The sequence below is a fragment of the Sceloporus undulatus genome, chromosome 6 (genome assembly GCF_019175285.1).
Source record: "Sceloporus undulatus isolate JIND9_A2432 ecotype Alabama chromosome 6, SceUnd_v1.1, whole genome shotgun sequence".
Classification (NCBI taxonomy): Eukaryota; Metazoa; Chordata; class Lepidosauria; order Squamata; family Phrynosomatidae; genus Sceloporus; species Sceloporus undulatus.
In genome coordinates this window covers 91,450,072-91,580,028 of record NC_056527.1, presented here as the reverse complement: position 1 = coordinate 91,580,028, position 129,957 = coordinate 91,450,072, and the positions used below count along the sequence as shown (strand labels likewise).

Below are 129,957 nucleotides of genomic sequence, written 5' to 3'. Positions count from 1 at the left end.
CTCTGAGGGGGAGAGAAAGGAACTGCGCCCTCCCCAAAGGTATCCACCTCCATCTTGGGACTCTGAGGGGGAGAGAAAGGAACTGCGCCCTCCCCAAAGGTATCCACCTCCATCTTGGGACTCTGAGGGGGAGAGAGAGGAACTGCGCCCTCCCCAAAGGTATCCAACTCCATCTTGGTCTCTCAGGGGGAGAGAAAGGTAGGCCAATCCCATCAGGCCTCCCTTAAAGGAACGGCGCCCTCCCCAAAGGCATCCAACTCCATCCTGGCCTCTGAAGGGGAGAGAGGGTGGGCAAACGCCATCAGTCCTGTCCTTAAGATACAGATCCCTCCATCTGTCCATCTGCCATGGTCCAGGCCTCAGAGGGAGAGAAGAATGCTGGACCTAATCCCCTTCCCCTCAACCATTCCCTTCTCCTTTTGTGTCGTGTCTTCTTAGATTGTAAGCATGGAGGCAGGGAACCGTCTAATTAAATGATTTTATGTACAGTGCTGTGTAAATTTACAGCGCTATATAAATAAAGTTTAATAATAATAATAATAATAAGAAGGAGCTAGCAAAACCAACCCTGAGTATTCCTTGTCTATACATGGGGTCATCATAAGATGACAGGTGACTTGAAGGCACAAACACACACATATTTGATTCCTTACTTGATATATTAGGGTGGTATAAGGTGGTGGGCTCAGGACTGGAGGCAAGGTCATTCTGAATTTTGAGTATTTGAATGTATGTCTTTCTAAAATGGTAAAGAGACAGCTTGCAATGAATAATAACAACAAGGTACCACCACCTAAAGCAATTAACAAGGTGGCTACCATGGAGACAATTCCAAAATAATAAATGTAACATTATAAAACACTTTAAAAATATAAAATTAATGTATCACGAAAGAATCAAATATATGTGTGTATGTATACATCACCTGTCAACTTCAGGTGACCCCATGAATTTGATGGGGTTGGCAGGTGAGGAAGGAGATGTTCTACTATGGTAGAACTTTATGTCTTTCTGCCCCAGGATCTGTTCATATTTGTATTCTTTCTGCCAACCCTAACAGTGCTCAAATGGTGTCCCAGCATGAAGAAGCTCCCCATTCATGTCAGTGTTGAGTGCAATTGGCAATCATAAAAAGTACTGAGAAGGCTGCCTTGTTCTTTCTATTGCAATATAAGGGGGTGGATGTGGGAAAGTGTGTTGTCTAAACACCAACACAATCAGCAACTCTCTGGATGAGATGGGCCAGTTCTGTGCCACTTTTAAAATGAGGTGCTTAATCAAATCTATGGATAAAAACTTTTTGTTCACAAAAGATGTTCATGGGGATGGACCATCATTGGAGGAATTTGTACATTTTTTTAAAAAAAGAATACAGGTAAATATGCAAATGGTAATCTTCTGTCTTTGAAAGAGGCATTCCCCCTTCTTGGTCAACTGCAGAAGAGGGGGGAAATTCTTTAGGGGTGTGCCTACTGTGACACCCCAGTGCATCAACAACGTTTGCTGACTCTTCAGAGCTATCAGTTTTACTCATATACAAATCTATTTTTAATTAAAATAAAAGGAGAAAGAGTTGAAGATGCAGAAGCCGACAATGTTGTGGTTGGAGAAATTACGGTATTCCACATGAAATTGTTTATCAACTTTGCACACACACATACACACACCCCGCAAGTCCTTCCACAGGTGCCCCCATCTTTGAGAGCTGGGCAGGTAGCTAGAAAAGAGGTCATTTTCTGTTGTGGTACCCGAATTATCTATCTCCCTCCACAGTCCTAAGAACATAAGAAGGACCACTGATGATCAGATCTAAGGCCTATCTAGTCCAGAATTCTATTTCCAGCTATGACCAACCAGTGTCTCTAGAAAGGCTTAAACCAAAATATGCATCTAGTTGCATGTGCATATACACACACAGCCCCAAGAACTATTATTCAGATAAATGCTATTTAAGGGAATATTAATCAGTCATAGACTATAGCCACTAACAGTAGTGTCCTCCATGAAGTGAGCCAACGTCCTTTTGAAACTGTTTGGGGTGATGGTCAAGAATACATTTTGTGGCAATGAATTCCATAATTTAGTTATACACTGTGTGATCTGTTCAGAAGGTTCCACAAGTCAGCTTTTCTCTATCCATTTAGTTTATACTGTTACATTATTACACATTTTTTCTAAGCTGAAAAGTTCCAAGTGTTATAATCTTTCCTCAAAAGAGGAAATGTTCCATCCCTTTGATCACTCTGTAGTTTTTCCAGTGTTTCTATTAAGAGCCAGGCAGAGGCCACTTGTTCTTTTGATGGCTTTTAAAAACTGTTATCTAGTCCTCCTTCCCCTTTTTGACTTGCTGCCTTGAAATTTTTTAGTTCTTCAAAAGCTAAATTTTAGGGGGTTTTCGCTTTTCAGGCCTGTTCTTTTGTTTATATGTTGCTGTATCTCTTGCTGTTGTTTTAAAACGGTTATTACAGTACTATTAGTAGTAGTGATAGTATTGGCTGTATTTTGTTGTTGTGTGCCTCCAAGTCATTTCTGACCTATGGTGACCCAAGGCAAAACTATCCTAGGGTTTGCTAACAAGTTGCTTCAGAGGAGGTTTACTACTGCCATCCTCTGAGGCTGAGAGTGTGTGACCTGCCCAAGGTCAACATGCAATTTTATTATTTTGGTTGCAAGCTTATACAAAAGATGGTTTCATATCTGTCAATAATAAACAAAAGACCTTAAGAAATGTGATTTTTGTTTGGTTTGGTTCTGAAATGGACAGGAGTGATAACTCCCCTTTTCATGTGTCTGTATCTATATAACAGGACTGAGAACCAATTTGGTGTAATGTTTGAGCACTGGACCAGGAATATCACAGATTCAAATTCCTACACAGCCATGACAATCCACCGACAGACCTCAGGCAAGTCATATTCTCTCATCCTCATAAGAGGGGGGGGGAAAACCTCCTCTGAATAAATCTTGCCAAGAAAACCCCATGAAAGGGTCACCTTTGGCTCACTATGAGTTGGAAATGACTTGAAGGCACACAACAACTATTACTGTTACCATTACTACTCTGTGGCAGATGGGGGAGAGACCAAGATGCTTCAGGGACCACAAAGGTGGAGGTTGAGGCAGTATGTGCCCCACAGCTGCACTTTTCCTACCACTGCAGGCATACCTCAGTTAAAAAAGCATCTGACAAAGAAACTCCTTTTTACAAAGTCTTTTCATGGGAGCCCAGTCCCCCACCATTTCTTGTCTCCTGTCTACCTGGATTTTTTTTCCTTTACAGCAATAGTATTGGGAGGATGGTCAAGGGAGGTTGAAGAAAGACTTTCACTGTTGGACTGCAGCAGTATGTCTGTAATAATGCAATGTAGCATGGCCTGGAAAAGAACATGATTTACAGTGATCCTACTATAGCTGTGTGTGCTTACATGCAACAGGCAAGGTAAAGAGCTACCTCCAGAATCACTTACTGGATATGTGTTAAGAGCAAAACAGAAAGAAGAGGAGAAAGTGGATTAGCCTGTCTCACCCACTACCCTGGTAAGTTGAAAAAGGATAGATTTATATGTTTCATCACCAAAATGGAAACCATAAGAAAAGTGGAGGCTGTTGAAAGAAAAAAAATCATCCTGAGATACATTTTGGAAGAAGCTTTCAAGTGGTCTCGCAATGTTTTTGTTTACATATTAGTAATAATGATAGTATTAGTAATAATAGTAGTGATAGTAGGTTTGCCTGACCTAGTTGTTTCATTTCTCCTGTGCATCTTGTTAGTTTTGAAGAAAACATTTGCTGAAACATGTTCTTCTTTTTCTGGTCTAGGGACTATCCCTATTTTCCCCATGTCATTTCTACCTCTGGTACCAAACTTTCCATTAAAAAAGTAAAGCAGAGGAAAGCATTTATTCTGTTAACTGAGGTATACCAGTGCTATATGGAGAATAATGTCTAAAATTAGTTTTGTGGCAGATCACACCCATCTGGAGAATGGCAGGCTCTATCCTGGCAGTTCTCAGCCTTAAACCCAAATACATGAAGACTAGTTACCTTCATTTACTGGGAAAGGTGAGAAGCAACATGATACAGTGGTTTGAGTGCTGGGCTAGGACTCTAGAGACCAGGGTTCGAATTCCAGGTTGGCCATGGACACCGTCTTTATGACCCTGGTCAGGTCACATGCTCTCAGCCCCAGAGAATGGCAGTGGCAAACCCCATCTGAAGAACCCCCATCATTCTCTGAAGATGCCAGCCACAGATGCTGGTGAAACGTCAGGAAGAAACTCTCCTAGAACATGGCCACATAGCCCAAAAAACCCATTTGAAGAAACTTGCCAAGAAAACCTCATGATAGATTCACCGCCTTAGAGTCACCAGAAGTCTGAAACAACTTGAAGGCACACAACAACAACAACTGGGAAAGGTATTTGCACATGCTCAGAGTTTCTCTTTACTTAGAACAACCAGCCATACTTTGGCATTCACTTCTATTACTGGAAACAGTTGGGTGGTGATTAACATTAAAAACCAACTCTCTTCATCCTTTACCTCTTACACCACATTCCTTTGGTCCACCTGCCTGTTTTAGGATCATGAAAGTCAGGAGCAACTCTACCTTCCTGGGAATAGAATCAGTAAATTGTTACTGTTTTCCCACACAAAGGGCAAATTCAGTCTGAGGGTCTGCTTGTTAAGAAATGTTTCACATAGAGACCTAATCCCACCTGGAGTATAACCATTAAAATTAATAGGATGAGTTAGTCATTATTAACATACTGTAACCGGTTTAAATAAATCTACTCTAAACTTGACTGGATTTAATCCTTGCTCAGTCCTTCCCCTCCCATAAAACACACGTTCTTCAACTATTCTAATTTGTCAGAATTGGTCCCAATTAATCCACTGCCATCCCATTTTTTCAACTTCTATTAAAATGGTCGTTTCTCTCTCCTCCACACATTTCCCCCCCCCCCTTTGTCCACATCTCACTTCAATTGCTGAAAGATGACTTCAAAGTAAAAAACTAGTTTGTACTCAAATATTTTGGCAGGGGAGAAGAGGGAGCAGGGTCTTGAACTTTCCAGGATGTTCAGGCAAAAGCAAACTGCTGCATCCTTCCTAGTTTGCATGTCCTTCCTTATTGATCTATTTATCCTTTTAATAATATTTGAAATCATGAAACACTCTGATGTTGCTTGGCCACACAAGTCCCAGTTTTCAGCTGTGAAATGTTGGAAGGTGTGGAAATATATTAAGAGGACATGGACTCATGAGGCTAGGTATTTGATACACCAGGGCATCCAAGTGGCTTGCATTTCAAGCTAAGATGGGCTGCAACATGGAATCCCCATCCATTAAAGATCCCCCCCCCCTCATATTCTTGTCATTCAAGCTACAATTAAAAACCTGAAACTCTAAACAGGATTTTAGAGCATGTTTGATCACCCTTCTACTGCTCCCTGTTTCTATTGCTTTTTAAGTTTTTATTTTAGTAGACCTTTCTAATATGTTATTTTGTTGTTATTATTGTCTGCCTGTAAGTCATTTCCGACTTATGCAGACCCTAAGGTGAACCTATCATGGGATTTTCTTGACAAGAAGAGGTTTGTCATTACCTTTTCCTGAAGCTGAGAGCGTGTGACTTGCTCAAGGGCACCCAGTGGGTGTCATGGCCAAGAGGGGAATCAAACCCTGATCTCCAGAGTCATAGTCCAACACTCAAACCACTAGGCCATGCTGGTGCTCAATATGTTGTTTTAGATATATGTAATTTGTGATATGCTTTCATATGGATTGAGTGTGTGTTTTTATGTGGTTCATGAGCTACTCTGAACCTTTATGAGGAAGGGAAGGGTGTAAATTGGATGGTGGTGGTGGTGGTGGTGGTGATGATGATGATGATGATGATGATGATGATTCCTAGATCCTTGGACAGAATTTGAACACTTGGTAGACCATGAAATGGAAATAATCAGCAGCAGCAGCAATAGTACTAAGAGTTTCCCTTATCCAGAGCTCTGAAATCTGAAATACTCTAGAATTGTCTATGTGGATGGCTGAGATAGTGACACCTTTGCTTTCTGAAGTTTCAGTGTACACAAATTTTGTTTCGTGCACAAAATTATTAATACATTGTGCATGAAATTACCTTCAGGCTATGCATATAAGGTGTATACAGAACATACATGAATTTTTGACTTGGGTCCAGCCTCCAAGGTGTCTCTTTATGTATATGGAAATATTCCAAAATACAAAAAATAAAACAGAAATCCAAAACACTTCTGGCCCCAAGCATTTTGGATAAGGGAGGCTCAGCCTGTAGTAGTAGTAGTAGTAGTAGTAGTAGTAGTAAGCAGTAGCAGTACTAATAGAAATATACATTATTTTATGTGCTTCTTAAAGAGGGATAAAGACAGACAGAGCCCAGAAAAGGAAATGTCCTTTGGTAAACTCCAACTTAACAAAAGTTTCTCCTGCAAATCCCTTGACCCTAAAAAAAAAAAAAAGAGAGAGAGAGAGAGAGAGAGGGAGGAGATATACAGTTGTCCCTCCATATTCGCTAGGGTTAGGGAAACAAGACCCCCATGAATATGGAAAAACCACAGATAACAAAAACACTGTTTTTCCCTGAGAGGACACCTCTCTAGGAATCTCTAGGTCCTCCAGTGCAACTCTGTGGTCAATGTCCAACATACACTGTCCATAGAATGGCACTGGAGTAGCTACAAATGGTCTTTCTGTGCAACTTTTAGTTAAAGTTGACCACAGAGTTGCACTGGAGGACCTAGACAGTCCTAGAGAGAACATATTAATGAAATGTGTGAATAATCAAAGCTGCAAATATCAAAGCTGCAAATATGGAGGGATGACTGTAACTTGTAAGCCAATAAAAAGTAGGCCAGTTGTCACTGTTTTGAGTTAATGCTGAATACCAAAGCCTGAAAAGATTGGAAGCTGCTGGTCTTTTGCAACTGGCCATAGCTTTTGAAACTCTCAGGTAATAGGCTTTCTTATTTTCACAGCCCAAGATGTGGACATCCCCTCCCCATTGAAAAACAGATCCAAGGTTAGGAAATAGCAAATTAGTTGGTTTCAGTGGAAGTTCGTGGTTCTAATGCCCACCAGCGAATCCATTCCAGAAATTACTCCTAACTCTAAGTAGATGTTCAGGGTGCTGAATCTATTTTGTGGGCAGGGGTTCAGCACCTTGGATAAATTGTTTAAAGTTCAGAGTGGATTCGCCATCATTATCCTCAGCGCTCTTCTCCAGCACCACATCTCAATTTGATTTTCTTTTTATCCTCTTTTTTCACTGTCTAGCTCTCACATCCATACATAGTGATGGGAGATATCATGGTTTAAATGACCCTAATTTTAATGCTTAGTTGTATATCTTTACTCCTTGGGATCTTTTCTAGCTCTTTCATGGCTGCCCTTCCCATTCCTAGTTCTCTTCTTATCTCTTGACTGTAGTCATCATTCTGTTCAGTGTTTGATCCTAGATAATCAGAGCAAGTTTTAAATGGCTATTTTGATTTCCTCGTTGTCTAGGTTGAATTTATGTACATCTTCTGTGGGCATTATTTTTGTTTTCCATATGTTCAGCAGCAATCCCTCCTGCAATTTAAGCCCCTGAGATTTAGGCTGTATCCACACTAGAGAAATAACCCGGTTTGGCACTGCTTTAATTTGTCTGGCTCAAGGCTATGGAATTCTGGGCACTAGATTCCATAACACTGAACCAAGGCAGTTAAAGGGGTGTCAACCTGGATTGTTTCTGCAGTGTGGCTGCAGCCACTGCCTAGTGCAGAGGTTCTCAGCCTTTGATCCCCCAGCTGTTTTAGACTTCAGCACCCAGAAGCCTTTGCCAGCATGGCCAATGAAGAGGGAAATGCTTGTGGATGCTTCAATCCGTGGATAAAGAGGGCCCACTGTATATTTCTCTTGGGAGACCTCTAGGCTCTTGTCGTCGAGACGTCCTTCTTCGCTCCGGCCAAAAGGTGGCGCTGGTGGCACCCCGATCTGTCAAAGAAGGCAACGCAATGTTACAGATAATAGGATTTAAGGCAGTGAGAGATCTTTCCCCCTCCTCCTTTTTTTCTTTTCCTTTAGAGAAAGAGAGAGAGGGAGAGAGAGAGAGAAAGCCACCCAACCAATTTCTTTTCTCTTTCTGGTCCTCGCTCCATCGCTCCATATTGAACCACAGCAAGGCAGGCTCCCAACATTGCCTTTGGATGCCAAAGCCTTCCCCTTGGATGGAGAAAAGAAAGGAAGGAGAAAACGGAGGAGGGGGTGATCTCCCAAAGGCCCTTCAATAATCGCCGAGAGGAAGGAAGGAAGGAAGGAAGGAAGGAAGGAAGGAAGGAAGGAAAGCATCCCCCTCCCTCCCTCTCTGCCCAGCTGCTCCTGGACCTAAGACTTTCCATGGAGCCATGATTGCTGGCTTGGAGGCTGCTGGCAGCCCAGGCGACGTTGTGTGCGTGCGGCGGGGGTCTGAGTGTGAGTGAGTGTGCAAGTGAGTGAGTGAGTGTGCAAGGGGACTCCCTGCCACCGCCTCGGCCCCAGCCCCCCTCCGATCGCTGCTTCTGCCCCCCGCAATGGGGCCCTGGGCTCCAGGGGGGTCCCTCACCCCAGCCCCAGACAGACACACAGCATCCTCCTAGGGGGCTCTTGTGTCTGTGTGCCTAAAGAGGCACTGAAAGAGAGAGGAGAGAAGAGAGAGAGATCAAGGCAGGTCAGAGGAAAACCCGAGGTTAAAAGAAGAAGAGGAGGAGGAAGAAGAAGAGAAGGAGAGGAAGAGGGGGAGGAAAAGGAGCAAGAGGAGGAAGAAGAGAAGAAGGAGAAGGAAGAAGAGGAGGAAGAAGAGAAGGAGGGAAAGGAAGAAGAGGAGGAGGAGGAGGAGAAGGAGGGTGCGTGTTTGGCGAGAGCCCTGTCTTCCTGGTCGCCCCACAGCCGGAGGGTGGTGGGGGGAAGATCCGCACCAGAGAAACTTATGGAAGAATGAAGGAGATGGTGGGTGGCTGCTGCGTCTGTTCCGATGAGCGGGGCTGGGCCGAGAACCCCCTGGTCTACTGCGATGGCCATGGCTGCAACGTGGCTGTGCATCAAGGTAAGCCCCCTGCTGCCTCCCCATCCCTCCAGACCCCTTGGCCCACCCTCCTGCCTGCCTGCCTTCCCTCCCCTCCAGCCATGCCTCTTCTTTGCCTTCTCAACCCTTCAGGCTTGGGAGCAGAAATGGGTTTTGTTTTGTGTCTGGATGCTCCTGGACGCCTGGATGGGGAGCTGAGGGTCAAACCAGGATAGCCCCCTCCTCAACCATCCCTAAGTTGATACCTTTGCAAGCTATGGAAGTGGGGGGGGGGGGAGAGAAAGGAGAGAGGGGCTGGCTTTAAAGAGTTGGAGCTGGGTGAGATGTATATCATCGTCGTCGTCATCTTCATCTTCTTCTTTATCATTATGTTTACCACCATCATATTATTACTATTATTATTATTACACTTGTTATTATTGCAACCAACCCGCCTCCTGCTCTTCTTTTTCTTCTTCTTCCTATCATCATCATCATCATTGCAACTAACCAGCTTCTTGTTCTTCTTCCTGTTGTTGTTGTTGTTATTATTATTATTATTACTATTATTGCAACCAACCAGCTGCATCATCATCATCATCATCATCATCTTTTTCTTCTTCCTGTTATTATTATTATTGCAACAATCAGTTTCTTCTTCTTCCTCCTCCTATTATTGTTATTATTATTGCAATCAACCAGCTGCTGCTGCTGCTGCTTCATCATCTTTTTCTTCTTATTATTATTATTGCAACCAATCAGCTTCTTCTTCTTCCTTCTATTATTATTATTATTGCACTCAATCAGCTGCTGCTGCTGCTGCTTCTTATTGTTGTTATTATTGCACCTAATCAGCTGCTGCTTCCTATTATTATTATTATTATTATTATTATTGCAACCAATCAGCCTATTATTGTTATCATCATCATCCATCCATCCTTGCAACCAACTAACCAGCCCCATCCTAATGCACTGGAAGTAGTTCTGTTCCTATTGTTTCATAGGAATGGTACTGTATTCCAAACAGGGGGAGGCTGCAGATAAACATTTTGTAAAAGCATTTAGGAAGAAAGGGTTTTGTTTGTATGGAGGCTAGGAGGGGCAAGATCTTAGGGCTTTTCCTACCTCAGCTGCTAGGTCTATGTGCCTGTTTGTTTATGGCTTTGTTTTCTATTTGGGGAGCTTTGTTTTTCTATTTATTTATTTATTTATTTTAAAAATTGTGCATCTCTTTTGAATTGCACCCAGCTGGATGGGGGAGGCAATCTACAATAGGGGCAGACAGAAGAAATTTGGGGAGGGGGGTATCGATGGGTTGTGATGGTGGTGTGTGTATATAATATAATATAAAATATATTATATTATTATTTTTAATATAAAAATTAGATTATTATTTGACTTCGCTTCTAAGAAGCGTATGGCAGTGACCTCGGAGTGTCTCCCTGGGCTTCCTTCCGGATTAGCAGGGTGCTATTATTAGCTGCCATGGAGCATTGTGTGTCTCTCTGTGTGTGTGTGTGTGTGTGTGTGTGTGTGTGTGTGTGTGTGTGTTTTGGATTTTCTTTGGCAATGTGGCAATGTGGTTGTCTGTATTGTAGCTTGCCATTTTAAGGTAGGCTAGTGGAGGAGGACATCTATGTAGCAAAAGTGGGGGAAATGCACACATCACTGTCTAGAAAAGGACACCTTTTGGAAATAATAGAGCTGACGTGTGAGTGTGTCTGTGTGTGCAAGAGGGAGGGAGGGTTCAGGCTCTTGGCTGCCTCTGTCTCTGGTTTCCTGATAGTAGATCATTAACACTGGAAACAGAAGGGTGAGGAGGAGTCACCTCGATTGCACCCTGCCCCACAGATGTAGGGTTATTAATGTCAACCCAGGCCTGGCTGTTTTGTTTTGCTTTTAACCCTTTCCGATAGATCGGAGTTGTCTGGATGCAAACGGAGAGCACTCAAGCTTACCTGGTGCCGCTCTGTACATTGAGACTCTAGACTGAATGATCTGATGGCAACACCTGTGTTTGTGAGAGAGAAGCCCTCACTTTAGGAGATGATAATCGTACAATGAACATGGAAGTGCGTTGGGATACTCTCCTGCTTATTTAGCTGAGTGCGGTCCTGGAGTTCAGCCCAAAGGCCTGCTGCGATGGCACTGAAGTCTGCTAATCCCTGACCCCAGAGCTCTTAGCCCTAACATGAAAGGTTTCTGCTGTCTGGAAGACAAGAATGGGAGGGAAAAATATGACCACTCTGCCCATGCTCACAGGCACTCTTTTCCCATTGTTGTCATTGCGTGCCTCAAAGTCATTTCTGAATTATGGTGACCCTAAGGCCTCCCAGCCTCAGGGGAAAGTGATGGCAAACCTCCTCTGAACAAATTTTGCCAAGAAAACCCCATGATAGGTTTGCCTTAGGGTCACTGTAAGTCGGAAATGACTTGAAGGTACACAAGAGCAACAAGGCAAACATATCACGGGCTTTTCTTGGCAAGATTTGTTCAGAGGAGGTTTGCCCTCATTTTCCTCTGAGGCTGAGAGTGTGTGACTTGCCCAAGCTCACCCAGTGGGTTTCATGACCAAACTGGGAATCAAACCATAATCTCCAGAGGCATAGTCCAACACTCAAACCACTGTGCAATATTGCTGCCTTCTCTTCCCCATGTCAATACCTGTTCTTTAAACTGGCATTTGAGGCTTGGTCAAAATGTAGAGCCCTGATCCACTGAGATGATTCTTTAAAATTATTATTTTAGCTGCTGCTATTATTATTATTATTATTATTATTATTATTATTATTATAGCTGTTTTTTTCTTTTTATGAATTTTATATAGATAACATTTATTGCTAGCTGCTTTGAATGGCAGATAAATAGAAATCTCTATTGGATCATCTGTCTAGATACATATATACGTAAATCAAGGCAATCATTTGTCAGCCATATCATGAGACAACATTACTCACTGGAAAGGTTGACAATGTTTGGTAAAGCAGACAGCAGTAGGAAAAGAGAAGAACTACATTACAAGTAGATTAATTTAATCAATGAATCCATGGCCTTGAGTTTGCAAAACCTGAGCAGAGCTGCTAATAACTAGGGCTTTTGGAGGTCTCTCATTCCTAGGGTTGCCATAAGCTGAAGGTGATACGGTGGTAAATAGCAACCACAAATAAGTTTCCTCCAGCCAAAGCTTTTACATGTAATGTGGTTGTTAAATATGTTCCCACACTGGTTCTTCGTAATAGGTTCCAGCACTTTGTTTGAAATCAAGCCTTGTTTGAAGCTAAGTCCCATGCGCTAACTTTGATACTCCCTTCCTTCAGAACCATCAGAGCATTAAAAAAAAAGCATCTATGTAAATAAATGAGAAAAGAGGCTTTTAAAAAAGGAAAAGAAAAAAAAACTGCTGTCAGGGTGCCAGTATTTTATAACCAAAATAAGAGGAGGACTGTGACTTAGTGGTAGAGCTAACTTTGTATTAAGTCTACAAAAGTCACTAGAGGGATGGGAGAGTTTTTAAAAACCTTAGTAATCTTTAACAGACCTAGTAACCTACATTTCCGCATGATTAAAAGGGCTCTACTATTAGCATGGAAATGCAGCCTGCTACCTATCCTCTTACAACATTGTATGTGTGTATGTGCCTTCAAGTTGCCTGTCGACTTACGGTGACTCCATGAATTCCATTGGGATTTTCTTAGGCAAGGAATACTCAGGTGCGGTTGGACCATTTTCTCCTTCTTAAGTAGAGCCTACAGTACCTGGTATTCTTTGGCCGCCTCCCATCCAAGCAGTAACCAGGGCTGACCTGCTTAGCTTCCAAGATCAGATTTGGTGCCTTTAAAATATTTTAAAGAAAAAAAGGGTTACCTTCTACTAGAGGAGAGAGCTGACAGAGAAAGAAAAAGTGTTGTTTCTGCCTGTCTACTGCATTTATGTTCGCGTTAAGGGCTTTCCTTCTTTTGGAACTAGTATGGAAATCAGGAGGACTTTGTGGCATTGCAAGTGCTCTCCTACATGAAATCCCTAGTTGCTTGCAGCCACCAGACTAATGATTAAGTACAAGGTTGTGTGGATAGGGCACATGTTTTATTCCTCACAGTCTAGGCTTTTTAGCTGGAAAGGGGAGATGGTTGAGTCCTCCTTTTCCAGCCTACCAATTTCTCACAAGGAGTTTTGTGTAGTCTCCTGTATGGAGTCCCTGGTCATCTGTGGTTACCAGCAAATACTGTAGTGGGATGCAAACCCAGGGTCAAGCACCTGTGTCCCATTCAGAAGGTGCCAGGTTCAGTCTCTCCCATGTCCAGGTAGAGTTGGGGAGAACAACTGTCTGAAAGTTTGAAAAGCTGCTGCCAATCAGTGGGAGAAGTAAAAAGTTAGAGAGACTAGAGTACTGACTTTGAAAATTTACTATTTTCCTGCCTTGGAGGAGCAGAATATGTAACCTAGAATTCCCATGGACTAAATCTATGCCACTGACCTTCCTTTCCTTGAGGAATCTGTGTATCTACTTTTTGATTCAAGGCTAGGCCACAAGGATCCATATGGTAAGATTGTCACTTTTATTTGGTGCTGTACAGAAGTTAGAAATGATGCTGTTTTCAAAGAGAGAGCTGTGTTACTCTCTTTTGGTTTTAAAAGGAAAGGAGGGACATTTTTAACTGATTATTTTGGCATGAGCTATTATAGACCCACTTCTTCAGATGCATTGATGGAATGCAACCATGTTACTTAAACTGTTGGTTTGGAGACTTGCACTGGTTCATGAGCCATCAGCTGATTGGTCCACAGCACATTCCCAGGAAATGAGGAGAATATGATAACCATACAGCACAAATATGTGGAAATTCCCTGGCACACAGGGAAGAAAATGGTTGGCCCGCCATATTAGATAACTTGAGAAGCATTGGAATACCGTCTTCAATCCACAGTTGTTGAAGTTCAGTTGTGTATTTGGGGAGGTGAGATCAGTGTGTAGTGGTATGCAAAAGAGAGAAATGGAAAGGATGCAGTATCAGATGCAGTCCAGAAAGGCTACCAAGCTATATTCTGCAAACATGTCTTAGGCACATTCTAGTATGGCCAAAAGATAGGAGACTTTCTAGGCAATATGGGTCATCACTGTGCACATTCCTGACAGTGGTATCTTCATAGGATGGGAATAATAGAAATAATCCCCTTTAATGCAAAGGAATGTTTCTGCTAGTCAGTGCATAGTAACTTTTTAGATTAGAGATCAGCTAATACTGGAGAGTTCAAGACTAATGATCCCCTTAGCCATGATGCTCTCTGGACGACGTAGATCCAGGCAATCTCCCTCAGTCTAATCTATCTGACATGGTTGTTAGGAGAATTAAATGCAGAGGGAGGCCAAGCCATTTAAGTCTTCTTGAGCTTCTGGAAAGAGACTGACAGCTCATGGTTTGAGAACCTCTGGCTGCTATTTTGCACATGCAAACACACACACACTGACAACTGTGGAACATTTCCTTTTAGATGGGGCATTTACACTTGGCATCTATAGGTAGTTGCCAGGATCCCAGCACCTTGTCAGTAGTCACTGACAATTCCCATGGATCATTTTTTCATTGTTCATCCGCTCTGAACCTAGCTACCAGTTTAATTTCCCAGAATGCCTTTGATTTGTTGTCCTTTGGAATCATGGAGAATTAAAATGGTGGCTAGATCTGGCTGTCAGGCACCAGCCAAGCCTTCCAAAGCCTACTAACAGAGGAAGGTTTGCACTAGAGACCAGTTTGATTGAAGCCCAAACCTAGAGATAGGCCTTCTGTGGGGAGCTCTTCTGCTTTTCCTTCTATATCCTTGATGGCATGCTCCTGTTCCTCAGGAACAAAATAAACCTCTTGGGGGCAGCCATGTTTCTGTATTCCTGTGTTTGTCCTATTGAACTATAAACAGTGAGAGAGAGTTATTTTAGCATAAAAAGAGGCAAGTGAGAGAAGAGATCAATTTCCTCATGCTCTGTCACTTCAAGCAAACACACATTGAGCCTAACTCAAGACAACTAGCCTTTTTCTGATTTAGGCCCAGGAGGCTGCATTCACACTGGAGAAATAACCCGGTTTGGCACTGGTTTAACTGCCCTGGTTCAAGGCTACAGAATTCTGGGAGCTGGAGTTTGTTGTGGGGCCCAGAGTGGGTGCCAAAATGGGTTATTTTTGCAGTGTGGATGCAGCCAGGGATGACTTCATTTATCCAGGAAACAGTGATGGTGATGGGTGTAAAAAATGTCAGAATCCTTCCCTTTTGAGAGTTCACTTTTAGAAAATAAGTTGGCTGTTTTGCTTTTTTTATGATGGCTGAGGTTTATTGGGGGTCTAAAACCAGGGTTAGGGGCCACATACATTTCCGCCACTCTTGACCTAGACTGAGAACAGGCAAAAGCAGTGGAAAAGCAAGAAGTAGGAGCGAGAGGCATTTGCTGAGAGGTTGAATATTGGCAAGGGATTTCAGGGAAGAAAAGGAAACGGATTAATTGGAAGAAATGCAGATCTCCTTTTGAACCACTTTGGGTGTAATTTCTGTTTTTCCCACTCAGTGTGCACAAGTGTTTAAGAACTGCTTTGCTGGATGAAAATGAGATCCATCTATTCAGGACTTCCATTTCTTGCTGACCACTGCAATCAGCTTCATCTGATGATTACAAGTGTTAGCAATTTTTCCTCTAAGGTGTAGCCATGTAACAAGGAGTCTTGTGGCACTTGAAAGATTAGGAAATTTATTATGGCAATTATGGGAAATATTTTCTATGGCTAGAGTCCACTTTATCATATGCACAAAGCATTATGTGCAGTTGATAGGGGTGTAGTTGGGTGTGGGAAGGAATGAGAGAGACAAAGAAATATATAAGCAACATGGTTGGAGAAAAATGAAATGGAAATAAATAAGAAGAAAAGACTGGGACACTTCCATGACTTAAATATAATTGTATAATGATCACCATAATAATCCCGAAAGCAGTGCACAAAAATATCCTAAACATCCTGGCAGTAAACCAGTTTATCAGCATGATAAAATTATAGTTCTATCTCAGTTAACAAAGTAAGTATGTTCCTGAGCATTGCTTCTGGAATAGAAAATTTGGTAGCAGAGGCAGGAATAATATGGAAAATATAAGGATAGTTTCCCACACCACAAAAAAGAAGACAAATTCAATATGTTTCAGCAAACTCTTTGTTAAACTAACTAGATTCTGAAGGTAGCTGCTGTTTACCTTGCCTGTTGTGGGTAGTGTACACAGCTATAGTAAGATCGGCTACAGTTGAATCCCCTTTTTCCCCAGCTGAAACTATTGCATTCTTGCAGCAGACTGCTGCTGCAACTCAATACTGAATATCTCTGTTTTTCCAGCCCTCCTCTGCTAGCCTCCCAATGCTGATGCTGCTAAAAACGTTCAAACTACACAGAGTAGAAAGAGGAAAAGGGGGAACTGTGTGGGAATTAAAAGACTATGTAACAAGGAGCTTCTTTGTCAGAGGCTTGGTTTCTGTTTCTCCCTGTATCTCAGTTCTGGCCACTATTGATAGAAACAGGTAAAAACAGAAGGAAGAGAAGGAGGGTTTGTACTCATTGTTGCCTGGATACAATATTTGTTATTTTGTTTATTCAGTTTTTTCCAAAATGGGATTCCAAATGGGATTTTTAAAAGATCTAGTTAAAATATTAATTTACAAAAATTAAAAAGAATTAAATATCAATATTATTTTTTAAAAAACATGATCAACACAGCTAAGAACACTTAAAAGCATATTTAAACTATAGTTACAATAAAATATTTTAAAACACAGCACACTTACTTATACACACATCACAGCTCCATATAAAATCCATCTTTTAAAGCAGGGGCGTAGCCAAGAAGGGGGTCCTTGGGGTCCAGACCCCCCCTTCCGTTAGATAAAATGAATGGTGCATGCCGCCGCGCCACTGCACCCAAGCCCCATTATAATGGTGGCACTTAGTCTGGACCCCCCCTTCCCAAAATCCTGGCTACGTCCCTGTTTAAAAGGAACTGAAAGGAAGTACCTTTTCTTTTCCTTTGCCACCTTAATCTAAATTCTTTCTTGTCTACATCCTTGTGCTGACATCAAGAATGGCTAATTTTTTTAAAGAGTACAAAATTAGAAACATCTGAGAGGAAAGAATAGATAACTGTCTCTCAGCACTTACTTGGACATCTGTACTGATACCATAAGCCCGTATAGACAGGCCAAAATAAAGCTGCTTTGGGTCACTTTGGAGGTATACTGTTTAAATGATACATGCATCTTAAGAGGCCAGAAGCTGCGCCAAAGCTGCACTCACACACGCACATGTATAGTAGCTTATATAAACGAACATGTGGATTTTAATATCAGAATTTATGAGAAACAGAACATGATGTCGTTGACATTGTCTCAAAAACAATACTGACATTCTAATGAAAGAATCAAAGAAACTGGCAAAGGCAGAGCTGTTGGCTGAGAGACAACTTTCCAACATCACATTTTACAAGGCCCTTTCAGCCTCAATGAGGAATACCAGAAGGAACTGTAGAATGAAATCTCCTATATGAACAAATCTATATAGACACATCACAGGAATCATGACCAGGCATTTTCTGCTCGCCATTCAAACCAGGCAATACAGGGCATCTCTTTTGGGGTGTCTGGCTATATGGACTCTATGCTCAAATCATAGGCTATCAGCACTTAGTTACTTATGGGATACCAGTGGCTTCTTATGGAAACTACAGTCCCTTGACAATCTCCCAGAGAATACCATCCTAGATCCTATGCATGCTGAAGCCTCTTTTACTAACATCCCCTGCAAAGATGGATTGTCAGAAATATCATTCCAGATGGCACTACAAGACACAACTAACACCAGACTTTTTCTACTTGCCACAGTTACTTCAGTTTTGGAGATAAGATGTATTTGAGATCAATGGCAATACTATGAGTACTTGTGTGATGTCAACATATTCATGGTTGCCCTATAATAAACATTTTTCAGCTCTTGTCTTTGAAAGCCTCTCCTTTGTCTGAGATACACTGATAAAATATCATCTAGAATCACGGTCCTAAATCCAGTTTCTGGTCCCAGCTAGATTAGTTCCATTGAATGCATGGGTTTCATCTCAGTGTTGACTTTAGCAAATGATTCAATGTGTATTTTCTAGTTGTGAAAAACAGTCTGATTTAGACTGTGGACAGGAATCACTTGATAAGTTTTACTAGGGCTTCACTGATTTCATTTTATAATCAATCTCAGCATAAACTAATCCACACAACTGGTTCACCTTCTTGATATTTCTGTGCATCTGCTTAATGGACAAATAAACAAAATGTTGCAACAAAAAGCTAATGGCCATCACATAGAACTACATGCTTCCAGGTTCCACACAGAAGAGACCACAAAATCCATTGTTTATTGCAAGTTCTGTGATACAACCAACACAATATATTTAGCCTGGAAGTAACACAGTACAAAATCCCCAAGTTACCTTTAACACATCACTAGAGAATAATTACTTTTAAAAAGAAAGAAAGAAAACCCTTAACTACTTTTCTGTGTAACAAGCAGTATTTACTTAAAATGATTTCTTGGAGCATTTTATGGGGTTTGTTATTGTTGCTAATATTAGCCCATTACTTTTAGTGTTTGAGAATGATTTTTTATTTTTACCAGAAAGGGAGCTAAAAAATAACAAGTAATTCAAGATGTTCTTATTTTTCTTACAATATGAATGGTAATAAACTGTTTGGGGGGAGGGGGAAGCATCCTTTATAATGCGTTAGATGTTAAATGACTTTTTAAAAATAACACAAACTTTTACGTAGAGAGATCTTGTAGCACCTTTGAGACTAACTGAAAGAAAGAAGTTGGCAGCATCAGCTTTTGTAGACTTAAGTTCACTTCCTCAGATACATTTGAGGAAGTAGACCTAAGTGTACAAAAGGTCATGCTGCCAACTTCTTTCTTTCAGTTAGTCTCAAAGCTGCTACAAGATCTCTCTACATACTGATTTTACAGACTAACACGGTTTTGAATCAACTCTTTATGTTTGTCTATTTTGGGTGCTACACATTATTTTTGACATCAGAAGACACAGAAAGGAGGTAAAAGTGACTAAGGAGAAACACTCTTGCACTTTTCGGAACTACCCACCAGCAATTCTTTCTTCCCTAGTTTAAAGTTTTGCATTACAGTATCCTCTCTTTCCCTGGTGAATTACTGTTTTGTTCACTTGTTAAAAGAAAGCAAAACATAATAAGAGGAATAAAAACAGAGCATGGAAATTAGAAGAGGCATGAAAACACCATGTGAGAAGTTGTATAAAATAGAGGGCCATGGGAAATCGAGGCCCTACTCTTACTTGCAATGCAAACTATGTACCAGATTATTATAACAGAAAAACAACGATATGAGTATGAAGTTATATTTCGACCAACATCAGGATAAACACTTATATGTCAGCAAAAAAGGACATATAGCAACATAAAATTTGCATGTGCTGATAGATCACCTATAATTCACTTTTCACCATCGTGGAGTGATAAAGTGACCAGTGTGCCTGCTGAATCTGCTGTGGAGGGGTTTGCTATGGATGGACAATTTCAGTTGCTGCTCCTCTCTGCTTTTGTTTATTTTATCTTTAAATCTGGACATGAACTGGGCAACACTCCAAAATGTCCTCTGATGGTTCTTCAAACAGAGGGCAGTTCTGTAAATGAAGGGACATGGCTATCCTAAACAGTATTCCCTTCTTTCAGTGTCAGTTATCCTTTCCCCACCCTCTGCTTAGGGGTGAAATTGATTGATTTTGAGAATTGTGTGACACTCCAAATGTCGTTGGACTGCAGCTCCCAACATTCCTCCCCGTTGGCTGTGGTGACCAAAGCATCTAGGAGTTGCAGTCCAGCAACACTGGGGAAGGGACTGCACAATCCCAACCCCTGCTCTCTGTATTTCTTTATATGGGCATACCCTCCCAACATTTTACAGATTAAAACTGGAACACATGTGGCCAAGCAATATCAGAGTGTGAACAAGATGGCAAAAGTTATTAATAATAGAAAATAGACAAGTTAGGAGAGGCTGCAGCGGTTTGCTTTTGCCTGAACCTCCTGGGAAGAGCACAATTCTACCCCCTCCTCACCCCACAGATGAGTAGCTGAGTTAGATTTGCACTTTGAACTCAGTTTGCAGCAATTGAAGTAAACTGAGGACAAAAGGAAGGAAGTGGGAACAGGAAGGACAAACTAAGACATTTCAAAAGCAGGTGAAAAAGTAGGACAATAGTGGGTCAATAGGGACTGTCCCTGACAAATCAGGAAAATGGGATGATATGATTGGGTTTTTTTTTTTAATTAAAGTTCATGGGGTCCATGCACAAAGGCCAGAATACCTTCAGTTACCTCTGCACTTCATAGCAACGCCCAGTAGCTGTCTGCACATGTGCCATTGTGCTGACTGGCATCACCATCACTGGTGCAAGTTGCTCCCTCTGAAGTCCTTGCATCAGTCTCATGGCTGGGTGCATCATTGTGATCTCAGAGGGAGTGACCCACACTAGCAGTGGCAGTGCCAGGTGGCACAGCAGGATGTGCATGTGAAGAGCTGCCTGGTCTCACTACAATGTGCTTTGGATTCTCCTGCAAAATCTAGACCAAAAGGCGAGGTTTTTAAAAACTGTTTTAGGCAGGGATAGGGTGGATTCTGGATGCAGTGGTCCAGTGGTTAAGACACTGACTGACAATTACAAGATCTGCAGGTCAAGGCCCAAGAACCACGCAATGGAGTGAGCTCCCATCAGTAGTCCTAGCTTTGCCAACCTAGCGGTTCAAAAGCAGGTAAATAGGTACCACTTCAATGGGAAAGTAACAGCATTCAGTGCAGTCATGCTGGCTACATGACCACAGAGTCTTCTTTAATCTACCTTTATTATTTCTATCTTAAGGGTGGAAACCCATAAAGGTTAATTTTATTTCATTTATTTTATTTTAAATGAAGCTATCTTAAATGTAACGGAAATGAATTATTTACATTTCTAGTTGGCAGATTTTTATCCCAAACAATCTTTTTTATGTGTATTATTTTATTTTTAATGTTATATTTTATATTGATGCTGGTCTTTGACCGTAATAAAGAATTTCATTTCATTTCTTTAACAAGACATGAGCACCACACCCTACAGTTGGATACAACTAGACAAACTTTACTTTTGGTTTTCCTTTGCTATGCGTAACTTGTTGGGTTGTATATATTTAATTAAGTGGTTTAGGATTTAGTGATGTATGCTGAATTCAGTATTTTAGGAATATCAACTTTCAGTAAAAAAAAAAAAAATCCCAATCGATAAAACTGAGGAAAGAGTTTCGAAATCTCAAGAGCTGAAGGTAAGAGGGTGAATGGAACTCCTGTAAGGAAACATTGCTACTTGATTGTAAAGCAGGGTGGTTTGAGGTCAGAAACCAGCTTATTCCTCCTCCTTCCCCTCAATGCCAAAAATATTAGCAGAAAAATAAGACCTTTGTCCGCAGTGAATGGGTGGACATACATGATCTGCCAAGTGATAAGAGGATTTTTGTTTATGAATCATATGCTGTTTAACCACTGAACGGATTGTTGAAATTTCAATACATTAGTATTTCACCAAGCATTCAGTTTAGATGTCTTTTAAATTTTTGACATACTGAAAGAAGTGTAAGATAACTTACAATTAAATCTGCAAAAGCTACCACTCATTCTTAGAAAAGCTGTCTTTTAATATTTCCTCATTCTCTGCTATGGAAAAAGACCAAAGCCAAAAAATCTCCTGGAAGTTTTAAAAACTTCCGCGTCACAGCATCAGGGTGGTTCTTTGGTGCTGCATTTAGATGACACAGCACCAAAAGGAGCACCATAAAGCCACAGTGCAGTGGCTACGGCACCTTTTCCAGGATGCAAAAAGGAGCTACTTTATACAGCTCCTTTTTGCACTGCAGAAAGGCCAGATCAGGGCCACAGCGTGTGGTTGCGATTCTGGTGAAGATGGAGGTGGCTGCAGGATGCCTCTTAAAATTTCCAGGAGATTCTACACAGCCCCATAGTTTTCTAAAATGCTAAAGAAGGTTCTGTGCATTTTAGGAGATGTCCTACCAAGCTATTAGTTTGTTTTGTAGGATGAAAATATGTTTATATGAGGACCATATCCTCCTGATTAAGAAGAATGATAAGAGTGGCTTGCTAGGTTTTGGACTAAGGCATTTCCACCAAAGAAGGAAAAAAAGAGAAAATGTTTTAGAGCAGGCATGTAGATTCAAGACCACCTGTGGACCTTGAGAACTTTCTGTGCAGATCCCAAAAAGTTGACCAAGTCATATCCACTTTTCTACTCAAGGTTTCCATGATCACTGTTTTTGCTGAAGGATCAGAGAGGCTTTCACCTACAAACCTATATCTCAGCAGGCAGAGAGGAGAGTTTTAAATTAGTCTGTTCCTACATGCTAAAGTTGTCCATGTTCATGTGTGTGTACAGTGGTTGTGTGCATGTGTGGCTGCAATCCACAAAACAATACTGGATTTAGTTTTTAGGACTAAGAAGGATGTGTACTCCCATTTTAGAAAGTACCAAAGAGTTCTGTCCTTTGGATAAGATTTTATGGTATTCCGGAAGAGATCTGTCTTATTACCTCCTTGGTGGCATTTAAGAGGGGACTTAAGTTAAGACTGATCTCTTTTGACGAACTTACCCACGTAACCTTATGTAAGAAACATCTTATAACCTTATTGCATTGCCACTGATGATGAGTTAGTTTTTCAATTAATTGTTATTAATTATACTAATGTGTTTTTATATGTATTTTAAATATTGATGTATGTGTTTTAGTGGACTGTAATCCCACCTTGATCCATCTGGGAGAGGTGGGAAAATACAAATCAACTATTATTATTATTATTATTATTATTATTATTATTGAAATGCTACAGGATTCTGGAAAGCCATATTCTCTAGTTCTGGCACAATCTGGAATAATGGCATGCTCTATTCTTTGTCCTAGTCATCAGAAAGATCCATTTGCTGGGGAATTCTTTCTTTCTTGGGTTGCATTATTGATCTCAGTGACCAGTGAAGAAGTGGGGTGGGACTCTCAAAACAGAAGTGTAGTTTAGCATGCTCCTTTAGCTTTATTTGGACTTAATACTGAGATACTCCCTTTGTATGGCAAACACACACACACACACACACACACACACATCTTTAACAGTTTGGCATCTTGAGAAGTGGCCTTTGGATCTCCGCATTAAGCACAGAAGCGGAAAATTGGAGGGTCCCATGAATGCCATCTATTCCCACCCCCTGGTCAATGAAGGAAATCCAGAACTTGGGCACCCCAAACAGATAGCCCTCTAGCCTCTGTTTGCAGGTCTCCTATGAGGGAAAGGCCACAACCTTCTAAGTCAATAGTTCCTTTGGCAATCTGCCCTAACAAACCAGGACTTTCGCTTAATTTACCCTCCTGTTATTTAAGTCCACTAGACTAAGTCCTGCCCTCTGGGACAGCAGAGAGCACATCTTTGCTCACTTCTGTACACATCCCTTCAGGCATTTGAAGAGGGTTATCCTTACCCCAAAATGCTTTCTCCAGGTTAAATATACTCACTTCTTTCATCATAAGACTCATTTTCCATACCCCTGGCTATCTTTGCTCCTCCCCTGCAACCATTTCAGTTCAACTATTGTTATTTAAGTGAAGAACTTGGAAAAGTTACTTTTGTGGCTTACAACGACATCCTACATCCATTATAGCTGTCCTAGCGGCAAAAGTCTGGGAACTAGAGTCCAAAAAGTAACTTTTCCAAACTATGGAAGTGCACTATTCTAGATGGCCAGTGCAGAGCAAAGTAGAGTATTACTTGGTAGTTATTGTTCTATGAGCTATAATCACATTCGCTTTTTCTACTCCCAGGTCAAAATGCTAACCGCTACTTAGTAGTGAAGTACTGTAAACCAAGCAAATTTATTTCTACTGGGTTTATATGGGTACTTTATTTCTGCTTCAGGGGATATCCAAGGAACTAAGGTGGGCACTTTAGCATTTCATCTTGACTAGTGGCAATGTTGCCTAATACAAGGCAGAAAACAATTTGCGGAATGCAAACAGGAAAGCACACATATACTTCCTTCGAATCACATGGGAACATTATTCCTACATCTCTGACCACTTTGACTGGTTCTCTGCTCTGAACAACTATTCATATAAACTTCGAAATCGACTTGTTTACTAGGTAAGCATGCCAGTTGCCAAAGGCAAAATCCCTCTTCTTGAAAAAGAAATGAAAAGGTAACTCCTTGACAGGAGTGCTATAATTGTTATGGGGATATTTGGGGAGTGGGACAAAGAAGTAACCACTTCAATTGATTTTAAAACCAGGTGCTTTTCTGTAACTTTAATCTGAAATAGACACAAGAGTGGGACTTTGAACCTTGCTGTGTATCCCTCATAACCTCACAACTGAAAGGGTTCTCCTCCAAATTGTGGGTAAACCCTAAACATACTGAGCATATGCACAGTATTTTCCTCTCTCTGCTTTATAACCGCAGCTCACTGTAGTCAAGTTTTCCAAAGATTAGTTTCCTGATTAGAAATCAAGACTCCTAAGCTAGCCCCAAACATGTCATCTTTCATATTAGAATTATTAGGTGCAAATCTCTCAAAATGCTTCCTTTTTTCTTGCCAAACCCAGCTTTAAATGTTAATATTTAGAGAGTTGTTGTAATTTCCCCTCTTCATCAGTTTGGGAATTGGAACTTTGTTTACATTTTAAAAAAATGTGTCCTCATATATAGAGAGTTGGATCCAGAATTAGTCACACTTTAGAGTAGGCCCACTGAAATCAATGAAATGTAAATAGGTCTGGCTTAAATCCCATTTATTTCACTGGGCCTACTATGAGTATGACTACTATAAATCTAGTTCTAGCACTCTGATGTCCTTTCACCCCACCCTCAAGCACAGACCTCTTTTTATTTTGACAGGCCTTTGGCATTTAAGCCAGTTACTGTTGAAAGCAGTTGTTGTTTCTTTTTACTGAAGTGTTTTAATTGCATTTGAAGCTGCCTTTGTTTTTATTCAGATTTTGATATTGCTAGCTGTACTCTTCTTTATTTTTTTAGGAAAAAGGCCAGGATATCAATTTAATAAAGAAATACGATTGTAATTTTCTTTTGCTCTCTTCCTTCCTTTCTTTGTTGCTTTCCCCTCTTCTCTTTCCTTTTCAGAGAAAGGAATATTAAACCATTTTCAGGGGGACTGGGTTATTCTTCATCACCCCTTGCTAAAGCAGGACCAAAATTGCTCTCTCTCTCTCTCATCTGCCAGAGCTTTTATATAGTTTCTGTTTTCTATATTTGTCTGGCCTCCCAGGATTTTCTGGGGAGGAGGTTGCCTCTCTTGGTTTCATTGCATGAGCACATTAAAAACATCAGCCACACTTCTTTTGCTCATGTTCACTTTCAGACCATAGACAGAGGCATGAAGAAAACCTGTTCGGTTTGCATCTGGCCTGGGTTGTTGTAGGCTGCTATCCAACAACATCAGCAGCTGCCAACATTTTGGAAATCCAAAAGAGAAGGAGATTTATGTTCTTTCCACAGATCTTGGAAGTCCCCGCCTCCTTTTCCTCACCACGCCACTTATAAGAATTGCTTTGCTGAAAGAGAACAAAAATCCATCTTGTCCAGAATTCTGTATTCTAACTGAATGATTCTAGAAAGCTCTTAAAGAGACCACAGACATTAAGGTCTTCCCCTCACTATTTTGATCTCTACTTCCACTCACTATTTTACTCTCACCCCGCCCCCCCAAATATCCCAGATAACAATTTCCCCCCAAAATGTTTTCATCCCCAAAGGTACATTTTCCAGCCTCTGGTACTGATAAATCTACATCCTCCATTAAGGATTTGATCTTCTGCCTTCCACACAGATGCACACACAAGCCATTAATAAATACATTTGCATTTGTGCCCATTTATACTCAAGCTGGATTAGATTCAATAATGCATGCTAAGAGCAAATTCTTTTTAGATGCTTCTTCTGTACTTAAGGCATACCAGATGCCTCTACCATCAGACATAGTGAAATACTTTGTTCAAAGTGGTGGGTTTGGGAGTTTTAGTTTCAGTTCCTGGCTTGTGTTGTTATGTGCCTTCAAGTTTGGATTTATGGTGAACCTAAGGTGAACCTTGCAGGCAAGAACTGTCTGAGTGGAGTGGATTTGCCTTCCTCTGAGGCTGAGAAAGTGAGAGTTGTCGAGGGTCCCCCAGTGGGTTTCCATGACTAAGCGGGGACTCAAACCCTGGTCTCCAGACTCATAGTCCAGTGTTCAAACCATACACCACGCTGGCTCCCAAGCACCAGATCCCATCCACTCTTGGAAGCTAAGCAGGGTCAGCCCTGGTAGTATGTGGATGGGAGACTGCCAATGAATGTCAGGTGCTGTTAGCTATATTCAGAAGAAGAACTGTAAATGACAAAACACTTTGAGTATTCCTTGCGTAAGAAAACTCTGTGAAATTCCTGGCATCACCAGAGGTTGACAGCAGCTTGAACACCGTTCCTTGCTGACTTAGCAATGAAGGTGAGAGTGGCTCTACATTATGCCGATGTTTTGCAGTGTAGGAACTCCACTCTTGCATGGTTATTGTAAGTATATCTGATAGTAGTGTAGGTATGAGTAGTAGATAGATAGATAGATAGATAGATAGATAGATAGATAGATATAGATGATGATAGTTTTTTTTTTTTTTGATAAAATGTGCCAGGTTCTTGGGGCTGTGCTTTTATCTTTTTTTTTGTTTTAATGTGACTTCACTGTTTTTTTTGTTGATTGATTGTTGGTTTGTTGGTTTTTTAAAACTTTGTTTAGGTTCATTTGCCGTGCTTGCTTTAATTTGTGTTAAAACACTTAGATATGACTCACTGGAAAAGACAATATGCTAGGACAGGTGGGGATGTAGGGAGAGGAAGCTGCATATAGAGGGATAAATTCAAGGAGCCTGCAGGACCTGAGCAGAGCAGTTGAGGACGGGGTGGGTGGGATTGGAGAAGCCTCATTCATGGAGTCACCAAAGTAAGTTGACCAGGGCAGTTAACAAAACTGCCCTATCGGTAAAAGAAGGAAGGAAATAAGTCCATTTTAGCTGGTTTGTTTTTAATGATATATGGTTCCTGATAGATTTAAAAAAAAACATTTTCCTAAGTCATTTGGAAGACCCAAGGTAGTGTAGTGGTTTAAGCATGGACTGTGACTCGGCTCGGCCATAAAACTCAGTGGGTGACCTTGGACAAATCACATTCTCTCAGCCTCAGAGAGTGGCAAGGCAACCTCTGCCAAGAAAACGCCATGATCTGGGTCGTCATAGTTGGAAATGACTGAAGGCACACACAGCAACAAAGTCATTTGGAAGGTGATTGGGCTGAAAAGACAAACTAGTGGAGCATGGAGAGAGAGATTTGTGGCACTTTACAGTTGTTGTTGTTGTTTGTTATTATTTATAGTATTTATACCCCTCTTCAGCCAAAGGCTATCAAGCGATTTATTAGGGCAAGAAATGTACTTTCGCATTATGGGCAAGAAATGTACTTTCGCAATACTCCACTTCAGAGTTCTCTTACGGAACTGGACAGGGCCTTCTCAGCCCTTATGTCTTGTCTCTATGAACGTTTGGCCCAACCAAATGCACAAAGTCATGTTGTAAGCTTAAAGCTCCACTGGCTTCTTCATCAGGCAAAGGTGTTAAATGTTGCTATGGGATTAAATTTTATTTCCTGGCTCAGCTATGGAACCCGCTGGGTGCCCTGGGGCAAGTCATACTCTCTCAGCCCAGAGATGCCAATGGCAAACCTCCTCTGAAGAAACTTGCCAAGAAAACCCCAGATAGGGTTGCCTTTAAAGTCACCATTTCAGAAAGGACTTGAATGCACACAACACCACGAAGGTATCACTGTTTTGTGATTTTAGATGTTATTTTGCTACATGACCATCACAGGTACCCTGGATATCTCCTACCAGAACTCACTGGCTCCCGTCCACTCATTTTGAGCATGATTCAAAGAATGGGTCCATACCTATGAGCCCTATCTAAAAACTCAGGTAAACAGGCCGCTGCATGTGGTTTGTGTTGGACTATGACTCTGGAGATCAGGGGCAAGTTACCTCTCTCAGCCTCAAAGGAGGCAAAGACAAACTCTTTCTGGACAAATCTAGCCAAGAAAACCCCATCATAGGGTCACCTTAGGGCGTGCTTCTCAGTTTATTTTCTGTCATGCCCCCCGGAAGAAGAAAACATTTCGCGCCCCCCACGCGACTGTAAATAGTATCGTCCCACTCACAAGCATGCTTAGCATTTGAAACAGAAAGGCAGCCCTTGTGCCGGCAAACACATGTCCCACTCACAAGCACGCTTAGCATTTGAAACAGAACAGGCAGCCCTTGTGCCACAAACACATGTCCCACTCACAAGCAGCTAGCATTTGAAACAAACAGGCAGCCTCGTGCCGGCAAACTACATGTCCCACTCACAAGCCGCTTAGCATTTGAAACAGAACAGGCAGCCTCTTGTGCCGGCAAACTACATGTCCCACTCACAGGCACGCTTAGCATTTGAAACAGAACAGGCAGCCTCTTGTGCCGGCAAACTACATGTCCCACTCACAAGCACGCTTAGCATTTGAAACAGAACAGGCAGCCTCTTGTGCCAGCAAACTAAATGTCCCACTCACAGGCACGCTTAGCATTTGAAACAGAACAGGCAGCCTCTTGTGCCGGCAAACTACATGTCCCACTCACAAGCACGCTTAGCATTTGAAACAGAACAGGCAGCCTCTTGTGCCGGCAAACTACATGTCCCACTCACAAGCACGCTTGCATTTGAAACAGAACAGGCAGCCCTTGTGCTGGCAAACTACATGTCCCACTCACAAGCACGCTTAGCATTTGAAACAGAACAGGCAGCCTCTTGTGCCGGCAAACTACATGTCCCACTCACAAGCACTCTAGCATTTGAAACAGAACATGCAGCCTCTTGTGCCGGCAAACTACATGTCCCACTCACAAGCACGCTTAGCTTTTGAACAGAACAGGCAGCCTCTTGTGCCGGCAAACACATGTCCCACTCACAAGCACGCTTAGCATTGAAACAGAACAGGCAGCCTCTTGTGCCGGCAAAACTACATGTCCCACTCACAAGCACGCTTAGCATTTGAAACGAAAAGGCAGCCTCTTGTGCCGGCAAACTACATGTCCCACTCACAAGCACGCTTAGCATTTGAAACAGAACAGGCAGCCTCTTGTTGCTGGCAAACACGTCCCACTCACAAGCACGCTTAGCATTTGAAACGAACAGGCAGCCTCTTGTGCCGGCAAACTACATGTCCCACTCACAAGCACGCTTAGCATTGAAACAGAACAGGCAGCCTCTTGTGCGGCAAACTACATGTCCACTCACAAGCACGCTAGCATTTGAAACAGAACAGGCAGCCTATAAGTTGGAAATGACTTGAAGGCACATGTCAACAACACAAAAGAGAACTTAATCCTTTACCCAAGCATATCCGTCTTGTAAGTTATTAGTTCCAAATATCAATGCATTAGTACATTAAGGCTTTATCAACCAGCTCCTGTCATGCTGCAGTCATGCTAAAAAATTAAAATGGCACCATATCAACTTGATTTGCAGTTACCACCGCATTGTCTTTCATTCGCATGACAGGGGCTGCTGCCCCAATTGCTTCTCTCCCTGTCCTCTCTCTTAATTCCATCCTCCTCCCTTGTGCTTAACCCAGCAGCCTTTGGGGTTTTAATTTTTTCTCAAATTTTTTCACACAATTCCAGAATTCTGCAGCTCTAATTTTAAAAAATCTTCAAACTCCAAGGCTTCAGAACTCCAGAATTGCGTGGAAAAACAGACTAAAAAAAGCAAGTGAAAGAAGAAAGGGGGGGGGGAGGAAGGGACACTGACACCAATTGCACTAGAATGCTGAAGGTTTTTCGCACCTGAGGCACTGCGCAATTGCAGTTTCATCCACAATTTCCCCCATGAATGAAAGGGATGGCATGGGACAGAGTAGCTAGGGGAGGGAAGTGGCTCATGCAATCAGCATTGCTGCCTCTTCCCAGGGAATCACAGTCTAAAAGCCACATGTGGTAAAGCCTTAGGCCTCTCCAGACGGGCCTTTGCAGCGCTCCCACACGTGCTAGGGTTGGCGAGGGCACACCATCATACGCGCCTCACCCCTAACACGTGACGAGGGTGTCAAAATGGCGGCACCCTGTACACACGGCCCACCATTTTGACGCGAGAGACGCTTAGCGTCCACACGTCCCTTTCATCATTGTGACGCTGCAAGTGCGCATTGGTGCACTGTGCGTCACAATGCGCCGCAAGAAGAACCCGCTTTTTAAGGGTTCTTTTTGCTGCACGAGGGAGCCGCACAGTTTGTCGCTGCAGCTCCCTCACGAGCAAAACAAGGCGTGGATAGACCCCTTTTTGGGCAGTCTGTATCCCGCCTAGGTTAAGATAGTGGTTAAGATGGCAATTCAGACAACTGTAAGGTCGGAAGATTGGCAGTTCAAAACCAAGTACCACGTGACAGAGTGAGCTCCTGTCACAAATCCAGTTCTGCCAACCTAGCATTCAAAAGCATGTAAAGTGCAAGTAGATAAATAGGTACCATTTGGTGGGGAGATACAGCACTGTGCAGCTTGCTGGCCACATGGTCACAGAGTGTCTTTGACACGTGGCTCTTTGGCTTAGTAATGGAGATGAGCCCACCTCCTACAGTTGATTACAACCAGACATTGATATCAAGGGAAACCGTTACCTTTACCTTTTTAAGATTGTATCAGCAAAGGATAACTTCTCCTCCTTTTGCAGTAGAGCTATAATTTTTGGTTGTTTTTAAGTTGGGGAATGGTGGCACTAAGTAGTGGATGAAAACTGTTCAAATAGTGGTTTATGCTGTTTGGCTGATACTGTCAACTTGGTTCAGCTGTGGGTATCAAGGCAGCAATGAGGTGGACAGGAAGAAAGTATTTGTACCACAGGCAGAGACTTGTAGCAATCAGCTGTGTTTTTTAAAGTACCTGTTTTGGTTACATTTGAAACCGAAAGAAAAGAGACTTTTTTTACATTCTTTATCAATAACTACTTTTGTGTTTTGAATCACTATGGTAATTAATTACTTTTAATAACAACTTTCCAAGTTCCAAGAGCCACTTTTACAGTTTGTATCTGTAATGGTATCCAACTACTTTGTGGTTTAGGATCCATATGTGTTATAATTATTTTTAATTAGCAATTTCCAAGTTCTTCTTGTCAGCATGACTAGGTATTGAAATCATCCCAGTACCTTCACTATGGAGATATATAAATACTGTAAAGAAAGAGTTGAGCAATTTAATTCTGTTCCATCCCATAGATCCCATGCTATTGGCAGAGGTGATCTGGCAGCCTTTAAAGAACGCTCTTCCTGAACAGGAGAATTAGCAAGTTTGCATTGTGGGCCTACACAATTACTGATTCCTCCAAATGGAATGGAGCCACTGGCTTGCATGATGTGGCCTGATAGCTACTGACAAGTTCCTGTTTTGCAATAGCAGACTAGCACAAGTTGTGTAGATCTATGGCATGATGTTTTGGAAGTTCAGCCGACTTTACTTGAAAACAAGGAAATGCTATTCAGGGATCAGCTAGATTGGTAGCTGAAGTAAGAAAGTGGTTAAATATAGATGCAAAAATGCTCAACTATCCCCAATTCACATTGTTCTTCTTTTCTTGCAGCATGTTATGGAATTGTACAAGTTCCCACCGGACCATGGTTCTGTCGAAAATGTGAATCTCAAGAAAGAGCCGCCAGGGTGGTGAGTAGAAGCTGCAATAGTGTGCAAAGCATTGCCGTACAAAATCAGACCCAAATTGTTAGATGAGCCCAGCATACTGTTCACAGCAGGAGTTAGCAAGATGTGTCTAGGAAACAGAATGTGAAGTCTGTAGCCTATCTGGTTCCCTGGAAGGCTGGTGTATACTGCCCATGAAATTGGAGGCTCCATCCTGTGGGTTACTACAACACTTTATTCTTTGCAGTTCATGCCTGCATCATCAGACATTTCCTCCGCAGATATGCACATGTTGTTCCAAGAACACCATTTAGGGTTGGCTCAGTAACAGCTTTACTCTCTTCATTTTTTATGACTGCATGTGAGCCCGTGTATTTTCAGGAGCATCAACATTTCTCTTGTGCTTACAGACTTCACATACTGAGCGCCTGTTATTGGAAAATAACAAGGATGTATGCCCAATATATAGATAGGTACACAAAAGGCTGTTTGTTTAAAAAGGAGAGAGGAAGGATTTGCTATTGGGAATGAAATTTAATTTTGAATAGTCTGAAGAATTGCCCTTCTCCCCCCAAGGATGCCCGCATATTAAAAGCCTTTGATGGCTGATTCCTCCAAATGAAATTCCTCATAAAGGCACAGGACTTGGACAAATGGGGTTTTGTTTTGTTTTGATGAACCCTGGTCAGTTGGCAACATTACCCAATGAAAGTGTAAAGGACATACACCACTTAGGAAATTAGACAAGAACTTTATTGTCTCCCTTAAACTAAAATGGAATACAGCAATTCCTGACTTCAACTAAGTCCACTGCCACCGAGTGGTTAAAGATAATATTTACAAACCCTCTTCCCCTTAAGGCAGCTTTGTTGGGTCTGATGCTGACTCCTACTAATTCGAAACATTATTTTTCCCCAATCCTAGCTAAAAGCCTCCTGAAGCCTGACATTTAAAAAGAAAACACTGTGTTCCTTATTTCTCCAAAGTGAAAAAGGATTGCAAAGTTTGTGCTGTCTTTCACTCAGCTAGTCCCAAAGGTTCTACCAGATCCTTTTGCATAGTGATCTTCCAGACAACACAGCTATGTCTCTGAAAAAAGGATTGTTTGAGAAGTTACTGTTTTGACTATAACTCCCAGAATCTTTCACCCAATATGGCCATGGCTCTGGGATATAAGATATGAGCAAAATCATGATGCTGTAACAGACAAGGATAGCCACAAGAGCAACAGGTGCATTCACAATACTACACTACACTGTTATAGTGCTATTTTTCTATTTTTACTGCTATGGGTGTTTTCTGTTGAATTCTGGGGTTTTTAGTTTAGGGAAGCCTAAGAACTCTCTGGCTGAGAATTCTAAATATCCTTCCTTATAATGCAAATCCCAGGATTCCACTGGAGGCAGCTGTAGCAATAAAAGTGGAATAATAGCACTATAACAGTGTAGTGCGGTATTGTCCAAAGATACAGGCTTTTAGTAGCTCTCTAGCATAGCACTATATGTGCCCCATTTGCCAACCTAGAAGTGGGAAAACATGCAGAGAAATCTTTTCACTGTATGCTCTCTGTGAAATGAGCATGGGGCCATTGTTAGGATGATGCACACCCAACTGGTCATAGGGGCACTGGCACAAGCCAAAAACTTGCTACCTTGTGGAACCAATCCTACCCAGGAGCAACAAGAGTAAAGTGCCCAATTTATTCATCATCATCAAAAGAGAAAGAGAGAGAGTGAAAGAGGAGCACTTCACTAATTTATATGGAGTTAGCATGGTGTAGTTATTTCAGTGTAGGACTAGATTCAAATCCCTGCTCAGCCATGGAGATGCACTGGATGACCATGCAAGTCTCACTCTCTCAGCTTCAGAGGAAGGCAGTGGCAAACCTGTGTTGAATAAATCTTGCTAAGAAAACTTCATAATGAGGTCTCCATAGTTGAGATGAAGGCACATAACACCAACATTTATATGGATTGAATACATGTTTAGAAATAATTACTATAAACCTAATAGAAATACAATACATTTTTCCACAGTTGGGAAAATTGACAGCTCTACTTGCTGCCCAAATACAGTATCATATCCAACATTTTACAGATGAAAATTGGGATACATTGGCCAAGCAACAAAAGGATATGATCAAAATGGCAAAAGTTATTGAGGGAGAGAACTCACAAGCTAAGAGAGGTGGCAGCTGTTTGTTTTTGTTTGAGCCTATTGGAAAGGGCAAGATTTTGCTTTCCTCCAAGGATCTCAAAGGGGACAAATGTTTCTTCTTTGCCTTCTTTTTATCCTCACAACAATCCTACGAAGTTAATCAAAGTAAGAAAGAATGGCTGGCCCAGGATCACACAGTAGTTTTTTTATGTCTTAAGTGGAGACAAGGTAACCCAAGGGACAGGAGAGAAAAGAGGGATACTGATGAGACTATGCAGTTGAGACACAAGTGGCTGTACAGATGGGCATCATGCAGCCACCCCTTTACTGGCCAGATTGGGGCCATGGCAACTTCACAGCGTGGCCCTCATCCAGCCTCTGGAGAGTGCAAAAAGGAGCCATGAAAAACAGCTCCTTTTTGCGCTTTCCAAGGGGTGCCATTGCCACGACGGTGCGGCTTTATGATGCCCCTTCGGCACTGCATCATGTAGATCATTGTGTAGATCAGTACGCATCAAAATGATGTCCTAGGGATGGAGGGAGGGCATCCAGCATGAGGACACTGTGCCCTAACTGTCCATAGGCCCACAAGTCAAGTTGGAAGAGGAAGCTGGGAAGGGATAGAAGATGGGAGTAGAGCCAGCTTATAAAGAACCAGACCCCTGGAGGTGAAGAAAGGAGGTAGAACGTAGACAGAAGAGTCTACAGCACAGTTTGTAAACAGTTACTTTTTTGGACTGCAGCTCACAACATGGCCAATGGAAGATTTTCAGAGTGGTACCCCTAAAAGAGTAACTTTTCCACATACTGATCTGCGGGTGGTATGGACTGAACTCCATGAAAGAGAAACCCAGAGTCTACAGCCAATTAGGTAGTGATGAGAAGATGGAGGTGGAAAGCAGAGCAAAGACACAGAATCCTGATAAGGAAGACTGGTTGCAGAGGAAAGGGGTCAGAAGAGTGGCAAAGCATGGGCGAGTAAATGGGGGAAGATAAATGGAAGAAATTGAACCTAGATTACTGGCTAAAGAGCTGGCTGGATGTTGCAGCCTGTACATTGGTATAGAAAGTCAAGGACATAGCCACATTACCTACAGTCATCTGAGCTATCCTAAACAATAAGGGAAATGAATTCAGAGACACAGCCATGTTAGTCTGGAATGTCAGTATGCAAAGGGATCTTGTAGCACCTTTAAGACTATCTGTGCAAAAGAAATAAGCTTTTATCTGACAAAGCAGACCAAGTCTACAAAAGTTTATTTCTTTTGCACAGTTAGTCTCAAAGGTGCTACAAGATCCCTTTGGATGGGGGAATGTAACGCCAAAGCTTAAGGTAATTGAGTTATTGTTGGTGTGTTGAACATAACTTACTGTTTGATTTTATCAGGACTAAAACTGTTCTGTTTGGTTGTGCTACAAGGGTGGGGAGGAGGTTTTCCCCAGTAAAGGGAGGGTCATACCACAGGGCCTTGTGATGTGGTACAGCCTCTGGCTTGCTGTGATAAACAGATGCATGCGTGCAACCATCTTACTGCCCAGACTTCTTTTAGGAAAGAAAGATTAGCTGTGTTTGGTCTGTCAGCTGACAGAGGGAGCAGATAAACCGTCTCCATGCATTGTTGAGGAGATTTTGCTGAGCACCAAATAAGAAGTTACCTGCAAGGATTTTGAGAATCCCATTTTGAAGAGTGGAGTGGAAGAGGATGTAAAGTTCAAGTGGAGTTTCTGCAAGAGTGAAGTAATGCTCACCTACAAGTCTGTTTCTTCAGCCATGGAAGCTTTCTTGCTTCTTCCATTACCCTTTCTCTAGAGCCTGGAAATCTTGCATGCTGGCTAGATGATTGTGGGAATTGTCACCCCAAAAGTATCTTTTCCAGGCTCTGCTTGTCTTAGTCTTCCCCAGCCATGTTCCTTGTGGTTCTCTTGGACTACAGCTTCCAATGGCTAGGTCATCTGGAAGTGAGCAGAACTTCTGAAGAGGAGACGATTTGGGAAAGGCCTGGCTAGCTATCTTGCACCTTTTAAACATATTGGTGTTTTCTGTAACTGCTTTAGGTTTATAAACAACTACTAAAGAAGTAGAGCCTGGAATCCTCTACATCAGTGGTTCTCAAACTCTGGTCCCAGATAGTTTGAACTTCAACTCCCAAAAATCCCAGCCAGTATGGCCAATGCTCAATCACATTCTGGGATTCGAAGTCCTGAGCATCTGGAGGTCTGGAGTATGAGAACCACTGCTCTATTTTATATTTGATGACAATTTTAGCACTGGCTTTTGGGAGAAAGTCTATAGTGACATAGTCACTTCATGTAAACACGTGTAATTTACACAGAGTAATGTAAAGACCTGCAGATATAGTTTTTCCCCCAAAGGTTTTGCAAAGCCTTAATTCCTCTGAATTAGTGTTGTAGGAATTGCTTTCTTTTAAGTCCTAAAGCTATTGTCTTTGCCAGTACCGATTCACTATCCGTTTTGAAAATGCTTATCTTAAAACACACGTACACATCAGAAAACCACTGATAGCCCTTTGGCTATGTACAGACTTACATAATTTGAATGGCGAGCCTGCTGTGAAAGCTCACACACCATGTCCTTTGTAGACACATCATCCTCTGTCCTAAATTGAGGTCAGGGGAAATTGATTCTGTGTGTTTACAGTAAAAGTCAGCTGCATATATAATCCTGATTGGCTGGACATGGGTGATGTCACCGGCTTGCCTTCCTACTTGTCTTCAGTGCCGTTTCAACAATGAAAACACATTCTGCTTTTTAAAAATACAGTGTGGGAAGAATGCACTTTGACAGAGGCAGTGCATACCTGGCATCTCCATGCAGGGATGGGAAAGACTTTCACTTGAAACCCTGCTAGGCCAACCTTGACAATAGCTAGATGGATCGATGCAGAGTTTTTAGGGATTATTCAGGTGGTGAAAATAATCCTCTGAAAATAATCCCGGTAGGATGTAGGGTGAATATTTATTGTCCACATGCATTTTGAATGCACCCTTTTAAATTTGGGGACAGGCTGCCAAAAAAAACCCCATTGAACCTGGGATAATCCATCGTGGATTTTTCTTCCCCTAATTTTCCTAAAAGATTTACATTGTCAGCTGGGTCAGTAACAAATGTGACTGGATCTGGGATAAACTGGGATAAAACTCTCCATGCCTTGAATATGCTTCGAATGTGCAGCCTCATTATTGACTCCATCTTCATTTGAGTGCTGATACGTGTGAGCAACAGAACTTGCAAAGATGCACATAGATGCAGTTCCAATTAAAAAATTGGTGTGCACAACAAAACCGGAATGCATTAGTGAGTATGTTTAGATAGTCACACTATTAAAAAATAAGACTGAATAGGACCCTAAACATCCTATCAGAAGTTTAAGGAGACAAACAAAAAAGTGGGTAAATTACTGGAAAGGTTAAACAGTACAGAAACATTGTTTAGTTTGCTATCCAAATATTCTGTCAAAATGAGCCAGCATGGTATATTGGTTTAAGTATTAGACTAGGACTCCAGGAGACCAGAGTTTGAATCCCCACTTGGCCAAGGAAATTCACTGGGTGACTGTGCAAGTCACACACACACAGCCTCAGAGGAAGGCAAAGGCAAACTCTCTCTGAATGTTGTTGGCAAGAAAACCCTGTAGGTTTGCCTTAGAGGTATCATCAGGCAGAAATGGCTTAAAGGCACACAAGAACCATGAAGCCAAGAGGTCAGTAATCTACATTTTCAGATAATTAGTTACAGTTTTTATTCAGGTCTGCAAAAGTAGTTACACATTCAATGTAACTGGTATATTGTATATTGCAACTAATTATAAAGTTAAACATTTGAAGAAGAAACCTTTTGCTTTATCAAAAGTAATTAAATTGTTACATTTCAGTTACTTTTAAAAAATCTGAATGCTTGGACATTCAACAGCCACTGTCCTCCACATCATCTCATTGTCCACCAAAGAGACACAGTGCAAGCCAGCATTTGAATCATGTTTGATTCCTCTTCCTTTACAGCAACAGATTTTTATAGTAGGAAAAAAAGGTGAGAGAAGTAGTTTCAAAACATGCAGGGCATTTACAAGTGGAAGATGCCCATGTCTAGATCGCTCACATGGAAAACTCAGTGATTGCGAGCAATTACAAGATAAAAATCATGTTTGGAAGCATCCTAAGAGGTGTCCCTTCATCTTTCTTTCTTTCTTTCTTTTTCTTTCTTTCTTTCCCCATTTTTAAAGGTTTGATCTGGTTTTGCAAGAGACTGTACATTATAGCAACTCAACCAGTTTAAGTTCTCACATAAACGTGGATATATCCCCAATAGATCTCAGAAAAACAGGCTACCTTGAGCTCTATGGGCCTCCAGTCTCAAGCTCATTAGTTTAGCACAAATGAATATACTGTATGTTTGTTTCTTCCATCTAGGCACTGGCTATATGTTCTGGGGCTAAAAAGCTTTTAGAATTATTCAAAAGCGCAGTTTTGTGCTTAGGCTCACCCCAACAGTGCCAGTTATTTTGGCCAGAGCTAAGCCATATATGTCCTCTGTGATGTGGTAATATGGATAGAAGTACCTCTGGGCATAAGCAGAGTGCCGTTCAACCTGAGTCTCTACAGCTGAATCCCAGTGTCTGAGACAAACAACCTCCGGATGTTCCTTCTTTCAAGAATTACACCCCCTCTTCCTCCTCCTTGTTCCCAAGGGGGGGGGGGGGGGCATGTGCTGCACCACTAGATGAAGTGCTAAAGCTGGTTTGCTTTGTAAAGGAATTGTTGGCTGGCCCTTTGAGACAAACTGGCTGGAGGGCAACCTGTGGGAAAGGGTGGGGAGTAGTGGAGTGGGAGGAGAGAAAACACGTGAAGGCTTTAACAGTCATGTTTGAGAAAAAGCATTAGACTCTTTCAAAGGCTGAGTGGGCCAGTTGTCTGGCTGGCTAGCTGGTACAGCTATTTAACCCTTCTTGTTAGTGATTATAGTTTTACTAAAAGTGCAATGGGAGAGGTGCTTTCATCCAAGGGGAACGGAGGGACCTTTTCAAGTGCAAATTTCCCTGATGTAGGGCCCTTGCTCCTCTTGAGTGCCAAGTCCATCCCTTGGAAGAGAAGCCCTGAATAACTAGACTTCTGCTCCTCAAAAGGCATCCTATCAAAGTTCATCACAAAATATCTGCCTCTTCTTATCCCCACTCTGATTAACCTTGTGATCGTCTCCGCTACTTGCAGTGGCTGGTGTGTGTGTGTGTGTGTGTGTGTGTGTGTGTGTTTGTGTGTGTATTATGTGCCTTCAAGTTCATTTCCAACTTATGGCAACCCTAAGGTTTCCTTGGTCATGAGATTTCCTTGGCAATATTTTTTCAGAGGAGGTTTGCCATTGCTTTCCTCTGAGGCTGAGCAAATGTGATTTGCCCAGCGGGTTTCATGACTGCGAGTCAAACCCTGGTCCCCAGAGTTCTGGCCTAAACCTCTATGCCATGCTGGCTCCTACTGTATCCCAACCCAGCACAGTTGGGGGGGGGTTTAGATATGATGCATACCCATACCTCCAACATTTTAACAATGAAAAACTGAAACGTGTGGCCAAGTAACATCCAAGGGTGGTCAAAATGGTAACATTATCAATAAAGAACTCCCAAGCTAGGAGAGGCTGCAGCATTTTGCTTTGGCCTGTGTATGCAAGGAAGGGCAGAATTCCTCTCCTCTTCCTCCTACAAAGTTAACTGAGCACAAACTACTTTTGCACGTTTGAACTCAATTTGAAGCAATTGAGTCAGCTGGAGGACCAAAATAGAAAGTGGGAGGAGGAGAGAGAAACTGAGATATTTTAAAAGCAGCTGAAAAACTTGGATGACAGAGAATTAATTGGGATTGTCTGTCCCAAATCAGGACAGGTGGATGCCCAGAAATGTTTTTAGTGTTGGTCTAGTGCTGGGATGATCCTAGTTCAAAGCCCAGATACCCTTGAGACCAGACACTTACTCTCAATGAAACCTCTCCTTCCAGAGTTCTGTTGGGAATAAAAACAAGGAGGAGGATTATGTATCTTGTTTTTGAGCTTGTCTGAGAAAGGATAGGATATAAATATAATAAATAACAAATAAATGTATGATGTCTAAGAAGAACACATTACAACCAATGGAAAGGGAATGTTGGGAGGAAGCTGGTCAAAGATTCATTGCTTTGCTTTGGATTTGAACAGATTTAATGAATGTTAATACATTTTAATAAAATCACAATTTTTGAAATATGAGATCACAGTCGCATCCTGATACAGCAAAAGGGTATTTGAGTTTAAGAGAATAAACAGCTTGTACTATATAGCATGGGGGAAAGACCATGATAATAGCAGGCAATGGACTCCAGCAAAAAACTGCAGCAACAGCATAGCCTCCAGCATTTGACAGATGAAAACAAGACACATGTTGCCAAGTAATATCAGACTGTGGTCAAGATGACAAAAGCTATTAAAGAGGAAGAATAAAAAATCCATATGATTATGTTATGGAATATACTTTGTTTATACCCAACTTTCCCCTCAAAGTTAGGATTCAATATGGGCTGTCTCCTTTTAGATTCAGCCCATGTATTATAATGTGGGGGACAATGCCCATGACACATTCCAGATACTTTGAAAGCACTGTGACACTTTTTGTTGTTGTTGTTGTTGTTGTTGTTGTTGTTGTTGTTCTAATCTTGGGTTTTTCTCTTGGTCTTTTCTTTTGGAATTTCAGAGGTGTGAGCTGTGTCCCCATAAAGATGGAGCACTGAAGCGGACTGATAATGGAGGTAAGATTCCCTTTGTGGGTAACAGTGATCACCTGGAATTAAAACAACAGCCCAGTGAGCAAAGACTGCACATCTATTTTTGGAACAGTTTTTAGGACAATAAGAAAATAAAGAGTCTATCAGCACCTTAAAGATTAATCATTTTTATTTGCCATCATCTTATGTAGACTGAAGCTCACTTCATCAGTCTTAGACTTTGTTGTTATCAATAGCTTTTTATCCAGGCAAAGGCCACTACAATCCTTATCCCCACCAGTGAGTTTTCTGTGGTGCAGTAATATTGCTTTGTGTAGAGAAATCTGGTCATGTTAGCACACACCTGCTCTCTGAAGCATACAGTTAGCCCTCCATATCGATGGATGTTTTTAATCCACAGATTCAAGCATCCACAGATTGAAAATGTTCCAAAAAATATAAATTCCAAAAAGCAAATCTTGGCTTTGCCATTTTATACAAGGGACACCATTTTACTACTCATTATATTTAAAGGGATTTGAGCATCCAAGGATTTTGATATCCACGGCAGGGGCCTGGAACCAAACCACAGCGGATACCAAGCCACACTGTTCAAGTTTAGGGTATTGCCTTATGTTGATCACATGAATTCCATAGGGTTTTCTTAGGCAAGGAATAATCAGAGTGGATTTATTACATCAATGAAAACAAGGCCCAGCCTAAAAGCTCTATTTTACCCCACCACTGCATCTCCCTGGATATTGAAGCCATTATAATTGCAAACATCTCTGTGATCATTCCCTTATGGACATGCTTTTGTCTTTCATCCAGGCTGGGCCCATGTTGTCTGTGCTCTGTACATCCCTGAGGTGCAGTTTGCTAATGTTCTCACCATGGAGCCAATCGTCCTCCAGTATGTGCCCCATGACCGGTTCAACAAGGTAAAAGACCTCTCTGTTCCCTTCAGTACCCTCTGTCTTGGACTGTCAGCCGCTTTTCCAGGGAACTGCTTTTTCTTGACCTCTCATTCTCCTGTGCTTTGTTCATTTATGCAAATCTACTTTTAATTTTAAAATATAAAAAATAAAAGTGTTTTACAATTCTTTTTTTAAAAAATAAGCATGCCAATGGCTGCATCTACACTGCAGAATTAATGCAATTTGACACTGCATTAAATGCCATGGCTCAATGCTGTGGGATTTTGGGATTTGAAGTATGGTGAGCTATTCAGCGTTCTCTGTGCTCGGGTGCACCTACAAACAACAAGTCCCAGCATTCCATGGGATGGATCCATGACAGTTAAAACAGTGTCAAACTAATTCTGCAGCGGCAGCATCCTCAGTTAACAAAGCCTCTGACAGAAAAGATCCTTTTCACAAAGTCTTTTTATGCTCACCTAAGTGGCATTAGTTGTATTGACAAGGTGATACCTCTCTAACAAATGAACAGGTCTAGATTTTGGGAGGCTCACACAATAGGATGAAAACTGAACATGATGCATACAGTTCAAATTGTTGTTGTTGCTGTTGTAGACTTGTTATATCTGTGAAGAGCAAGGCAGGGAGAGCAAAGCAGCCTCTGGAGCCTGTATGACTTGCAACCGGCATGGCTGTCGGCAAGCCTTCCACGTCACTTGGTGAGTCCATATTTTTTCAGTTTGCATGTTACTTACTTCTTCACCTGTTCCTCTCTCCAGATATTCCAATATATCACTTCATAATATGTGTGTTTGGATTTGGAATCACATGTTAAGACATGAAAGGGGAACAATGAGGATCTTAACAAGTTCTTTGATGGCTTCCTCCTAGAATAGGGAACGTGTACTGTTACCTTCTTGGCTGGCTGGCTCTGTCTCCTGTATTGATCTTGAACAGCCTGATCCACTCAGGCATAACCTAATTTAGTTTCACTGACAGGATACATTAAAGTAAAACTAGGGTCACAGACCCACTGCAGATATAATCCAGTTTGAGACTGCTTTAACTGCTCTGGCTTAATGCTAGGAAATTCTGGGAACTGTAGTTTTGTGAGACATTTAGCCTTCTCTGTCAGAGAGCTCTGATGCCACAATAAACCACAGTTCCCAGGATTCTCTAGCATTGAGCCAGGACAATTAAAGTGGTCTCAAACTGGATTATTTCTGCAGTGTGTTTTGGACCCAAGTCACTGCAAGTACAAAGTATATCTTTGGACCTTACACACCAGCAAAAATTCTGACTGCTCCCCAGTGGCTTACAGTCATGTTATGGGTTGCTGGCTGGTTATTTCATATTTAATTCACTATCGATTTCACCAACCGATTGCAACCTGACTGGGACCCGGGATGCAGCCAGGTTACAATTGCCTGGCGGCATTGGTGTCAAACTGAGTATGATAGAACCTGCCAGCAACCTGCAACCCGACTGCAGTCAGGTTTTTTGTTGTTGTTGTTGATGATGATGTGATAAGGTCCTTTATTGCTGACAAACATATAAAAAAGGATGCAATAGCAGATAATATAAGCAACGAAAGTGTTCTCATGTTGCTTTGGCTGAATGCTAACACAGCCTCAAGAATGAACACTCTCTGAGTCCACAATGCTAGACATTATAGATATCATAGTTCCAGATGGACTCTTCTTGTTTTGGGGCAAATAATAATAATTAATAATTTGTTTTATTTATATACCGCTATTCCAAAGATCATAGCGGTGAACAGCAAGTAAGCTAATTAGCAAGTAAGCTAATTTGCCCCCAACAGTCTGGGTACTCATTTTAGCGACCTCGGAAGGATGCAAGCCTGAGTCGAGCTTGGGCCCTTTTGCTGGTCTTGAACTCGCAACCTTGTGGTTTCGAGTGAATGGCTGCAGTACAGGCATTTAACCACTGTGCCACCAGGGCTCCTCAAAACTCTGGTATTTTCCCTTTCCAAAACTGGGACAAAGGGAATCCTTCCTAGGTGAGGGTTATATACCTTAACAGGTAAGTCTTGTAGAACCTAGGATATGATGTCCATGAGTTCAAGAAGAGTGTGCTTCTGCCCTTCTCCTTTCCCCTGAGAGCAGGAGAGGAGAAAGATTCCTGCTCATAGTGGAAGCACTATGACCTTACCTGTGCTGGTATCTCTGTTAATCACCCTGGTTTTATCTATGTTACTCTTTATGCTTAAGGTCACTTCATGGACTAACTTGAACAGAGTACAGTAAAGCTAAAAAACATCTAAATGTGGTCTATAAAGCAAATTAATGTATACACATATAAATATATGTTATATGTGGTTGAGAAGCCCGGTTACTACAATCTGCACAAATCTCCTGCAAGTGCAATTCAAAATATCTCCTTTTACAGACTTTTCAAAATACATCCGTGGAATAGCCTGATCCGGATGCAGGTGATATAGAGAGCCAACACATTTGCCCGTTACATACATAAACACACGCAGAATTTAAAATCATAAATCTCAATGATCACTCCAGATACCATTTGTCATAGCAAGAGAAACATACAGACAGCTATAACTGCAACCTGTCCAAAAAATTTCCAGTAGTTTTCCTTTGTCACTGTAACTGAAATAAGAAGAAATGGGTTATTCTTCACCTGTACAGTCCACCATTTGGAACTTTCCACAGTCTTGTAGAAGTATTTTGGTGGCAGCTCCACCCATCTCCAGCAACCCTACATAAGGGGCTTCCTGCTGAAACCATTAGTTCCTTCTTATCTGTTGCTGCTGCAGCAGCAGCATTGTGAGGAACTGTGCTGTTGAGCTACTTTAAAATAAAATACCTTTAAAATGAGTATGAGGAAGTGTCAAGTCTGGTAGGATACCAAGTTCAGAACACCAGGTTTTGGTAATTAATACTCAGAAAACCTTTATTAAGAAACTGTAGTTCTACTCCAATGATGTTCAATGTCAGAACTGACCAGCAAGCATTGAAATTGTGTAATTAAACTACACAGTTTCAAACCTCATGTGGGCTTACCTGTATATATTCGACTATAAGTTGACCTCATGTATAAATCAAGGGTAAGTTTTGGTGCCAAAATTATGGATTTTGCCATGACCCATGGATACGTCAAGGGTAAAACATGGAGTATCCTTCAGTGAGTGTATGTGTACAGACAGCAAGAGCGAGTCTCGTTGAGGCCTTTTGCTTCAGCGTTTCTACTTTGATTTCAGCCTTCACCCCAGATAGCAGGGCCAGCAAAGGTGGGAGATGGACTCTGTTTAAAAGCAATCAGTAGCCCAAGACTCTTTCTGCTGGGCTAAAGAGAAAAAGAACCTCTGTTCCGAGTACATGGAGAAATACCGAAAGAGCTGCTATCACATTACCATACTGACTCATAAATAAGTTAACCTGGGATTTTGGGGGTCAATTTTTGGGCATAAATGTTTAGACTTATAGACGAGTATATATGGCCGTTCTTATACGTTACAATTTATAAACACACATTCCCCTCTCATTCCCATACCACCCCTCCTATGTTATTGCCACCAGATACCTTTCACAGAAACAACTTTGAACCAACTTGACTCATGCTTCTTCTGCACCTGAGATCACCTTATCTCTTGCAGTACCTTTTTCTACTATATTACCCATCACACCAGCTACTCAATTTTTATGGCAGGCAAGGTCCATTGTGGAAGCTAGAAGTAGGGACCAGAGGAATGATACCTAGCACTCCTTTGCTTACTGCTCCTCCCCCTCCAAGCAGAAATAATTGAAATCCCTGTGGAAAACAGCAAGCAGGGGAATTAAGGAAGAAAGGAGTGGTGTAGCTACAAGACGGAGGGCAAAATGAGGCCATTGCTCCCCTCATGAGAACTTTACACTTGGAATGAAATTTTCCTTCAGTCCTAAAATTTCTATCATTGTAGTAACTTAAGACTTTCACTGAACATTTAGAAATTTATCTATTTATCTATCTTTGAAATTATTTGAACAAAATTAGAAATGTTCAAATAAAAGAAGTAGGCAAAGTTACCACGGGAATGAAAACATAGCAAATACAAGAATTCTAGGTGTGAATGATTTCCAGTGCATCACTCTCTGAAATGCTAGGAATTTGGGGACTGAAGGAAAAATTCATCTGTGAGGCAAAATTCTTGTTTACAGCCTACTCCATAACTAGAAGGCAGGAAGTAGAAAGCAGAGGAAGGATTAAGCATCCTGTTTGCCACGTCTGTCCTATATATCACTGTTTCATCTTTCTGTTCCTCTTTTCTCCTGGAAATTACATCTTCCCTTTGCTGCTTTCTATATGCTTAATGGAAACCCCACATTCCCATGGCAGGGGCATTTGCCAAGCGTATAATTCTCGGTCAGTAGAGAAGTAGAACAAGCAACAAGGGATTAACTCTTCTTCTTCTTCTTTTGAATATTTTACTAGTTTTATAAAAACAAATAAAATAAAATAAAAGTACATAATGAACATTGTTATACGTTATCATTTTATACCATTTCTCTAAAGTCTTTCACATACTAAACGAATGTATGACATTTATAGCATCTATAATATGATACTTCCCTTTTCTATCTCCTCAGTAACTGATCCCTCTTAGTTAGTTTTGGGATTAACTCTTCTTCTGATAGAAAACAGGACCAAATAAGGAAAAAAAACCAAAATAAAATTGCCTCTGACTTATGTAACTCTTTAGAAGTAATTTGTATACCTAGGCCTTTCAAAATTATACTTTAGAGGTGGGCAGTTTCTGGGACCCAGGACTGACCCACTTGGGCTCCTCTGGGCACCACCCTCCCCATAAGCAAAGTGTGCATATTCTGGGAGACTGATTCTCTTTAAAAACAAGGTGTATAGATACGTACCTTGTTTTTGTTGTTGTTGTGTGTCATCCAGTCTTTTCCAGCTTATGGTAACCCTAAAGCAACTGTATCACAGGGTTTTCTTGGCAAGATTTGTTCAAAGGAGTTTTTGCCATTGCCTTCCTCTGAGACTGAGAGAATATGACTCTACCCAAGGTCACCAAGTGGGTTTCTATGGCCAAACAGGGATTCAAACCCTGGTCTCCAGAGTCATAGTCCAATGCTCAAACCACTACACCATACTGGCTGTCATGCATAGATGCTACATATCTGTTTATATGGGGGGGGAAAGTGTCTATTTTGCAAATGTGATGGTAGAGGACAGGGAAGGTGTTACATGTAGTCCATAGGTTGTATGTGGGGCCTATTCCCCGCTTTAAGCCTTAGATTTAACAAAAATACATATCATTTATTTTTCTTTCTTCTATGTTAGTGGAGTGATGTGTTTTGTATGTGTTTTGAGGGGAAAGAAAGACTGCTTTCAAAGTACTTGGCATGGAAATCATGCCTAGCACTCCATGGATCTCCAGTTTCCATTTACTTGTGAAGGAGAACAATTGGCTGAAGTAGCAAAAAAGCCTGTAGATTGTTATCCATTTAGTTCTTGGGCTGTGTAACCATTTCAGGACTGATGGGTAAGTATGCAGGAAAAAGCACTAGAATAGGTTATCTTGCTTATATGGGTGTTTGTTTAATTAAAAAGCTGACAATAAAGCAGAGGCAACAGCTGTGTGTATCCATTGCTGGCAATGAAGAAACCTGGTTTTGTTTTTGACTCAGATGTCTGGGGTTTGGTTCATAACAACTCATTTCCATTTTTTTAGTGCCCAAATGGCTGGGCTTCTATGTGAAGAAGAAGTCTTAGAAGTGGACAATGTGAAATATTGTGGCTACTGCAAGTATCACTTCAATAAAATGGTGAGTCAAAATCTTCTTGCTACTGTCAAAAACACAGATCATTTGAATTTAACAAATAAATAAATACTTGAATTTCATATCTAATGCAACATACAAGATATATGACACATGGGCTGAGGTCTTGATTGAGAGGCATCTTCTGATCCTGATCCAACCCTGAAATCCACGTTAAAAGCCAGACAGTCAACGTGTCCAGCCCCTCCCAACAGCAAGTGATGGTGTGACAAAGAGTTATGACAGGACTCTACAGGGGTCCCTGCTTTTGCTCTTTTGGGAAGGGATCAGTCACACCATCCTGCAGGACCCCACTTGCAGAACTCTTGCTCAGTGCAGCTGGGAGACTTAAGGTGGGTTTCAGGGGCATTTACAATTTGACAATGATACTGGAAACAAAAAAGGGAATGGTAAATAGTTACAAGGTCATATGACATAACTGATTATCATGGTGTGAGCCATGGTTTGATTGTTAAAGGATCCAAGTTTGATATCTGGGATCTAGAGGAGTAATGAGCAAGTGGTGCGGCTGGGAAAGACTGCTGGATGCTGCTCTAGATCTTCAGCAGGGCTGGGAGATCTTCAGCTTTACAGCTGTTGATGAATGCTGCTTCTGTCATATGTCACATTGGCCAATTTGGCTTGGACTGATAAGAACTGATGTTCAACAACATCAGAGGGCCAGGGGTTCCTCATCCTTCATCTTGTTTCCTTTGTAAAATCAGCATGTCAGATTAAACAATACTGGATTAGATAGGGCCATAGCAAAGTTCCTTGTAGCAAATCAAACCATCTATCCATCTAGTCCAATATTACTTATACTGATTGACTTTCTGGGGTTTCAGGCCTTGCCCATATGAGCCAAAAGGACTGTTTCCCCACTGTTCTGGTGGCATCCAGACAATGCACAGCCCCAACTCCGGTTCTGATGCAAACAGTCCGCATGATGTCTGACATGTTATGCATCAGAACTGGGGTATAACACCAATAAATGGAAAAGGATCCTTAGCGGTGCAATGGCTAAAATGCTGGTACTGCAGTCACAAGGTTGTGAGTTGGATCCCAGGGGGCTCCAAAGTTGACTCAGCCTTCCATCCTTTCATAGGTCAGTAAAATGAGTACCCATCTTGTTGGGGGCAATTGGCTTTCAGATTGTAAACTGCTTAGAGAGTGCGGAGTTCACTGATAAGTAGTACAAAAATGTACATGCTGTTACTGCTGCTATTGCTATAACACCCTTAACATGAATTTTAAAAATTTAGCCATTGCTCCAGATCATCCGGGAAACTCTGGAGCCCTCCATTCCTATGCTGGGGCAGCTGGCTGTACACAGGTCCCATAAAACCGGCCTGCAGATCTGCTTCAGCAGCAGCAGCAGCAGATACAATGGGCAGCTCAGAGGGATGTGCATGGAGACTGCTGCCCAAGAACAGGAACGGAGGACTAAGTAACAGCGAAGTCAAGGAAGGGCCAGGGCCAGGATACTCCAGACTGCCCCTGGAGTATATTGGCTCCTGCAGACAAGGCCTCAGACAGAAGTCATGCAGGGGTCTTTCTAGAATTTCAGCCTGGGGATGACTCATTCTGTATTTTGCCTGCAAAACATACATTACAGGGTTACGTTTTGGCTCTTCACCATTTATCAATGAGTGATCAGTAAAGTTGAATCAGTTCCACCCCCCCCCCACCCCCACGAAAGGCAAATGCTGTAGTGCTGATAATCCTTTGCATGTTACAAATGGAATGGGGTGTGTGAGACAGCTTTATCCAGGACAAGTTGGCAAGTGGCTCAGATCTATCTGGAGGTCATGAGTGGTTATCATCCCTGTCACTTAGAATGATTAAGAATGCCAGCCAACTCCCCAAAGCAAAACCAGAGAGCTCCACGCCCTGCTTTCCATTACTCCTAATAATGTATTTTGCTTTGCCATTCATCTGAAATCAAGTTTAGCCATTCGCAAAACTGAGACATTTATTTCTAGCCGTTAGAATGAGGCAATAGTGCTATGGCAATATTATTTTGTCATTTGTGAGTATTAGCAAACGTTTATATAGCAATGAGCAAATTTACTTTTGTTATGTCTTATCTTGTTTGCCTTTCTGACAGCGCAGCAAGGTAGGTAAGCAAGAGAACTTCTTGAGGCTTGCTCACTTTCAAGGAAATGGGCAAGGCAACCTGGGGAGCAATAGCAAAAGGATCAATGACCCTGAGGATGTGTAGAGTGCCTCTTCATTCACTGGCAACTAAGGCAACATAAACTCCAACATTTCAGATGAAAATTGAGACACACATGGCCAAGCAACTTCAGAGTATGATCAATATGTCAAATGTTATTAATGAAGAAGAACAGACAAGCGAGGAGAGGCTGCAGCAGTTTGCATTTGCCGAACCCTTCTGGAAAGGGCAAGATTCTGACCCTCTCCTCCTCCTGTATCCCCATTGAGTTAATTGAGTGAAAACTATATTTGCACTTAGAACTCAGTTTACATCAACTGACATAAGGCAAAGATGGAGGGGGGAAAGTGCAAGTAGAAAAGAGAAACTGGGACATTTTTAAAGTCACTGAAAAAGTAGGAGGACAGAGGATTAGTCAGGCCTGTCCCTGCCTAATTGGGACAGTTGGAGGACATGAGGTAAAGACTTTCATGTCAGCAGATTGGTTTTACAGACATTTGAGCCCTGGCAGTAGATGACTGGAGCAAGAAATCCAAATATCACCCCCTGAGAAAAAATGGGGGGGGAGACACTTTTTTGGTCTAAAAGTCCCCAGAATCCCTCATCCAACATGTCCAACAGGAGGAGTCTGGACATTGCAGTTCAAAAAGTAACATTTTCAAGCTGTAATCTCTTTCGTCCACAAAAGAATGTAGCATCCAATCCATGTGACTTGTCGAAATTAACAGAAGCTGAGGAAGAACACTACTGCAGTTTCACATAGCTCCCATTTATTTCAACATGGTTTATGCAGAATAATTGCATGTGGGTAATATTCCAAGGTCCTGATTGGTTTACTTTGCACTCTGCTGTTTCCATTTTAGTAGACTCATCTTCAGTTCTTGGATTTCAGATCAGATACTGTGTGGATCTATAATGGCCAGAATACTCTGGGCTGCTCACAAAGTTTTCTGGCCCCACATTTGCCCTGAAGCCCTCCACCCATTCCCTGAGCAGTCTGTGGGAATACCCAGCAGCAGTCTACGCAGCATCCCACTGTACTGCCCGCTGCTGCAAGTTGTTTCCTCTGAGGGTGAAAATGAGGTGCCCAGTGTTGACCACATTGCTGGGTGGCTTGTTGTGATTCCAGCCAGAGTGACCTGTGCCAGTGACAGCAGTGCCGGACAGCACATTGGGACACTGTGTAAACAGCTGCCCACTCCAGAGTGTTCCAGATTTTCTGGGAAAATCTAAAGATTTGTGAGTCTTTTAAATTCACCTTAAAGCAAGGAGGGTTCAGATTGGCTGCAGGACTGCCCTTCACACATGTAGACAGTCCGCAATCGAATCAGGCCTTTGAACTTCTCACATATAGATCCTGCTTTATAAAATAGAGTTATCTGAGATTTTGATGTCCCCCAAGCTTGGAAAAGTTATGTTTTTCTAGTACAACTTTCAACCTCTCCCTTTTTGGTATTCCCCCCCCCCCCCGCAAGTAAAATTTTCAAGCTCACTTTTTTCTTTCTTAACCAAGAGGTAAAGGTCCTATAGGGCAAACTTCTTCCTCACTGCTTTCTTTTTCTCTTCTGCTTCTTTCCCATCCTTTCACTCTCATCCATCATCTTCCCTAACTTCCCCTTGGGTCCAGAAGACATCACGCCATTCTGGAGGTGGATCTTTCAATGCAGCAAGAAGAAGCCGGTCACCATCCCCTGCTCAAGAGAAGCATGTGTCTCACCATGAGAAACCAAAGAAGGTAAATAGTTTTAATAATAATAACAAGATGATGATGTTGTTGGTGGTGGTGGTGATGATGATGATTGTATGACTGAATACTGATTTATATAATATGTAATCTAGACTCTCCCCCCTAACAACACAAAGCAAATAGGCATAGTGTCTATGTATTCTGTTATTTCTTATTACACACATGCTGGAATAAGTATAAGACACAATTCAGCATTTGGATAATAATCAGCTTTTTGCTGAAGTGCCTGGATATGTCCAGTTTATTGCAAAACATTTCATTTAGTTATACTTTAATTATACTTTTCTGATACTAACATTAACAATGTTCATTGCTGATTGCACATTATCTAGTTTCTCTGCAAACAGGAAAGCAACCCTTTGGAAGGAGAGACAATTTCCTCCCATTATCAGTGGCACTAACATCCTTTTCCACTGCTGCTCCTGGAAGATTTTCCATCTTTAAATAATATTTTTGCATGCCAGCACTAGGATGCATAATTACATCAGTGTGTGTATATGTGTATAATGCACCTGAATAATGTGTGTAATGCACCTGAAGAAACTCTGAAGCAGCCTCTTTGGAACCATCAGCATTTGGCTGCAAATGGGTTGAGATTATGTAGCAGGATCCAGGTAGAGACCTCCTGCCCCCAGCTCTAGCTCCACAACTAGAAACCTGAACAGAGACTGGGGGATGGATGGGATTACTCAGGACTTTCATTAGCCCAAGGAAGGGAAAATGGAATCCATATGCAGATGAGGTAAAGGCAGGCAAAATAGCCTAGAGTATTATGGATTCAGGCATGATCCAAGGAACTGGGACTTGATGTGACACCATTGTATAAAGAACCCCTAAGAAAGAAGAGGAGGAGGACTATAGCAAAGCAGTAAAAGCAGGCTCGAGTTGTCTGTGTTTTTTAAAACAAGAAGGAGTAGGAGGAAGAGGAGATGGATGGATGGATGGATGGATGGATGATGCTGAGAGAATGGACCATTTTGATATAAAGTTTTCAGACATCAAGAGGCCAGTCTCTGGATTCCCACAATTGTGTGCATAATTAACATCTGTAAGTGCCTCCTCAATAATGCTTTCAAATGAAGATCCCAGTGAAACTGCACAGCTAGGAAAAACCTTGTTCATGTCACTTGCATTTTTCCTTTGCTTTTCTCTGTGTATGTATGTTTCTGTGTCATGCCCACATACACACATATTGCCATATGAAACCATGCAAATGGCAAGCACTTCCCTCCACTATCTGCAGAGAAGATGTAAGAGAAGGTCAGTGAAATAGACAAAACTTGTTCATTTCACTGGCCTTCCCCTGAGTGGAAAGGTTGAGAGATGTGTTGTCAATTTCATCAACACTTCTTCATTATTTTACATAAAGAGCCTGAAGTACACACAAAAACTGACAAAACTCTCTCTTCTATATACCGTCAGAGAAGCCGTGTGAAATGCACAAACGTTGTCAGTTTCACAGAGTTCTTCTACAATGCCCATTTGAGGATCGAGGTGGGGGAGTTGCAATGTTGTAATATGTATTGCTTTAACAAAAACCGTGGTGGTGACAGGAGAGAGGAGGATGTCACTGAAGATGGAATGGCAGAATTACACAGTCATAAAGAATGTCACCAACCACTTCATCACCACTTCAAGTGAGACAATAGTGCAACAGTCAAATCACACCAGAAAGTATTTTGCTGCAACTGCTGTAGGATATCTTTTAAAAGCAGTTAAAATAAATGAGACATGATGGAAATGCAAGGGTTTGGGATGAGTGAGTGAAGGCACCAGATCCTGCCTAATCTCAGAAGCTAAGAAGGATCAGCCTTGGTTAGTACTTGGATGGAACAGTGACAAACAATACCAGGTACTGTAGGCAACATTTCAGAGGAAAACGATGACAAACCATCTGTGAATACTCCTTGCCTAAGAAAACCCTATGAAATTCATGGCACTATCATAAGTCAATAGGCAACTTGAAGGTGTATACATGCACACACAATTTCTGAGTATCCATGCTTTAGATTGCACTGTAAATGTTGAGCTGGAGGGGTGGAGGAGACATCTGCCAAAATTTCTGTTTGCCATTTTTTAGCAGTCTGGAAGGAGGTTTAATCTAATTTTCATCTCTAGATCCATTTCCTATGTCCCTGAATTTTTAAATGGCATACTTAAGTCTGTTGCTTCTAGTAATGCATTGCTGAAGAGATCATCTTTCAGTCGCTATTAATAATTAGATCAGTTGTTGCTATTTCTGTTTCAGAGCAACGTAGAGCACTGTATGACAGAATGCACCTATAACATCTTTTAGTCTATCTTATACACAGCCTTTGTTGCAGTGTGGATGGTGTGTTCAAATCATAGTCACTGCTGCAAGCAGACTTGGAAACTGGTTTTAGTGACAGAGCTGAAACATGAGCAGTAGTAATATTAGAGAAGAGCATGTGCAGAGTGCCCTAATAATAGCAACTTCTCCCACCCTCCGCCTGGGATTGGTGTAGAGAGTTTCCAAGTAACAGGATATGAGTTATTGGCCTGACCTGAACCTGCCCACCCCATAAAGTCTCACTTTTGGGAAATCCATGCTTAGCTGGAACAGTAGCAGAACCTATTTCAATGCCAATCATAACACAAACTAGGAGGGGGGCTCTCTCCTCTTCATCAAAACTCTCTGTCCAGTTTTATGTGCCCCACAACCCAGAGGTCCATGTGATTATTGGTTTTGCTAAATTGAGAAGGGCTGGCTTGTTTTAAGTCCTGCATCCCTGCTCACTTGCAACTATATTGGCTGCTGGCAAGCAGTCTCTGCCATTTCCTTGTATACACAGCACGTCTTTAATGCAGCCCAGGCTAGCTTGGCTTCAGTGCATCCCAAAAGGCAGCCACTGCCAAGGAAAGTTGTGGAAACAGGAAAACAGAAGAGAGGTGGAGAGGGGATCAGTACAAGGTAAATCGTGGTAATGGAACAAAAGTATTTTTATGCAACTTGGGCCAAAAAGGCAGGGGGGGGAGGAAACCAGGGTGATTGGCGGGTAGTTTGGAGGGCAGCTGACACAAGCTTGGCTTGTATGTTATAGAAATATAGATTCTATATTTGAATGGACTTAACTGGGGAGGAGATGCAAAATTCTTTGCTTCTTTTCATCTGCCCATTTGCCCCTCACCAACCTGGAGACAGCTCACAAACTAGGGCTATCCATCAAGTTTTGGAAGCAACTGTCAGATTTCCCATTAAAAGGATGGTAAATGCCATTTGTGTTCCTTCTTGTTTCTGCCCGTCTTTTGTTCTATAGTAGAGGGCTCTGGTATAACATACAACAAATGGAGAAAGGAAACATGGTGAATGAAGTGAATGGCACATGAGCTGCTTCTGCCTTGTTTTCTCCTTCAACTGGAGATTAAAAGGCCTTTGTCTGGTGTCCAGTGTGCAAGGTTTCAAGTGAGGTATTGTATGCACATTAATCAAGTATGTATTTGAGGATTTCCCCTGTTTCCCATCTCCAGTTTCATTGTTTGTTGGTGTGCGGAGACAGCAAGGACAGAATGGACCCACGTCTAGCTTTTTTTGTTTGTTCATACGTTCATGTATTGATGCAGTTTTTAAATTGTACACGTTCGAACACATCTTCCCCATTGCTTAAAATGCATTTAAGTAGTGTTTTGTATTCATATGAAATGTGCACAATTTTCTGTCCATATTTCTTAAGCATGCAGTCTTTTCCTGGCCATGTCTACAGCAGTCCCTCAGCGTGTGACTTCTAAACTACGAGTCCCAGCGTGCCCAACCTTACAGTCTCTTTTCCCCTGCAAAATGGACAGGTTTTTTTAAAAATAACTTTTCATTTTACATCTTTCTTTCATCCTTCAGGATGGGTGAGTGAGTAAAATTTATTTTCAAACAGAGAACTATGTCCTGCATATGCATACCAGATTTCATTCTGTCTTGCCAGTGTTTAAAAGAAGATCACAGAATCATAGGGATGGAAGGGACCCAATGGCCCTTTGAGTCCAACCCCTTGCTGAATGCAGGACCTCCAGACAGTGGTTCCAAAACTTTGGTCTTCCAAGTATCCAAGCTCTCAGAAGCCCCACTCACCTTGGCCAACAGTTAGGAACTCTGGGAGCTGAAGTCCAGAACATCTGGAGAACCAAAGTTTGGAAACCACTGAGCTGCAGTACCCCCAGCAAGTAGCTGTCCAGCCACTTTTTGAAGATGTCTGGAGAAGGAGACACCACCACTTTTCTAGGCAATTGGTTCAATTGCTGGACTGCTGACTGTCAAGAAGTTCCTTCTAATGTTCTTTCAAAATCCACCCTCCTGTGACTTAAAACCATTAGATCTAGTTCTATCCCCTGATGCAGCAGAAAAGATGTCACAATATAAATAAATGGAACATGTGGAAGTAAAAGCCAAGCCAGGAGCTTATTTGTCTTAGCCAATAATTTATTTAAATTTGACTCTGCAATGCTTTTGCATCATTTGGCACTATCTAGGAATATTATAATTAGCTGGGCCAACTTCTAATAATTTGAAAATACAGAAGCTTTTAAGTGAGCTCTTTAATCCAGAGAAGCTGAAACAACAAAGTTCTGTCTGTAACCTAAAAGAGCCAAAAGAACTAAGTCCAATCTAAAGAGAAAAGGCATGTGTTGGGTTTTTGTTTTGGGGTTTTGAAATGTTTGTTTCGGCAACATCAAACTAAAATAATTTGTTTATAATGTTTCTGTACTGTGGTTTTCTGTATTAAACACTGAACACACCTCAGAAAGATAGCTGTCCCTCTCATTCTGGTTCTCACGGCGTTGGGAAATCTCAGCCAAACCTGAGTGTGGATTGTACAGTTGCAAGTGGAGAAGATGTGTGGGTGGGTGTGCTCAAGCACACACCACACGTGCGCTGTGTGTGTGCATTACACAGACACACAAACAGAGATAAAAAGATAGCTCTTCTCTTACTTCAGAGAGTCTTCTCCTTTTCCCATCCTTTTGAAAAACAGGAATGTTAACAGCAGAGCCTTAGTTTTTACTGCTTTCCAATTTTAGGAATCTTAGCAAAAATACCTAAGAGAATCTTCTCTTGGTTTCTAGCCCTTTTAACATTTAGTTACAGTTAGATATAGCTAGTCTCCTCTTTGCTCTTTTGAAGCCCCCTCCCATTTTCAAATTTTGACTTGAATCCAGCCACTGCAACAACTAAAAATGTTCTGTCAAATGTTGAGGTGTCTACAAACAATACCCTGATGAGTTACAGCAGATTCCCCTTTTGCTTCTAGGAAGCCCTCCCCGTTGGAATGTCTAATTTTTGACTTGAAACTGGGCCCTGCCAATTGCCATTTGGATAACAACCAAAACCACTCTGTCAAATTGTGAGACATCTACTATGATTTCTTGAGAAGTTATGGCTGGTCCCCTTTTTTTGCTTTTAGCACTTCCCCTCCATGGGTTTGGAATTTTGACTGGAAACTCAACACTGAAACTTGGAAACTAACCAAAGGCACTATGCGGTGTCTAGCATGATGTCATGATGAGTTAGAGCTGCCAAAGACAAAACATGTACACACTTAATAATTGGGGTATGGAGGAACACTTAAACACACAAACACTTTGAAGTTATGCAGACACAAGTTGCATATGGAAGTGAGAACTAAGAAAAGATTATACTATATATTATATAGTATTTTTTTTAATGAAGTGGTATACTGCCAGAAGAAAGCCAGCGTGGTATATTGGTTTGAATGTTGGACCAAAACACTGAGAGAGTACAATTCCAGTCCCTGGTTAGCCATGGAAAGTCACTGGGTGGCCTTGAGCAAGACACTCTCTCAGCCTCAGAGGAAGGCAAAGGCAAACACCTCTGAACATATTCTGCCAAGAAAAACCCATGACAGGTTTGCCTTATGGCCTGAATTGACTTGGAAGGCACACAACAACAACAATACTATCAGAGTAGCATATTGTTTTAATTCGGTACACTTAATACGGAAATGTATGTAGAGGCACATGCAGGTAAGACAGTAGCCCAAAGCAACGTAGGCTACAGTCTTATACTAAAGTTTAGGCCCCACTAAACCTGTGGGATTTAATTCTGAGTATACATCTTAGTGAGTTTTATGACTGACCCCATCCAGCCCAGTTTACCATAGCATCAACAATTCTTGTACGTATCTCAATGTTTTCAAATTTTCTGATGGCTCTGGCACAATTAAAACTAGAAACATGTTTTATGTCGCTTCTACGTAATATACCCTTAATGCTATATTAGCTTAAAATATTTTACTTTTAGGGCATTTGTATCAGTTATCTATTACATCCTGCCAGTAGAGATGTGCTGCACTCCCTCACCCAGGTTTCTGCGCAAATCACTAATCTAAATGAAAACAAACTAGAACACATCTTTAAAATGAATATATGAGTGATGGGCTGGAGTGCAGTGGAATGGATTTTATAAGATGCATGAAATGTTACCCTAAGCTGACAGATATATATTCATAAGGCTGTTTTGTGTGTATATGTGTGTGTGAGGTGATACCGATGGAGATCAGAAGGGAATGAAATGTAAAAAAACAAAAAAGTGGAAGTACAGGCTCATGCCTGGCAAGGTATTAGATGGCCCTTAGGTTCCCCTTCAGTTCTATAATTCTACAATTCCATGTTGCGCTCCCATACACCCTGCACCAGGTACAGAGAGGTTAGATTTTATCTCCTTTATGACATCCTGTACAGGGGTTACATACACATTGGCCAGGTGCCATTGTGGGTTTGCGTCTCTCTCTCTCTCTCTCTCTCTCTCTCTCTCCTGGAGTGGACTATTTCACAATGCTGGCATGGTGCCTTGCCACATAATCCTATTGTCCCTGTTATTCCTAGTTCTAGACCTAATTATTCATCATGCCTTAATGAACAGAGCCTTACTGCCTAACCTCATTTGCCTGGCACTTCCTAGTTTTAGCCTGGATTTCAAGCTTTGCCAGTAAGATGCCTTGCCACTTTTCTCCCAAGGTGGGGTCTTCTTGAAGGACTGCTAATGGCTGTGTTCTATGGGCTGTGCATTAGTGTCTCTTCTTCATGTGAAATGTCTGTGATTTTAACATACTCGCTATTGTAATTATATTATGTACCTTCTGCCATATGCCATGTTTTCCCATTGGGGAAGCATCACCCCAAATTCTCCCAGGCCCACAGGATAGGGTTTCTTATGGAGAAGTTACATCCCTTGGCAAGTGTGGATGGTGATTCAATTTACTATAAAATTGGTCCCCGTGTGAAAAGGTCCTGAGAGTTCTTCTGTTTGGCAACCACAAGTGGCTTGAAGTGCCATGAACATGCAGAAGAGAAAATGACATTTCAGATACTGTAAATGCAAAACAGAGGGTGAAATATCATACCTGTCTGGAATTCCTCTAACTAGGATGGGATCCAGCCTCTGCCCCAAGCCATATGATAGCTGTAGCAATTTGCTTAGGAAATCTGAAATTTTCCTATTTGCTCTTTGCAAATTCGCAAGCGTGACTTACATCCTTTAAAAAAATCAGTGGTTCATCTTGTAGGGTTGTTGTAAGGTTTAGTAAGATAAAAAGTTTGGGATGTGCTTTGAATGGCTTGTTCCAACCAACTGTTTTTGTTGTTACCATTCCCTTACATAGAATGATAACCTGTGACAAGATTAAATAAGGAATAGTCTGTGTTTTCCATAAAGATGCAAGCAGTTACTTTTTTTGGATTTGAACTTCCAGAGCACCCTAGCCAGCCAGTGGCCATGCTGACTGCAGGATTATGAGAGCTATAGTCCAAAAAGTAACATATCTGTTCTTTTGCTTTACAGAATATTAGCTTCTGGACTTCTCTCTAAACATTCATTCTCTTAGCAAGGTCTAGAGCCTCTGGGTTTGACTTTCTTTTGGAAAACAAGGAGATCATTCCTTTTTAATATATGTTTATTAAAGAGGAGTTTATGATATTGTATGCTTCTCTGGCAAATATATAATTAAGATTACAGTATTATCATCAGTGTTAACAGAGCTAGCACGGTATAAATAGTCAGTCTGGTGTAGTGGTTTGACCATTAGACTACAACACTGGAGGCCAGGGCTTGAATGCACACTCAGCCATAGAAAACCACTGGGTGACCTTGCACAAGTCACACTCTCTTAGCCCCAGGATGAAAAAGCAAGCAACCTATGAACAAATCTTGCAAAGAAAACCCCATGATCTGTTTGTAACTGGAAGACATACTATAAAATTAACAATAAAACAACGCCTCTCAATTAAGCGTGCCTGTGGCAGGTCCAAACATTTTGGGGGGCAAGTTCAAAACCCTCTAGTCTAGTAGGTACCCTGAGGGCTATCCATACTGCTATATCACAACTTGGAATACCTCACCATGCCAGCAATATATGAAGTACCCAGAGCTGAAATTATGACACAAGTCATGTCCTATGAAATGAGCACCATATTGTATTTATTTGTTGTTATTTTTATAGAACTGAATAATGTCTGCACATGCTCAGAGACATTCTTCAGTATAATTCTGTATGGTTCAGAGCTGAGATGTCCCCTGTATGTACTTGTGTGTGTGTGTGCGCGCGCGCATGTGTGTGTGTGTGTGTGTGTGTGAGAGAGAGAGAGAGAGAGAGAGAGAGATACAAAGACAAGATCACAAGAGCGAGGGGAAAGATAATGTGAGGAGAAAAGGGGGGAATTATTTTGCCCATACTCAGAGGCACTGCCATCCTTCCCATTACTTACCATGTTTCAAGACAGTATTCTAGTCTGCAAAGGGATCTTGCAGCACCTTTGAGATTCACGGAAAGAAAAAAATTGGTAGCATGAGCTTTGGTGGACTTCAGCCTACTTCTTCAGATGCGTGTTCTAGTGATGAATCGTGGCTGAAATTATGCCCTGTATGATGTGCATAACTATCAGCGTGGCGTAGTGGTTTGAGCGCTGAACTAGCACATTGGAAGACTTGGGTTCGAATCCCCACTCAACCATGGAAACCCACTAGGTGACCATGGGCAAGTCACACTCCTTCAGAGGAGGGCCATGGCAAACTTACTCTAAACAAATCTTACAAAAAAAACAAAAAAACAAAAAAAAAAATTCAAAACAAAACCCATAACAGATTTGCTTTGGGCTTGCCCTAAGTCGGGAACGACTTGAAAGCACACAACAGCAGCAACCAATGCTGCACATGCCTGTATATGGGGAGAAGCCTTGCTCTATACAGAGTGCTGAGTTTGAGCCTGTCCTCAGTCAGACCTATTCCCACTTCCTTGCCAATGTGCTCTGCTTTGGCTGCCGTGCCCACACAGTTGCAATGGGAGTTGGGAGGTGGGTAAACTAGGGAGGATCTTGTGGGCAAGGCCCTCTCTGGCATCTGAAGGGATCCTATTTCACTAGCCCTGACGTTGAAGATCTACAAGTTAGTGTGCGCAATGTGGGCACCGCCTTCCCTTTGCTTGCAAGGCAAGAGTGTTTCCCCCCTCTTTTCCCCCTTGTTCCTTTCCTTCTCCTCCTCCTTTCTCTCCCTCCCCCCTTTTTTCCTCTCTTTTCTTTCTTCTTCTCATTAACTATCTGGCTTTTCCTGTGCCTACCCAAATGCCACCCCCATGCCCCCAGCTGCTGGAGAAACTCCTATTGTTGGGTGGCAAGAAAAGACTTTCTTCCGGTTGGTGAACTTTGGGCAGTGAGATGAACTTGGCAACCCCAATGCCATTTGCAAATCCAGGCATCGTCCCCAGGGAGTTTTCTGCTGCAAAGGAGTTTGGACAGTCGGGAAGGTAGGGGTGGCCCTTTCTTTCAAAGAACTAGCCATGTCATTTTCCTCCTAGCAAACTGTTAAATCCCTTCTTGTAAAAGAAATGACAGGCTGCTCCCAACTCTAGAATGCGAAGGAAACAGACTTTAGGAAAAAGAAGACAAGACATATGTAAACAACAGTTCTTTCTCTATGTGTGAAATGTATTTCTGGGTCAGGGAGAGGAGGAGGAGGCAGTGGAAGTGAGAAAAATTCAGAGGGAAAGGAAAGTAAGCCCTTGGGAATCCTCAGTGGATGAAGGAATCTACTTGACAATACAGACTGGTTGAGTAGATTTCCAGTGTGCTTCCCAGATCCTGCCACTGGAATCTCAAGATACATGTTTCTTGTGTGTGAGAAGAAAGAAACAACATCCAAACTCAGTGTTTTGCATTTTGCATTTCTTTGTTTGTTTGCACGGCCCACTTTTCTCTCAGAATTCATAGAGAATTTAAAATTAGTAATTGCTTTTTGGAGGGTAGGAAGAAGAGGAGTGTGGGCTGAGTGACAGTCGACAGAGATGCATGCATACTTGTACCAGATGCTTTCAAAACCAATCCCCATCCCATCTGTGATGTCATGCCAGCCTTCGAGTTCCATGTTCACGTGTTGTAGTTGGCATGTTTGAAATGATACCGCAATGTTTCCGTCTTGTGAGAGACCAGAGACCAGATGTTTTGTGTCACCTTACGCTGTGTGACATGACAGATAATAAGCTGTAAGGTGGATCTTCAAAATTGCATCTGTTCACATTAGAATTTTGTGTGTTCTCTTTCCATCTTCCTCTATGTCAAAAGATAATCGCAGCAAAGGACAGTAAAATCTCGGGTCCAAAACACACTGCAGAAATAATCCAGTTTGAGACTGCTTTAACTGTCCTGGCTCAGTGCTAGGGAATCCTGAGAATTGTAGTTTATTGTGGCACCTGTATTGTCTCACAAAATTATAGTTCCCAAAATTCCCTAGCAGTGAGCCAAGGCAGTTAAAAGCAGTCTCAAACTGGATTATTTCTGCAGTGCGGTTCAGACCTAAAAACAATTGCACCATTTATCAATTAGGGACATTTAAAAAAGCAATTGGCCAGTAAGCCACAGAAAGGTGTTTATTTTTTAGTATAAAATTAGTATTAATACAAAATTAATTTAGAGCTGAAAGCCCGGGTGTACTTATTTAAGATTAAGCTTCACTGAGCTCAGCGGGATTTAATTTGCAGTTACACAGGACAGGACTGCACTGGTATCAGCTGGAATTTCTGGAAACCAGCGCTGTCATTTATATTTATTTTGGCCTGTCTGTATGGGCCCATAGTCAACCATTACGCCAGATTGGTTTATTTCTAGTTTTTAACTATTTCCAATTTCACTGCTAAGCAAAACAATCCGGTTTTTTGTTGTTGTTGTTTTTATGTTAAAGGCCTTTATTGTTTTTGGCAAATGAAGTAGATCCTGGCTGGGGAATGGGATACACTATATCTGACTGGTCATCTCAGAAATATCCTTAAAGATTGTGTTCCAAAATGGAAAGGTGGCTTGGCAGTGCCCCTCATATGTAAATACAGTGGGCCCTTGTTATACGCTGGGGTTTGGTTCCAAGATCCCCTGTGTATAACAAAATCCGTGTATGCTCAAGTCCCATTAGATATAATGACATAGAAAAATGGTGTCCCTTATAAAAAATGGAAAATCAAGGTTGGATATTTGAACTTTATACTTTTTTTTTAATATTTTCAAACCGTGTATGCTTGATTCCGTGTATAACATATCCGTGTATAAGAAGGGCCGACTGTACATACTCAACTCTGAGTGGTATTTCCAACACAAGAAAGAAATGTTTGAAGTAATACAGCTAACACTGATTGGTATGTAGTAACATCTGTGGATTAATTTATACACATGCTTCTTGGTACAGGCCAAGACTGAATGCACAAGTATATTTGAACATATTTGATTCTAGTTCACGTATGTCATATACTATATTTTGGTGACCAGATATTTAATTCCATGAGGTTTATTAACATTTAAGTTCTGAAAGGGGAGGGGTTATAGAGCAATAATTTTAATCTTTCTTTGTGATGGGAAACAAATGACTTGGAATTTTTGTAACCAATTACATGGTATGTGTCACCTAGACGGTTTTGAACCTGTATACTGCTTTTTGGAGAAGGGACTGTAAATAACCTCTGAGTTGTGGCGTGGGGGTAAACAGTATCTTTCCAGCTCCTGTAATACGTCAGTTTATCTGCACAGTAAAACTGCATAATTTAGGAAGGGCATAATGGTTTTCCAGTTTTTCCAGATTTTAAATGTATTTCTTAGATAGGGGCTCCAATTTTTGAACTCAGTGATAATGTTAAAAAGGTCAAAACTGGTAGCTTATTTAAATCTGAGTCATCCATTACCAGTGGGAGCCAGGTTTGAATTGAATCCCTCCATCATCATCTAGTGAGTTGTCTAATCTCATAGGCTTGGGTAGTAATGCTCATGGTGAGGGAGTACTTAAGCATCCTGATTTTTGTTGTAGTTGTAGAAAATAGCTTTTTGAACCCTAGTCTTTTGTCCCTCTGTGAATAAACTGCATTAGTAGTTTTTGCCAGTAATCTAACAGTTTTTATTTGCTCTAGCAATGCAATATACTAGTTATTCCAAAGATTTCTTACCTTTTGCATACAATGCCATTTGTTTTCTTCTATTTAGTGGCCCTGAATACCTGAACAGGCTATTTTGTGGCTAGTCTATTAAGATGGGAAAAGGTGCCTTAATTGTTACAACACTTTTAAAACTGATAGAAACTGACTCTCTTTATGCATTTTTAAACCTACTTTCTGAAGAAATTTCAGTTCTAAATTATCAAACAATTTTGTGGCACCAAATAAGCCTTCGACTTTACAATAGAAATGTTATTAGGTTGGTTCTGCTGGTGTTACTATAATTATGTTGGACAGTCTTCTTATAGGACCAGAAATTTGTCCGTTGTGAATAAATCCAAATTGATCACCCTCAACATACTCCCTAGTTAGGCCACTAAATCTTTCCACTAGAATACTCATAAACATTTTGGCATCCTGTTTAATCTAAGAGATTGGGTGATATGAATTAGTTTGGGATGGATCTTGTCTTGTGTACTAGCACAATTTGGGCATTTCCCCAAGATATTGGAATTTCATTTCCCAAAAGAATGGTGCTAAATGAATTGAGGTAAGAGAGGGGGATGCTTGTTTTTATATACTTGATAATGGGCCATTGCACACTGGTGGCGAAACGCCACCCCTCTCTGCTGCGCAGTGTTTCCGCAACAACCAAACCATGGGGCAGTAATGCACAGCAAAAAAGAAGCCGCCTAAAGGCAGCTTTTTTTGCAGTGTCACAAGCAGGAAGGGGCGCCACCATGACGCCACTTCCTGCTAGCAATGTCTGGTCGCTCTATGGCAGTGTCGTTATCATGGCAGGCCCTGTGTAGACAGGAGGCCGCCATGATGCCAGCGTCCATACAGACTAGGGATCCGGAGCGTGTGGTTGCTGTGCACTCCGGAACCCTAGAATCGGCGCTGCCTTGCCGCTTCCTGGCATGTGTACCAACACAATATTTCCTATAAACACATCTGGGCCTGGGGCCTTATGCAGTTTGGTTTTTTCTTTAATTGCATTGTGGGATTCGTTAAAGGAGAAGTATTTCTTAAGTATATTTATATGATTTTCAGTTAATTTGGAGGGACAGTTTTCCTAAAAAATAGTGTGAAATTCACTGGTGTGAGTCAATTTATAAATAGAGTTAAAAATTCAACAAATGCTTCATTAATTTTCATAGTTTGGTATTCTTGTTCTCCATTTCCTCCTTTAATTGACTTGATTTGAAATTTCATTTTTTTACTTTCTGATGTAATTAGCAAATAATTTCTGGTTAGTAAATTGAAAGTACTCATATGTTCCCACGCTGCAGCATCTGTCTGCACTGGCATGCTGTTGAGTTGCCTGGTGCATCTGCCACTACCATTGCAAGTCATTCACTTCTGAGGTCAGAACAATGTGTCAGGCAGTGGTCTCAAAGCTCAGCATCTCATTCTGACGAGCAGCTCCAGCAGTGGCAGATGTGCTGGGTGGCTCAATGGTATGCCAATGCAGACAGCCACTGCAAGTTGGAACAAAGGAATATGGATGTTCCTAGAAGATCTTGAGTAATAGGTAACTTTTTAAGGGCAATGTAAGGCTGTTATACCTTGGTTTTGGTCCAAACAGGATGCCAGAAGGTAGGGCTCTGGTGCCACAATAAACTAGCATTGAGCCAGGGAAGTTAAAGTAGTCTCAAACGGAATTATTTCTGCAGTGTGTTTTGGATCATAGACATCTGAGCCCTGGTATGCCTGCCCTCCCTCCCTCCCTCCCTCCCTCCCTTTTTTCCTTTTATACCCAATCTTTCTTCAAAAAAAGAGAGCAAGCAGTTAATAAGTTGTAACAGTAGTATACACTAAAATCAAAATATTGGTTAAATACATAATATTAAAATGAATAAATACAAATATATTAAAACTACAATTAAACCACAATGATAAAAAAGAAGGCCAGGATCAACCAGTGAGACCTTCTTCAACAGCAGGCTGCCTTATATGGCTAAGGCCTCCCTGAATAAAGAGGTTCTTGCTTGTTGACCAAGAATCAGCATGGTATAGTGGTTTGAGCATTGGAGTAGGACTCTTGAGATCAGGGTTCAAATCCCCACTCAAACATGGGAAGCCCCAAGTGACCTTAGGTAAGTTGCACATTCTCAGCCTCAGAGGAAAGTAAAGGCCCCCTCTGAACAAATCTTGGTAAGAAAACCCCATGATAGGGTCAGCCTATCATAAGTCAGAAACCTGCGGACAGGACTGCAGAGAAGGTGCCAACCTTGCCAACTTTGGCAGTGAGTACAAGTCTTAGAAAAACCACTGAGATGATCTTCCTTTTTGAATCTCCAAAGGCAGTGGGACAGTGAGGAAGTCCTTCCCCATAGATCTTAAAACTGGGCAGGTTTTCTTTTAAACAAGGCTATCCTGATGAGCCAGGAAACAGGGCAGAACCAATCATAATGACTCTTCTTTAATCCAAAGGGCTGCATAGGAGATACCAGATGCAGTTTATTCAACACAACCTTTGAATCAGTATGTTTTTGGACCAAAATTCCCAGAATTCCGCCACCCAGCACTGGGAGTTTTCAGGATTTTATTTAAAAATGATTTTCCCTAGTCCTGCCTTGAATATATCCTATGTTGAAATATTAAGGTGCTTTCAGACAGTATCATATGGTTATGTCAAGCTGTTCTGCTGTCTTTCCTGTTGAAGCTTCAGTAGGGCTAGGTGGGTTCTACATTTCTATTATTATTATTATTATTATTATTATTATTATTATTATTATGCTTTATTTATATAGCGCTGTAGGTTTACAGCGCTATACAAATAAAGTAAACCTGCCCATGGCGTACAATCTAAGAAATAATAGCATAATACATATATATAATACATAACAATACAGGAAAGAGTACAATAAAGTAAAGCAGGCAACAAATTAGGTTATTTTATTTGGAATCGTAATACTGAAACTTTTAGGCACCAAAATGTGCCTTGGCTTGGCGTTTAGGGGAGGAATTATGTTGTTTTGTTTTGTTATGTTTAGCAAATAGAAAAGCAAGGCTACTTCTGGTGAAACTGGGCCAAGAAAAGGAGTTCTTAGGGATGGCTGGAGGGCTTTGCTTTTCTTGCTTGTTATAACATACATTTCTAGTTAATCCATATCTGAACCTGATATGGAGTTGTGGGTCTTCTTCTGTCAGCTTTCTGTGTGCCAGATGTTGCCTGCAGCTGGAGGAGGGGTAACTCAGACAGCTGCTTTCAAGGAGAACACTGAATAGTTGGTGGAAAAATGCATGGTTTCTGAGCATGCTTTTGACATTCATTCTTGTGCAATGTCTTTTCTTTGTGGCAGGGGGACAAAATGAGGACTTGCCCCACCAAATTTGAATCCACCCTAGAAATGAAATTGTTCTTCAGTCCCCAAACTTTTAGCATTGCAGAGAGTGAGCTATTGAAAATCATTCAGACCTCAAACCCTTATATTTGCTGCGTTCACATTCCTTTGGTAACTTGGACTGCCCCTTTTCTTTGGAAGCCTAAACTGTATTTCTAGATGCTCCACTGACTGCAGTACTAGAATTTTTGAAACTGAAGGGAAATTGCATGGAGGAAGGACAGAATTCTTATTTGGAAGCCATGCTCTCATTTTGCCCCAACCTATTTGCACCCTTTCTGTGGGGCAAGCAAAGTAGATGCTGCTGAACTACAGCTCACCCTAGCCAGCATAACCAGCAGTGAAGAAGGCTGGGAGTTGCAGACCAACATCATTCTGAGGGCTCTACTTTGCCCACCCCTGCCTTACAGCTTGCCTTTCTCACCTGCTTTCGAAAGAAGGAAAATCTTCTTGGTCTTTTTTTGTTTTGCAGAGTCGGAAGGACAAGGAACGGCCTAAACAGAAGCACAAGAAGCATTCAGAATCACCCACCAGTCTCACGCTGTCCTCCCCACCCATTGTCACTGAGAAGGTAATGAAAAGAATGAGGCACTTGCAATGTCAACCCAGGGCTGTGTGTGCATTCTACACTTGGAACAAGCACAATGATACAGTGAGCCATACGTGGGCTCATTATACCCGGCTTCCAGCTTACACGGAAGCCGCCAAGAGGTTGGGATAATGGTGCGCGTGCATGACCGTGCAGCAAGCACAAGCCCCATTATATGTAATAGGGCTTGACCATACATGCTTTTTGCCTTACGTGGGGGGGGGGGTCCGGAACGGATCCCCCGCGTAAGGCAAGGGCAGACAGTACTTGGTATTTGGCTATAGAAGTAAGAATCCTGAAAACCATTGGATTTATTCTCTCCTTTTTAAAAAAAGCAGTGTGTTTTGAGTCCTTTGGGCTGTGATAGTAAGTTTAAAAAAATATATAGTGAAATCCAAAAAGCCAGAGAAGAGAATGAGTAGAACTTCAATAGTCAGCCACCTCCATGTCTGCATAGCTCCCCAAATAGCTAGTAGGAACACACTACAAGCATGCAAAACAAACAAAGGCAGTACATTTTTATATCCTCTCATGATGTAGGATTCTTTCTTTCTTTTTCTTTTTTTGGAATAGTCAAATCCATTCACCAAACTGCAGAGCTACAATGTTATACATAGCCCTGAGGATAGCTCCCTTGAGGGTAGAATAAAATAGTACAGGCAAGAAAAGGGGAAAGGAAAGACAAACAAGTCTTTCCGCACCCTACCCATTCAAACTTGTTTCAGGCCCTAATTGCTCACATTCTGTCCAACCCTCCCTACGTTTCCCCACTGCAGTCAGACTCTGGAGTCCTAAGAATTCCATTTCGCAGCTGTCTGCTGCTGACAATGTAAGCGCTAAGCTAAACCCTCTAGTGATTTTAGAAGCATGTCCCAGCTCGTTTTTGAAGCACATGTTTCAGTTCAGGCCTCCCATAGTGTTAATAACTTAATAGTAGAATTTTGCTTGTTCTCTCTGTGTCTCTTTCTGTCATATATGTGTGCTCCCCTACCCAGCCCAGAGGGCTTTGTTTTCTAGGACTAAATTTATCTGCATCAGGGCTTGCACATTAGGTTAAGAGTGTGTTTGTTTGTGTCTGTGTGCCTTCAAATCACCTGTTGACTTATGGTGAGCCCATGAGTTACATTGAATTTTCTTAGGCAAGGAATTCTCAATGGTCATTTTGCCAGTTCCTTCCTCAGAAATATAGCCTACCCAGTATGCATTGGCGGTCTCCCATCCAAATAGTAACCTGTGCTGACCCTGCTTAGCTTCCAGGATCAGACAGAATATGGGTATTTAGGTTAAGTAGGGAAATGTAAAGCCTGCAGGAAGAAATCCATTTCCAGATTATGCCTCTGGCAGCAGATTTATCACATGGAAGAAATTGGAAGGTTAATACAGTGTGATCCTGGGTGCAATCATGGGAGTTTACGTTTTTTTGCGAGAGGTTAGCAAACGTAATTGAAGGCAATGATAAGTCAATTTGAACCCAATCCAAGGTTAACCAAGAGATGAGTAAATTCGGGGAAACAGAGTATTTACAAATCCTGCTCCACTCCAAAGTTCTGTTCAATTCGAATTTGCCAGGTCTGGAACGCCTGTCTTGGTCGCCCTTGGATTGCCTTCAAATCAGACTACAATTCCCAAGCTCCTTTGCTGGCTGCAATTTTCTCTCCTGTGTTTCCTGGCTGCTCCCTCTTGGAGCAAAGGGGCCAGAACAGTGAAGTTTGTCTTCAAGTAATTTCCAACGAAAGGTGACCCTAGGGCAACTCTCAGCCTCAGGGGAAGACAGTGGCAAACCTCCTTTGAATACATCTTGCCAAGAAAACCCTTGATAGTGTTGCCTTGGGGTTGCCATAAATTGGAAACAACTTCAAGGCACAACAACAACAACAATACAAATATATCCTGGGCACAGCCAATGGGCTTGCCAGTTCTCTCTAGCCCCCGAGCGCTTTTCATCTGCCCCCCAATACAATTCTTGGACCGAATGACTCCCTACTATAATGAGTCGCAGCTGTATTTTTCCCAAAGATAGAGGTCAAGGCTGATTTAGCCCCTGTGTCCTCAAATGGATTGCAGTAAAGGCTTTGCAGCAAAGATACAGACAAAATGTATATGCAGACAAAATGTATATGAATGCTGACTGTGGTTCTTGTTAAGAATACATGGTCAGACTGGTAGTATAGAAGATTGCACTCATCTCTTACTCTCCAACCTAGGCTTCCTAGAACTGGGAAAAACGAACATTGCAGTCTATGTTGATCAGGGAAAGGCAGGAGAACAAATTGCTTATATTTATCAGAACTTAGAAAGTTGGGTGTTGTTGCTTTTTTAGCCTGACCCAAGTATCCTTATAGATCAGCCTTTCCTTTATGGTCAGATTCCAGAAGGGTAACTGTGTTTCTTTGTTAGAGCCAAAACAACAGAAGAGTTTTTGTAAAAGCAAACACATTTATTGTGGCATGAAGTGGTATCCTTTAGTGGATTGGTTTATTATGCACTGTGAACACAGGGAGAAGGAGGTGGGGTGGAGAAATGTTTTCACAACATGAGGCCAAAAGGCCAAGCAATACAAGAGATGATTATGTTGAGCACAAAAGTGACCCAGTCAAAAAGAGCAGAGTGGGTGGGGCTCACACCCAACTGGTAATGAATTGGAACAGCAAGATGAATAGCGTACACATGAACACCTAAAGGAACAATTAGTTTCTTTGGTGAGATGGTCACTCCCTTCATTTATCAGCCAAAGTCTGATAGTATCAAATCTAAAAGTGATTTCTGAATCAGTAGCTGTACTCACACTGGGGTCTAACTTCTTTTTAAAATATGGCAATTTGCAAGTCAGGTACAATCTCTGTGGGCATCCAGTAACCACTGACCTATCAATGCCTGTGCCACAACTAATTATTTCTTTTTAAGGTGCCACAATAGTCTGTTGTTTAGTCTACACACAGTGGCCAAACAGTAAGGTTGCCTGAAGGGATCTGGGACGGAACTTAACAAATCTCTGTGTAGGATGATGTAAAGCTCCATCAAGTGGGATGAAAGTATCTGGCTTCCCTCAGCTTCCAAACCCCAGCTTTCAGCCACAGCTGTCCCCTTCCAATTACAATCATTTGCCCCACCAGAGAAGAGAAGGGGCGTGCAGGTGCCAATTTTGAAGAAAGTTGGGCACTCCACTGTGCTCCCTGCCCCACCAGGGAAGAAATAACTGTGTTAGGAGGGGATATCTGTGGCTGAATGTTTGGATTTGGAAGATGAGGAATGACAGCTATCATCATCCTACTTGAAGGGGTTTTACAGTACCTGCTCCAAGATCCTTTGAGCATCACAGTTACAACAGCCCTGTTCCAGACCCAACCTGGCATCCCTATGAACAGATTATTTCTTGGAGGGTTTTGGAAGCAGACAAGTTGGGAATGTCTTGGTGTTGATCCGTGACAGCTGGCATCTAGGGATACCCTATCTCTGAGTACAGAAATGTTGATTAAAATTATAATTCTGCTATTTCTAACATTTAACTGTCCAGTACTTTACAAAGTTAGAATGCACCTACTCATAATCAAAGATTTGAAGGCTGGCACACATCTGAGGATCTTGCTGTACCCAGAGAGGTGACAGGGAGAAGCAATTCACAAGAGAAAAGCCTGTCTAGGCTGTTTAAGGCCCATAATATAGATTTTCTACAAACAGAAAGTAAACCAGAAGTAAAACCTAGGGAGTAGAGTCATTTTTAGTTTAAGCACTGCAGAAACTTTAAAAAAAATAGCTTTGGAGACCATTTTAAGGCTGTAGACCACTTTTTGGTTCCCTTTGCATGAGAGCAGAAATGGACAAGTGTTGGGAGTTATGAAGGGCACATTGTATCCCCAAGGACCCTTGGAATGCTGCATGCTCACCACACCAAACACCTCCTTGGGAATGAGAGTGGCAATTTCCCAATGTTTTTGATCCTTTCTGGTTTATTGTAGGCCTGAGACAGGCTGTTTTTCTAATAGAAAGTGATCTGGAAGCCACCTTCCTGTCTATTTCCTGTTGGGGGGGGGAAAGCCTTTCTTGTGCCTGAAGTGGCCCAGAGGCTCCCCAAAACATGGCAAAAGTGCCCCTACACCTGTGTGGTATTCAGGAGCCCTGGGACAATTTTGTTTAAGCCCTCGGTTTCCTGGTAATCTAGCTATGGATGCCATACAGCCAGGCCCACTGACTGTATGTTTCCTCATCTAGTTTGCTAGATCTCAGGGCCTTGCCCTGACTCTCCAGTTCATGTGGATTATTTCCAGGTGGGAGACAAAGGTTCAAATTCTCCAGTTTGGTGGGCTCAGCTTAAATAATAGAAAAAGGGCTGTGTACAAATATCCACCTCAGCTAATAGAACAGCTGCTTGCTACGACGTGCAAGGCTTAATTCATTTGTTGCTGCAACTTACAAAGACTATCGAGGCGGCTATGTATTTACTTAGTTACATTCGTCATTTTTTCCCAATCATTGTGGCCCAACGTTCACACACACACACACACACACATACACACACCACTCTGCTCTACAGCCACCGTCTGGCTAGAAACAAATATGTTAGATTGAATGTTGCTTATCCCATCTCTCTGAGTGAGTGACAAGGAATAATGCTCTCATTTCACCTTGATCTAGGAACATCCCCTTTAAGATTTCTGTCTTAATTTCCAAACAATAAAGAGTGTGTGTGTGTGCACATTCACATGTATGTATATGTGCATACATGTTCATGCATATGTAGTTAGTACATAATAGTTAATGACATCACCAGAGATTGTTCCTAGGTCTTGGGTTTGGATCTGGAAACCTGAGGGTTAAGGTTAGGATACATTTCTGAACTGGCAATCCTATTTCCTCTCCCCTCCATAGAACGAAGAGATGGTGTGGTGTGCACAACAAAAGGAAGCAGTTCCTTCGAAAGTGACTAGAAGGTAAAAATAATAGCGATAGAATAGAAGATCATAGGTTCCTGAAGGCAAGATGAAAACAGAAGAGTAGAGACAGAGGCTGCATCTGCACTGCAGAAATAATCTAGGTTGTCACCGTTTTAATTGCCATGGCTCCATCCTCTGGTTTGTTGTGGCACCAGAGCTCTCTGATAGAGAAGGATAAATTTTTCATAAAACTACAGGTCCCAGAATTTCATAGCATTGAGTCATGGCAGTTAAAACAGTGTCAAACTAGATTATTTCTGCAGTGCAGATGTAGCCAGAGAGAAAGAGACATAGAAAAACCGATGGAAACACTTATGGACCAGACGTTGAAATTGAAATGCTCTTGGACATCTCAGCGGCTTTCGATACCATAGACCATGGTATCCTTCTGGGACGCCTGGCAGAGGTGGGGATCGGGGGCACTGCGCTCCAGTGGTTCCGTTCCTACCTCTCCGGGAGGTCCCAGATGGTGCAGCTGGGAGACGTGTGCACTGATGAGAGACCCCTTAAAACTGGGGTCCCTCAAGGAGCCATTCTGTCTCCCATGCTATTTAACATTTACATGAAACCACTGGGAGAGATCATCCGGAGACATGGGGCGCGGGGTTATCAGTACGCTGATGACACCCAAATCATTTTCTCTATGTCTCCGACTGATGCAGTGACTGGGGATGGCGTCTCTCCTCTCGTGGCCTGTCTAGAGTCAGTAATGGGCTGGATGAGGGAAAACCGACTCAAATTGAATCCAGAGAAAACGGAGGTACTAGTGATAGGTTCTCCTGGTCCAGGAATGGCGGTGGTTCCACCTGTCCTGAACGGGGTCACGCTCCCTGTAAAGGACTCCGTGCGCAGTCTGGGGGTGCTTCTTGACTCGTCGCTTCATCTGACTGCTCAGGTGAATGCGACGGTCAAGAGCACCTGTTATCAGCTTCGGCTGATTCGCCAGCTGTGCCCATACCTGGCCCAGAGGGACCTCTGGTAACTTCGAAACTGGATTTCTGCAATGTACTCTACATGGGGCAACCCTTATACCAAACTCGGAAGCTGCAAATGGTGCAGAACATGGCAGCCCGGCTGGTCACTGGTGCTCCCAGGACCAGCCATATAACACCGGTTTTGAAAGACCTCCATTGGCTGCCCATTCGCTTCCGAGCTCAATATAAGGTGTTGGTAATTACCTATAAAGTCCTAAATGGCTTGGGCCCAGGATACCTAAAGGACCGCCTCTCCCCGTACATTCCGCCTCGCACCCTCAGAACGTCTGGGCAGCAGCTACTGAAGGTGCCTGGGGCTAGGTTAGCCTCCACGACACGGAGGGCATTTTCCACGGCTGCCCCAGCCCTTTGGAACGCGCTGCCCACTGAGCTCCGCTCGTCTACCACCCTGGCCCAATTCAGGAAGGACCTAAAAACCTTCCTGTTCCAACAGGCATTCCCCGAATAAAAATCCTGTGGGCCTCCCTCCTCTTCCGTGGCCAAGAGGTTGGGCTATGGGGCTTTTTTGCTTGTTTATTATGGCTTTTTACTGCTGTTTTAATTGCTGTATCTGTTGTGTTGTGTTTTTAACTTGTTGTAAGCCGCCCTGATCGTGGGAAGGGCGGGATATAAATAAAAATTTTATTATTATTATTTATTAAATAGAAGCTATTAAAGAAAGGACAACAGGAGGTACTGTACAGCAGACATGAAGGTTGTTCTACTGGCCATTGTGACCAGTAGCCAAGCAAAATACTTACATTCTATCAAGTTATTTAGCTTTTTGAAACTGCAGCATCTCTTGGATGCAGTGTCAATTATTTCCACAAGTGATATAACCCCAAAACCAGAGCTTGGAAATAGAAAGTGGTAAGTAATTAGTTAGAAGTTGCAAGCAACTAATTATACAATAAGGGTATAACAAAGTTCCATATGAAAAGTAGCATTCTATTTTGGAACAAAATTTCTTTATTTGCATAGCAAGTAACATTTTCTATCCCTTTTAAAAGTTACCATTAAAGGTCACAGTTAGAGCCACCTGGTTAGGAATGTTTCACCAAATTTCATTTAAAAAAAAAAAAGACAATGGGAAAGTACTGGAAACAACAAGGAATGCAAAAAGGTATCACTTAAAACACTGCTGTTCAATGTAGTGGTCTGTGGACCAGTGCCAGTACCTGAGCCATCTGCTGCTGGTCTCTGGAGAGCATCCCAGAGAGAAGGAAACAATTGTCAATGGGAACAAATATGGGGCCAGTCCAGAGAAAAAAATTGCTCTGCATCAGTTAGCTTAAAAAACACTGTTTTAAATCATAGAATCAGAGAGTTGGAAGAGACCCCAAGGGCCATCCAGTCCAACCCCCTGCTATGCAGGAACTCTCAATCAAAGCATCCCCAACAGATGGCCATCCAGCCTCTGCTTAAAGACCTCTAAGGAAGGAGACTCCACTACACTCCGAGGGAGTTTGTTCCACTGTCAAACAGCCCTTACTGTCAGGATGTTCCTCCTAATGTTGAGGTGGAATCTCTTTTCCTTTAGCTTGCATCCATTGCTCCGGGTCCTAGTCTCTGAAGCAGCAAAAATCAAGCTTGCTTCCTCCTCAGTATGACATCCCTTAAAATATTTAAACAGGGCTATCATATCACCTCTTAACCTTCTCTTCTCCAGGCTAAACATCCCCAGCTTCCTAAGTCGTTTCTCTTAGGGCATGGTTTCCAGACCCTTCACCATTTTAGTTGCCCTCCTTTGGACACGTTCCAGTTTCTCAACATCCTTTTTGAATCATGGTGCCCAGAAGTGGACACAATATTCCAGGTGGGGTCTGACCAAAGCAGAATAGAGTGGCACTATTACTTCCCTTGATCTAAACACTATACTTCTGTTGATGCAGCCTAAAATCGCACTATTATCAAGTAATGCCAAAAAATTATTTTCTGAGTAATGAGAATGAATCACTTTCAAAAAGGGTTTTTCTTTCAGTCACTGGAAATGATCTTGAGTTTAGACAGTGGCTGAGAAATTTCACCATAATCCATTTTCCCCATCCCCCCATCTCTCACTACTGATTTTATAAGCATATATTGTATCGTCTGTTTTTAGACACTGTGGAATGGGGCCAGGAAATTATGCAGGGTACCTCCTGCTTTGTCACCAATATGGCTCCAAGGATCCTGGAAGGGGTTAAAATTGGCCATTAAGAAAATTACACAGCAGCGTAAGACAACCTGTTAAGGGGCCCAGAGTTGGACCTGCAAACAGCAGGGTATCTGTCCATGTCAGGACAAAGGTGAGGCCACAAAGAAGTGTGAGAGGCCCAGGAACTGAACAGCAGGCAGGAGGTGGGGATGTTGAGACGGGTCAGGATTACATGGAATTAGTGCAATTTCTCCTTGGGGCCTATCAGGGGTGTCAAAATGTGCCTAGTAGGCATTTTTATTATATCTATAAAAACCCACACAGTACATGTGACAATGGATCTTCTTCAATCAAAAAAGTGGATGAAAATAACTAATGTTTAGCAAAGTGTGTATGTGTGTGCATACACATGAATATTTGCTTGGTGCTATGCATATGTGCACTGACACACAAACAAGATCACTGTATTTACAGTGTATTGACACGCTATAATTTGGAACAGAAATCCACAGTGATACTATATAAGATGCTAACTAGTCCAAGAGTCACTGCAAAAATAATCCAATTTGAGACCGCTTTAACTGCCATGCTCAGTGTTATGGAATCTTGGAGTTTATAGTTTGTTGTGGCACCAGAGGTCTCTGACAGAGAAGTCTAAATGTCTCATAGCACTACAGTTCCCAGAATTACCTAGCATTGAGCCAGGGCAGTTAAAGTAGTCTCAAATTGGATTATTTCTCCAGTGTGTTTTGGACTAACTGTCTACCAGGAAGGGACCTGTTTTACCATTGGCAACCTGTTGGATTCAGCATATTATCTCTGGAGCTTATTTGCTTATACATCACTGCCTGTACCCCCTTTCCATAACCATAACATTCAGAAGATTGTCTTACATGGTGGTACCTATCTACCTACTATTTTAGGTGTTTATCTTTTAGGTGGCTCCACAGGCTAACAGTTGCTAACCATGCTAACAGATTCTCCCAGCCTCCCTGCAAGTGGCCATGATGGTTGGGGGAATTCTGTGAAGTAATGTCCAAAAAAAAAAATATTACAAACCCCCCCCCCCCCCCCCCCCCCCCCCCCCATTTGCTAAATGGGCACTGCCCTGCCCTTCTGATCTCTCAGGAACTACTTCCTACTAGCTGGGCCACACATCCTTCTCGAGCTCCTTGTTCTCCATTTTTTCCCAATCCATGCAAGGAATTATGGTTTCTCCCAGTTCTATTCAAAGTGGAGGTCCCTAAGGCCCTGCCAGCCCTTGAGCCATAGGCTGCTGGTCCTTGGTGAATTTCTATGGGAGGAAAATGCAATTGTAGCCAGTGGGCAAAACTATGGTACTGAAAAAAAATACTAGTACTATATAATAATGTGGAAAATATGGTATTTTGGACTGTCTGTTTAGGCATAAATGGGGGGGGGGATAATTTTCGGTCCTCCACTTCAGTTAGCCTGACAAGTACTGGGTTATCCTGTTTCTCTGGGCCCAAACAGACAGGCCAAAATAAAGCTGCTTCAGGTCACTTTGGAGGTATGCTGTTTAAATGATACACGCATCTTAAGAGGCCAGAAGCTGTGCCAAAGTTGCACTCCAGTCCTTAGGACTGGAGCATGGCTGTGGCATGGCTTCCAACCTCTTAGGACGCATGCATCATTTAAACAGCATACCTCCAAAGTGACCTGAAGCAGCTTTATTTTGGCCTGTCTGTTCAGGCCCTCTGGGATGGGAGTGTTTGAGGGAAGGCATATAGAAAAGACTGTAGCAACCTCTTTGCCATTGTGCCGAGATCATTTTTTTCTCTTCGCTCCTCCTCCCCCTCTTTCCCAGTTTTCTCCTGGCTTATAGTAGTGCAATTAGACTCTCTCTTTCATCACCCATGGAGTCTGCAGAGTTCAGGGAACTGTCTGGAGCTGACATGCTAAGAAGATTATTCTCGAGGTCTCAGTGAAACTTAAAACCTTATTGCCAAGCTTGGCTGGTAGACAATTAACCCACTGTTTCCTTTCTATTATAAAGAAGAACAAGAACCATCACAATTTAGTCATGTGTGGGCAAGAGGACAAAGTGAAAGCCTGCCCTTAGGTAAGATAAGGCTAAGTGCAGTCCATTTTGGTGCATTAGTTAAAAACTGACCAATAACAATTATTAGTGTTGGATTTGGGTGGCATCCCCCATGAGACATGACACTTAATGGCTGACTTTGGAGACCGTTGCACTCTCCCAAACTAACCTACTTCACAGAGTTACTGTGAAGGTAAAGGAGGGAAGAGAAGGAACATCTGCCCTCTCATCCACACACCAGGGATGTAGCTAGGATTTTAGGAAGGAATGGGGGGGCGTCCAGACTAAGTGCCACCATTATACTGGGGCTTGGGTGTGGCGGCGCAGCAGCACACACCATTCATTTTTCTAATGGAAGGGGGGGATCCGGACCCCAAGAACCCCCCCCCCCCTTGGCTACGTCCCTGTACACACTTCCTAAAAGCGATGCCCACCAAGTGCCTGGGCTTACTGAAGGAAATGCAGGATATAAAATTATGTAATTAATAAAGTCCCCCACGTGTCAGCTAGGACATAATACAATCTGTCAGGTTCTCCATTGAAATAAGCTGGTGGTTCAGCTTACCAAGGCTTGTGTAGTAGAACTTTTCTATGGTTTCTTTTCTAGGTTAGACGTAGGCTGGGCAGGCAGCTTTTAGGTCTTTCGCCATAGGTAGCAAAATAGTGCTGTTGCCTGGTCTAGGGGAATTAAGTAGTTTTCTGTGAAAAGAGCTCACTCCTTGCTTATGCTTCTCTTTGACTGCAAGCAAAGTGTGCAACATCCCACTATTTTGTTGTCAGGGTGTGTGGGGGGTGGGGAGGGAATGCTGTGCTTCAGCAAATGTGGATTGCCACATCCTGGCAAAAATATGGACTTAATGGCTTGCCAATAAATATGTGGAAGTCTGTGATCTTAAAGACATGCTTGTGTATTAGGAAGTACAGTACAGTACAGCATTCTTTCTTATAGCAACGGGTGAGCAGATATACATGAACAAAAATGAAAGCAACTGAAAAAAGGGTTCTGCTTTGTCTTCTCAGGAAAGTCTGCATTCATCAGACTGGAACCTGCACCTATCCAGCTTTCCAAGGGCTACAGGCACAAGCCTTTCTTGTCAGTACTGTAAAAAAGGCAAGAGCAATTGTGTCATCCTTGGCTCACAACCCAGTGCCAGTTCTTGCCAGTCACATCTGATTGATTGGTTGGTTGGGAAAGAAAGAGTTGGTGGCACAGTTGCCAAGGCTCCTGAGTTGGTATTCTGTGCCAATATGCACAGAATGTGTAGAGGATTTCACAGTCTGCTAAACAAAAATTAGTTCGAGCTTTAGTTTTGAAACAAGCTGAACTAGTTAAAAAAAACAGAGAAGGAGAGAGAGAAAGGGCATAGCTTACTTCTAGAAAAAGTACAGAACAGAGTAACCAAAAATGATGGGGTGGGGACAGGGATTGGGGCATCTTCCCTATGTGGAAGGCTGAGATGTTTGACTTGTTTTAATCTGAAAAGGAACAAAAACTAAGAAAAGGAATTTAAAAAAAGATTGTGAATGGTATAGAAAAGAGGAATATAGATAATTTTTTTATTCATCTCTCAAAACAGTAGAATTTAGGATCACCCGATGGCATCAATTTTCATTAAATTTGAAATTGTCAAATGGCAATACCATTTCACATAATGCAAAATTAATTTGTGCTACAGATTTGAGTGGTGTCTTTAAAAGGGGGTTTAACAAATTAGCAGAGAGTAAGTTAATTATAGCAAAGCATGGAACATGAATTTTAGAAGTGTGAATATAATGACATTCTGATGCTGTTCATAACTGAGCACTGAGAGGATGATGCTGAAAGTCCCAGAGCATCATCATACTTCTTCTCAGTAATGAATGGCTTCAATATGCCATTTATATTCACGCTTTTTAAAATATAATGTAAATTTTGTGACCATTGCAACATGGAACCTCCATGTTCAGGTGAAGCTTGTTACTAAATGTTAGTAGCTGGGGTGGTGTGGTGCAAGAAGCATGGAGAGGCTATTGCTTTCATGTTTTGCCTACAAAATTCCCAGAGGCATCAGACCAACTGCTGTTAGAAACAAGATGCTAGAACTTGGTTTGATTCAGCTGTGTTTTCGTTATTGCTCACGTACTGCTTCATGACCAAAGTGTTTTATGGTCAGTAACCTCACATCCTCATCCCTTGAGTGCACCCGTTTATGAAGAAAGAATGCAGACTAAGAGAGAGTATGACTGCACCAAGGTTACACAGTTTGCCCTTAGCAGATGTGTGGATAAAAACCAAGTTCAAATGCCTGTCCACAGGATCACAGTCCATTGTATGAATCAATTGCTAGAAAGCTGATGCTCTGGAATGATCATAATAACCCTCCTTCCCTTCCTCCATATATGTGCATGCATGTATACATGCAATAATAGTAAACTCATTTCTTCAAAGGCCTCTGCTGATGTAGACTGCAGATGCAATCCTTGTATAAAGTAATTAACAGCGAGCACAAAGCAAACCAAAGTTTGCAGAAATATTGTTGTGTGCCTTTTTCAAGTCTTTTCTTACTTATGGCAACCCTAAGCGAACCTGTCGTGGTTTTCTGGAGCTGAGAGGGTGTGACTCAACCAAGGTCACCCAGTGGGTTTCCATGACTGAGCAGGGAACCAAACCCTGGTCTCCAGGGTCATAGCCCAATGCTCAAATCACTACACCATGCTGGCTCTCTACAGAAATATGACTCCAAACATTTAAAACCTCAAGAGGGGGCATCCGCAAAGACTGAGCATGGTTAGTTGCCACAAAATAATTTGTGTCTTTTGACTGGGGGGTAGGGATAACTGGCAGAGAGAGGAAATGGAATTGAGTATCCTGGAATAAGGTATGACTTGCTGGCAAAAAATGTCAATGGGAGCACTTCTCACTGCAACATTTTATTAAAGGTCCCATTAATAGTGGATCCTTCAAGTGCCAATTCTCAACAAACAGCATCATTTATACACAAGAAGAAGGTATCAGCAGGTTTGATGAAACCTCAAGATTTGCAATGTAGAAAAAGATGGGGGGGGGGGTTTGATTGAATGAATGAATGAATCTCGCTCATCAAAACAAGCCAGTGAGCACCGAACATGCTGAGCAGCTATGGAAGGGTTCAAAAAGGAAAATCAGCAGGAGAGGAAATAAAATGGAACATCCTAGGATAGCACTCTAATAGTAGGATCCCATGTTGCAACTCTTTTCACTTGCTTACATTCTAATTGATAGTTTAGCTTAATCATTGATTTCTAGGTGGCTATAGGCAAGTCGTTCCATCTTAGCCTGAACTACACTCTACAGAGTTAACAATGAAACTGGCCTACCATACCGAGTTGCTTTGGAAATTAGGGAGATACTATATGTTTAGTCAAAATACTGGATACATTCTAAGCATCCTTATAACTCAGTTGATAATCGGCTAACTTATGGATTGATGTTGTTGTGTGCCTTCAAGTTGTTTCTGATGATGCAAAGGCAAATCTATCATGTGTTTTCTTGGCAAGATTTGTCTAGACAGGGTTTGTCTTTGCCTTCCTCTGAGGCTGGTATTTACCTGTTAGTACAGGAATGAGCAATGTGGTCTATGAAGTGATTTCATCTGGTATTTGGTGGACTAAGTATAATAAGGCATCCTAAATATATGGACCAAAGTTGGAGCCGGATCTGAGAGAGAAGGAAAGGAGAGAATTGGGGAGGATGTATCAATGTGTGGTGTAGTGGTTAGAATGTTGAACTAAGAATTGGGAGATACAGATACTGTTCCACACTGAACCCATGCAGATTGGGCCAGTCATTCATAACTGACCTACCTCATAGGATTGTTGTGAGAATAAAATAGGAAGGAGAAAAGCCATGTTATACTTGGGTTCAGGGAAAGCAAAAGACATGTAACTAAAGATGATCGTGGTGGTGGTGATTATGTTTCTCTCATGATGTTTTACATGCGGTTTCTTGTTCTTGCCCATATATGAGTGTGTGTTTGGGACCACTCCATGGCTCTCTTGAGCACTCAAATAAATTTATGTAGCAGCAATGGATTTACTGTAAAAAGGAGGGTCAGACTGAGTAGTAAAATATACATCTAGCCACATAACACTTTCTAGAGAACAATGTTTCATAGAGGGGGGAAACCACAAACACAGTTATCTATCCCTGCATTATTTCATTCCTCGGTGAACCAGTATGAATCTATAAATGCTAGTGAAAGTAGGTACTGTAGTTTGTTTGCCATTTCTTAACAGGACTAAAAGTCTATGTATTCACAGGAAGTACTTCCCTTTAAGGAAGAACATAGGGAAAAAGGAGAACCAAAGTCCAGTGCTCTCATATAAAGATTTATTCTTATTATGAGTAGATAGCTACCCATAATAATATAAAATTTTCACTTGACAGTATCGAACCTTGGTTCTCCTTTTTTTTTTCCTGCAAATATCATGTGCTGTTATCACCTTCTGTGACTTCATGAATGGAAATCAAAATGCCCTCTTATAGCTGGAGCATCCAGTATTATAGTGTAACCAGAGCTTGTATGGTCAAAGCACCAAGATCTTTTGAGTTATCTTCCACCACACACTTGCAAGCTTCCCTGTTCCCCCTGAGCTTATCTGTAATCCTCATAGAAACTGGCACTTGCAAAAGAGGTGTGTAGATTATTATATTTTTAACAATAATTATTGTTGCACACTATCCTAATTGCAATACAGAGTATTCTAGGATCTACAGAACTCATTAGTTTACAAAAGAGCTGCTCTCGTTAAGAGAGAACCTTTCATGGAACAGATTTGTTGTTTATGTCAGTGCAACGCCTTGCATTTTTGGACTCTTCTTCAAAATGTTGCTGTCAAGGGGATGAGGACCTGCAAGTTGTCATGTATTAATACATCTGGGGTGAGGTTCCCAGTATTTATCTGTCCTCTCAGATCAAGGCCCTGATCCCTCACTGCAGTAGAATGAGGGGACTGAATGAATTGTATTACTTCAGAATGCAGGTAAGAAAATATTGCTCTTGAATGTCCCTGATGTGTAAAAATAAAACAACATTTCTCTACCTACAGGGTGCTTTTAGTTCAGATTAACATTCAAAAGTGGGAATTCCCTCACTATCAGTCTGAAATGGTTCTGTCTGTGGTGCCTATTCTACAGCATGTGCAGTCTAGACCAATACCTGAATCCTTTCACTCATTGTTCAATGCTTCCTGCCCCCACCCCATGAACGGCAAGGTTTCTGATTACTTGTTGACAGGCATTCAATACAGTGCCACAGATGGAGACCCTCCAACATCTGGCTCTCCAAATCCATCAATTTCCCCCACCCCTTCTGATTTGCCTCCCTTGGTTAATGTTCCTTCCTGAGACTTCATAATCCAGGTCAGGAGGCTGTGTTGGAGGAAGAAGTATTTTAATTGGATGCTCTCCTGCCATAGGCGGAGTTCCCACTGGGTTTCTTAGTGTCACCAGAGATTCCAGCTGACCTAAATCCTTTCGGATATAAAACGAGTCTGAGAAAGAGATTTGAGGAAGGCTTAATTTCCAAAAGGAGAGGGGGCTTGAAGCTCAAACCAGCCTGTCAGTCCTCCTCTCCTGACATAACTTGAAAGATCTGCACCCATTCTCAATAACATTTGTGAATTTGTCATGCTTACCCATTTGTGATGTGAGGGATAATTTACCCATTCTCCAAAGTGCTCTATACATGATTGTTTCACTCTCCTCGGAACACAAATGGACTACTTTCCACAGCTCAAGTTAAGCCCTGGAGTCCCCCCCCAACTATCCATTTTCACATATAAGATTGCAAGAATTGGTTGGCTAAATTGGACCCAAAGCTCCTTTAGTCTAACATTTTGTTCTCAGCAGTAGCCGGACAGGTGCACCCAGAAAGGTAGATCCAGTTAGGCTGGGGTTTGGAACCCAAAAGACCTTGCTAATTCTGATGGATAGCTCCTGGCCCTCTGATATTCAGTGAAAGAGGCTGGGAGAGTGTAACTCTATTGTGTCTGTGCCTGTGGGGGAGTATGCTTCACAGTCTAGAGGGTAATGGCATTTTTACATCCCTCTGGCACTTTAGAGAGCAACCGTATCCCAACATGGCTACCATTTTGGCTTTCAGAAGTAATATTACACTGCTTGTTGTTGTTGGGTGGTGAGCCTTTGAACATGCACTTTAACCCCAAAATAGATTATCCTAAGTGTTCTATTTGGTCCTCCCCTCCAAATATACTTTGGGGCTGAAAAACCATGTGGTTTTGGGACAGAAAATCTAGGACATGTTGGGGGCTTTTGGAGGCCCAGTCTGGATCCAAAAATCACCCAAAGGGATATGCATGGCCTGTGAGATGTGTGATTTCTATCCCTCCCTCCTGTTTTTATTTCACTTCACTGTGTTTTTGATAATCACTTGATCAGTTGCTTGAAATCTCTGCCAGTAGGGGTTGAGGCCCATGATGATATGGTGATATTGCTTATACAGTATATGTGGGGTTAGTTTCAGATGGTAATACAGTGGATCCTTGTTATACGCTGGGGTTTGGTTCCAAGATCCCACGTGTATAACAAAATCCGTGTATGCTCAAGTCCCATTAAATATAATGACATAGCAAAATGGTGTCCCTTATAAAAATGGAAAATCAAGGTAAATTTATACTTTTTTGGAACATTTTCAAACCGTGTATGCTTGAATCCGTGTATAAAAAATCCATGTATAAGAAGGGCCGACTGTATAGGGAAATTCTGCTAGACCCCCTGGCAAGTAAGCTAAGGTGTCCCATAGGGTGCCATCTTGTTTGCCCACCCTCTGCTCTTTAACACTCATGTTAAGTTGCTGGGTAAGATCATCAGGAAAATTGAAGTGCAGTGTTGCCAGTTACTGATGATACCCAGTTCTGTTTATGTGTGTCATCTCTATTGGATGAGACTGATGAAGAGGCACTGAACCACTTCCTGGACTCAGTAATGGGACAGATGAAGGGCAATAAACTGATGTTGATTGTGTGGAAGCTTTGTGGGTGGGTGGGTGATTCCTGGGCCCAAGAAGTTAGAATTCACTCTGTTCTGGATGGAATCACACTTCCCCTGAAGGGCTAGGCATGGAACTTGGAGGTTGCTCCTTTATCCAACTATGTTCCTAGAGCTTCAATGGCTCAGAGCCCTTTTTATCAGTGCTCACTGATTTACCAGTTGTAGCTTTTGGAGTAAGACAAGATAGCATCTGCCCCTTCTTCCATTTTATGCACAGAGGCCAACTGGAGTGGGAACTAAATTTTATTTTAATGCAAGCAATGGGATACCGTTCTCCACATGTGAAGGAATCAGTCTGGTTTAGATGATGCAGGACATGTTTTGTGGCACAGTAGAGATGAATGTCTTGGGGACTCCGAGGAGCATGGCTTGTGGGAGAGGAAAAGTCACCATTGCTCTCCCTCAGAATCTGCTGCCTGAGGCACTTACATCACTCTCTCAATTGTCCCAATTGTTCTTCATTTTGCCAGCCTGTTTTAAGGTGAAGAGGCTATTTTATTGTCGCTCTGGGTTGTTGGAAGCTTTTACTGATCTATGGCAGGTCACCAATGAACTGCCATTATGATCCTAGTAGATCTGCCTTCTGCCTACACTTGATATGTGGCATGGGGGGATGTTGTTTGCAATCTTAGGAGAATAAATGGGCAGCATTCAGAGTTACTGGCAACTTCAAAGAGCAGCAGGTAACTCTTGTTTTCATGATACTTTGCATCAGTGTCCCTGGGAGCTGTAGAAATAAATTGGCTCCACTTACTGCACAGCTGTAGGCTTCACTGGCAGGTCCTTTCCCTCTGTGACATTCCCTTCCAGCACTGGCATCTTATCTTGCTCCTCTTCCACCACAGCTGCAACCAATCTCAAGGAGGGTGGTTGTAGCTTCTGCTGGAAATGGGGGAGATGAAGCTGTAGAGCCTCAAGCCCAGCAACAAGACTGAAAGCCATCTTTGCTTGCCTTTGTCCTTTAGCCACCGCCTTCAGATAAAGTTGCCTCCTGCTTTAATATGAAGGAGGCTGGCAGCAGTTCTTGAGTGCACACCAAGAGAATCAGATCCTGCTGTTCTGCGTGTTACCTGCACAGCCTGCTCACTTAAACTCTGGGATATATAATCCTGTTGTTGTCGTTGTGTGCTTCTAAGTTATTTTTTACTTACGTCAACCCTAAGGTGAAGCTATCATAGGGTTTTCTTGGCAAGTTTCTTCATAGAAAGTTTGTCATTGCCATCTTCTCATGCTGAGAGAATGTGATTTGCCCAAAGTCACCCAGTGGGTTTTTATGATTGAGTGAGGAATCAAACTCTGATCTCCAGAGTTGTCCAATGCTGAAACCACTACACCACACTGGATTAAAGTCCAACTGAGGATGGTTTGTGGTGATGGTGATGACCTGAAGGTGGATCTTGTTTCCTTAAGTACATCTCTTTACCTGTCAAACCACTGTTGTTCTGTTGGGATGGAAAGAACAAGTCCCCAGTCTGATCAAAAAACATTTACCTGTGGACAGTAAAGAATAATATGGATGGAACAAGACTGGGACTTAATTTTAACTGAGCTGGCAAACATCTTGTGTTACTATATCACTTCATAGAAATGTGGGTATGGCTTGCACAGTTGGGATTGTTTCTCCATACAAGAACTCTCCCCATATAGAAAGCATGTATTTGAGGGAAAGCTAACCCTTCTCTTTGACTGTCTTTCTTTGGAGGCTTTGTCTGCATGGGCCAAATAAACTGTCTTGACCCATCCTTTCACCAGGGAGTGTGGACAACGCAGAGCTGAATGCATGAGTCAAGCGAAAAGTTCAGATGACATCTGGCCTGTTCAGTGCCAAATATGGGATATACCCCTCTTGTGAATGGAGTAAAAAACCCACAAAATCTCCCTGTTTCCTTTGAGTCTTCATGGGAGATCCAGATTCCCCCATTGCAACAATACATGAATATTTAAAACATGTCCTGCTGTGCCACCCACCACTGCCACTGCATATCTCTCATTCTGAGGTTGGAATGAGGCACCCAGCTTCGATCACATGGTTACTTCTGACCTCAGAGCAAAGTTACAGGTGGCGGTGGGTGGCACAGCAGGAGGGCCTGAGGTAACAGGGGATCATTGGTCAGGGCAGCTTTGGGGCCAGGATACTCCAGGCTACCTCCTGTGGCCAGAACAGGCAGGAATGGAGATCTTCAAACATAGATTGGATAAGCATCTTTCAGGAGTGTTTCAGTTGTGTATGGCAGCGGTCTGGACTAGATAGCTCTTGTGGCTTCTTCCAACTATGTGACTCTAAGGTCCTTTGATGTGCTACTTTTCTGCATGGAGATATTGTCTATCTAATGTATGCATTTACAGGGATGAACATTTAGTCATCTTACACATGTGCTTACAACACCTTGAAGTTCCTAAAGTGATACAGCCTGCACAAAGCATGAAAATATTTATTTTGGCTAGGAGATGTCAGAAGCTGTAGTCTTAAAAAGGAAAGTAATGTTCCCAATCCTTTAGCCTGCAGATTGAACCACTTCAGTGAGAAGTAGGCCTTGACAATATCCATTGTTTGAGCTGCTTAGGGAACAGAAGTCTGGAAGGCACAGGTTTCCTAAACTTGAAGAGCAGTTGGGTTGTTTTTCCCCCCCAACAAGGATAGACTGCTACAGAACTAATCTCTAAGCAAGCTACTGCTCTTCTCCCTGCCACATCTTGCTTTTGTTAGTTGTTCCACTGCATCCCTTTTGTCTTATTCTGTATGGGGAGGACTCTCATGGGGACTTTATTGTTTATTGTTCTCCCCCCCTCCTCCCACTATCAGTAGTCCTTGTCTAATCCATGGCACGGCTGCCAGTGGTTTTTCCTGCTCCCTCCCACCTCCAACTGCATCCTGCTTCCTCGCATCTTTCCATATCAGTTATTCCTTGTAGCAGCTCCTCTCAGCATCTAGAAGACAGGAGGTGCTCCACTGCTTCACAGGGAAAAGCTTGCCAGAACTGGAACTTGCTAGGTGGAGACTGTGATTAAGGTACCATTTTGCCAGATATGTGGTGTCTGTGTCTTTCTGTCTCATCTCTCACAGATTGTTTGCTCTCTGAATACTGCTGATCTGGTGACTGGAGAGATAGGAAAACAGTGTCTGAAGACACAAGGAAGAAGACAAAACAGCTCCATCCAGTTTTGGAGGAAGTGTTTCTAAGGGCTGAAATCTCAAAAGATCAGGAAACTGGCAGTGACCAGAGGTTTTATGCTGCCGTTAAAATCATTCTCGTTGCTATCAGTTCCCCAGCTGTTTGGCCATAAGCCTACTGGTCAAGTGTCAAGGGCTGACAGCTGGACCAGACTAATGCCATTCCTTCTTATGCATCAATGCTTAAGACCAGGACAGTTTCAGCAATTGCACAGTAGGTGTGTTACCCAGGTGCAAATCAGATCAAAAGAAAGAAGCAACCCAAGAACAGAGCTTGGAAAAGCTAGGGGGTGATTTTGTACTTGAAAGTTCTGGAAGTTGCAATCCATAAAGCCAACTTTTCCAGGTTCTGTATAGAGGAATGGAGAAATTGGTTCTGCTAGGCCTGCGCAAGAAAGTCATGACTTGAAGGCAGGAGAGGTGACTGACAGAAAAAGTGTGTAGAGAGCTCCTGCTTCTGGCCAATTAGAATACAAGGCCAGGAGCCAAACCGGGAAGAGAAGTAAGTTGTGCCAACAGAAAACATGGGGAAACAAATCAGGTTTTCCCATGGGAGGTGAACAGCTGAAAGGTCTGTCTCTAGAGATTACTAGAATTCAGTTCCCACAAAAGGGGCAGGGAGGAGACGCGCCCTAAGAGTGTTGCCCAGTTTGTTTCATTACATTGGCTGCATTTGTTTGAACTTAAATTGAAATGCCTGAACTTCTCCCCCAGTAATCCAGGCAAACATCTGGGTCCCTCCACTTAACTGCTGTCTATTTGAAATTTTAATGAATTTTCCAGATTCATTTTCTGCATCTAGGTTTTTGCCTGGCACTTAATAACACGATTATTTACTTCTTCACCTTTTGGCCTGACAGATTAAAATGATGGCCTTTGATGTGGATTCTGGCCTATTCTGTCACTCCCCCCACCCCTAGCTCACCTATGACTCCGTGTCATAAGCGGGTTCCAGAATATATTAGCAAGGAGAAGAGTTGGCAAGAGAAAGGAAATTCTCTGGTCTTCTCTTTTAGAGGTGTGGTGAGGTCAGCTTGCTGGCTGAACCTGCTTGGGCTATGGATCATTTTTATTTATTTATGTTTTGCCTTTCTCATGAGGGTTTCACATAGTTGGCTGCTCTTATATGGCTCCTTCCCTTTTCTGCCTCCCTGTCACTTAGAAGATGCCAAAACTCAGAAGGATAGTCACATTCCCCCTCTCCCGTGTCCATAAATCAGAAAGGCTTAACATTTAAAATCCCAGGAGTTGTATACTCAGATATAGCACAGGCCTCCCACTTTGGCTTTTTACCCTCCTCTCTTCCATGTACCACTAGCACATCTGGAATGGATTGGTAGGTTCCCAGCTGTTACACAGTTTTGGCATAGATATAAAAAAGGAAATAGAGAAGATTTTTATCCGGGTATCAATACTTTAGCACCAATCTTATATAGATTAGCTAGTTTCTCAAGAAGGAGGCTTATCCTCTGCAAGTCTATCTCATCTAGATAAATTGTAATAATATGGGTACTTACTTTTTTTCTCAGCTCCCAAAAAACCCCACCCAGTCTGTCTGTCTGGCTAGGAGATTTAAGGTGTTGTACTCCAAAAACCTCACTTTTTCACTCAATCTCGGAGATTTCTTTAGAGTTGCTGCTTATGCAGGGCTGTTTCTTGTTATTACTGCTGGTTTGTTTGATTTGGGGTAATTTGAAGTAATTTGGGCTTTATTATAGTTTATTTTGAGGATATGCATCCTAAAGAGAAGGGTGTTAAAAAGAAAGTGTGTGTGTGTGTGTGTGTGTGTGAGTGAGTGAATGAATGAATGAATGTTAGTCTGCAGGGGGAGAAAGCAATTAGCGATTAAAGAGCCATCTTCAATTATTTTAGAGAAATGCTGTAGCAAATGTTCTCTGCTCCTCCAGAAGGTAGCACCCTAACCAGTAAAAGAATGGGGCTTTTGACTAAGTGCACTTGATGATATAAGTTGTGAAGTGGACTATGTCAGAAGGTGATGGACTCTCCTTTGTAGAGGTTTTTAGCAGCTGGATGGCTACCACATATGAGAGATATGGTAGCAGATTTCCTGGGTAGACATGAGGTTGAGCAGAAGTTGTCTTTCTCCCTTTTTCTTTACTGAAATTCTTGCTCCCTAAAGAAGCTTTGTATGGCCGTGGGGTAGGAGCAATCCCACTCTTCTTAGGTGGCACATTTTGTGGCATGTCTCCACTTGTATCATGTACTCTCTATGCATGCATTAAAATGGCAGAAGATGACCACTTCAGGGACAACAGAGGTGCCTGGGAATGCAGATCATTCCCTCTCAGCAAATGGATCTACAGGGCTGTTGGGGCCTGGTGGTATCATGTTTTTAAAAAATGGTTAAATCTACATGTCATAGGTGTAATTTGTCTAGGATGATTTCAATAAACATTTTTTCTATCTTTCTCCTTGTGCCCTTTGTTCATTACAGCAGAGTTCAACCAACCACCACGAGAGCAGTAAAGAAACAACGGAGGTCGTCAGGTCAGAGGTAAAAGGCAAAAAGTCTTCAAACCATGGCACAAGCCACAAAGCCAAGAAGTCAGGAATTGGGAAAAGCTCGACAGGTTTTGGATCATCCTCTTCCAGTGGGACATTTCCACCTACAGGTGAATAATTGGAAGGAGCTAGGAGAGCTGCTGGAGTCAGACCGATAGTGAGCAGTTGACCAGATCCACTGCTTTTAAAGTGTCTGAGTCTGTTTTAGAAAAGCTAAATCTCTAACCTTCATGGTTGAACAGAAAAGCTCTGTTTTTTGGGAGGCTACAGTGCATTATATTGTTCCTTACCCTTTTGTGAAACTGTTTTTTATCACCTTGCCTCACTACCCATGGACCCCAAATCATTTGACACAGGAGATAGGCTTCAGAAAATGTGGGCAATTCTAGCTGAACCCCCAGATGCTGGTGTGGATGAGGTGGAGCTGATCAGTGGCTAGAGGTCAGGCTTCTATAGCTTGCATAGCTTAACACTTATCACCCATGATTAGAAACTCTGAATTCAAACTCAAATTCAAGCAGTCCATAAAACATGCAAGCAAGCAAGCAACCATAGATCTATCATACTTCATCTCAATACCTGCTAGAAATTTCAGGATATCCCTTGATTCCCTTCCAGGTACTTCATGCAGCTCCTTGCCCTTCTCGCAGGACTTTGTAAACTTTCCGAAGCTCGAGCAGCAGCAGCCACCATCAGAGGACGAGAAATACCGCAAACCTGTGTCTTCCTCCTCCTCATCTGCACATTGCTCTCCATTGTATGAAGGGCAGAAGAGTGACATCTTTGAGCAGAAGGTGATCTTCTCGGGCTTTGGCTCCATCATGCGCTTCTCCACCTCAGCAGTCAGCCAGCAGAGAGGCCGTGACACTTCACCTGTGGACTACAAGGCCTCCAACTCTCTTGGAGGCCCAGCCGGAGGGAGTAGTGGCAGCAGCGGCACTAGTGGGAGTGGGAGTGTTGGTGGCACCAGCAGCCACAAGAGAATGCCATCCCTCAATGTGGAAGAGGGGGAAGTCCTGAAAGAAAAAAAGCACAAAGCCAACAAGAAGAGCAAGCATGGACCAGGGAGGCCAAAGGGCAGCAAAAACAAGGAAGTCCTGGGAGCCCAGCTGGTTGGGTCCACAGCTACCTCCGCTTCACCTTTCTCTGGGGGGTCCCTGGTCAGCTCCAGCATTGGTGGATCCTCACGAGCTTTCAGCCACGCTGCAACTCTTCCAAGCCTCAGTCTGGAATCCCCACTCCTGGGATCAGGTAAGTAGCACATATCTGTGCCCAGGAGTTTCGTATTCTAAGTGTCCTGGAGCATGATGAAGCATATCCAGTGTCCTCTGAATCTCAGATTGTTGTTTTTTTCAAGTAACAATGGATGCAAGCATAGCATTTTTAGTAGTTAACAGTGCATTCTTCATAAATCTTGGAAAAGTTATGTTTAGGGTTCCCAAGTTGGATTCCAGGTCCTAAATCCAATTGTTGGTTCCAATTAGAGAAGGCTGATTGAATCAGTTCCTGAATGGTAAATCCACACTCATTTAAATCCCATTGATTCAGTGAGTCTAGCCTAGTTGGGAATTGCAACTGGATATAGGGGTCTGTTTTAGTTGGGACCAGCCATTGGATTTACAAATTGTGCTCTGAATTTAACTATGCAACTCTTGGTGTAACCAACAACAGGAAGACACAAAAATGCAATGGTGTTGTTTTTAAAGTTGCACAAGATCACAAAATACTTATTTTTGTGCAAGATTTCATAAAATGAAAAAAAAAACACATTATGAAATACATGTATTACAAATAATCACATAAGACAAGCAATATAATACATTCAAGTTTCACCAGGCTAACAGAGGGTAGAATTTGGAGACATAGCCATGTCAGTCTAGATTCTGGACTATCAGTATGCAAAAGCATCTTGTAGCACCTTTGAGACTAACTGTGCAAAAGAAATTGTAGTATAAGCTTTCATAGACTTGGACTTGGTTCCTCAGATGCTCAGACACTACAACCTCTTTCGCAGTTACTTTCAAAGGTGTTACAAGATCCCTTTGCAAACAGTCCAACAGAGAACAGGATGTGTAAAGGCATGCAACAGCAGCACAATATAGACACTATGCAAAGCAAATAATAGGAAAACATTCAGCCCCTTCTCCAGCTCTTGAACTATTTCATCTCCCTTCACTCCAAGATTCCTGTCTCCCATCCGTATTCTTAGTAGCTGCAAATATGAGCCAGAACGCATATCAGTATTAGGGTTACTTCCTGTGTTATGTGGAGCACAGCACTTGTGATGTGTGTCTATGTGATTTCTGCTTTGCATGCACAAGTCAGAAAACCACAGTGCATCTCAACTTCCTAATCTAGTTACTGACAGAAGAAACAATGCTTACTTTGCCAGTCTCAAAAACCACTTTGCCCTGAGCTAAACTTCTAAATATTGCATGGTGGACTTTCTGAATTCTTTGTAAGTTTCCAGTATTTCAGAAATAGGGTACCTGAAGCCTTTCAGAGTTTTGGATTATATTATGCCCCAAAATGCTTTATAATTGACTGATTTGGCTGGGGCAGGTATAGGTTGTAGGCCAAAACATATAGGAACAGAGAGATAAAGGCAAAGCCCCCTGTACTTTGGTTAATTTAATACCAAAAGTACATTGAATGGTAGGAAAATATTTGGCCTAGAAATGGCTGTGTCCCTTGCATAATGAAAAGTGGTTGTTTTTTGTTTGTGTCTGGTCTTTGAACACCTGCTGATTCTTCCCAAGATCATTCAGTTTCACTCAGCTCTGTTTTCTGACAGTGTTGTTGCTGGTTGTTGCTCACTGCTGCATGCCCACATTCCTTCTGGACCCTTTGCTGCCAGGTCTATTATTAATCATGGCAGTCTGTGCCTCTGTCCTTAGATAAATGATATGAGCTGGTTGCTAGGTATGTAAATAGATCTGATATGAGTGAAGAGGTTGTTTGTGGTAAAGGGTGTTAATGTCACAAAGGCTTCTCTCTTAAACAGGAGCAATATTAGTCCTCTCCAGGAGGGATGGGGAATTTGTAGCCTTTCAGATGCAGGCAAATTGCTACTCTCAGCATCTTTCAATATATGCTAGGCTGGCAAGGGCTGATGGGATGTGTAGTCCAGTAATACTGGAGAGTCACAGATTCCCCCTCTCTGTGTAATTCCTGGAAAAGACATTTGGAAAGAGCAGTGAAGGTGAAAAAGTTACAGGTTCCTCCTTCTCTTAGCTTTGTGATGTTACCTTTCGTTCTTATTTGATATAGCAGTTGTGGAGGAGGTGGTGGTGGACACACAGATAGACTTGCAGAAGGTGTAGAACATTGTGACAGGAGATACCCACATGTGCACTTCTTGTAGCAAAACTACAAGGTGTGAACCCAAGATCACTTAAATTCAGAAGTTCATTGCCTCAGCCGAAATAGCACTCATACCTGGAGGCTTCCATGTCAGTTCAGTGGCTTATCTGATTCAATTTCAGTCCAGATATTAAAGGAGCTATCCAGAGTGCTGAACGTGTTTTGGGACAGGGTTGAGCACCTTTCAAATTCACTCTAAAACTCAGAGTAAATTCCGCTTGGAACATGGGAGCCACCCACCACCATGGCCAAATGATGATATGATCGGGGGCCAGTGTCAAATCATGTAAACAAATTGCTTGGTTTCTGAATGCTGCCAATAGTTTTTCTTTGCAGGCAATTAAATTTTGAAACAAGCTATGTGTTGTACTAAACATATAGCTTTGCTGTTGGATTAATCTTTCTTAAATTTCAGATTTTATCTGGAGGAGAAATCTCCACTGGTGTCAGAGCATGTTTCTCCCATTCTTCCTATGTATTACTATTACAAAACTGTCTATCCACACCTGTTTCTCCCAAAGCTGCACTGGAGAGAAGTTGCCATTGAGTATTTTCCTTCCCAAACTGCAATCGCAATCATGATACAGGGCCTCACAGTCACCTCTTGAAGCAGCCTCTTCCAATCCACACCCATCCTCAACTTGGCAGGTTGTTGGACTACAGCCCCGACCACCCACACCTGAACTAAATCTAAGATAATAACTCAAAATCCACTGTCTTTTTATGGGGCCCAAAATCTGTTGCCTTGGGTGTTCACTCCATTCTTCCTCATGGTAGGACTGGCCCTTATTGCAGAGCTACAAATATCAGCCTGCAGCCTTTCATTGTTCTTTTCTCAACAACACTGTTGTGAGGAAGCAATTTTTCCGACATGCCATCATGTGGTGATATCTTAGCACATGTCAGAGCTAGAAAAATATACTTTGGTTGTGCTGCATGAAATGATGGGAGTTGTAATCCAGCAGATCTGGAATTGGTTTAGCTGATTTGATGTTTTAAAAGAATCACGTTACACCACACTGTACTTTGAACTTATTATGTAGTAGTTCATTGTGTCATTGTGCTAGTTTCATGCTTAAAGAAAAATGTAGCCAAATAGAATGCACCATTGATTTATGCTGGGATCTGTTGCGGATCCCCCCCCCCCACATAAGACAAATACCGCATATGCTCGAACTCCATTGAAAACAATGGGGCTCGTGTATGTGATGAGGCATGGTGTGCATGCATGCCATTGCCTATTCCGTCACGCAGCTTTCAGTGTAACCCTGCGTATAGTGCACCCGCATATGACACAGGTGCACTGTATGTTTATTTACTAATATTTTTGTTTGTTATATATTTAAAAGTTTTTCCTTTCAGGATAATCTTTCCCTACAACTAATCTTCTTTAAAGTGTTATGTTGCATTTATTTGTGCTTGTCATCATTAAATAAATAAACCTTATTTAAAAGTTAATTGAAATTCTTGGAGGTCAAACCTGTGATCCTGTTTCTTTTCTAGACTTCTGTAGAATTTCAGCATATGCAAATAGTCCTGGCTATGTTGTGCAAAAAATGAGGGTGGACATCACATTCCAATGTGTATCTACTAAGAGGTCCCACTGGATTTTGTGTGGCAATTGCTCCCAAGTCAGAGTTTATAGAAGGACTGGGCAATGAAAAAGGCTTTGGTGGTGGTTGCTGCTGCTGCTGTTGTTGTTAATGGTCATGCTGGCTTAGAATTTTGGGACCTGTAGTCCAGAAAAGTAATACTTCCTTAACTCTGCTCCATATATTGTTTAGCTGCAGTTGTCATAAATCCTAGCTGATGGTGGAGAATGATATGACTCAGAGTCCAATAATATCTGGAGACAGGACCTGTCCATGAAATTTTGCTAGCGGAGTTAATGTTCTTTCCAATTACAAGGTGCAGGATTCCTAAGCTCACCCAAAATACCTTTGTATCTGAGATGGAAAATCGCATATGTACACCTCTTTTCCCTAATAGTAGAACACACATTAATAACAAAGCAAATAACTAAAAATTTACAGCCATTACGTGAGGCCCAAAATCTGCTGCCAGGGCAGCTGACCCTATCTGGAGGGTCATATATATATATATATATATATATATACACACACACACACACACACACACACACACACACACACGACTGCAACCTAATTTTTGTGACTTTCAGCAGTGCCAGTCTGCCAAAGCAATTTTCCTTGGACCCCAGCATGTAATGAGATCATAGCACATGTCAGAGCTGGAAAAAATGCACTTCTGTGGTGTATAACCCCCAGATTCCCCCAATCTGGGAGATTTGAGGATTTATAGTGCACAGAAAGTCTCCAGTTTCTGGTACATGTGTTCTCTTGACCGATCTCCACTGCACACAAAAAAACATCCACAAAAGCATTTGGGAAGCATGCCAGGCATAAACAAAACAAATGCCAGAAAATTCTTCCTGACGCGGCGAACCCTTTCCCATGCAAAGTAGTTGCAAAGGAGCGGTCCTGCCAAGAAAGAGTTAAGAGGAAGGAAGCACGAGGCTGGGTGTGCCATAGCTGATTTGTTTGGCAGCTGCTTTCCCCCTGTCTCTGCTGACTTGTTTGCAGATGCTTCTTTTCAGGTCACAGTGGACAGACAGATAGGGAGGGAGGGAAGATGTGAGAGCATGTGGGAGGAGGAGGTGTAGTTTGGCTTCGTTTAGTCTCCTGGTGACAGTGGCCTTTTACTCTCACTGGCTTACCCTAGGGCAGGGGAGTTGCTGGGGAAGAGAAAGAGAGAGAATCCAGGATGTAATTATTTGTCAGGGAGGAGCTCTTATGAACAGCATGCCTCCCATAATTGGAACCTCAGGCAATATTTCTTCTTTCCCCTCCTTCTATTGTGTTCAGAGAAACAGAGCAAGAGAGAGTTTTCATTTGACATCAATCCACTATCTGAGCCAGCTAGGAGCTTACAAGTGTAGGATCTGCAACCAAGTCACTGTCCCCTGATACAGGGTTAGAACTGGTCCAGCTGAATTCTGCACAGTGAGGAAGTGTTCACAGTAATATGGGAAGCGGATTCTGCTGAGTGTGAGCTTCTGCTGTGGGCTCTGCAAGGTGGCCACATCCATCAGCACTATAGAGTGGTAGAGAGGCTTGGCCAGTCTCTTTTCCATTTATTTATTTCCAGGACTCAAGCCTGTTATTAATAGAGAAGTAGAGAAGTCACTGTTGCTTTAGATTTTTTAAATCAATCACCCAAATTATTAGTTCAAAAAGTATGCTTTGGCTGTGCCCAGTTGGCTGAAATGGTGCCAATAACCAACTCCTAAGGCTTGTCTACATGGGTGAAAAAAAGCTGCACTACTCCAAAGCAAGTGCTGGCAGTCCTCATGACAAATGGCTACTTTTGGAGAGGATCTATGTTTTTGTTGTTGTTATTGCTTTGTTCTTGCCCTTAACCGGACTTAGCTCTGAACTAAGTGAAGTTGGGGAAAACCCCAGAGTGACCCCAGGTTCTTCTGGCATGTGGACAGCTGAACTGGGTCTGATTCAGCCTGATCCAGTTGTCCACCAAGAGCCAGCCTGGCGCACTGGTGCATCTTCTGAGATCAGAAATGGACACCTGGACTTCTTGTTGATCACATGTTCAGACAGCTGTTTCTGACCTCAGCAGAAGTAGTAGTGTGCCGGGGCAGGCTTTACACGGAGCCCCTGCCCATGAGAAAATACTGGTGACAGCTCCAAAAACAGGCTGCTGGTCAGCAGGGCCTATGTGCACAACAACATGGTGTCTCACCAGATTTGGCCCAGTATGTGTGGTGTCCCCATCATGGTCATTCCAGACCCAGTCTGGGACGTAATGTTCCAGATTGCCCCCAAATTCAGAGGCTGGTGTAGACATGTGCCCCTAGTTCAAAAGAGGAGATTGGTGCCACAACTGAAACTCTTGCACTGCAATTCTTTGCATGTTTATGTAGAAGTAAGTCACACTGTGTTTAGTAGGGTTACTCCCTAGTAGTAAACATGCTTGTTTGCAGCCTTCATTTAAAAGCACAATACTTGAGAGGACAATCTTGCTCCACCCACATCCCTAGAAAATCTTCCTATTGTCTCAAAGCAAAGCCTTAAGATTTGTGGCTGAGCTGGGAAGGTGTGCAATTAACTAAGAGTTTCCCCATATTTTGCCTCCAGGCTACTCAGTTTCAGCAGCCTCCACCAAGCAGCCTCCATTCATTGTGTAAGCAAACTGCCTGTTTGCAGACTGAGCTGGTGCAACAGGGAAGGCACATGCCTATGATGTGTGGTGGTGGGCAGAAGCAAAACAGAGCTTACTGTGAATTCTTCAGCTACTGTGTGAGCCTGGCTTCCTCCCAGCTTTGCAACTGCAGTGTCGGACATGCATGCCATTGAATCAAACCTTGGTCCAACTATCACTTACAGTTCTTGCACCAGACTGTCCCTAATTTCCCCTTTTGCCTTAAAAAGAATTATATCCTTGTACTTTCTACCTATTTCTTGGAGACATTACATCAGGCAAACCAGTCAGGGCTGTGTACAACTCCTACATAGGCGTAGGAGTTTATCACACAGCTAATGTTGTCCGATCCCAGCACGGGATGGGATCGGGACTGAACAAGGAAAAATGGGTGTTATAGCACAGAAAAATTTGCACTTTGTCACAGGGCAACCACAAGCCACCCCCCAGCCACACTTAGCTAGCAGATTCTGAGGGACAGAAAGCTTCCGGACTACCAAAATTGGCAGGATAAGCAGAGTTGGGGGACGGCTTGTTGTCGCCCTGCAACAAAGTACACATTTTTGTGTGTGATAACACCCTTTTTCCTTCATTCATTCCTGATCCCATCCTGTGCCTGAATCAGGCAAAAATGGTTATGCAATGAACTTCATAGAATCAGAGAATCTTAGGGTTGGAAGAGGTCATCATTTCATTTACCTAGGTGCCAAAGAAAAACTTGGCTATTCATCATCAAGGCCTTTGGGCCTCATTAATTTCTCCCAAATAATGATGTACAGTACCTGTACATAGTCTTAAAAACTCTTTAATCTTTAAAATCTGTTTTTAAATCATTATGATAATTAATGTGTTTAAATTCTTTTAATTCTTTTAAACTCTTCACCTTGTTGTTTCAATGTTATTTGTAAGCTCTTCTGAGATCTTTTTGATATTGTTGTGTACCTTCAAGACATTTTCAACTTATTATGGTGACCCTAAGGTGAACCCATGATATGGTTTTCTTGGCAAGATTTGTTCAGAAGGGTTTTGCCTTTGCTGTCCTCTGAGGTGAGAGACTGTGACTTGCCCAAGATCACCCAGTGAGTTTCCATGGCTAAGCAGGGATTCAAACCCTGATCTCCAGAGTCATAGCCCAATGGTCAAACCATTACACTATGCTGGCTATCCTTTTAGATGTTGGGTGGGGTAATTTTCACTTCAGATATGGGGAACCATTTATCCTGACTTATCCTGACTGTGGAGAAAAACTGGTAAATTCAGATTGGATGCAGTATTAGTCCTTGGCTCTAGAGCAGGAATGGGTGATATTTGGTTCTCCAGTTGTAGTTGCACTCCAGCTTTCACCAGCTCTTGCTAGCATAGCCAGGATCTTGGGAGTCGCAGTTTGATAACATCAACAGTGCCACATATTATCCATCCCAATTTTTTGAATCACAGCATAGGCCAGGCACTAGGAGACGAAGTGGAAGGAGACTGGTACAGTGTTCATCTGTGATGTCATAGACCCTACTTGGAGTTTCCAAACAGCTGGTAACCCAGTAGTAATTTCATATTTCATAAATCAATCCATTGTTGTTTATGGACTAGTAGAATTAAATATTCAGGGGTGAGAAACTTATAGCCCTTCAGATACTGTTGGACCATAACTTCCATCAGCCTTGGCCTGCATAGCTAATAATGAGAGATGATGGAAACTGAAGTTCAGCGTCTGGATGGAGAAGCATATTCCTCATCTCTGCTCTGTTTGGATTCCAGACACCAAACAAGCAACAGACTTTCATTTGTTGTATTACTCACTACAGACATCTTTAAGCTCAGCTCATCCAATTCTGTAAAATGGATGTAATGCTGGCATGCCCTTCTGATATCATTTCAGGACACTAAAGAAATATTATTACACCACCTTGACTGAGGGAGAGGGAGGGAGACTTCTAAATAAATAGCTGTCAAGTATGTTTAATTATGTCTGGCCACCTTGTCTCAAGTCCTATTTTGATTTCTCCATGCAGGGATCTATACAAGCAACAAGGACCCCATTTCACATGGGGGTGGGGTGCTCAGGACGGTATGCAGCACTCCTCTCTCCTCCAGCCTTCTGGCTCACCAAGGCACTCCATCACTTCCCCAGCTCACTCGCTCACCCTTTGCTAGCACCATCCCAGCCTCCTCTTCGTCTTCTGTCTCCACTACCCAGGTAAGGAACGACATGAAACATCAATGTCATAATTAGGGATTTCTATGTATTGGGTCTGGCTCTGAGTTCTGTCACCACCATCCTTAGGAATCCATTTTGGAGTCAAACACACTCAAAAGGACCATCCTCCCTTCTGGCAGTTCATAGCAGAAATCCTTTGGGAGGCTTATGCAAGGATAAGTATGCTTTTGGGCATTGCACAAAGAAATATGTGGTACGTCTTCACACAATGCCTTTCCCCCAGCTGTGTTTTATGCTCTGCCAGCATCAAGTCTTGGTCATTATAGAATTAAGAGAAAGGAGTTAAAATATGTAAAAGAGAAAATGAATGTTTATAAACCCATGGATACACTTGTACATCGAATAAAAATGATTATTTTCCTTTAAAAAGAGGTGCTTGAACTCTGAGAGTCCAGGGAGAGGGCAAATCTTCCAGCCTCAGGATCCTCCAGAGGGCACAAAAAAGCCCCCAAAGTGAAAAGAGACATGAGCAAAACAAAACAAAACCAACCCCCCCAAAAAACCCACCACTTCCTTTTTTTTAAAGCTCTGTTCTATTTTGCTTTGTTTAGAAGGATTTTGGCCAAATTCATTTGTTTAAACAGATGGTGGGAGGACACAACACCTTGTTTCTGGGGGAAAGATATGAGCCACATGATTCCCATCTCTGCTGTAAAGTTTAGGGATACTGGTTCTCTAGAGTTTTCCACTGTTGAGATATGTTCCTCTTGCTTCTTGCTGTTTTGCAGTCAACTCAGAATTTGTGATACTCCCAGACACACCCACCCTACTGGCCTGTGAAAATATTGAGTGACTAAATGTGCTTTACGGTGTTAGTTATTTAGTTCATTTATTTCATGGCTTCTGTCCAGTGAGCTCAAGGCAGTATGCATGGCTCTCCTCTTCTCCACTCTGTTCTCACAATGGACCAGTAAGGCACAGCAGGTTGAGAGTGACTAACACAGGAATTCCTAGTGAGTTTCATGTCTCTGGGAGGGGACTTGAAGCTGCACATCCTGAGTCCCACTCTGATCGTCCAAAAAAGAAACCTCATAGACCATGCATCCTGGTCTGTGGCCTTCGGTAAATATAGCCACTCATTTTTTATTCACAGCCTGGAAATTCCTTTTATTAATCCACAGTTGAAGTTTCTTTCAGTCTATTCAGACATTTTACTTTTATGGACTACAATATTCAGACTATCCTCTGTTCAGCATAATCTGTAACTTTTGTCTAGGAGGTATTCTGGGAGTTGTAGTCCAAAAAGGTAACTTTTATAGGTTCTGAGAAAATGTTTTCATTATTTCTTTTTGGCAATATAGGAAACAGTTATTTTTGGAGCCTTTAAGAGAGTAGAACTCAATGTGGTCCATCCACCTCCTGTCATTCTCAATCTTTTACACTCCAGATTTCCTGGACTTCAACTCACATAAGTCCTAGGCAGTATAGTCAGTGCTTTTGGGAGCTGATGTCCAAAACCTCTGGAAAACCAGAGATTGAGAAGCACTATGATAAAAGATCAGCTATTCAGTACTAGTGAGAGTTTTGTTAGAAAGCTTGAAAAGGGTCGCTGTTAATGATGAGTTTGTCACACACACACACTCCTTTTTCCCCTTTTGCAGGTATTCTCCCTGGCAGGCTCTACATTCAGTCTCCCTTCTTCACACATCTTTGGAAGTCCACTCACTTCTGGGCTGTCAATGAACCCCCTACTGAACCCATCTGAAAGCAACAGAGCAGGTATACAGATCAAGAAGTTGTTTACAGGAGTCCTGGTCTCATGAGAACATGCCCTTCTAAATGTCAAACCACTCCTTCCCTGGGTGCATCAGTTCTAAGATCTTTATAGCTGAAGAGGTTGCTATATTTAGGAGCACAGATAAGTGTGTTTGTTCTTTTTTGTGATGGAAAATGTGCCAATTATAAAGACCCGGGGTTTTGTTTTTGTTTTAATATATAATAACATTAGCCAAGTCTTTGAAATCTGACCTGGAACTCTTGGGAAAATTGACACACAGGGCCATGCCCATGAGCAATGAAAAAGGAAGATATGGTGTTATGGAATAACAATGGCTGCACTGGATTGCCATCTGGTGGCTAGCGAGAACCTCAACATCCCTTACTACAGGAAGTGGCATTATCGAGGTTGCAACAAATGCTTCCATTTTTACAGAGAGATATAAGAAGATTTTGTTGTAAAGCAATGTAGTGGGTAGAATGTGTGGTAGTGCAGACTCTGAATTAGAAGTGAACACTGAGAGAAAAGTGCTATCAGAGCCCCCACAACTGTTTTTAAAATGAGGGAGGGCTGGAGACTGGCCAGTAGGCCATTATGAATTTTGTGTACATCCATGTATCTTTTTACAAAATGGTAAAAACATAGAATACGGTGACTAACAACAACAACAATACCAAATAAAGCAGTCAACAAATTGATTCCCATGAAAGCAATGACAAAATAATAAGTGAAGCATTATAAAATTGCTTAAAACATAAAATTAGTATATCAAAGAAAGAGGAAAATATAGAAGATCTTATCTGTTTGTTTGTTTGTTTAATATTCTGCCTTTGTAATGTATGGGACCCATTCCTGCCACAGGTTGACTGCACATATATTAAGCAAATGGAAAGACTTCCTAAGAGGGCTCTACTATGCAGGTGTCCTGATCCATGGTGTCAGATTATTTTGAGGGAGCTCAGCTCCTAGACTAGTACCACCTGTTCCATGATCCATGAGTATTGGCACAGTAGGTAGCCAGCAGATGCTAGAATAGCATAGGTCCTCTCATCTACATGGTCCCTTTGCTCTAAGCACTGGATCTCCCATATCTCAACACTGCTTTACAGATGATTCAGGAAAGTCTTGGAATTAAACAAAGAGCCCATGTCTATTCTAGTCCCTAGATCTTTTGCTAAAACTACTATTTGACTGGTATTAGGAGAGTGATTATCTGTGAACATTTTAAAAAAACCCACCATGTATGTCTTTGCTTACAGAACCAGATTTGGAAGACTGTAATTTTGCCTGCCGAGGATCATCACCCCAGGAAAGTCTTTCTTCCATGTAAGTTGGTTTGGGGGGAAAGATTCTTTCAGGCACATAGTAGAAGGGTAGGGGCAATGGGGAAGAAGTAAAATGGTATTACACTGTCAAGGATATTACATTGTCTAGATCCAGAGATAATATTGTACCACACACTAGACCAGGGGTAGGCAACCTGAGGCCCGCGGCCCGGATGCGGCCCGGCAAGGCCTTGGGACATGCCCCAGCCTAGTCCTGCCGCCAATTGCCGCCAGGGCCTTTGGCATGTCGCGCGAGGGACATGGTGGGGCAATTGTCTATAGAAGCCTCAGAAACATGCATTTATCTTAACATTTTTTAAAAAATCAGCAATTTTTTCACGTGTCCTCCATTTTTTATTACAAAAGTGCCCTCCATTTGAAAATTTTGTCCTACATTTGTCCTGGTTTATTTAGTTATTTAATTTTTTAAAAAAAATTATTTAATTATTTATTTTTTGGCTTCGGCCCCCCAGTTGTCTGAGGGACAGCAACCTGGCCCCCGGCTCAAAAGGGTTGCCTACCCCTGCACTAGACAGAAGAGGGAAAACAAAACAATTGGCGTTTACCAATTTCCTGCATTTACTAGAACCTAATTCAGATTTCATCAATTGTGATGGCTGGGGATGATGAGATTTATAGTCCATCACATCTGAAATATGAAAGGTTGAGGAAACTGAATATGAAGAGAACAGCATTCTTATATTTTAAAAGCCCTACTGGAATCTTCCATTGTTAGCTGGTATAGGGCAGCAACTTTGGAATTACCTACAAAGGTCAGAAAAGTTATTGTTTGGACTATAACCACCACCACCACCCCAGTCAGCACAGCTATTGGCAGCAGTAACTAAATTGTTCATTGCTGATTCATTGAAATTAGATTGTATAGTTATCTCTTGCCAGACTTTTCAAGCTCAAAATTTGGAGCTCAATACAGAATTCAATATTTGGAGAATCATAGATTTCAGTAATAAAGACCGAAGATTCTACCACTTTCTGACTATGTCATGGATATATGTACATACCTTCCAACTGTCCTGCTTTGGCAGGAACAGTCCCAATGAATTCTCTGTCATCCCACTTTTTCAGATGCTTTAAAAATGTAATGGTTTCTCTGTCCTCTTTCTGGGTTTTTTCCCTTTTATTCTCAAGTTCAAATGTAGCAAGCTGAATTCAAAGTATTTTGCACTTAGTTAACTTAGCAGAGGGAGAGGCGAGGGTGAAAACATACTCTTTCCAGTAGGCTCAGGCAAAAGCAAACTGTTGCATTATTTCCTAGCTTGTCTATTCTTCCACATTAATTACTTTGCCATCTTGACCACACTGATGTTGCTTGACCATATGTCCCAGTTTTCATCTGTGAAATGTTGAAGGATGTGAATGTGAAATGTAAAAAATCTGAAAAGGTGGAAATGAAGACAGGAGATGGGCAAGGTATTTTCTTGGACATAAAAGTAACAAAAGAATGCATGCAAAATAAACAAATATTTTCAGAATCTGAAAAATATAAGCAGTTTGCAAAACTGAGTTTTTCCTGTCTTCCTGCTTTGGATCCAGCTGATATGGAGTTCAGAGCAATAGGCAAGAGGTACTGAAAGCTCATTTTAGAACAGAGAGGGATCTTGAATGTTCTTCCTGCTTGTGTAATGTAACATTTAATATTCCAGTGGCTCTCTTCCTTTCACCTTCTACACAATACAGGTCCCCAATCAGCAGCCTTCCTACCCTCTTTGACCAGACGGTATCAACGAGCAGCAGGCAGCTGGAAAATGTTCCCCAGGCCACACCAAATATTGAGCAACTCCTTGAGAAACAAGGCAACGGAGAAGCCGGCGTCAATAGTGAGTCGCAAGAAGGCTGCCTGGAAGGGTCCCTTTCCTTGACTGAGACTGGATTAATCAAGGGGAGGGATAGGCTGCACACAATTGGGGTTAATTCACATTACAGAATTAAAGTGCTTTTGTTCCACTTTAGCCGCCATGGTTCTGTCCTGGGAATCTTGGGATCTTCAGTTTAGGGAGGAGCATTTAGAATTATCAACCAGAGCACTCTAGTCTCTCACCAGACTAATATCCTCAGGATTCCACATGCCACACAACCACAGCAGCTAAAGTGGAATAATAGCACTATATGTAGCGTGGATTGGCCCTCAGTCACTCAAACTTCTCCTGGCTGAGGAAAACTGAGCTAAATTTCCCTCTGTCCTGTAGCTATCAAAGATGCAGGTGGCCTGCTAGAGAAAAAGGTGACAACCTCATACCATACATGGACAGACATGTACCCCTTCTGAGAAAAGAGCTTGGAAAAATCACTTATTGAGCAATAGACAAGCTGGCTATGGGATTACTGGAATTTTAGTCTAAAAATTAACATTTTTCAAGGACTATTGAAGAGTTCTCCTAAGGTGGTCGAAGCAACCTCAGTGCTCTCCTTAAAAAAGGAAGGGCTGCTGTGCAAATGTAACAGATGAATGAGTAGAGACTGCATCCTTAGAGAATGGAGTAGAGAAACATTCTGGGATTCCCTTGTGATTACATTGAACGCCTGCTTTTGCTATAATCTCCCTGGCATATATGCTCTAACTCTTTCACTGGTGTTGTTTCCTCATTTTCTCTCTACCCCCAACCTTTTCCATTTTTCCATTTGTTCCTCCCCTCTTCCTGTCCCCCCTTCTCATTCACGTTTCCTGCAGTTGTAGAAATGCTCAAAGCTCTTCACTCACTGCAGAAGGAGAACCAGCGCCTCCAGGAGCAGATCATGACTTTGGCAGCTAAAAAGGAGCGCTTGCAGCTTTTGAATGTCCAGCTCTCTGTTCCTTTCCCAGTAGTAACCACCAGCAATGGCCCTTCAGGCCAAGCCCAGTACATCCTGGCCTCCAATGGTAAGAAATGTACACCGTCATTAACACCTACTGACCTGTGATTGGTGCCTATTTCCTAAAAGGGTCCTTTGCAGTGGTCACCCCTTTGGTAGATGGAAGATCTATGGAAATAGTATTGCTTGGGATCGTACTAGCTTGTTTAAAATCAGCAGCAGCATTTGTCAGTGTTGAAAGGTAATCTGTAGCTGCTGAAAAGCAGCATGGAAAAACACTCTGACTCTCTGCTTTCCCCTTCTAGCATGCAACAGCGACTCTCTGAGTATCACCAAGAGCCCTCCCTGCAAGAATAGCTTTGGCATTGAAAACTCTCTCTCAACTTCCTCTGAGGTACATAGTGTCTCTTTGTGTTCTCCTTCCTTAAATGTCCTTTGGCAGGTCTTTTCTCCTAGCCCAAAGTGGCTCTAACATTATCATCTGTTTTGAGTATACCCTTGAGCACAGTGGGTTGAAGGGCAGCTGAGACATACTCAAGCTACCTAGAGCTTGTCCATGCTCTCATGCTCATGCTTAAGCTACCTTGTTCAAGTTATCTAGAGCTTGTTCAAGAGTGCTCCATAATGGAGCATGCCCATGTTCATTAGCTGATGGGTACACTTGGTTTATCCCTCTCAAGCACCAAAATGTCTCGAGACAGTCCTAGCTGCCACATTTTATTCCACCTTCCTTCCAGTAAGCTCAATGCAATGTACATGGCTACTTCCCTCCTCTCCATTTTTGTCCTCACAATGACTCCTTGAGGTGGATCATACTGAAAGAGAAAATAACAGGCTGAAGGTCACTCCAGAGAGTTTTATGACTCTGTGAAGAGCAGAACCCAGATCTCTTAACCTCAGGGGTGGGAACTGTATGGTCCTACAGATTTTGTTGGACTGCAACTTTCAGTTTTCTTCACATTTGGACATACTAACTGTGCCTGGGAAGAGTTGCAATACAGTAACATATGGAGGCCTGCATAATAACTGCCTCTTTCTAACCATTACACCATAGTGGCTTTGGTTCTGCACATGTGCTAACTGTGCAATGACCCATATTTGTTATTACCTTATTTATTTATTACAGTGAATAATATCTTGCTGTAATGCAGAGGTGGGGAAAGTGCTGTCCCCAAAGCCATTTTGCTGAGCCCACAAGCATCCAGCATGCTTGTGTTTTAAAAAATTATTTGATTGTTTACAATGCTCCCAGGATTGTAGTCATTTCTCTCCTACACTATTTTAAACCCAGGAGAGGGTTTTCCCCCCCTAATCAGGAAGTAACCCACAAATTCCAATCACTGCTTCATAAAAAGAAGGCCTGTCCTGAGCCTGTAATGCCCAGGTGAACCCAAAACATGGCACAATTGCTTCCCAACCCCAAGTGGAATTGGTGTGGCATTTTAGTGGGGGGGAATGATTGCCAAGAAACCCTCATAATAGGATGGCCTTAGGGTCACCATGAGTCGGAAATGACTTGAGGGCAAACAACAGCAACAACAATTATTTGGGAGTGAGGATGCCAGATGGTGAGGTGCCCCCAAAGTCGTAGGGGAAAATGTAGCCCTACAACCTTCAAAGTTGCCTATCCTCACTATAATGATTAAGCAATTCCTGAGTTCAGCACTAATCTTTTAAGGCAGACCTTCTGGGTACGTGTCCTCTTAATTTTAACAGTTCCTCCCAGTATTCTCTATCAGCCTACATTTGGAGCCAATGCCCTTCTCCCAGTGTAAAGATTCTTCTCTGGGGGACTCTAGTCAAACTCCCATTCTCCATCTGCTGAAGCCTGTGTTTATTGTCTTCCCTTTCTTTCCTCCAGTTTAAAGCCCTGTAATGTCACAAATACTCTAGGCAGAAGGGAAGAGAAAGACTATTGCCTTTCTCAGAAACCCATGCTAAAACCTTAGATCTAAATTGGAAAAAGATGTCTTTAAAAGGAGTATAATGAGAGACTAAAAAAGAGGGAACAAATGTGTGTTATAAATAAAAACAACTGTTAAGAATCTTGGTAAGCTATGGCAGAGTAATGACTAGAAAATAATCTCAACATAGGGTCACCTGAAGAGTTTCAGCACACACAGCAACGTGGGTCAAGAGGGGTAAGCCTCTGAGGTAAACATATTTAGCTGAACCTGTGGTTCGGCACAGAGCCAAGCAGACTGCTTTCTGAAGTCTAGGAGATGATCTATGAAGGTGCTAATTAAAAGGAGATGACTTGGGCAACTTCTGACAGATTTATGACATCAAATTGATTCCTATTTATAGGATCTGAAAGCCCCAGGAAATATATGCAAAAATTCCAAATGAATTATGAGTTTTGGCTATCCTGGGTGCAAGGATGCTTGTAGTTTTTAGGAGATGGTGCTGAAAGGCAGCTCAGCATTCAGGAGATACTGAAGGACTCCCATTTGTCAGGACATAAAACTCTTCTGAGAAGCCTAACAAATTATAACCAAATTCATCTGAGGAAGTAGATTTAAGTCTATGAAAGCTCATGCTGCCAACTTCTTTCTTTAGTTAGTCTCAAAGGTTCTACAAGATCTCTCAAGTTATAACCAAGTTCCAGAACTTGGGGCACTATTTTTAAAAAGTAATTTGTTGTGTTATTTGATGCAAAGTGTGTCTGCTCACCCTCTAGTGACACATTACTGATAGTGCAACCAAGAATTATCCATTTTTTGAACCCATTGTGTTACTTGTGATTTTTTACATTTTAGTTTGTGGTACAACACATTTAGATGGCACTAGAGTGTCAGGTACATTATATAAAAAGCCATAGTAGCAAGTATACAGAATTCTTTGCAAATCTGCTTTGAATACAAAAGGCAATTAGGAATTCACCTGAAGGCAGCTGCAAACAGGTCTTTACTGTTCACTAAACACTTCCACAGGAGAAAAGGAGAGTTGGATGCGGTGGCTCAAGTGGTTAAGACGCTGACTCTGTTGATTGCAAGATCAGCAGATTGGCAGTTTGAGGCCCAAAGCATGCAAATACAAGTAGATAAACACGTACCACTCCGGTGGGAAGGTAAACAGTGTTCTCTGCAATCATGCTGGCTACATGATCACAGGGTAGTCTCTGACAACACTGGCTTTTTGGTTTAGTAACGGAGATGAGCACCACCCCCTATGATCGGACACGACTTGACAACCTTATCAACGAGGAATACCTTTACCATAAAGGAGAGTCAGTAGGAAAGGAGAGCTGCAATGCTGAAAAAAGGCTCTGATTTTCATGTCTAGGAGTTGTAACTCAAAGAATAAGCTTTTCCAATGTCTGAATATACCAGAATAATCCCCCCCTCTCCTCTTCCACCAGGATCCTCATTCAGGCTGCCCAAGCCGAAGCAGCTCTTCCCTCTCCTTCCACAGCACGCCTCCTCCGCTGCCCATGTTGCAACAGAGTCCTGCCTCCCTCTCACTCGTTACTGGGGTCCAACAGCAGCCACAGCAGCAACCACCAGTTAATGGTTTGGCTAGGACAATGGGGACTGTCCATGGTGGAGTCACTCCTGTCAGTCACAGCCTGGTGGATGGTCTCCTTGGGAATCTCGCAGGAGGGCAGCAAGTTCCTATCAATGGCATTTTAGGGGGTCTGAATGGAACAATGGCCACCCAGACACAGAACCCCCTCTTGGCACAGCCAAATCTACAGCTTTCCACCAGCCAAAGCAGGTAAGGCTTAGAAAGGAAGGTGTGGGATGCAGCCAGCAGGGAAGGGATTGAAAATGTTGGAAACGGGGTTCAAAATTGCCACCTGCCAGCCCCATGTATTAGTTCTAAGTTCCTTGCCTTGTTCTAGCTGAAATAAACATTATCTAAAACAGGTTGTTGTAGATATTTTTGGCTCTCCAGATCATGTTGACTGGACTCCATGTGTACTGCAGCAGTAATGCAGTTTGGCTCAATGCTCTGGAATTATGAGATTTGTAGTTTGTGCTAGCACCAGAGCTATCTGACAGAGAAAGTTAAATAGCTCACAAAACTACAAATCCCAGCATTTGAGCCACAACAGTTAAAGCACTATAAAATTGCATTATTTCTACAATGCAAATTAGACTCGAGTCTTCCAAGACAATGGGACAAAGGTTCCATACCTTTGATTCAAAGTTTATTTAAAGCTTATTTAATAATACAACATATTTTCTTGATATAAACTTCATTCTAGATATTCTTTACTCCTTGACCTGTTGGCTTCCTGAACCTTCAGTTCTCATTCCCACCTGTTGTCCATAGTTGTGGTTGTGTCCACATATAATGTTTTGTGGGGTTTGGGGTTGGGTTTTTTTGTGTTACAAGTACCCACAGAAAAATGTTCTTACAACACATGACTGCATAGACCCTGTATGCCTGGCCACAAGTATAGCAGAAAATAGCAAAATAACTGATTTTAACAACACACATACAACTGAAAATTCACCTTAACCCCTAATTCAGAGTGCAGTTTGGACAAATCAAAGCTAGGGCTCTGTGTACTATCCAGTTCTGAGATGGCAACACGTAAGCACAGGAATTTATATTGAGCATAGATTTTCATTTGTGATTATTCTCCTGCTTTCTTTTTTCCTCTTTTTAAAAAGAGTATGTTTCTAGCATGTTAAGGCATGTATGAGACAGTGTGTGGGTATGAAAGCAGGGTAGTAATACTAGTGCCATGTCTGGATTGTCTGGCTGACTGAGCCAACTACCTCTGGCCCCTTGACATAAGGCAGAGGGTGGTGATGTCAGGATGTGTAACTACCACTACGTGTCCTGCTCTTAGTTGGCCCTGTCATGGAGCAAAACTCTTGTTCATTCCAACAAGGTTTGTGCAAGAGAATTCTTCAGCCAATCATGACCCACATTATTTATTAGAAAAGATCAAATGCCATTTGGATTGTCTGTCTGCCTCAGGCACCAAATGTTTGTGATTATCTCCTACCATTTCTATTTGTATCTTGGTAGAATTCAAAGACATAGCCATGTTAGTCCAGAAAATCAGTATGGGACCTTGTAGCACCTTTGAGACTAACTGAAAGAAAGTTGGTAGCATGAGCTTGTTGGGAGATGCATTTGAAGACATAGGCTATGATAGCTCATGTACTAACTTGTTTCTTTCAGTTAATCTCAAAGATGGTACAAGAGTCTTTCTCATATTTATATCTTGCATAATGTATCCAAGAACTAGCCTTTTCTGAGTTCTGTTCTTTCTTTATTCTGAAGCATAAGCAACCATTCTCCCATCACGGGCCCGTTCCCACTATGAAACAGGGCGAATTGCCGATCAGTGTAAATGGCCATCATTCCCATTTGAAACCGGTTCCTGTTGCAATGTGATCGAACCCTGTCGTGATAAAGTGAGGCAAAAGCAAAAAACACAGTTTTTCCAAAGATTAGTTTCAAAGTGGTTCTTTTCAGAAGAACCTATTCTGAAGCAAGTTCAACAGCAACAACAAATAAAAAATGATTCATTCTGGAGGGGAGGGACAAATAGCAGAGGGGTTTTTACTATTCCTCCTCAGTTTTTGACAGATCCACCATGTCCCCCCCCCAGCGCTGCCTTTTGTACCTGTGGTGCATGTTGTTTTTTTAAAAGTAATAAAAATGATAGAATATTCTATTTATTGATTTTGCAACTACTTGGAAAGGCAAGTAGTTGCAAAATCAATAAATAGAATATTCTATTAATTTTCTTTTTTTTAAAAAATATCCTCCCCTTCATCCTCCTCCTCCGTTCCCCGGTTCCTTCCTTCCTTCCCCGGCTTGTCCCTGCATCCCTGGTTCCTTCCTTCCTTCCTTCCTTCCTTCCTTCCTTCCTCAACTTTTCTCTGCTTCTCCTATTTCTTCCTTCCTTCCCCAGCCTGCCTGCTCCATTCCCAGCCTGATCCATCCTCCCCGGCTTGCTCCATCCCCGGCTTGAAGCGGGGACGATAATCATGCCAAACCCTCCCCCCCCCTCGACTACACTGGCAAAATGAAAAGGTCCAGTTTTGTAATGGGAACGAGGGACCTTTTGAAATCGATAACAGACACAGAGCGAAGCCGAATCAGAAATCGCTTTATACTGCCAGTGGGAATGAACCCATCATGGGTGTCCAGCACAATGCCTTTTCCAGTACACGGTTGTGTTATGTTCACTGCCCCCATCTGCTCCTCTCTCCTACATCTAGCATGGCCAGCATGAGTCACCTGACGGAGCAACAAAGGCAACTCCTCAGCCAGCATGAGCTCCAGCTTCAGCAGCTCCAACAGCTCTTGACCTCCCAGCCACTCAACCCGGTACGTAACCTTTCTTCCACTAAGAAGACCAAGTGGCAGACGAGGTTGGGGTCTGGCATTTGAGGTGGGGGAAGAAGGGTTTGGATGGGAATTACAGAAAGGTATGGGGAAAGGCTCACTGAAGTTTGAGAGAGGCACTGTGGGAAGAAATGTTATGTTTCTGAAATTATGAACAGCATGTTGACACAACCAGCAGAGAGTGGCTTTCATGCTGTGAGATAGGCAGTGATGTATGCAGGTCTTTTGCTCAAATTCTCAAGTCAGGTCTCGGATATCTTTGTTCAAGTCTCAAATTGAGTCTAAAGTTCTAGAAAGATACTTCAAGTTGAGTCTCAAATCTTAATTCTGGAAGCCAACTTTAACAGAAAAAAAGAAGGGGGAGTTCAATAACTAGAAAATCAAGAAGACCTGTACAAAATTAAGTATAAAAAATATTAAATTATCTTAGGCAATTTATTAAGATGGCACTTTAGAAAAATGAGGTCTCAGCAGCAGCTTGTCCCTATTGCACATTGGAGGAAATTTCTAGAGCATTTCATAGAAGCAGCTGGCAAGACTCACCCCCATAGCATGGAGTGCATGTCTCAGAGGGGAACAGCAAATGTGTTAAGCAATGGGCTTGAAGCAGGGGTCTACAGGAATTGAGGATTTCCAGTACAACAAACATAAAGTACACTTTCATCATATGACTGGTAGGCAAAAAGCAATGAGATAGAAGCAGAGGAGGAAAACTGTTATCTGTTCTGTAACATTTCTGGATGAAGTCAGGGCAGCATGTCAGTCACTAAAAATATACAAATCAAGAGTTGAGTCAAGTCAGTGTATCATTTACTTCAGTGTCAAGTCCAGGTTGAGTCACTGAAGCAACTTGAGTCCGAATCAATTGACTTGAATCTACATCACTGGAGACAAGTCCCACAAGGGTTTTGCAAAACTAGATGGATGAAGTTCCATAAAATCCTGAGGCAGGTAGAGCCTTCCTTCCCTTTCAAGCCAGTGCTGAGGTAACATGCACTCGGCAAAAGGCCCTCCCTTATAAAGTTTTGTTATACCAAGTCAGATTACTGTCCCTCTAGCCCAGGAATGACTATTCTGACTAGTCCAAGATTTCATGCAGAGGTCTTTTCTATCACCTGCTGTGATAGAAAAAGGATCTGTCTTTTGAATTGGAGATGTCAGTAATTAGACCTGGTACCCTGGGTTTCCAAAGTATGCCTTATTTCAGTGTCTCCCCTTTCTAATCATTTGAGCCTAATTTAGGAAGTACAGGGAAAGCAGTTTTGGAAGCAGTAAAACACTTCTAGCCTGCCTGCTCTCCTTCCTTCCTTCCTTCCTTCCTTCCTTCCTTCTTTTAGATATCTCATCTGTCTCCTGGGGCAACATCCCTAAGATTGTTTACAACATGAATTAAGACAGAACACAGTGAAAAACCAGTAACATCAGAAACAGTTGGGTGTGATCACAATAAATTATCATATTAAAACTAAGTCGTTGTAGTTGTTGTGTGCCTTCAAATTGTTTCCGTTTTATGGCGACCTATCATAGGGTTTTCTTGGCAAGGGTTGTTAAGAGGAGGTTTGTCATTGCCTTCCACTGAGGCTGAGAGCATGTGACTTGTCCAAGTTTAAAACTAAGTACTGATTTAAAAACTTTTAAAAACAGAAATAAGAAAAAGGAAAGAAATACAGCACCTACCATTATGCATCCCTACCACAACCATCAGTTGGGGGTAAACACTTCTGTAGGGGGAAAAACCTCTTCTGCTATTCAGCAGAAAGAGGACAGAGAAGGGCCCACACTTGCCTCTCATGAAAGGGAATTTCACAGCCTCGAGACATTCACCGAGGCTGCCTCTCATGTCCCTTCCAAATATATCCATGCAAATAATTCGGCTGAGAGAAAACATTCTTATAATTCTAATGGTGCAACAGCAGGTTGCATCCAACTGTACATGAAATACTTCATGTACTGTACTTCTCTGCAGAACAAATTGTACGTATTATGTTAGTAGGGCCAGAAAGCAGAGGAAGCAGACAGGAGGAACCAAGTTCAAAAAGTCTGAGAAACATTGGGAAAGAGAGAAAATGTTCAACCTTTCTGAGAATTCAGGATCACCAATGATTGAAAGTAGCCTCAGGACAATATGGAAGAAAGAAGCTATTTTTCACGCAATGTATGGTTCCACATACAGACAGTGTATAATTAAACAGCCACACAGAGATGCAGGAGTTTATCAAATGGGAGGAATTTCTCTTAAATTCGAATGAAAAGAAAGTGGGGCCAGAACGCATTCACTTAAAGTCGCTAGTTTAGCACAATTACATGAATGTGCATTGTGTTCGAACTGGCTCCCCATTGCCCGAAAATAGCATGCCATTGCCCGAATTTGCATGTCGCAGTCTATCACGCAATAATGTGAAACCACATGATTGCATTCGGACTGACTTCCCATTGCCCGAATTTGCGTGTAGTGGGTTATCACGCAATAACGTTAAACCCCATGATTGCGTTCAGATTGCCATTGGATTATACTTCCAATTTCCCTTGTCTGATAAACTTCACAGTGATGGCCTCCCCTTTAGATGGATTTTAGATGAGGAATAGGTAAATAGGATGAGCATAGACGAGGCTTTATAAAGGGATAAGACAAATCCATAAAAGGCAGGTAGCAATCACTTCTACTTAGGGAAGACAAATCATGATCAAACAATGACTTCAAATCTTAATCTATTTACTAACTCAAATTTTATCAAACCACAATTCCCAAGGATTGGATGTAACAAGGAACTGTGGTTTACTTAAACAGCAAAAGTAGATGCTACCCACCACTTGACTGCAAAAGTTTTTAAGCAGAGAGAGGAGCAGGAAGTGTAAACTTTTATAAATCACTTATATAGTATAGGGGTAATAACATCTGCAGGAAACAGTATTCACCCCCACACCCTATAATTCATGGTGGGACAGACCCTTGGGAAAAGTGTGTGTGTGTGTGTGTGTGCTTAAAATGGGAAATTCATTTCCATTTTATTTTAAGCCCAAACACACATTTTTATTAAAAAGAAAAGGCACTATACCTTCCTTTAAGAACCAAGTTTCCAGCAGACTCCATCCCCTCCTCCCAAACACATACATTCACACACTAATTATCAGCAACTGGAAGTGAACAGGGGTTGAACAAATAGGCCATGGGACTGCATGCAGCCCCTGTTAGTGGGAAACTGTAGTGGTAATTATTCATCAAAAATTTGTAAAAGCTCTCATAATGTTGCCCAGCAAAGAGAAAACTTTGGAAGTGTTTGAGAATGAAATAAGCAAAGGTTTGTATCCATAGCATGGAAGGACAGTTGCTAAGATCTTTGTTCACCTGGTCCTTATAATTTGGTTCTTAGGAACAGCAGACTTTGGTGTTCCAGATGATTCAACAAATTCAACAGAAAAGAGAGCTACAGAGGCTCCAGATGACCAGCAACCCACAGCTGCCCATGAGTGGTCTGGGGACAGCCACCTCTACTTCCCTTCTCCATTCCAACAACACTGCACCATCTGCTGCCAACAGCACCCTCCTGGCCTCCATCTCCCCCCAGCAGCTCAATCCAGCAAATTCCTTGATGGCTTCCTCACCACTCAGCACCCCTGGGAACAGCCTAATGTCAGCTGCAGCAGGAACTGTTATCCCACCTGTCCTTACTGCACAAACAAACCCTTTCCTCAACCTGCAGGGTGATAACAGCAGCCAGAAAGGAATGGTGGGTTTCAACAGCTTTTAAAAATGAGGATTGCCTACCAGCAGCTGAACTGTTGAGATGTCACATAAATATTCCAACATCTGGGGAAAAATTGGGAAAGGAGTATCAATTATGGTGGGATGATAAACTGCACATGGAGAATATGGAAAGCAGTTTTGGTCAGATGGGTGTGTGGGACTTCAGATATAATTCAGGAGCAATTTACAGTGCTTTTGTTCAGCAGGAACTGACAGGGAGAGGTAGAAGTGATTCAGGAGCAGTAAGGCTGAGGGTTGGAAAATGCAATGGAAAAGGTTATATGAAACAAAAGAGCAAAATGGGCAGTGAGCTGACATGGGAAGGTAACTGAACAAAGCTAATTAGGGTAGTCTAGATTTCACTCAAACTGGCACCCTACAGATATATAGGACTACAGTTCCCATAACTTCCAGCCAGTACAGCCTTTGATGATGAGTGCTGTAGTCCAACACATCTGGCATGCCACAGGTTCAGGAAGAATAGAGTTGGGAGTGAACTGAAAAGAAGAGGCCCAAGGAATCAAAATTAATCAAGATTAATACAGATTGTGATATTTGGAATGCCCCTCAGGTTTTAGGCCATTCCTAAAATGGAGTATTTGTGTGTGCTTTAGGTTCCTATCTGTTTTTCTCTCTCTTAATTGTTGTTTGATATAACACTAGTTCTATTCTTCTCACTCTCTCTAGAGCATGAATGAAAAGGGAGGTGGCCCTGTTCAAGACAAGGGCTAATTTTGGTGACACCAGGCTGTTCTCTGCCATAGGAAAATCTCTTCCCTGAGCCACGGATCCCAAAACGTAGAGCAACCACATGATGTCAGACTTCGCAGAAAGTCTTCTTTGCCACGGGGCAGGACAACACCAAGCGGAGGTGCATCAGAAGTCTACGTTCCTTGGTTCTGAACCTGCTGCTCTGCCCTCCTTCTGAAGGAGGCAGGTGGAGTAAACTCTTCTGCCTTGCTGGCTACATCTGTGCTGCACTTATTTCACGACAAGTTGCACTTCAGGGGGAAAGGGGAAAACAATCTACTTAGAGATACCCCCTGCAAAGATAGGAGCTACTAGCTGGACTATGGCCATATCATCTTGGCCTTAATGTTATCTCTGCAGAAGAGGACTTTTCCATACCAAGGTGAAGAAATCCATCAAGCAGGAGCAGCAGGAGTGGGCAGCCACAGTGAAATGGGACAAGGTGGAGCTTTTGAGGTCTCCAGCACATAACAGGGTGCAGCTGGAAAGCTCTTCTTTGGACAGAGAGAGAGGCACAATCCTGCAACAAGAGTTTTGCTCCCATGAAGAAACAAATGGGCTGAAGGATATGACTTTGTTGGCTCTTGCTAGGAGTGGTTCTGGGGGGAGAAAACCCATCATAGCCAAGAACAGTTACCTTGGTTCTCCCAAATCTCTGCCAGTCATACATCTTAGAAATTATCCTTTCAGCTTGAATAACATGTTTCTTTTCCTCACCTTCAGGAGCCTTTGTGTGTGAGAGCTGGGGCACAGATTAAGAGGGCCATTGCAAGGAGTTTTTCCTGATGGAGGGCTCCTCACACTACCAGCTCAAAGGGCTCAAGGCAGCTATACTGTCATTCCCTCAACAACATGTTTTGGGAAGACAAGGAAACGGATAAGACAACACAGGAAGGCTACAAATGGAACATGCTGATACCTGCCCTCCGCTGGCCTTTAGGAAGGGCAATTGCACGATCAAAGCCTTGTCTGGAAGTACTCAAATAATGTGTTCACCCCTGTAGTGAACGTTTTAGCCACTTAAAAAGATGTTTCTCTACTTAATCAGATGAGCCACTCCAAAATCAACACCAAAGAGGCAGGATCAAGACTTTATTTAAGGGTGAGAGTCATACCTTCCATCTCCAGTTAGCTCTGTTCAGGTTAAAAAAAAAAACATCTTCCATCCCTATCTCCGGACCTAGACTCAGTCAGATCATAACTGAGCAGAACATTGGTCTTCCTACCATTGTTAAGACTTCATCTGCCTCTGTTTAGTAACCAGATGCTGCAGCAAAGGTGCCAGCTACCTTCTTCCTTAAAGCAATTTTTTGAAGAATGCTAAGATATGTTGAAATGGGGATTGTGATCAGTTGTTCTGAGCAACCCCCGCCAGCACTGTCTTTGCTGGATAAATACAGGTCTTTCAAGAGGTAAAAACTCCAGGTGACTGGGGGGAGAAACTCCTACAGACTTTAAAAGCTTTCCAGCCTTCAGTCGTTTTAGGCACATCTCACCCACCTCTTCCAATTTGCACTATTTTCAAACCCTGGTGGTGAGCATGTGCATATGACTGCAAGTATGACCACTGCTGTTTAAAATAATCTTTTTCTCCCTTTGTGTGGTTTTGATTTTCTTTCTTTTGCTATTTTTTTAATGAAAGGAAAAGAAAATCCTGCCACATGGTTGAGCCAGATGCTGAGGGTGAGGAAAGGGGGGGGGGGGAGGCCGTTCGTTTTAAAGGATTTAATCTTTTTGTTTTAATTCACCCATACAGTTGTGTTTGGCTTCAAATTTTGTATGTGAGGTGTGATTTGGTTTTGAAGTGTGTATGTGTGGCTGGGCGTGGATGTAAGATTTTGTTTTAACAGAAAGCTACTGGAACCCTAACAAGAACAGCAACAATTTAAAATGGAATCTAGGAAGCTTCCCTTCTTTTTAACCATGGCAGCTCTTGCCTAGATGAAAAGGTGGCTGAAAATTGGAACCAATTTTGGAACCAAGCTTGACATTCTCCCTTCTCTTTAATTTGGCATTAATAAACTTGCCAGAAAGAAGCTGCCATCAACAGGATGCACTTATGGTTTAGATAGCACTCACCTTTCACAATCACTCATACCATTGATTCAGCCCAATTCCAATTCAATTTTTGTCCTTTGATGTCTTGAGATATTATCAGACAAGGGGAATTGGAAGTATAATCCAATGTCAATCCGAACGCAATCATGGGGTTTAACGTTATTGCGTGATAGACTACCACACGCAATTTCGGGCAATGAGAAATCAGCCCAAATGCAATCATGGGGTTGCACGTTATTGTGTGAGAGGTGATCACACGCAATTTCGGGCAATGGCAAGCTATTTTCAGGCAATGGGAAGTCAGTTCAAATGCAATTCGAATTCACATAAATCCACTGTACTAACGAATTCATGTGAATGCGTTCTGGCCCCACTTTCTTTTCATTCGAATTTAAGAGAAATTCCTCCGTGTGATAAACTCCCCTGTGGTATTATTTTCTTGGTTTCTTGTCAGTGAGTGATTCCAGATGAAGGACTCCCCTAGTACCAGCCAGAGGTCATTGTGCAATTACTCTGTCTTTTCCTTCTTAACAGATTGTAATGTTTTTTATTGTTAAAAACATATGGAAGATGTGGCAGTACAGGAGGGTTATCTTCATTGGTGTTTGTTTGTTTGTTTGTTTGTTTGTTTGTAAACCAGCCCACAAAATGATGAGACACAGGCTGCACAGGAATGGAGCAGTATCAATGCATCTTGAAAAAATACCTTGATCTAGATTTGCATGGGCTGATCTGAAAAAGAGAACAGAATGGATGGCCTTCCTTTTGAGGCAACAGATAAGACTCCAGGGATTTGTGGTCTAGCAGTCCATGATCCTGGTTTTGTTCTGGCACACATTCAATGATTCCCCTATGAGCACATCAAGCCAAAGAGCACTCTCAGTTAACCTCAAGGTGTAAAGTAGAGGAAAGAGCAGAACCAAGCATAGCCAGTGACTGGCCAGGGGATTCTGAGGTTTCTAGTACGTAAGACCAACGTCCCCAAGCTCTGGGTTAGTAACACTAGATGCACACAGTTGAATAGAAATATAGAGGTTTCATGCTGCTTCCTACATGTATACATATACACATTGTGGTCATGCAGACAGCCACTGTTCTTATGTCAGTTTCAGTCCCTTAGCAAAGCAAATTTCTAGCACTTTGGCCTAAGATGATAGACTTAAAAATGCATGACTGGTACTTGGTGAATCTCAGAAACCAAAGTACAGTATATGTGTATTGGGGGGGGGGTCTTTTCACACTATATGGTTATAGTGCTATGATTCCACTGCCATGGCTCCATCCTATGGAATTCTGGGATTTGGAGTTTAGGAAAGGGGATTTAAAATTCTCAGCCAGAAAGCTTTAGTCCTTCACTAAACTACAGATCCCAGGATTCTACAGGATGTTGCCAGTGTGGTTAAAGCACCATCATAATTGTGTAGTATGAAAGGGCTCAGGGAGATGCACCAAAAAAAAAAGAAAAGAAAAGAAAAGAAAAGAAAAGAAAAGAAAAGAAAGAAAGAAAGAAAAAGGATCCATTAGTACTCCTTACTTATCACACAGTCTAGCAAAAAATAAGACTGGGGTCCAGTGGTGAAACTTTTGTGGAGTTGCACATGGCAACATCTTTATTCACAATCAAGCCTGGCAGAAGAGGAATTAATTGGGGCCCTCCATGTCCACAGATTCTTCATCCATGAATTCAAGCATCCACGTCTTGAAAATATTTTTAAAAATATATAAATTCCAAAAAGTAAATCTTGATTTTGCCATTTTATAAAGGACACCATCTTTCTTTGCCATTATATTTAATGGGAATTATCCATGGATTTTGGTATCCAGGCGGGGGGGGGGGGGTCTTGAAACCAAACCCCAATGGATATCAAGGACCCACTGTAATTCCCTCTGTGGGCTATGCTGATTGTGTGGGTGGTGGATGATGACTCCTGTGTTACTAAACTACAAAATCCAGAAGCCGTGACAGTAACATTAAATTGCTGCAACTGTAGTGTAGATAAACTTTCAAGTAGCTCTTACTAATTAAAACAGTGGCAGCCAATCTGGGATACACCTATTTCATTGGAATCTTGAAAGGAAATCACCATAGCACTTAGTTTGCAGATCAGATCAGGGTATCTGCCAAAATAATTTAGAAAGGGTTTGGATATGGAAGTACCATACACACTCCACAGACTTCTCCTTTAAAAACCCATTGATAATCATCCTTTGTTAAGGTAAAAAGAAATAGCTGTGTTCCAGTTGTATATTCTTGCAGAACCATGCACAGCCAAACCACTGGTTTGTTGGGTATTGACACATTTTGAAGGGAAGTATGCTGAAGAGTGCTCACTGGCTTCACTAGTGCTCAGAAAATTTACTTTTGGACTATAGGTTCCAGAATCTCCACTGTCCACATTAGTTGGGGGATTCTGGAGCTGTAATCCACAACAATTTTAATAAAGTGTTGGGCTTTAACAATCTTTTGGATTAGAACACTACAAATTATTCATTTTACAAACTAGTCAGGGAAGGATGTGGAAGTCAATGAAAATAAAAAGCAGGCAGGTGGAAGTGATTTATATCTGCCATTACCCAAAGGTACCTTCTACATATTCAAGGTATCAGCTGTTCCTTCTTCCATCCAATCTGTTTCAGTTGCAGTGTGTTCCTAAAGGTTGATCTGTTCATTACTTTCTATTGACAAGGATCAACTTGAGGTCTGTATTTTATCTTTATTTTTGAATGGTTCGGTTGAATTTTATCAGCAGGCCTACAAATGGTACTGCCTGGTGCAGAATTCCACCTGCTTACCTCCTCTTATAAAGATAGTGGTCCAGATGCAGCCCTACCATGAGGCAAAGTACAGCAGTAGACTTTGGGTGCCATTAAAGTCATGAGCTAGGTCTGACTCATAGAGCGCAATCTGCTTGGATGTTCCCCACTGAAATCAGTCAGGGCAAAAATAGAAATTTTAATTTTGATGATCCATTCTACTGGATTGTGTCTCCAGTGGATTACTGGAAGAAGGGGAAGAGTCTGGTTAGGTTGTCTTTTTTGGGGTCAAGAAGATCTGATACCACCCACCCACCCACTCACGCCAAAAATCCCCAGCAAATTTGGCTGCTAACCAGTGGATGTTTTCATTACATTGGGCTTATGTGCCCTATTTGACAAAATGGATTGATGTGGAGCATATAATGGCTGTATGATATACTTATTTTTAATATGCACATGGTCAAACGCAAGGCCACAATTGCACATAGATTCATGTAGCCAACAGGCTACTGGAGTCTGCAAGAAAGCAGGATTTCAATATATTGCTCTAGATCCTGGATCAGAGGCTACAATGTGTAATCTTTATCATGACAAAAGTTATGCCTTTTACATAATACACAAACCTTTGAGTGAATTGAGACAATGTCCATGAAGACAGTGTCCCACTGTGCAGTAGAGCCAACGGCACAACAGCGTTGCTCTAGGCTTTGCTTGCACAATTCTCCCAATAGCATAGATATGTCTTCTCTTTCCCCTTGAGAATACAAATGTAGTACAGTGCCGCAGTTCAACTTTTTGTGATCCTAAATCAGTTTACAATGACTTAACCTTCCAACAGGATGCTGGCTAATGTTGATAAGAGACTAGCAATCTCAAATAATGGAGCTCAGTTCAGCTAGTCCACTGGATCAGTTATACAGAGAAAGCTGTGCTACAGTCTTCTTGTGAAGGAAAGCTTTCTGGGGGATTGTGTCTGTATGGGTCAGTCAAACCTCCTGCCAAAATAATGCACCCAAATTTTACTGCCTCATCTTGTCCTGTGGATGGGCCATTCACTGCATGGCTGGATCAAGCCTAGGGAATGTTAGCACTCAACATGCAAGACCATAACCAAGCCTATTGGCTCTGACCCAAAGGCCAATCTATTTTAGCATCTTGCTTCCCACACTGACCAGACAGTTGGCCCTCAAAAGCCCAGAAGAAGGGTGCATCTTTCACTCACCTGCTGATATTCAGAGTTGTTTTTACAGAGCTGGCATAAGGCACTTTGCTACCTAAAGGAAAAGACATAAACGATGGAACCAGTTAGTTTTCTGAAGCACCAGAGGATAGATAAGAGCCAAACAAGTGAGGCAAGGATTTAGGACTAAACATTAGGAAAGACTTATGACACAGCCTGTTCAAACAGAAGGTGGTGGACTTTCCCCAGTTAGTGGTTCTTAAGCAAGGGCTGAGTGGCCACGTATTGGAGATAACATGGTGGTAAAAACCTTACACCAGCATACATTGGGGGTAAATAAGATTTGATATTTTTTCCAGCTCTGTATTTCTGTCTTCTTTTTATAATGCTGTAGCCTTTCTACACAGGGAAGGTGCTCCAGACCAGTGGTGTTTGGTGGCTCCCATGTCAGTGGGTTGGAGGATCTATTCCAAGTTTTAATTCTGGATTAAAGCTGCCCAGCATGCTGAACTGCTAGCTAGGACCTGGAATTGATTCATCATCCCACCAAAATGGGATTCACCAGTGACTCCTGCTCCAAATGATATTTGATCCGTCTGACTGCCCATTCTGCACCTTTCTCCATCTGAAGTAGCTATCGAGAAGATGTTGTTAGAAACAGTGTCCCAGGAAACTGACTTGAAACTCTTAACCGTCAGACCCTATCATGGGACTGAAGATCCAGAATAGAAAGTCATGCTTAAAGCAGGCTGGGAACATGCTTTGAAAGCACACTGGGACAGAGCACCAGAATCTCTTTCTTGGTAGGAAGAGAACAAAACTAAAAAAAAAATTTAATCTTTTTTAAAAGATGTATACGTTCTATTTTTGGTTGCACTGGGGTATACTTTTTACCCATCTTTTGATGCTAATGTCTCATTTTAGTACATTGTCTGTGTCTAACACTCCCTTCCCTCCTTGGTTGTTGTGATTTTTAATTAAATAAGAGGAAAAGATGTGTATATTTTTGCCAATTGAGTTAATGTAGCTAAGATATATTTTTCCCATGCTGCTTAACTGTTCTTTATTGTAATAAATGATATTAATATCAAAGACTTTTTCTGAAAAATAATAAAAATGTGTTGTTGTTTTTATTTTCCACATTAAACAAAGCATAGAGGAGAGGGATGGGATGGTTGGGGGATTCCCTCCCTTCTTGTAATGAAAAGTGTTGGGTATTGTTAACTGCTCATATCAGAAATTAGAAAGTGGAAGATAAGATTTATCAGAGGGCCCCAGTGCATCAAAGAAGATAGGCAAACTGTTAAGCCAAGGCTGGAAATCATGTGGCCCTCCAGATGTTGCCCTGCTAATGTGTAAATGGTGACAGATAATGGGAGATGCAGCCCACAAAATCTGGAAAGCCACACTTCAGTTCTCCCACTTCCATTTTAAGCCATGATAATGAGAATGCCTTGTCCCAAAATCATATTTTTAAAAATTAAATAAAAATAATGCAAAGTCATCATAGCCTATGTTAAGCTTGCAAGATTCATTATCGAGGACCATGGAGTTAGACCAACAAATCTCACACTGAAGCAATTCTTTTTCAATGAAAAGGTTTGTTTTTTGCAGGCAGACAAAAGTGTTATTCTTAGACTAATAAAGAAGTTTACAGCCAATTAAACCAAGTGCATCCATATGAAGGAAATACTGAATTCATAATAACTGTTACGTTTTGAACTGCCATCAAGTCGACTTCAACATAGGGTGATCCTAGAGAGCTCTAAGTCCCCTTATCATCAATAGCCCTGCTCAGGTTCTACAGACTCAAGGCTGTGGTTTCCTTGATTGCTCCTGGGAGCTTTCATTCTTCACATTTTACCAGCATTGTTCTTGTATGTACAAGTGAGCCAAGACATTTACATTTCGCATATTAGGTTAATGTTCACTATCACCAAAGGCCCATTTAGGGGCATTTAGAGGTTGCAGGACAGGCTTTGTGACACATACCTGGTTCCCTCTAAATATACTGTATATTTTAAAAAAACAAGCACACTGGACCAATTCTAGTGCAATCTTTCCTCCTGTTGTGCTATGATGTTTTGTACCTTCAAGTTGATTGTGACTTATGGCAATGGTGCCCTTGGGTTGTCATAGCAAGATTCGTTTTAAGGAGGTTTGTCATTACTTTCCACGTAAGCTAAGAGAATGTGTCTTGCTCAAGGTTATCTAGTTGAAAGCTAGTGTGGTGTAATAGTTTTGGTGTTGGACTAGGACTCTGAACATAACAGTTCAAATCCCCACTCAGCCATGAAAATCCATTCGTGGACCTTGGGCAAGTAACATTCTTTTAGTCTCAGAAAAAAGCAATGGCAAACCTCTGAAGAAATCTTACCAAGAAATCCATTATGTTGAAAACAGTTTCAAAAGCACATAACAAGTTTCCACGGTTGAGTGAGGACTCAAATTCTTGTCTCCCAGAGTCCTACTCCAACACTTAAACCACTATATTGTGCTGATTCTGCTGTGCTAGGTATACTTTTTTTAAATAGGAAAGGATTCAATGATATCCTTAACCCCACTAATATTACACTTTAAATTATCCAGTATACATGTACACCTAGGTCCTGATGTATTCAAGATTTGAATACCACTGAACAACCACCAACTATTAGAAACTAAATTTCCTAGACGCTAGCTAACCAAATTAGAACAGCAAAGCCAATCGAAAGTATTGTGGGTTTTTTTCTATTGTACTTTTTATTTTAGTTGATATTATAGTTTGTCCCCTATTTTTTTTAACTACAGTTCCCACCAGTGGTGTCATTTAGCCAGTTTGCATCAGTTCACCTGAACCAGAAGCTAAAATCTGTCAGATTCATCAAACTTGTTGATGTGATACAGAATACAAAATATTTTGCAGCAGTCTCCCTTTCTGACTGGCTTTTGCTTTGATTCATTCTGCAACAACAGCAAGACAAAAGCCTTCCTGGCTATCCCCTGCTCTGCATCATCAGAGAAGGCTAAATAAGAGAAGAAAAGAGAATCAGTCACTGCTTTGCAAACAGCTTGCAAGGAAGATAGGCAGGAATGAAGAAAAGAGGGAGAACAAGGGAGTGTGACAGAGAGTGAAAGGGAGCAATAGTTGTTTAGGAAGCTCCTGACCCTGATTCCTCCCTTCTGCTGCAGGTAAGCATGCATCCACATACATTGTTCCCATTTGGTTAACACATGCACATTTTTGGCAAACAAACACAACCCCCCCCCCCAAATAGACACAATCAGTTAATTATTTTGAATGGCACCACTGATTTCCATCATCCTTCTCTACTGGCCATTTGGGATGGGGCTTCAGGAGGCTGGAACCCAAAGCATTCAGAGGACTAAAGGTTCTCTATGTAGTATGTCCTGGAAAAGAGTACTGTACTTAGTATACCATGGACATCCAAAAAGACAAACAAATGGGTTCATGAACAGATCAGACCAGAGCTCTCATTCGAAGCTAAGATGATCAAGTTGAGACTATCGTACCAATGAGAAGGAATGGATCATTAGAAGAAACAATAATGCTAGGAAAGGTAGAGGGTAGAAGTAAGAGAGGAAGATCACAAACCAGATGGATAGACTCAATCGGGGGGTTGTGGGTTGCAGGATCTGGGCAAGGCAGTGGAGGATAGGGATTCTTGGAGATGTCTTATCCACAGGATCGCCATGAATCAGAGTCGACTCAAGCGCAGCTAACAACAAAAAACATATTATTATTGGCAGTGCCTTGGCTTTGTTTAGCTTCAATAGTGGTTTTAGACACCTCATCAACCTTTTGCTGGTAGTGTCTAGATCCCAGATACAACCATATTGACCAGCAGCAATTAACAAAAATATTTTATCCTAACTGTTGCACTCCAGTCAATATGGTTCAAAGACTGGATAATTTAGATATTGTTATCCCAAGAGGCAGTAATTACAAGGATGTGTTGCAGTGTTCATTTTTAGATCTTTTGAGGGGCAACTCGGGTATAATTTGCTTGTAGTTCACCACAATCAAGCTATTGGAAAGTCATTAAAAACAAGACACCTCTTCACAGGTTTAACTGAGCTACTGAAGTAGCATTCCAAAACAAGCTGGGCCCAAACCTAGTTCTACATAGAGTAGTCTCACTGAGATAAATGGGAATTGTTTGGTTTGTCACAGTTTATAAATTTCCAGCTCTGTCAATGGGTCTGCTCTAAAGACTGTACCTGGATCCCAGAGTCTATGCATATTCTGTCACACTTCAATGGGATGTGATGACAAGAAAAGGTTTTTAAATTAATGCATCAACTCTTGAGTCCTTTATTTAAACGAAAGAATTTTAATTAGTGTCACTTTGAAGACATCTGCTTTAAAATGTTAAAACATTTAAATATGTTAAAACATTTAAAATGATGACATCTGTATTTTGTCCTGTTTATTGATCCTGTTGACAACTGTTCTTCAAACAACCCCTTCACATCTGAGATTGCTATATATGTGAATGACAGTCATTCTATAACCAAGTTACAGAAGTACCGTAAGTTACAAACCTGGGAAAGAATAAATGCCACAGATGCACAAGGAATAGGTGGCAGATATACAAATCATGCAGAGATAAACCATCTTTATGCAAAACATACATTATGACTGCTAACAGAAGTTAAAAAGTGGAAATGTAGCTGGTTGCCCTATGTCAAACTGCATTATTGATCCAGCATAAAGGGAAACAATTATAAAATGTTGCATTCTTGGCATCTAGCACCAATAAGACTTTCAAAAATATATAAGCATAAAGAAGGCAGATGTTGGAAATGTCAAGATAACCCAGGTAGCTATTTTCACATGTTTTGGAACTGTCAAGCAGCAAGAAAGTTCAGGGGGGGAAACCCAAATGACCATGACAGAAATGTTAGGCATAAGACTACTGACGGAACCAGAATTCTACCTGTTGAATATGACACACATGATGGATAGAAATCAGGAAAAAAGATTTTGGAAAATCGTATTGTACATGCCCACAACTGCAAGAATGTTACATGCAAAAAACTGGAAGCTTCAACAACCACCAAAAGTAGAATATCGGTTAGAGAAGACAATGGAGATGAAAGAACTGGATGCACTATCAAGAAGAATCAGAGGGGATACCATGGTAGAGGAAAAAAGAAGCATGGAACCTAATCAGTGACTATCAGAAAGATAAGTGGAAAGATGCTGAAGAAGGGATGTATAAACCGAGACAGAAACTAGACTGAGCAAAAGAGAACTCAGGAAGAGTAAAAAACACTTTAATAGAAAAGTACACAGGGTATGGAGGAAAGTCAAGTTTAATTAAGAAAGCGTTAATAGGCTTTTCTCCTCCCTGGCTCAGATTTGCCCCTTCTCTCTTGCTGCCCCCTACTCTTGGAACAAAGTCCCCAAACATCTGCAGACGATGGATTCCGTGGTTAGTTTTAAATCTGAATTAAAAACAGTCTTGTTCATGGAAGCTTTTCAGATCTCACCCTGATACGTTGGACTGATTAGACTGAGTGTTTGTGTCTGCCCCAAAGTTCACTGTTGTAGAGTTATTTGATGTTTAAACTGTTCATTTTAAATCCTATGTTTTGTAAGTTTAAAATGCAAGCCATCTTTTTGATTATGTAAAGCGCCGTGGTAAATCTTACAGAGCATATAAATAAACTTTAATAATAATAATTACCACAAAATACAGGGATAAGGAGCTATAAAGAAAAAGAAATCTCAAAGGTAGGAGAAAGTGGAGGAAGAACTAAAAGGTTGAGTTTTTAGAGAAAAGAAATAATATAATCTGCTGGGTGTGGTGTGTGGTGTGTGTGTGTGTGTGTGTGTGGTGTGTAAGGGAGCCCGGTGGCGCAGTGGTTAATGCCTGTACTGCATACGCCTTCACCAAACAACAAGGTTGCGAGTTCAAGACCAGCCAAGGGCCCAAGCTCGACTCAGGCTTGCAATCTCTCCGAGGTCGCTAAATAGTACCCCAGACTGTGGGGGGCAAATTAGCTTACTGTGCTAATTAGCTTACTTGCTGTTCACCACTATGATCTTTGGAAAGCGTATAAAATAAAACAAATTATTATTATTATATATTATTCCCCGTTAACAGGTTGTCAAGTTTTGTCCAACCATAGGGGATGGTGCTCATGGAGACCTCGCCCTCCATGACTGCCAATCCGCCGGCCTGAGAGGGAGTTCACCAGGAAGGCCAGCTCCAGCAGGACTCAGCCTGAAGGAAGGAGACTCGCCCTCTATAAATGCGCCATCGCGCAGCCTGAGAGGGAGTTCACCACGCGAGGTCCAGTTCCATCAGGACAGCCTGAAGGAAGGAGGACTCGCCCTCCATAACTGCCACTCAACCTCGGCCTGAGAGGGAGTTCACCAGGAAGGTCCAGCTCCATCAGGACTAGCCTGAAGGAAGGAGACTCCACCTCCCTAACTGCCATCGGCCACCTGAGAGGGAGTTCACCAGGCGGTCCATTCCATCAGGACTAGCCTGAAGGAAGAGACTCTCCCCTCCATAACTGCCACCGCCAGCCTGAGAGGGAGTTCACCAGGAAGGTCCATCTCCATCACAGGGCTAGCCTGAAGAAGGAGACTCGGCACCCATAACTGCCATCCACGGGTTGAGAAGGGAGTTAACCAGGCAGTCTAGCCCATCAGGACTAGCCTGAAGGAAGGAGACTCGCCCTCCATAAACTGCCATCCATCGGCCTGAAAGGGAGTTCACAGGCAGGTCCCAGCTCCATCAGGGCCAGCCGGAAAGAAGGAGACTCCACCCTCCATAGACTGCCATCCACTGGCCTGAGAGGGA

The 129,957-nt window shown here is 42.0% G+C and overlaps 1 protein-coding gene across 4 annotated transcripts; it reads left to right on the top strand.

Annotated features, from left to right (window-relative positions):
• The first annotated feature begins 8,370 nt into the window (after window positions 1-8,370).
• MLLT6 (MLLT6, PHD finger containing) lies at window positions 8,371-119,412 on the top strand. 4 transcript variants are annotated; one of them, XM_042475895.1, is made up of 20 exons: window positions 8,371-9,103; window positions 31,883-31,962; window positions 40,827-40,881; window positions 41,668-41,777; window positions 42,369-42,472; window positions 47,461-47,554; window positions 51,355-51,459; window positions 67,719-67,817; window positions 90,597-90,774; window positions 91,283-91,915; window positions 100,273-100,457; window positions 102,080-102,197; window positions 103,455-103,521; window positions 105,219-105,358; window positions 106,210-106,398; window positions 106,637-106,725; window positions 109,693-110,048; window positions 112,523-112,631; window positions 116,021-116,377; window positions 117,082-119,412. In XM_042475895.1, the coding sequence occupies exons 1-20, from the start codon at window positions 8,995-8,997 to the stop codon at window positions 117,124-117,126; spliced, it is 3,222 nt and encodes a 1,073-aa protein (XP_042331829.1). In that variant the 5' UTR covers window positions 8,371-8,994; the 3' UTR covers window positions 117,127-119,412. The 4 variants fall into 4 exon arrangements, with proteins under 4 accessions (XP_042331829.1, XP_042331830.1, XP_042331831.1 ...); XM_042475896.1 differs by having other exon boundaries at window positions 51,352-51,459; window positions 90,600-90,774; XM_042475897.1 differs by having other exon boundaries at window positions 51,352-51,459; window positions 106,216-106,398.
• Window positions 119,413-129,957: the final 10,545 nt, after the last annotated feature.

Coding starts and splice junctions, on each gene's coding strand:
- MLLT6 (XM_042475894.1), top strand. CDS start 8,995: ATGAAGGAGATGGTGGGTGGCTGCTGCGTCTGTTCCGATGAGCGGGGC. Junction 67,818..90,596: donor CACCCATTGTCACTGAGAAG/GTAATGAAAAGA, acceptor TGTTCATTACAG/CAGAGTTCAACCAACCACCA. Junction 106,399..106,636: donor GTACATCCTGGCCTCCAATG/GTAAGAAATGTA, acceptor TTCCCCTTCTAG/CATGCAACAGCGACTCTCTG.